Source organism: Scardinius erythrophthalmus (genome assembly GCF_964197995.2).
Source record: "Scardinius erythrophthalmus genome assembly, chromosome: 24".
Taxonomy (NCBI): domain Eukaryota; kingdom Metazoa; phylum Chordata; class Actinopteri; order Cypriniformes; family Leuciscidae; genus Scardinius; species Scardinius erythrophthalmus.
In genome coordinates, this window is record NC_138244.1 from 21,046,913 (window position 1) to 21,170,832 (window position 123,920).

Here is a 123,920-nt window from a genome sequence, read left to right on the forward strand (position 1 = left end):
TCTAGCCATATAGTGCGAGGAACAGCAGGCCGATATTTACACTCCACCCAAAAATGAAAATTCTCTCATTCTTTTCTCACCCTTATGCCTTTCCAGAAGTATGACTTTCTTAATATAAACAAAGATTTTTAGAAAAATAACCTCAACGTACAGTAGTCTAGGATTTATGATTTGAATTATTTAACAATGTTAATTAAAGTTGGCATGAAATGAAATGTAGGCTATTCTTTTGGTCCAAACACACACAAAAAAACAAACAAAAAAAAACAGGTAGGCCTATATAGTTGGAATATATCAAATGTTGTACATTACCGAACAAAGATTTCAACAAATAAATGAAGTTTAAAATGATAAATAGATACACTTTCCAAAGTGTCAGGTTACCGTAATATTTAAACAGCAGTATGGCAGGACTGGTTTCTGTTGAAATTTCCAGTCATATCTGTATGTTTTCTAGCACACAGTATATTTCAAGAGCAAGAAGGAAGCTGCTTAGCACTTAAACAACTGATATTTAGATCTTCCTTAAGATTGTATTTGAATATTTTATATTTGACTTTATGTATATTTGACTTCCTCCACCAGTCTTCATAAGGTGTGCAGCTTGTTGTGTTAGGGCATATGCAGAAACAGTTTTGTGTATTATTGAGGTGTGGCGCAGGTGCCTAACATTTCTCTCCGTACTGAAGGAACACTTCGAGGAGAGCTGTCTAAGTGGCCTGGCCTCGGTTTCCAGCTATTTTTGCATTCCAGCACAAGACAATGACTTAATTGTTGAATACCACAGAACTGGAAAACTGGAACTGAGAGTCGAGGGTGAAAAAGGCAAGTTCAGTTATTGTGTATTTCATCATATTTTCTTGATAAGTTTCAGCTGGGTCTAACAAGTTCTAGTTAAATGTTGAGTATAGGCCTGTGTTCAGAAGTATTAGAATATATCAGTATATTTTAGTTGTCACGTTAAGTCAGACTGAAGTCTGTAAATAAAAGAACAAATGTATTTCTTATAACACTGGATGACATTTAACAATTAGGATAAAACTTTTTTAACAAGGTAAAATGTGAATGGGAGCACATGCTCACCAAAAAGAGGGGACTATTTGACCCTTACAGAAAAACCACATGAATTGCACGTGTTTCACATGTGATCTCATGGGTTTCACATGGGAATTTACATGGGATTCCCACAAAATTTTTCCAAAAGCACACAATTCCCGTTTGCAAAACACGTTTCACATGTGACCCACATGTGTTTTTGCAAATTCATGTGGTTTTGAATTCCAGGATTCTGTGATGGACTTCCAGGGTGTTTCCCTGGCTATGGCCTGAGACGGAATAGGCAATACACTGGTTTGGAAACAGAATCTTTATGTTTTAAACTACAACCGAGAAGTCAATAGCCAAACTGAACTAATAGTGCAAAAATGTCACTATTTTTACAATAACGTTCAATTTTATTTCGTAAATTAATGCTCTTAATGCTCACTTTGTAGCTATTGTGTGCCAATTATAGTTCCATATAGTTTTCAGACATAATAGTGAATTTTTTTATTGTTCTGCACAATTTATCCCTGTACTGGACAAGCGGTTTGGAAAAAGGGTGGATGGATGATACAATATAATACAGTTGCACTTCTTTCCCCTTGCCTTTTTGTGAAATTTAATTTTACCCCTATATTTTCTCCTTCTTCATCTTTTCCCCCTCCATATTTTGTAGTGTCTCTCTCTTGTTCATATTTTAATCACTGTCATAAAAAGATTAAAAATGTCATAAAAGGCATTATAGGCAGTTACTCTTCAAAGAAAAAAGGCCCAATCAGGTTGGATATTGAATATACTGAATCGTATGAATGGCAGAAGACTGAACTGAGATAAACAACAGGTTTGACCACATGATTAAAGCTTCAATAGTTGTTTCTTTTGATCAGTAATAGTGCTCATTCTAATGGCTCTTTCCTGAGCTGGTCAGTGGGCAGTGACTTCCTTCCCCTCTCCGTGGCTGGACCGCTCATTCACACGGTTTAGGAATGTGTTATGAATACCATTCAGAATACTAATCTTTACGTTTTATACGACAACCAAGGAGTCAAGATCCGAACTGAACTCAGTCTACAACAGTGAGTGTCACTGTAAGGCTCTTTTTTTATATTGTGGTTCACGGTTTCTTTATGCTCAGTTTGTAGTAATTGTGTGCCAGTTTTGTTCATGTCATTTTCAGATAGTGAATTTTGTTCATCAGTATTTACTCATATTTCTTTGAGGATAAGAATCTCGAAACTGGGACTCGTACTACTTTATTACTTTGCTGTGGTATTGCAACAGTCTTGATTGTGAAAATGTTGAAATGTTTTGATTGTATTCTCAATGCAGTATTGTTTCATTTTTATTACTGTTTCACTGAAAAAGAATGTTATCTGTACACTTTATGTACACCCAGTTTTAATGGGCGGCTGTCAACTAGTTGTTTAACTTTGGTGGTGACGAAACGCTCTTTTCGTCAGGCAACTGAGAGTTGAATGAGTTACTATATGTATATATACGCACACACACACAAACACACACACACACACACACACACACACACACACACGCACACACGCACACACGCACACACGCACGCACACACACGTTTACTTAGCTACTGGGGACATTCCATAGACGTAATGGTTTTTATACTGTACAAACTGAATACTCTATTTACAATTCTACTTCACCCTATACATAACCATCACACAAAACTGTAATTTTTAAAATTTAATTACTTTATTTTTATACCAGATTTACAAATGAGGACGTCCCTAAAGGGAGGTTTTTGGAGACTTTTTCAGGCTTTGGTCACTTCTGGGTAAATTTGTCCCCAAAATATAGTAGGTACACACACTCATCCTCATATTGATTCAAACCTTTAGAGTTTCTTTTTTTTTTTTTTTTTTTTTTTTTTGGTGGAACACAACAGGAGAATAAGACAAAATACTCTTTTTTTTTTCATTTTATTCTTTCATTTTCATTTCCGATTATGCCTAATTTTATATTTCTTATGGGTTTGGAATGATATACTGACAGAATTTCTATTTCTGGGTGAACTATCCCTTTCATTTTACAGTTTTTTCCGATTGTACATGTGCAAAACTCTAACTACAGTCTGCACTACCAACAGTCGCCTGAGCTAAACAGTTCACATCACCTGCAAAACTCATTCCAAGCAACACAACTCTTAACACATGGCTCAAAACAGGCTCAGTGCGGCCAAACACTATGCACAACCCTCACTGAGATAACACACACTGTCACTCAGAACACACTGAGAGTAAAAACACTAGCATCAAACACCAATATAGAAAATACAAACTTTACATCTTTACAGTTTGAACAATTTCAGTGACTTCATACAAAGTAATATTTTCTTCAAAGAAAAGAGTGACATTCTTTCACATGATTTATTTAAATTTTTAGAACATAACAATTCTTTAAGGTAAATGAAAATTAGTTTGCTTCAATAGTCTGTAGTAATTTACGGAATTACAGAAATGAGAAAAAAAAGGTAGAAACTAAAAGTACATACTGTAATTCAAACAAATAATCAACGCATATATATATATATATATATATATGTGTGTGTGTGTGTGTGTGTGTGTGTGTGTGTTCACTAACAAGTCTAAAACAAGACACCTGCTTAGCCTTTCAGCTGAAATTGCAATCAGCAGTGTTTCAAAGGCACAAGGCTGAAATCTATTCTGTTTTAAATGTGTGGTTCACAGTTTTGACAGCAGTGTGTTAGCATTTGAACAAAGTGCTGTAAATCCACAGTGTTGTACAGGTTGTGGTTAAAGTCATGGGATAAGTGTGTAGAGTTTTGAAAACTGTGTTCAAGCAATGAAAAACTAACTAGAGTTTGGTCCACATGAACTGCTGCTGTACAGACTGTAGTTAGAGTTTTGCACATGTGACTCCAGTTGTGCCCACTGTCGTTTAGCAATCGAAAAAAAACTGTAAGTCAACTATTCTTTTCAGGATGACTAAAATGGTGCAATACCATTTTAACCAGTAGGGGGCGTCACAAAACAAAGTTACTAAGTTTATTTATATAGCACATTTCATACACTATGGCAATTCAAAATGCTTTACATAAAAAGGAATACAAATAATCACAAAATAAAAGCAAGGAAAATTAAAACAGTTATTCAAAGTGCTTTAGAAAGGAATTAAAATAATCATACTATGGCAATTCAAAGTGCTTTGCATAGAAAATAAACACAAAATAAGAGCAATGGTAATTAAAACAGTTATATAAGGAATTAAACTTCTCATCCGGTGTATCTTTCTTTGCATATAGTTTTACTCTGACACTGTGTCTGTGGTGTTTATTTGGCGCGCCTAAGAATTCTCCGGTGGACCTGATTTCCCTATAGTTGGACAGGAGGAGTTCTAGGACTGATCTCAGGTTCACTGCCCCAATTCAGTCACACCGAGATTCCTGACTTGATTTTTAGTTGTTTGATCCCTAGAGTGAAGGCTTGCGTTCACCTTGAGAACTTCATGTTTGTTTCCAAACACAATGACTTCAGTTTTGTCTTTGTTTAACTCAGAGCATTCAACTGGGAATCTGGCTTGGGGGGTTTGTTAGACTCTCTACAGTAGCAAAAAGAGTGCGTGTGTTATTTATGTTGCTGTTTATAATATTTGAGAAGAAAGTCTGTCTAGCTTTGCCTAGTTCCACATTGAAAGCATGAAGGCTGTCTTTATAGATGTTATAATGGACTACAAGTTTTGTCTTTCTACATTGTCTTTTCATATTTTGCACTGCTGTTGAGTTTCTCCAAGATGCTTTTTGTCTGCCACTCTTCTTCCTGACTTTCACAGGAGCAATATCATCAATTACACTCTGTACCTTTGAGTTAAAGGACTCAAGGAGAGAATCAACAGAGTCCGCATATATGCTTGGGGTTAAAGATATGGCCTTCATAAATAGCACACTAGTGTTCTCATTTAAGCATCTCTTCTTGACAGACACAGATCTAGCTTCAATGGCAGGAGAGATCAATATGTCAAAGAAAATACAGAAATGATCAGAGAGTGCTACGTCCTTAATAACAATCGATGAAATGTTTAGACCTTTACTGATAAGTAAATCTAGAGTGTGTCCACGATTGTGTGTGGATCCGTGTACATGTTGAGTCAGATCAAAAGTATTATGATTTATTTTGCCAAATTGGTTTCTGCATTATCTATGTGAATATTAAAGTCCCCAGCAATAGGAAATTATTGATAACAGTTGTGTAAAGTCATCAGCAAAGGCTGGAGAGTATTTTGGAGGCCTGTAAATAACGATAAGTGAAATGCGTGGAGCACCTTTTCACACAATGCCCAGATATTCGAAAGATGGGCAATTCCCAAATGATACTTGCTTACATTGATAGACATCTTTAAATAGAGCAGCTAGACCCCCACCTCTCTTAACAGCTCTGCATACACTCATAAAAGTAAAGTTAGGGGGGGCTGCTTCATTGAGGACTGTTGCACTGCAGCTGTCTTCTAGCCAAGTTTCATTTAGAAACATAAAATCCAGATTGTTTGTGGTTATTAAGTCATTGACTAGAAGTGATTTATTTTTAAGTGATCGGATGTTTAAAAGTGCTAACTTGACAGTATTATTTTTTTTCCCCCACAGCAATCTTAGTTTGACATGTAACAGGCAGCAGATTAGATGGGTTTGCCGTACGGCTTGAGAAGACCTTAGACTTTCTATCATGTAATATAACAGAAATAGAGAAAGATACAGGCACACTGGGTTCCCGCTTATTCTGTAAACATTTAAGAAAGTTACTGTTATCATAGCGGGGACCCAACACATATCACTGAGAGCTGGTATCAGTTGTTTCTGGTTCACCTCGAGCTGATGGAGGAGGGTGTGGGCCCTGGCGTTGTGGCAGAGGCCGAAGAGCTCTCACAGGGGGAGGGCGAGCAGGGCCCGCAGGCTTTGGTGGTTGCCCCTTTTTGGTTGATATCTAAGGGGGCTCGCAGCAAAAGGGTTGGGATAGTTTAGTTCCAGCATACACCAGTTCTTCCATTTTCTCTGAGAAGTGCAAAAGTGGAGATGCTGCAGAGAGGAAAAACATGTCTGGTGAGAGGAGCTGTTGCTCTGGTGTTTCCGGCTGTGATATGTTGTCCTGGTTTTCCTGGCTGTTTTCCAGAAAGTCATCCTTGGGTGCTGAATCTTGGAGCAGGTCTAATCCGTCACAGTCTGTCTGTGGTGAGCTCTGTGGGCAGGGCTCAGCTGAGATTGTGTCCGTGAGATTGTGTACTAACTCAAACTTTTTTAAAAACTCTTGCCAGCAACTTTCTTTTCTATGTGCATTTCCAGTGATCCACCGGTCTCATCTATTTCACCATGACACCAAGACAGACAATAAAACCAACTAAAACACTTCATGCCAACACCACAACAGCTGCTCCGGGGTTCCTGCCCTCTTTACTGGACAGGATTCCTTGTGAGTATATCATATGAATCCTCTTTTTAGCACCTGCTCCACGGACCCCTATCTAATTCCACACCACTTGCACATTTCTTGCTTCTCAATTTTCACTTGCTACAAGTTTAACTTGCCCTGAGTTTCCTGGCTGTGGTCTCGCCTCATCCTTCAGATGTGTTTCATGGCACTATACTGGACCGCTGCTTTGCTACCGTGATGAAAGATGGAATATTGTTGTTTTTGTCACAACAGTGCCAAGATGGGCCATCTATGCTATATTTGCCGCCATCCTCCTGCTCATTTTTATCTGCATGATATGCTGCTGTGTAAAATGCTGCTGCAAAGGGAAAAAGAAGAGGAAGAAGAAGCTGGACCAGAAGATCAGTATGAAAGGGATCTCAGGAACTACAACCGCAGCACTGGTGAGAGATCGTCCATGGTTGTGAATGCTGGATAATTTTTTCTTCTAGTCAGCAATAAGTTTAAATGGAGAGCGAGCAAAAGTAATCTTAGAGAAGAGATATCAACATGTCACAAACTCGTTTTTCTAAGAAATCAAAGTTGTTTAAAGTCAAAGATAACTCAAATACTTCCATGCTTTTAACATGACTTTTATTGCTGTATAATCTTACAGTATATCAATGTATCATTTGTGTCTGTTTTTATTTCTCCTGAGAGATTTTAAAAGGTGAGGTGTGTAATTTCTGTGGCAAGATGACAAAGAAAATACAATTGTTGTTAAACAGGTTTCCTCAAACACTCCCATCATCTGCTATTGGTTGAAAAACCATAGTCCCGCCTCCAATCTCACGCCATTGGCTGTCACTTTTGCTATGTGAGGTTAATCGAAAGGTCAATAATAATGCAGCATATACCTTGGAACGTTTTCTGTTAGCATTCCCATTCATGCCAAAGGGATTCCAGTGTAATCATTACACAGTCCAATCATTACTTCACCTTAAAGCGGAATATCAGAGACAAAGTTGATATTTAACTCTTTCCCCGCCAGTTTCTTTCATATATATATATATATATATATATTTTTTTTTACTAGCTTCATGCTTTCTTTGTACTCTTTCAAAAGATGTGTAATAGCGCCCCCCACTATATAACAGTCAAAACATGGATTGCTTGAAATTTCAGTCAATGGCGGGATAGAGTTGTGTCACAAATGACTGAAAAATACCATCAATGGTGGGGAAAGAGTTAACATATCTGAGAGCTCCTTTAAGTTTGTGAAAATCAACCTCTGGGCAATAAAATATTCCTCTGGGTGGCATTCACTAAGGGGATTCTGGATGTACTGACAGGTCCAGCTTGAGGCAGAGGATGTGGAGTATGGATCAGACCAACAGAGGGGAAAACTGCAGTATTCACTGGAGTTCAATGCATCCATTTCAGAGGTAAATGCAACACTTTCACTGATTTTACAGTGTTGCCCTCAACTGGCAGGAAGTATGAACTCATTTACTTTCATTCACTTAGTTCAGGGGTGTCCAAACCTATTCCTGGAGGACCTGACTGTCCCGCAGAGTTTAGCTCCAAGTACCTAAACACACTTGCCTGGAAGTTTCTAGTATAACACAAAGCTGCCTGGAAGTTTCTATGTCTAGTTAGACTTTGATTAGCTGGTTCAGGTGTGTTTAATTGGGATTGGAGCTAAACTCTGCAGGTCAGTGGCCCTCCAGGAGCAGGATTGGACACCCCTGACCTAAGGCTGAATCTGAATTTGCCCCCTAAACCCTCAATCACTATTTCCTACATTAGTCCACTAATACAGTTTGAACGAGTGAATGAAAACGAGTGAGCGAATTCGGACAGCCGTTGAGCGCACATCGGTTGTACACTCGTTATTGCGGTGCAATGTGGGATCAAATGAGTGCACTCAATAAAGTCCACTATGGTTTCGGACACCACTACAAATGGCTGTCCCCTCAAATAATGCCATATTTGAGGGCATAGGGGGCGATTTCAGATTCAGCCCTAGTTCATACATCTGTTCATTCCAAAATGCAAATATCTTTTGAGGAAATAATCAGAAGTATGCACAATGCACAAACAGAAATAGCTATGTCTTGAATATTATAAGCAGAAGTAGAAAGTATGATATTTACATTGTTATTCTGTAATAATAACCCGAATGACACTTAAATCTTCACTGAATCTATGAAAATGAATATGTAGTGACCAAAGGTATTAAACCAAATCAAAACTAACTTATGTTTTATATTCTTCTAAGTCACCATTATTTGTCTTAATTTTTATTGCTCTGCTTGCTCAAGACACTCTATCAATTAACCAAATTATATTTTTTCCAGTCCAACTCTTAATTTAAAACTTGTTTAGAAAAGAAAACCATACATAGACAGAATATACAGTAAGCCTGTTAATTGTATTTACTGTAAAGTCTGGTTGAACCGGAGGTTGCGACCAACTTTACTTCAGTATTGTGACGTATTTCTGAGCGAAACAGAATAGTGAATTATGAAAAATAAATGGTGGGGCTAAAAGAACACTATTCCAGTGAGGAAGAAATTCACAGATTTTGACTAAAGATTACAAAGACAAACATTTTTTTTTTTGTGCATGGATGAATTGTTAATGACAAGACTTGGGCACTAACAAAGTAAATAGGATATTGAATTCATGTGGACTTTAAGAATAAGCATTTAGATAAAACTGTATTTAAGATCATAAACCTATATGTACTGTACCATGTTTCTCATCAGCTGACCGTAGGAATAAAAGAAGCTGCCGATTTGAAAGCGATGGATTCAGGAGGGACATCTGACCCTTATGTGAAAATCTACATTCTTCCCAACAAGTCCAAAACATTTGAGACGAAAGTCTTCAGGAAAACCCTTAACCCTGTGTTCAATGAAAATTTCAAATATCAGGTAAACCATAAAGCATATAAAATCGTTCACTATCATAAGGTCATATATTCATGTGGTGGAAAACTGTTATCAGCTCGAACAATGACCTGATGCTTGGTCAAGCTCATTAAAATGTAGTTGTTAACTCTTTCACCACCATTTTTTTTTTTTGGAAAAAGTTGCCACTTTTTGCTTGTATATCTGAATATGCAATATATCAAAAGAAAGAACAGAGCCTGTGCCTTTAAACAAAAAGCCTGTTTATTCTAGCTTCATGCTTTTTTTTATATAAGCATTTGAATGTGGGTAAGTTTCATGAAAAAAGCTAGCCTGGCTAACGTCAGACCTCGTCTAATTGAGACGTGGTCTGGGAACCACATGTTCATTTTCTCGTATTTGAGGCGTGGTTTACGAATGCCCAGAGCCGTTTATTGGGCGCTACGAATGTCAATCAAATGCGCCTGTACGTAGCTTATAGCCAATTGTTTCAATTATACCAGATGACGTATGTAGAGCAACAGAAATTCAGCGAGGAAGAAGACGATGGGTCAGAGATTTATGTGTACACGATGGCGTTCAGCTATCACTATCTAAGGCTGCATCGAAAGGTAACTTCACGTCTGCTGCCATGTTGGATCCATAGATATAAACAAACTGCTACTGTGTGTCGCATAGACGTCGTCATCGTCTTGCTGCTCCCTCCCCGTTCTGTGATTGGTCCCCTCGCTGAGGCGAAAATCTGGTCCATGGAATCCAGGCTGCCTAGCAGCGTGAATAAAATCGCGCTGCGCGCAAGGCAGCATGGGGAAACCCAGGCTAGAAAAAAGCAAAAAGCTAATAAAAACGAGTTTTTATCAACGACTTCATCCAGATCAGATTCAGAATGATGATCAAAACATAGATTGATTAGATCCATACACATCTCCAAAGCTTCACAGTCGTAAACTTTTCCTGGGTCGACATTTCATTCAGTAACATTAGGCAGTTTTGATGCTGTTAAATGGTGATATGCTTACATATTGCACACTCTTGTTTCTGCTTCTTCTTCACCTGTGTTTTGATCAGGAGATTCTGTACTCTTTCAGAAGAAATGTCATAGTGCCCCCTACAGCATAACACTGAAATCACAGAAAGCTGGAAATGTCCAACAATGGCGAGGAAAGAGTTACATTCACAGCCTAGTTAGAGTAACTAAACACTGATATGTTGTTTTCACCACTTTTATTTTAGATCCCTCAGAAGGAGCTGATTGAGTCAATATTGGTGATGCAAGTCTATGACTTTAACAAATTCTCCAAACATGACATCATCGGTGAGATCAGACTGAATCTGTCCACGGTGGACTGGAATCATGTGATCGAGGAGTGGCGTGATCTGAGCAAAGCTTCCAAACATGAGGTTCAGTTCAGTACTTCAATCCACATATGTTGTCAAGTTCAATGTAATTTTTCATGTGGCTAGTTCATTATATTCATCAATTATATTCATATGAAGTGCATCCTCTACTAAAGGGAAATAAGTTGGGGGTCCCAGAGTGTTGTTTTGCCCCTTCTCTTTCTATTGCTTTGGTATGGCTTAAACTATTGAAAGAACCAAATCTTTTGACAATGACTACAGTAGGTGGATTTTGTTTCCATCACGTCACCATAGAACATCATGTAAAATTCCCTGGAGCAACCTTATGTTAAGTGTCCTACTCAACGGCACAAAGGTGATAGCTTATGCGTCAACCCTTGTCCAGACCAGATAATTGGTTGGGTCAGGACACCCTGGAAATCTATGATTTGAAATTTGTCTATAAAGTCTACGATTTGACCCCATGCACGTCAATAGGTTTAGAGCTAAGAGCATTCTCTATGCATAACGTGTCTGCTAACTGCATCTTTCATCTTGTGCCCATATAATAGCAAGAGCATCTGGGAGAGATCTGCTTTTCTCTTCGTTATGTCCCGACCAGTAGTAAACTCACTGTGATCATACTGGAAGCCAAGAACCTGAAGAAGATGGACCAGGGAGGCTCTTCAGGTGAGACACTCACATACTAAAATGTCCTCAAAAGTCTTGTCTGCAATCACTCCTGATTGCATCTCAACACTATATAAAACATAGACTCTTTGGAAAACCATGCCTCTACCTACATTTTTGCATGGCTCCTCGTATGAAACTACGTTATGACCTCAAAACACTTTTACCATAGTGCATGATTTGTAAACTAATACATTTTCAGGTCTATATCACATAATCAATGGGTTTCTGATTTAGGAAACTTTGCACTTGCATGTCACAATAAAGGAGCTCAAAGTCTTGTAGAAGCAAACTAAATGTGTAAATGTATAATTAGGCCTGAACTTCTTTTACCGTTATTATTTCCTCTTTATTCCATTAAATCCCCTTTAAACCATTTTTCAAGATATGGTTACAGCCTTGCTTTCAAGCAGCTATAGAGTAGGTTTTACATAGAAATTGATTAATAGTTCTGTTTTTGTTTTGTTCTGTAGACCCTTATGTGAAAGTTCAATTGGTTCTGGATAAGAAGAAGTGGAAGAAGAGGAAAACATCAGTGAAAAAGCGAACATTGAATCCATACTTTAATGAATCTTTCACTTTCGAGGTATCGTTTGAACAGATTCAGGTGAGTAATACCTAGAGACTGCTTGTTTATAGATGAATCAAGGGTCCAAAATCTGGATCCATTGTACAGATCTTCAGGACTCATTGTACGGACCCCTAAAGGGACATACAAATGGGGGAAATTTAATTTCAATGTGTTTGCATTCGCAGGCACACTTTTGAGTTCCACAGAGGAACTTTGAGTTTGCTCACGAAACTTCTTGCATTCTTTGCAAGCTTTGTTTTTCAGAGGAAGGCAAAAACTTTGCAAGCAAAAGCATTGAAAATTTCCCCTCATCTCATATATTTTCCATTTTCCTGTCCTTTTAGGAGCTTTGTACCATTGTCATGTTCTTCCTTAAATTTTTGCCGAGTTTTCAACTGAGGTGAAAAAAAAACAGTTTTTATTGCTTTGGTTTGATTAATTTCGGTGAATAAAAAACAACAACTAAGGTTGTAATATCATCCCTAAATTGTGATTTCAACCACGTCAGGCAACTTCATTTCATTTAAAGCCGATTTTACTGACACTGGAGTAATTTTTTCCACTCATTATTCCTCATACAGAAAGTCCAGCTGGTCATCTCAGTGTGGGATCATGACAAAATGAGCAGAAATGATGCGATTGGCAAGATCTATCTGGGCTGTGATGCTACAGGAAACCAGCTGCGTCACTGGGCGGATATGCTGTCCAACCCACGCAAACCTGTGGCTCAATGGCACACATTACTCTCTGCTGAACAGGTGGACACAACGCTGGCCTTGAAGCATACGTTAAAGATCCCATTTACAAACAAAAACTTTTGAGAAACCTCTACTAACATGACACAATGTTCACAACCAGAAGTTGTTCCCATTCCTTTATGCTTTGTATGCCCAGACTAAGGACCAATAAGAAAAAAAATCTTATTTCTTGCCATTCTTTTTTATTTATTTATGACAGTTCATAAGGTTTAAGTGGAACATTTAATTTCCTTCATTTTCAGAATTTTGGAAGTACCAGAATAGCATGGGAAGTAACTAGAAGTAGTGATGCTACATTTTAAAATAGCAAGCTGCTAATCACAACAAGCTGTTTTTTTTTTTTTTTTTTTGAGTAATGTAATAATTACGCACACAGCTTTACAGTTACAGAGCCAAGAGAATAATCACATTCAGTCTCATACATTGTCTTCTCCAACATATGTAGTTGTTTGGAAGCGCAATACATTTAAGTCAATCTTTCATATGGATGGTTCAAGTAAATCAAGCGGTTTAAAGAATGATTCGCCGATTAATTTGTGTCCCTGCACATAATTTCCTGCTATCTATTTTATATCTCCTTTTTTGTAGTTATATTGATGCTGTATTTCAAGTCAGTCTTAACAAAAATGTATTTGTATAAATAAAACCCTAATTGAGATCAAAGCCCTTCTCATGTATTAAAGCTTGGGATATTTTTTTTTTTTTACAAACAGTCAAGAGCATAAGTTTGATTTTGACATTGGTGATTTTATGTTCTCATCAATTTCATGATCTCAAAGCCTTTATTTGTAGATTTTGTTGCCAACCCACTCATATATCATAACAACATTTTGATTATGTAAACCAACACAATGACATTACAGTTTAGCTTTCTGTACTTTACGCTGGAATATCTAAACAAGCACGCATTCATAACTAAGAGACAAACGTTATTCAGGGACTGAAATGAAAGTTTTTAGTCTACATTGACTTCAATGAATCAATTCTGTATGTGTATGTAGAGCACTTACAGGCAGGGTGTTTTTCAGGTGGTTAGTCTCATTAAATTTGTCATGAAACTGAAGTTGAGAGCCTTTTCTTCCCTATTAGGACTTATATCAGAGTGAAACGTCTTCTCAACATAAATAGGGCAGAACTTGAATTCGTCAACTGGGAATTTATTAATTGGTTGGATGGTTGTGGTTTGCTATTGGTGGATCTCATGTGAGTGACAAGTTGTTCCTCCCTCACGACAGTAAACATGAGAGAAGAGAAGAGATGTCGCTGCAAGAAGGAGGGGAAATTATTTTGATTAAAGATTATGAGGACACATGAATAAAAAAAATATGATGTGCACAGATAAATTATTTCTTATTAAACACTGCATTATTCCATAAAAAATGTATATATATATATATATATATATATATATATATATATATATATATATATAATACTTTATCATTCAGCTGAACTGTGCACGTATGTTTTAAACACTTATCTTATGTTCTTACTCCGTCCATGCATTAAATGCACATCAGAGAGCAGTTTTTAAACACATTTACTTTGACTTCTCAGGTAATGTCAATGGAAAGACCCACAACAGTGGTTTCATTACATATAAATATATTTTAATCATTTGATCAAACTTACTGCAAGAGACGATTCAGTAGTCGCTGGATATTGGTAGGGAAAGTCCCTAGTGTCCCTGTTAATTTCTACACCTTTGCATTCAGTGCTGAGGTTTAGAAAACAGACGCGAGACAGTTGTATCAGGTTTGCCGTGTTCACACACACACGCACACGCATGTTGATTTCTCTTGTGAATAGAGTAAGCACAAGATAAGGGTGTGAGTATCAGGCTGTCAGCACACTTGTGGGCCAATTACAGCATTTTAATGAGGTTTCTTCCTTTGAGCAACTTTACAGAATGCTAAAGGCTGGAGAATTCATTAGTTGCTTTTGCACAGGCACGTTTTAAACGCTCAGGTACATTTTGAAATGCATAATTCAGAATTCTTTGTTTTTATCTCACCAACAAGTACACTGGAAATGGTAGGGAACATTTTTTTTAACCTTTTTCCACATGTCCAAAATTTGTTGTATTTTGAAATCTCTATCTGAATGAAACTGAAAAAAAAATATATATATATATTACATGAATAAAAATGTATAAATGAATAAAACAATTCTGGAGAAAATGTGAGCCCATTATGTGTTGTTGTGCAGTGAACACTGTATAAAACTGTTATTTATTTTTAAAATAAAGGGTTTATTATAAATAGTTATCTATAATTATCAATTTATTTAAAATGTATTTAAATTGATTGACAGCAAACGCATTTATAATGTTATAAAGGATTTCTGTTTCAGATAAACACTGTTCTTTTTAACTTTCTATTTTTCAAAGAATCTTAAAAAAAAGTTTCCACAAAAAGATGAAGCAGCAAAAACTGTTTTCAACATTGATAATAATCAGAAATGTTTCTTGAGCAGCAAATCAGCATGATTTCTGAAGGATCATGTGACTCTCTGGAGACTGGGGTAATGATGCTGAAAATGTAGCTTCAGCATTCAATTAAAATATATTCAAATAGAAAACAGCTATTTTAAATTGCTATAATATTCCACATTATTACTGTATTTACTGTTTTGATCAAATAAATGCAGCCTTGGTGAACATAAGATATCTTACCAACCCCCAAACTTTTGAACAGTTGTGTACATTTAACCCTTATCATTTTACTGATTCAATTTTAAAGCATCTAAGTGGCTTGTAAAATAAAAAAAATAAAATAATAATAATAATAATAATAAAAACTACCTTTTATGCTTTTTTGTTTTTGTTTCACACTCTGAGGAAAAATAGCCCTCAAAAGGAACAATATAAACCACACTTACATCTGATTTGAGAACAATTTCCACTATCCAGACCATTTCCGTTAACCATCACGAAGGAAACCACACAGCAGGTTTATGATCAGCAGAGATGGTAAACACTGTTGACATGACCTTTGGAGTCTTTACTTCTGGAGATCATAGTGCAGTTTTGATCTCTGATCAAAGGAATATTCCTACTACAGTTTGCCATGCTGTGCAGAATAGCCACCTGCAAATCCAGCAATTGCCATAGGATTAAAGGAATTAGGATAATGGTAGAAATGTAATCAGATTACTTTTTCAAGTAATGAGTAAAGTAACGTATTAAATCTACAACAAAATATCTGAGTTACTTTTTCAAATAAATAAAGCAAGTTACTTTGCTTTTCCATTTATTGCCTGACACCTTTCCTATAGATGAAATGAACATTTAATAATTGATGATCTTTACAACAGACATGAATCAACATTGAACTGACTGTAAATCTGCTTTGAAACAATCTGTATTGTATAAAGAGCTATACTGTATAAATAAATGTGACTTGACTGTCCCCATGTTAAGAGAAGTCGGGAGTGAGTGCAAAGGCGTTGTGTGTGAACATGATGTTATTGTAGTTCTAGACTACATGTGAGCAAGCATTTACTCACCTCACTTGCACAAAAACAGATTCAATATTCCTCAAAATGAATAAAAAGAGTGAAATGCAAATTGCAGAAACTGCAAAATATTACCCAAACTTGCAATAATTAATATTTTAAAGAATACAAATATATTTAATCTCACTTTAATAAGCAATGTCTTTGTTTCTGACCTTTGATGACACAGAATGCTTATTCATACCAATAAGCAAAAATTACGTTAGAAAAACATCACGTTTGTGTTTAATTTAGCAAGAGTAAGAGTGTTGAACCAAAATCTCACTATATTTATGTTATAAATATCTCATACAGACAGACTAACACATACATTTCAACACACTCAAATGCAGTTTAGTGTGATAGTGTAATGTTAGACCAAGTGAAACAGCGCTGTGTTACCTCACAAGTTTAATTTGTCTAATAAACTGACCTGTGAGTAGTAATTCTGCGTGTAGTTCGGTAGAATTAAATGTCCGTATTCCTTTTATATCCGCGGGACTCGCGTCACGTGTGGAGCTGATAGCTGTCTCTTAGCAATCCCGAACTGCTTCATATCACAGTCATGATAAAAGCATCGATGTATTCAGTCATCCATAAACATTATTAGATCGGTCGGCTTGACGTTGACGACAAGATCCATAATTCTTAGCAAATGTTGCGTCATCAATCTACGCCTTTGTTATTGTAAATAGGTTAGCGACCCCTAGTGGCGAAAAATGCCATAGTGTACGTTTAAGGCAAGTCATTTCACTTAGCGGCCATCTTTGTAGCGCCTCTCGGGCAGCTATTTCAGTCAAGCAAGCACAGCTCCGATCTCTTTGAATGGGGAAACATCAAATTCTCCAAAGCTGGCCTGAGAGCCTGATAGCCCAATCACCTTTGAGTGTAAACTAAATGAGCCAATGCACATTGGCGTGCGAGATTTGTATCGCGCGATCCTCCCCGCAGTGTATACAGTATAAATACAGAAATGGCCTTTTTTGCTTTAGAGCCTAGCGGTTCATTTGTTCCTGCTCTATTCAGTTACCTGAGTGAAGATCACAAGTGTCTGCAGTGCTCTTCGGGAAGATTGGCACACTGCAGGCTGCACTATAATCCTGCAAGCAGTGCCGCGGCCATTTCCCCTGTGCGCTTCAGCACTCCCACGTGTCGGGGCTTAAAGCACACTGAGGGGCTTTTGTGGATAAGTCATGTACCCACTGCGGGAGGATGACCATCTTGGTCTTGCGGTTGAGACTCGACTACCTCAAATGAGGTGAAGTCCCCTCACCTATACCCAATCTAGTTCCACTTCTGGCCATCAGAAGAGGGCTACTTAGGTGAATAGCCAGGGTGGCCTGAGGGTTACATCCAAGGCCTCCTCTAGCACACCGCAAGCTGTAGAGCTTCTGGGTGAGATTGCTGGTCCTTTTCATGGGGACCAAGCATTTCATTCGGAGGATCAGATGTTGATCGCTGCATCTAGGGCGAGCTAGAGTACTCCGGGGATGAAGACTCGGCTGCGTTGCCCACTTCGGGGAGAGTAGCATTGCCCGAGTCTGAGCCAGAGCTGACGGCTATACTTTCCCAGGCCACCAAAAGCTTCGGGCTCAAGTGGACCCCTCCACCGTGTCCCAAATGCTTGAGGTTGGATGATTGGTATCTTATTGCGGCCCACGCTGAGAACCCGCTCCAGTGCCATACTTCCCAGAGTGCATGAAGAGGTCTCTAGACCATGGGCGGCACCTTTTCCTGCCCAAAACGTTCTGGTGCCTCTTCCCCCCTCACCGGCCTCAACGGCAGGGCGGCCATGAGGTACGTGGAGATCCCCTCGGTGGGGCACGTGGTTGCGATGCAATTGTGTCCAAAGAGCGCTGCCGCCTGGCAGGGTAATCCGCATCTCCCATCCAAGGCCTGTAAGTTCTCGGCCAAGGCTTACAGAGTCATTGGACAGGCCGCCTCCACCCTGCATGCCATGGCTCTCCTGCAAGTGTACCAGGCCAAGGAGTTGCAGCGGGGTAGTTCTGATCCAGGGGCTTTCGTCGCACGTAGGGCAAGGTTCGTCGCACGTAGGGCAAGGTTCGTCGCTGTGCTCCAATGGTGGTCATGTACTCTCTTGAGTAGGTACTTATTTTGAGTAAGGAATTTATTAATGACCACTAAAAAGTATGTTCTATATAGAATGAGTGTGTGTAGTATAAATGTAATCTGGACGTACTGCAAATGCCATGTTTTCATTATCATGTGACCTACCAGTGTCAACTCGCTTCACTGTCATTTACAAATCCTCTCCCATGTCCTCTTGGGATAATAAAGTGTCTATCGTATGCACACTTCAGAATCTTGCCGGAAGTAGAAGGTCATCCGGGTATTTTTGGCCTATTCACTTTGACTGTGAATTCGGACATACTTCTTTTGTCTCATACTGTTTTTTGCCTACTATATAGTAGGGAGGTATGCCATTTCAGATGTAGCCATAGTAATATGAGGGCACCGAAAGCCTTTAATTGAACTTTCTTCTCCTGCCTCCTATTCTTCTGCAGTCTAGAATGGCAGCACAGCTGAAAGGTTTATTTGAGCTGCATCCTCTACTGTACAGGTGTGAATTAGCATTTCCTTCAGTAATGTAATGCATTACTTAAAAATAATAATTAAGTAATGCAATTTGTTACTTTTTTAGGGAGTGACCAAATATTGTAATGCATTACTTTTAAAAGTAACTTTCCCCAACACTAATATTTACTATATTATCAAAAATACAGTAAAACAGTAATATTATGAAATATTATTGAAATGTGAAATATTATTATAAATTGAATTTTCAGCAACATAACTTCAGTCTTCAGTGTGACATGATTCTTCAGAAAACATTTTAATATGCTGATTTGGTGCTCAAGAAACATTTCTTATAATTAACAATAATGTTGTGCTGCTTAATATTTTTGTAGAAACTGTAATCATTTTTCACTGTAACTTTTGATCACTTTTTTGGTCTAGGCTGAAAAAAATATATAACTGAGATAAATCCAGTTTTGCTTCATGCTCTTTTAAAGTTAAAATTGCAAAATCCATTTGTGTAGGTTTTTAAATGAAACAGTAATTAAATAATTAAAGCGTTCTTAACAACGCTTTTATTTTCAATCTAATTTTATGAAATGTAATTAATTTGCTCAGAATTGTTTATATGTGTGCTTTTGATCATAACCAGATTGGGTTATGCAACAACCGAGAACTGACACTGCATACTGTCTACTTTAGCTACAACGCAGCCATACATGGTAATGCAAACGTGTAGACTCCAGATATGAATGATTCAGTCCTAAGTGTCTTTATAAAACACATCTTCTCATTTGCATGTCTTACGTCTCTAATTGAAATCTTGTCTTTTGTGCTCAGGAGACCTCACCTCTGAGAATAATACAGTGTTTGTGCAAGACCGGACTTGAGCAGATGAGAGAACCAGGTCATAAGTAATTCAGATCTTGTATGCAATTGAATGGAGGAGGAACACAGACCGACCCTTTGTTATGCAGATAAAGTGCTATACCGCATTTGATCCTGCATTTATGAGGGTCCGTTACCAAGCTGTCTCATTTCTACGTTTGTTGAAGATTGAAAATCCATTTAGGCAGCATATTCAATGCACTTTTTATTGACTTTGTTGACATCTATCTCTCAAATTACAAAAGGCTACAGGATCATTTCTGTTTTAAACGATGATTTGTAGTTGGAATGGACTGAACCTTGAAGGAGGTGTGGGTGACATCATGCTTTGGAGGGGTTTCCTGGATACTTGCAGCAACCTGAGCTGTTCAGTTAAACTGTGAGGCCAGAGAAAGCGTCTCAGAAGTGATCGCGCTCTCTGATGATCCTGAGCACAGATAACAAGCTGTTTCAGCCTTCTCACACGAGCATCTGCTGTAGCAGCAAAACGAGGTGAGAGATTTGATTTAATGTATATTTGAACTGAAATAGATTCAAGAGGTTCTTTTGTACAGTGCTTTGCTAATGTAATTGGACAATGAGTCAATTACAGAAAAAATCATCTTGGTACTTGGTACATGGTACTGTGGTTATAGCCCACTATTTCAAGGCCATGTTCAGACTGCCCTTTAAAAAAAAAAAAAAAAAAATGTTTTCAATTTGACCGAAAACAAAAATACGGTCAAACTTAAATGTGGCGTTTCCATTCTAATTATGCTTTTAAACGAAAGTTTGCCTCAGGTAGATTAACAAAAAGACCCTTGGTTGCATTTTGGCAAGAGTTACACTTTAATCTACCATCATTATGTAGTTGACTTGTAATCTTTTCAGAAAGCGGTCCCACCCCTCACACTCTCCAATTCTCTTCCTCCCAGGAACCTTGGGGGAAGAAACAGCAGAGCCAGAGGGTTGAACAAACGGGTGTGAATGAGCTCATGCCGACTTAGATTCAACGTGCCTCTACCTCCCTTTGGAGAGAGGATTCCACAGTGATCTTTTCCCACTCAGACCAGCGCCCCTCATCTGGCACAAGCAGTACGGTCTCGTTTGGGGGATCCGAGGTGGATTTTCCCGATGATAGCATGTTACTGGCAGCTTCCGATGCAGAGGAGTGGTTGGGCTCTGTGGAGGACTCTGCCCCCTTGCCATCCAAGGATCCAGTCGAAGCCAGGACCGGACTGGAAGCTGAGCTCATCTACGTCTTTATGAAGGCTGTCGAGAAGCTCGGGCTGGAGTGGTTGGTCCCAGAGGAGCCTGCCACCAGCTGCCTTGATGAGTGGTTCCTGTCAGGGTGCCGCCAACGGGCCCCATGCCAGAGACCTGCTCCGTTCTTTTCGGAGGTTCATAAAGAAAGGAACTTGAGGTACTAAGTAGTGGTGCGCCCCCTACCTGGCACGCATCCACTCTTTCTAACGCTTCACTGCAGCCCAGAAGTCGTTTCAGGGGGCAAGAAGGCTGAATCCACCTCGTCCCTGTATTATTCCAACTTAGGACCTGTCAAATGCCTGCAAAGTCTGCAATGTGCCTAAGGTGCTCTCTTCTTAGTTCAGAGCACAGGTCATTACCCTCTCAGCTTTTTCTTTCTCGGATCTGGGCTCTAATAGTATATGTCGAGCGCTTTGGCCAGTTACGGCTATCAAATCAGCTTTTTGTGTGCTCGGGGGCTGCACTAATGGCCAGTCGGTCAAGCAGAAATGATACCACTGTATAGTGGATGCAATTGTGTTAGCTTACGCCTCTATTGGCCTTCAGTCCCACTTCACCTGGGGCATGGCCTCCTCCTGGGCCTGGTCCAGTGGTGTATCCATTGGCGACATCTGTGTGGCGGCCAGCTAGTCCTCACCATCCACCTTAACCAGATTTTATAACTTGGATGTCCCTGTTCTCCAAGCATCCAAGGGTCCTGTCTGTCTAAACCGGTCCTCGACCTCGTGGTACGTCTAATCGTTAGAACACTTGCCCATGGACTCCGGCCTCGTGGCCTGAGCCTCGTGTTTTCGGGCGGATGTTCTCTCTTTCAGGGCCCTTAACCTTGAGTGCCCTAGGCCAGGGCTTGTAGGACAGTTTTTTATTCTACGCTTGTGTAAAGAGGCCATTTAGTGAGAACTGTGCATGTAAACCTCACTCCCCTGATCTCAAGAGGCACACTAGCAACCTACGCTTTATACTGTGGTCTTTAGCGTCCTTGTTAGCGCCCACTTCCCATGCCGGAGACCAGGGTTCAAGGCCCACACAGAGTGGGGCGAGTAGGACCTGAGTTACATTGGTGCCATGACCCGGATGGGAGTGAGGTTTAGGGGGGTGAGTGTAAATATGGCCAGCTAGTGAAAGCTGTGCATGTAAACCTCACTCTCCTGAGAGGTGCACTAGAGACTGACGCTAGAGACTGCGGTCTTTATTAGAAATGTTATTTTAGCATCATTACCAACATGTCAGACCAACACAAAAACAAATGCATACGGTATCTAATACATATAAAATAAATTAATAAGTTAATTAGAGGAATGCTGCACTGTGAGAATTTATTTACTAATTTTTTGTAAATATCAAAGCCAAAATGTATTCCGCACTAGATAGTCAGCTTGCTCAAGATTCTGGAATTTCAAATAGGCCTACATGCTATTTTTGCGGTGTATAAAACATACAATATGCTTCAAAGGGTTATTCATATTTGTAAATATGTACTATATGTACATGACTAGACAAGTTAATAAAGAACAGGGCCTAACAGCCACAGCAGCAATACCTCAGATTATGTGGGATTTCCAAATCAGAAACTTGGGTATCAAAATTATCTTCAAATTTCCCAGTAGTAAACACGACTTGATAGGGTGTAGACTTGATAGATGAAATTCTGATTAGGAAACTTGTATTTTTATGACATTTCTCCTACCTAGTACAAACATTTTTACTTGTATGAATTCACACTGTCACACTTTCTTTATATTTCATTTCATTGTTACTGTCCAGACTGTTCAAAACAGAGCTTTTTTTTTTCTTCATTTTTGCAGTTTTTTATGAGTTTATATTATTTGAGAGGCTTAAATTTGTACTATATTTGTGCTAATAATAATTCACACTGTCACGCTGCATGACTTTAAACAAACTAGTGAAGGTGGAAAAAAGGTTTAAATATGTATAATTTTAAACTAAACTGAATTTAAATTAAAATATCTTCAAGCTTGTCTGCCCATTGCCCACTTTGGCCAATCACATATCAACTACATTTCCCATGATGCGTAGCATGTCGCTTCCGTGACGTCACTGCCCACGCGAGCTTCATTCAGCTGAGCGCTGCAAAGATGAATGGCTGGGGTTTGTTTAAAACAATCTTATGTTTAATGTATTTTCTGGTTTCAAACGTTATACATGTCTTGTATGTCTGTCTTATATTTGTTACTGTCTACTGTTTTGAGTCGATAGCATGCTCGGATACAGCACATCCATCCGGATGAAGCTGTACACACAACTGATGAGACATAAACGCTCATTTAACGCAGTGATGATTTTACCCGAGCCATTCACTGTGCGTTTATATAATAATGCCTGTGTTCGGCAGCCTTTGATCGTGAAACCACAGCATATATTTCTGTAACAGACTGTCCTGGAATGCTTGAGTGCGGGGGTGTCTGTCTGTCCCCTTCACTGCAGGCGCACATCTGACCAGCATATGCATGTCTCACACTGCAAATATCACTTATGATGAGAAATAAACGTGATTGCTCATGTTGTTTACAGGGGGTGGAAGATGGAAACGTTGGAAAAATGGAGCAGAGACATCATGGCACCTCATCAGCTGGATAAGAAAAATCATTCCAAACAAAATGGTGAGATTTGCTTCAAACCTACCTTTTTTAATTTGAGATGAATTGCCTTCCTAAAAATTCTTTACTTTTAATAAATATGGTAACATTTATTTTAAAATCCACATGTTTATGTAGAATTATATATATAATATATTAACGTGTATATTATAAAAATAACATTCTTGGACTACTAGAAACAGTGTACCTTAAAATATATGATCACCATAGTAGTAAAAAATTGTAAATCAGCATGCAATTACAGTTTTCATCTTTACACTGTGTTCCAAATTATTATGCAAGTGACATATTAGTAGGATTTCAGTATAACAAACATTCAGATTTTAGTTTTTCAAAGAAAGTGTTTGCTTGTTTTATTTCTCCATATCTTTTTAGATAACTGGTATCAAGAGAGGTGTGTTAAATAGTTCGGTCTTAGGTAAATGGAAACCCTACTTAAAGAGGTTGTTCCACATTATTAAAGCTGCATTCCGTAACTTTTTTGGGATAAAGATTATCCAAAATAAATTTTTGAGCAAGTACATAACTAGCCAGTGTTCAAAACTATCTGCTTGCCTTAGCTCGATTCAAAACGGTAAGCTTGTAATAATGTTTTTAATTCCAGTGGTACTGGTGGAGTTGGGCAGGACATTTGAGCATGTCATTACGTCACATCTGTACACATAAAGAAGGAGTCTAGGCTAGTAGGCTATGAGTGTGAGGATGTTGGAGGTGGAGATTTATAGCCTTTTCTCACAGCACTTGATATAATTAAACGTATCAATTTGATTGCGGATCCAGAAAGGTTCTAACGACAATCACCAGTGACAACTGGAGATTCACCCGTTGTAAAATGCTAACGACTTCGTTCGGCTACAGAAAAAAAGAGACTGCAACCAGGATAATATCCCGAAAACAAGGATAATATCGGAAGGGCATTAAATGTAGTCACGCAATGCTGATGTTGTTAAAATTAACAATTTGAGAACAAAGTATAATTTGCACGGTTTGACGTGATATAAGCGATCGTTAAATTTAATCAGCGCAATTTACTGCAATGCTTTTTCCCCTTAGTTGGTCAGAACAAAAGTGGATGTTACTTACTTGTTCAAATGACATTTTCTGGTGAAAATTCTTATGTTGGTCATACTTCCAAAAAGTAGTACCTGTGAATCTGAATGCCAGTATCCACACCGGCGCGGCGACTGACAGCCACACATTCTCCTCAAAACATTGGACTGATCCGAGGCACAACCCATGTAAAGTTGATAAATCCGCGAATAACTGCAATTGCAGATTTCGAACAGAGATGGCGACAAAGAGGAAAAACTACGGACTGCAGCTTTAAGCAAGTCACAGTTCTCATGCAATATGGGGAGGAAGAAAGATCTTTCTGAAGATGAAATGGTGCAATGTTATGCAAAAGACATGAAAACAACTAATATTGTGTGAAAACTAAATGTAGATTATCTAACTTTCATAAGATTTGAGTACTTTACAGTACAAGATAACTCGCACGGATAAAAGCTTATTCAGGAAAGTTTCTATCAAAAAATATGAATTGTATTAACTGTTGAGCAGCAAACAAGAACCTCAAGAACCTCTCCATGCAGGCTGGCAGATTTGCGTTAAGTTGCATTTCAGCCACCTCTAACCAAAGCTCACAAAGAGAAACGTTACAGTATTTAACGTAACAGTATTTTTACTGTATACCGTCACCTACATGTATTGTCTTGATGATATTTTTTTTTCCCACTGTAAATTATTGATAATTCCTTTTACTTCTAAAAATGTTCACAGTGCAAAGACACTGATGTGATATCAAAAACGTTTTGTCTTTGCATTTTTTTTATGGTGTCTGAATAAATACTTGCGCTTTTGTTGAACTATGATTTTAACTGTTTGAGCCTACACATTAAGGAAATGTGAGTGAATACATCTTTTACTTATTGCTTTACTTTACTTTTACTTGTCCTGTTAAATCTACTATAATGTTTTACTGCATATGGTAACAGGTTTTACTGTAGCATCTTACATTTATTTTCTATTAAAACACTTTTTACTGTGTAAGTGTGTATCTTTATCTTTCGACAATCTAAGATGTTATGATGAGGGTTTCTCATGTCCATGAAAAACCTGAAATAACAGGGAATGGAAGAGGCCTGGATTTTATAATATGTAATTAACAACTTTAGAATTAATACAAAAGTTATGAAAATTTCAGATTTAAGTATTTAATTAACGAGTACTGTCTACAATGTTCAATGAAGATATTCATTGGTCAGAAGGTGTGGGAAACCAGTACAGCATATTTCCATGTTAATTTTATATTTTAAGACTTTTCAAGGTTTTCATTTTTGTAATTTTTTGTTGGCCGATTCCACTTTTTAAAAATAAGTACGTTTGTCTTTTGTTTATGCCACAGCCGTGAACCATGATTTGTTATTTTCTAGAGAACATTTGATTAGGTGAAAGTTTTTATACACCCTCGAACGCAAACATGGACTAAAACCACACAACTTCAAATTTGATTTCATAGGATCTTTGCTTTTCTTCACCCTACTGGTGATTTGTTTCTGGTTCAGACAACCTTAGTATTTTATTCTGTTTTATCCAGGCATGATTGCAAAAAATCTACTGAACTCTGTCAAGATTCGCAATCGTTTGCAGCTCCAGCCCATTTCTCGTTCAGCATGTGCCACTGGTAAGTACAACAGTTTGTGTTCATGTGTTTGGATTTTTCAGGACATCATTTCTGTATTGTGCTGCTGACATTCATATACTGGATGTCACTGTCTATCAAATACTTATTTCTGTTAAATATCTTATTGGTATGTTCTCCATAGGTATTTTGTCCATATGGCAACAAAATCTTAACAAACATGATTTAGTATAATGAGAGTAAATTGAAATAAATTTGATTGCAAATAAATAAAAGAAAGCTTACGAAATAACAAGGAATTTCATATTGAGAATCTGGGGCACAAATTGTATATGCTTGTAAATGCCTAATTTCTTTAAAACAAGAACCCATTGCATGGAACTGTTTAATTTTTTTAATTGGCAATTGCTCAGGAGTCTGAATGTCTTTCAGCACTGTTGACAGTGGTTGTTTTGCTAATGTGCAGATACTTAAAATTTAGTCGCATCTGGCTACATTTTAAAAGCTAAACTGCTTTTTAGCATTGTGTCGTGTAAACAAACATACACAGTCAATTGGCGGAACAATGACACGATGGAATGGCTGTCTGAAGTGAGATATGTGGGAGTATTAATGCCTGAGTCGTGTTGTCCTGGATCAAACTCTCAGCTCCATTTAATTAGTGTCCTCATTGAATCACACGCTCACTGACAGACAGGTGCCTTATAGGGAGAAACTTAAAGGGTTAGTTCACATGAAAATGAAAATTCTGTCATTTACTCACCCTCGTGTTGTTCCAAAACTGGAAGACTTTCGTTCATCTTTGGAACACAAGTGGATTGGTGATCTCCATTGACAGCTACACAATTACCACGTTGATGCTTCAAAAAGTTCATAAAGAGATCATAAAACTAATAAATATGAATTGAGTGGTTTAGTCCAAATTTTCTGAGGAGACACGATCGCTTTATATGATGAATAGATTGAATCTAGGCTTTTATTCACATATAAACATTGATCAGCGAACATAAACATAAGCTCAACTGAACCTGCTTGAAGGGTGAGAACTAACCTCTTGAACAAAGCTCAAACGTGCTGCGTAACACGAGAATGAATCTCATTGGAAAATTGGACTAAACTCCTCAATTCATATGGATTAGTTTTATGACCTTTTAATGAACTTTTTGAAACTTTAAAGTGGTAGTTGTGTAGCTGTCAATGGAGGGACAGAAATCGCTCAGATCAGATTTCATTAAAAATATCTTCAATTGTCTTCCGGAGATGAACGAAAGTCTTACGGGTTTGGAACCACACGAGAGTGAGTAAATGATGACAGAATTTTCATTTTTGGGTGAACTATCCCTTTAAGGGCAGTTTCTCAACAGCTTGTTGTGCACTTTAGGGCACGGTTGTAGTGGGACTCTGCCATTACATTAGTGGCTGGCTTCACAGACAAAACCTGCACATTAATTATTTTGTTAAAGAACTTAAAAAAAAATCTCAGTTGCTATTCATTGATCTCAATTACTCTGTGTATCGAAGGCTCCTGTCCAGACCTGATGAATAGGAACGAGCAGCCCGACTCCCGGCCGCTAGCCATGGCCTTGACGCCCCAGCTACCGCCCAGGACCCATCGGCCCCTGTGTCTCTCAGTGTCCTCCGACAGCAATGGACGCTTTAAAGCTCTGGAGACCCAGGAATGGAAGAACAACCTCAAAGCTCAGGTAGGTGGAAGTACTTTCAAGTCAGCTGCTCGTAACTCGTTGCAAAGGAGGACGTTCAGTTTGAACCCCTTTCTTAATGGTGTGACTTTTTTTTTTTTGTCAGATGGAGCAGGCCCATAGTGCCGGAGCAGCCAGCAGCACAGGCTCCCTGGAAAGAGCGTCTCTCTTTTGCGCTTCTGGCTCCACCACCACCTCCAGCTCTGGCCTCTCCAGTCCGGTGGAGCACCTTACCAAGAGCAAGTCCTCTAGTCGCTTTTCACTCTTCTCCCCTCCTTGGAACAGCAGCTCTGAGTCTGACTCTAACCCCCCTTCCCGCTCCGGATCCAAGAAAATGCGCAACTACAGTCGCAGAGCAGTTCCCGGCAGTGCCAAGACGGGCCCAGAGACTCCAGAACCCAAGCAGATCGTCTCTGAACACTTTCAGTACTCAGATCCGGTTATATCCAAGGTTACAGACTACATTTACGTGGGCAACCTGAACGCGGCTTATAGCGGACGTACGTTGTGCCGAAATAACATCGATAGCATCATCGACATGAGCAGCCTGCCTGGGGAGACTTGTTTGAGAGTCATTCCTTGCACTTGTTCAAGGGGTGTCAAGCATAGTTGGTCTCGGCTCAAAGTGGACATGAGCGACCTTCCGGACACCGTCCAAGAAGGCCTCGCCCTCAAGCACCGCTGCTTCGAGGACATCAATGAGTGCATTGATGCCTCCACGGAGAAGAGGAAGCGAGTGTTGGTGCATTGTCGTGATGGTTTTTCCCTCGCCCCCACTTGCATTATTCAGTACCTCATGGTCAAACAAAATATGAGGCTTATTGCCGCCTATGAGCTTCTCAGAGCCAAACACCCCATCAACATTCGCGAGTCCCATCAGAACGTTCTGGTAAGTCTCGAAAGAGCACTGCGACCGGGCGGGAACACGGACCCAGAGTGCTTTAAACAGGCCATCTCCCGCAAAGTGGCTTGGACCTGATAGAGAACCTTGGGGAACCTCAGTTTTATTTGAACTTTTTGTAGTTTGTGCTTTTACTTTGTACATTATTTCCTCTGTTAACAGTGAAAGGCAGCTTGTTGGTGTGTTAACTGAGCTGGATGTCATGGTGTGAGTGCTAATTGTGAAAATTACTTCAGTTGTTCAGTGGCCATTTTAGAGAAAATTTGAGTCATTCGTTTTACAAACACGCTTTGTGCAGCTGCTAAACAATGGGAATATATCTCTTATTTATTCTTCTTCACATGGGTACATAGCCATGCTGTGCAGGTTTATGCTGAGGAAGACATTTAGTGGGAACTCAGGAGATGAAACGATGTCATATATGACTGCAAACGCCACTACTGAGGCTGACACGTCAAACTGGAGTACTATCAACTAAACGTCTCAAACACTTTCTTTACAGATTGAGGACTAAACATGATTAGCCATCGTATCTGGCAGTAAAAAGCACAACCTTTGTTAGCCTCCTTATTCATTTGAAAATTGGTTGATATTTCTCTGCGTTTATCCAGGGTTGAAAGATACACAGTAAGAGTAGTCCTCTATGAGGAGTCATTTCATTTACTAAGCTTCTTTTATTAAATGTGTAATTTTCAACATGTTTGATCAAATACTAACTTCAGTGTTTGGAAAAAAATGTGAATTTTGCGATATGTAATTGAATCTGGCCCACTTTGTTCCTTTTATGGAGTGTTGGTATTTGAAAAGTGAATTGAAGTGAGTTGTGGAGCAAAGCTCAGTTGCAAAGGCTTGATATTGCACTAACCATAAGGAAATGCACAAGTTTGCTGACACATGGCTTAGTTTGATTTAATGTTACGCAGTGAATATAGATCAAAATATTTTTATGATAATGTTTATGCTTATCTATAATGATTGTTGTTCATGGTTTCTATTGAATTTTTATTTTGCCATTTAGAAAAATGCAACAACCCTAGCACATGTATGTCACAGAGACATCTTGGAAACGATTTCATTTACAGAATACGATTATTTTATGTTCCCTGATATAAATTAAACCCAATTTAAATTGAAAGTGAACATTCCAATGCAACTAATCTTGATCTCTCTATTTCTAATCATTGAAGCTAACTATGCTCGCTGTGCAACACAAGGTGCTCACCGCGTCAACAGTTTTGTTGATTAGAATGGAAGCAATCTAGGTTTTCGCTTTGTGTGGCCGCTTGCTTCCAATGCAGACTGGAAAGTTTTTGCAACATTTATGGTTTCAAATGTAAGTGAATCTGTTGGGTATTAAAAAAAAAGAGTTTTTGTGATATCTGTACACAAATGTGTGTAATGTGTCTTGATGACATACGTCTGCTTCCTGGGAAAACAGCTCTCAAATATATGACATGGCTTATGCTTGTCAGCAGTGATTATTATATTTTGATATTTAGTGCGCAATTTGGTGAAGAAAGACCCTCCTGAGTTTTGGTGCCTTTTGTTTGAACTTGTCCCAGTGTGATTATTGTGACATTCACACGCGCACACTGTATGCACTCATCAGGCATAGACAAATATGTTGTCTTTATGCTTTGAAATGTTCAGGAAATGCTCCATGTCGGTGTAATTTTGTGATGTATGGCAGAGATCAGTTCCATCTGAATAAGCTGTTGTAAAGTTTTCATAGCAGTGCTCACAGTGAATAGTGTCTGTACTTCAATCAGTGTGGTGGTGACGTCAATCAGTGTGTTCATTACCTTCTTCTACGGGCCAACAATTAGCTTCTAACATTAGCAAAGCTGTATTTAGATTCAAATGGAACTGTTGCTTTATTCTTATTCATTAGCCTATTTAAATATTTTTTTTTCTTTTGGATGGCTGATCTCACCCTGTATAAAGGTCTAACAATATGAATTCTCAGGTTAACTTTATTGGCCTAGAAGACATTCTCAATGCGTTAGAAACCAGAATAATGTGAGGCAATGTATTTTCTGTATCACGTTTTTGAAGAAAATGCATTTGTACTTGTTGATATTAAAGAGAATCTAATGCACTGACTTTCTTGTCATGTGTGATTTGTTCGAGTGGATACAAGTCATGTGAATCCTGGGATTGTTTATTTTTACGCAATGTAATTTATTTAATAATTTTATTCAAAGTGTTGCTAATGTTATACAACAAACAAGCTATGGAATTGTAAGCTGAAGACCTAATACACACAATATGTAACATAAGCTGTAAAGGTTTATAAATGACAGATGTAGATACAAGTGCGTAATTTCACGAGTAACTGCATCTAGTCGGCTGGAGCATTTCTGTTGGTTATGTGGCTTTATTAGCAATTTGTTAGCAGTTTTTAATTTTTTTTTTAACTCTACTGGGGAGAATAGATTCAACATAACGAATATCTTTAACTGCTTCTCCTTTGGGCAATTTTATTTTCAAGGGGTTTATTTTATTAAAACTGATTTAAACCTTTTGTCTTTTTTTTAACAGAAGGCTGTCATTAAAACTTGGAAACCTTTTAACATACCTTTAACATTTATTTGTAATATTTTGCAAATGTCTTCTATAATTTACCTTTGTTCTAGACCCAGACATTTGAGCTCCAATTATGAAAATGCATCAATATATTATACATGTATTACAAAAACATATTGCATTATTAAAACTATATTTGAACAAAGCGTGATATAATCATTACCATTTAAAAATGTTTTGTGTGGAAATGATTTTAGGTCAAATAAATTATGACTTATTTCACTTGTATATACATATATACCAAATCCCATGTATCCTTTCCCACCACAAATCTCAAAATCAGCAAGTATACCAAACACCACCACACATCACAACAACCCATATCGGTACACACATCACCACATGGAGTTCATCTCCACCCTTGATCAAACTTACCCACCTATAGCTTTCTAGTAATCCTGAAGCGCTTCATTAGCTTATTCAGGTGTGTTTGATTAGGGTTGAATCTTGAAAAAATCTGCCGAACGTCAAGTGCCAGAATTGAGAACCCCTGCCCCACAATATCCCAACAGCACCATATACACCCAGTCATCTCATTTATACAATTCCTCCAAATATATCAAATGTCGCCACGTACAGTATACCCAATTCACCAACATATTTCCAATACCACTCATGCCCAATAACACCATACCAAATACCACCACATTTACCCAATGCCAACACATATACCCCATACCCTGTTATATACATGGTACCACAAATATGTATACTCATTACTGCCATATATACTTAAATATACTGTACACAGTACACCCACATATCTCCAATAACACAAATACACCAATACCACCCTCCCTCCCCACATACACCTAATATCACATTATATACACAATATTCTCACATAATACACCCAAATACTGTATACGCAGTGCCACAAATATACCCATTACCAACACATACACCCAATACCATCACACATGGTGGGCTCCACAAATATTGGCACCCCTAAACATTCCAATGAGTAAAAATCTAACTGAACTATATTCCCATTCATATGGTATGATTTTAAGTTCACCTTATTGATCAGGAACACTTGTGATAAGTCCTGACTTCCTGTTCCACTGGGCTCTAAATATGAAGTGAAATTCCTATAGTCTTCCATCACTATGGGAAAGAACTGAGAATACAGTGATGATGTAATGATGTGTGAAAAAGGTTGTTGAGTTGCACAAATCACAAAAGGGCTATAAGATAAGTTTAATTATTGGAATACTCATTTCCACTATCTGGGCAATAATTAAGAAGTTGAAATTAACAATCTACGTGGAAGAAGGTGTGTGTCTACATTGTTCCCACACACTAGGGGTCAGAAAGTCTCAAAAACTATGATTAGACCTCACCTATATAACCATAGCTTGTTTGGAAAGGTTGCTATAAAAAAAGCCTCAAACAGCAAGCCTACGCACCTACAGTTTGCCTGGCATTTGCCTGGCATTACTCACTTTCAGTGAGACTGGATTTTTGTGGTCAGATGAGATCAAAATAAAACTTTTTGGAAAAACACCAGAGGTGGATTTGGCATAGACCGAAACATTGCCATGTAGAAAAGTACCTCATCCCCACTGTGTGGTATGGTTGTGGATCTTTAACGCTGTGAGGTTAATTTTCCTCCGAAGTCCCTGGACAACTAGTTATGATATACACTCACCTAAAGGATTATTAGGAACACCATACTAATACTGTGTTTGACCCCCTTTCGCCTTCAGAACTGCCTTAATTCTATGTGGTATTGATTCAACAAGGTGCTGAAAGCATTCCTTAGAAATGTTGGCCCATATTGATAGGATAGCATCTTGCAGTTGATGGAGATTTGTGGGATGCACATCCAGGGCACGAAGCTCCTGTTCCACCACATCCCAAAGATGCTCTATTGGGTTGAGATCTTGTGACTGTGGGGGCCATTTTAGTACAGTGAACTCATTGTCATGTTTAAGAAACCAATTTGAAATGATTCAAGCTTTGTGACATGGTGCATTATCCTGCTGGAAGTAGCCATCAGAGGATGGGTACATGGTGGTCATAAAGGGATGGACATGGTCAGAAACAATGCTCAGGTAGGCCGTGGCATTTAAACGATGCCCAATTGGCACTAAGGGGCCTAAAGTGTGCCAAGAAAACATCCCCCACACCATTACACCACCACCACCAGCCTGCACAGTGGTAACAAGGCATGATGGATCCATGTTCTCATTCTGTTTACGCCAAATTCTGACTCTACCATCTGAATGTCTCAACAGAAATCGAGACTCATCAGACCAGGCAACATTTTTCCAGTCTTCAACTGTCCAATTTTGGTGAGCTCGTGCAAATTGCAGCCTCTTTTTCCTATTTTTAGTGGAGATGAGTGGTACCCGGTGGGGTCTTCTGCTGTTGTAGTCCATCCGCCTCAAGTTGTGCGTGTTGTGGCTTCACAAATGCTTTGCTGCATACCTCGGTTGTAACGAGTGGTTATTTCAGTCAAAGTTGCTCTTCTATCAGCTTGAATCAGTCGGCCCATTCTCCTCTGACCTCTAGCATCAACAAGGCATTTTCGCCCACAGGACTGCCGCATACTGGTTGTTTTTCCCTTTTCACACCATTCTTTGTAAACCCTAGAAATGGTTGTGCGTGAAAATCCCAGTAACTGAGCAGATTGTGAAATACTCAGACCGGCCCGTCTGGCACCAACAACCATGCCACGCTCAAAATTGCTTAAATCACCTTTCTTTCCCATTCTGACATTCAGTTTGGAGTTCATGAGATTGTCTTGACCAGGACCACACCCCTAAATGCATTGAAGCAACTGCCATGTGATTGGTTGATTAGATAATTGCATTAAACAGGTGTTCCTAATAATCCTTTAGGTGAGTGTATAGTATCATAAACTCCATCAAGTACCAGCATATATTAAATAAACACCAGACTGACCCTGTCAGAAAGCTTAAACTGTGCTGTGGTTGGATTTTCCAGCATGACAATGATCCAAAGCAAAACAACAGAATAGTTCACTGACCACAGAATGAAGGATTTGCCATGGACACAGCAGTCCCCTGAACCAAACCCCATAAAAAACAAATACCAAAAAAAAAAAAAAAAAAAAAAAAAACCTGAGATGAGCTGAAGAAAACAGTCCACAAGCATGGACCTCTAAATCCGAAGAATCTGGAGATATTCTGTATGGAGGAATGGTTTCAGATGTTGCCATAAGTTCATCAACCTTATTACACATTATAGGTGAGGATCCAGAGCTGTTATCTTGGCAAAGGGATGTTGCACAAATATGAAGGGGTGTCAATAATTGTGGAATACACAGAACAATATTGTCATGTCAGAAAAAATATTATTTTATCATTTTAATATTATCTTTAAATTATTTTATAATTATTTCAACTATTTGACTTTAATTAAAGTTTAGATTTTTGTGAATATTTTAAATGACAGGCTAAGAGGTGAAATTGAAAACAAATGTTCACAGTCAGTTTTGATCATATTTACCAAGGGTGCCAATACTTGTGGAGCCCACTCTATACCCAATGCAACCTCATATGCAGTGCTGGTTAGAATTATTTGCCCCCTTGGTAAATATGATCAAATATGGCTGTAAAAAAATAAATCTGCATTGTTTATCCTTTTGATATTTTATTTAAAAAAATATATATATGCAAAAATCAAACCTTTTATTGAAGTACAATAATTGAAAGTGGGGGGAAAATCACATTATAAAATAAGTGTTTTTATCCAAAACACATTGGGAACAATTATTTGCCCCCTTTTATTAAATACTTTTTGCAACCTTCTTTTTTCCAAGATAACAGCTCTGTGTCTTCTCCAATAATGCCTGATGAGTTTGGAGAACACCTGACAAGAGATCAGAGACCATTCCTCCATACAGCATCTCTCCAGATCCTTCAGATTCACAGATCCATGTTGGCGCTTCTTCTCTTCAGTTCAGCCCACTCATTTTCTATAGGGTTCAGGTCTGGGGACTCGGATGGCCATTGCAGATGCTTGGTTTTGTGCTCAGCGACCCATTTTTGTTTTGATGTTTGTTTATGGATCACTGTCCTGTTGGAAGATCCAAACATGGCCTGTCATAAGATATCTAGCACAGGTTGTCAGGTTTTGATTTTTTATCTGTTGGTATTTGATCGAATCCATGATGCCATGTATCTGAACAAGATTTCCAGGACCTCTGGCAGAAAATTAGGCCCACAGCATTAAAGATACAGCAGAGTATTTCATTTTACACATGGGGTACTTTTTTATCCTTGTATGAACCAAACCCATATTAAGTGTTTAAGTGTTTCATCTGTCCAAATATCGGAACTGGCTAGGTTTGTTGAGTCACGTTTGACTGCATGTTAGAAATATGGATAAGTCAAAAGAATGGTACAAAAAGTTAAGCGAAGATATTGCCCTGTAACAGTTCTGATAAGCTGTTCCATTTCTTTTGCTGTAATTCTTCTCCCTAGCTCAAGGGGGATCTAGGGAGGTTTCTAAAGGAAGGGTTATCCTTTTAAGAGACGCAAGTCAGGGTGTAGTAAATGCTGGCATGGCTTTGAGTGTTTGCTTAGCTTGATGCATGAAACCCTATTATGAGGAACATCTTTGGTTCTAAAGCTCAGTGTAAGTTGTATATATATATTGTAATTCTATATTTGTTATCTGTGTCAATTGCATATTTTGATTTGTGTTTTGCATATTTGTTCAGAGGTTTCTCTATGGGCATCATTCATCATAAATGTTTTGAACTTGTTCTGCACCTATGTGGATTACCTGGACTGGTGCCTGGTTATGGTTTAAGGGCATGTTTTTTTTGTTGGATTTCTAACCCTATTATTGAACTGATTGAAACATTGCAAACCACTCACCTCTTAAATGAAGTACTTTGGAGTGGGGAGAGATTGACTTTATTTCTGCCTGGACTCAGACATGTTGTGGAGGACTGAAAGGCTCTAACATAATGAAGTGCTCAAATGGCAATAACAAATGGCACCCGAACAAGGACCTCATAAAAAAAAAAAAAAAAGATGTTGTATGTTGGCTGATTGATATTTGCAATTGTGAGAGTTTGCAACTTGTTTGTAATCATTGTTCATTTTCATTTGTTTCAGTTTAAAATTATGGATGCATCTCAGGCCGAGGCTGATGTGGGTACGGACCCAGACTTCACTGCTGAACCTTTCACAACTCGGCGAGAACCAATTCAAGAACTAATATGGTCCCTTAGTAGTTTGTAGAGTCTGAAGAGGAGGCAGTGGTACAGGAGCAGGCTGCAGCACGTGAGGAGGATGTTGGTTTGAATGATTTGCCATCACCTCCACTTGTAGAAGGGGAGAATGAAAGTCTTATCAGTCTCACCATTGCAACCAAGTTAAATCAGTTAAGCATGAGAATAGACAAGATGGAGAACGACAATGTAGAGTGTATTATAAGAGTGGAACAAGACATTCAAAATCACCTTCAGTGACATGACCACTATCTTAGAACTCTAGAGGAACAAGTTCGAGAGATAACCAAACAGACGACAACTCAAGCACAGGTGGTTGATCAGTATCTGCGAAAGCTTGAGGAAGATCTTTCCGATATAATTAAAAGGTGTTGCAACCGTTTGAAGCAAGTTTTGGAAAAACAGGTCCAAGATATGGGTAAGGCCATGATGGATAGCTTAAAGAGAAGAGTTAACAGCTCAAGCCTATGATTTGTTCTGCCCCAAATGCTGTGTCTACTACTATAGCCTCGCAAGCCTTCACAACGTCATTCCCAGTTGATCAGGCAAAATCTACATCTCACCCAATTCCTTATAAGGCAGCAGTCAAGCTAGAATTCCCCGTATTTGGACGCACAGAAGGTGAAGATCCAATAACTTACCTAGAAAGGTGTGCCGAGTACTTAGCAGTGTGATCTATGAGTGATGGTGAGATATTGGCAAAACTTCCATCAGTATTCAATTCAATTCACATTTATTTGTATAGCACTTTTCACAATACACATAATTTCAAAGCTGCTTCACAGAAAGTGCATGAGTCCATATTACAATTTAGAGTGATCTGTTATCAGAGGTAACTGTCTAAGTTATGTATTTCAGAAATGTACATATACAAAATCATAGTTAGCTATTCTTAATTTAGTTAATTTAAACAATGTAATAATTCAATGCAGAAACAATGAGCTCATTGAAGTAATGAATACTTGTTTGTTAACAAATGATTATGACATTTAGAAAAATGTAGCATTGGTGCATGTTGATTCAGAGTTTGCGTCATCTAAAGTATTTGCAGGAGTTGGCGCCGTCTTTTCATAGGTGTTGGGCATCTGAAGTATTCATAATTCAGCCAGCAGCCATATCACCCTGTAGCCCAAGACTGGTTGCCCACTGAAGCTAAGCAGGGCTGAGCCTGGTCAGTACCTGGATGGGAGACCTCCTGGGAAAACTAGGTTGCTTTTGGAAAAGGTGTTAGTGAGGCCAGCAGTGGATGCTTACCCTGTGGTCTGTGTGGGTCCTAACGCCCCAGTATAGTGATGGGGACATTATACTTTAACAAGCACCGTCCTTCGGATGAGACGTTAAACCGAGGCCCTGACTCTCTGTGGTCATTAAAAATCCCAAGAGGCCAATGGGCAAATTTGGCCAGGATACGTAACGTTAGTACATCTAAGATGGCGCCGACCAGTGTTGTGGCTTGCCGTCGCTCCTCTATGCTTTTTAGTTTGTTTGTTTTTTATGTCTTCTTAAATGTTTTATTTTGTCCATGCCAGTCACTGTGGGTTTACGACCACACTACCCTGTTTTAGATTCGTTCGCATGTTGTGGACTTGTCGATAAGCAGTGCAAACAAGTGTGCCTTTTCCTATCACACGCTGCCATCGTATTTGCGTTCTCTGGATGGATGTGCGTGTTGCAGGCAAAAGCGGCGCCGACGACGAGGGAGACGTGCAGGTGCTCACGTGAAGCAGAGATTCTTGCGGAGGTCTTGTGCTGTTGTGCAGTTTGCAACAGTTGACAGCATCATGGATCGTGCAGCAAATCTTCGGGGTTGGCGTTGTTCTCATTTGTTGCCAGTGTATCCGGATGGAGGTTCGTCAGTGTTGCGGTTTTATCAGGATGCAAAGTTTTCATCACATGTCAGAGGTGCAGATTTGAACAACTTGATCGGTCTTAAGACGGTAAAGTCGGGCCTTACAGCGGCCCCCATGGTACAGTCTTTACAGATGTCGCTTGTAAATGCGCGCTCGATTTCAAACAAGACATTCATCTTAAATGATTTTATATTGCATAATGTCTTGGACTTCCTATTTATTACAGAGACATGGATAAATAGGGATGAGTGTAGTCCTTGCGAGGAAATTTGTCCACCTGACTATATGTTAATTAATACCCCGAGACTGATGGGTCATGGTGGGGGTTTAGCTACTGTTTGTAAGCAGCAGTATAAATGTCACCGTTTATCGACCGCATGTTATTCGAGCTTTGAGGTTCAGTTATTAAGACTTGAGTTTTATCAGTCTGTTTTGGGAGTAGTTGTTTATCGACCTCCAAAGTATAGCCAAGTTTTTATTCAGGAATTTTCTGAGTTCTTATCCACTATTTTATTGTTGTCTGATCATATTTTAATTGTTGGGGATTTTAACATTCATATTTGCTGCCCTGGGAAGCCTTTGGAGAAGGAGTTTTCTGATCTGATGGACTCATTTAATTTTATATGATGTTTTATTAACAAAGTTCGGGAGGAGCACGTTCAAATAATCAAGTAATCAATCAACTCATCAAACAATTACCATGTCTACCCTATCAGCATGAGAGGAAGCATATACAGTATATATTCACTCTGTCAACTCATCTAACTTCCTTGACAGTTTTCAGCATCCCTCCACCACCCCGACTCCTCACTCTTGGCTTGTTCTTTCACAGCCAGGAATACGGGGGGAGTACTCTGGGTTCGGGCCGAATACCGAGCCCGGAGCCCTCTCCTCGGACAGCACGCCAAATACGCATTTATTCTATCTGACTTATTTGTAAGTGTGAACTCGTTAAACAACATGTATTTGGTCCCACACATGAAAAAGGACATACTTTGGACCTTGTTTTTTCTTTAGGTCTGTCTATCTGTGATGTTGTTGTAAATGATGCCTGTATTTCAGATCATTTGCCTGTTACTTTTAATGTAAATGTACAAATCGTGAAGGTGGAGCATCAGCCTTCTTATTTACGCTCCCGTACAATCACTCAGTCTACACCTCAGGCGTTTGGTGATATTTTTATCACTCTCTCTGATGTATCATGGACTGAGTCTGTAGCTACTACGGCAGATCCAGATGAGTTACTTATTGCTTTTAATTCTGTGTGTTCTGGAGTTTTAGACTCTGTTGCTCCATATAAGATCAAGCATAGTAAGGTTAATCATCAGCCGTGGTTAAATGAACAAACTCGGGCTCTTAGACAGCAGTGTAGGCGAGCAGAACGGGCTTGGAAAAAGGATAAACTTATGATCTCTCAACAGATTTTACGTGATTTACGTATAGGATATCAGAAGGCTGTAAAGGATGCTAAATCAGCCTTTTTTTCCAAAATTATATCACAACATTCAAAATCACCTAAAATTTTGTTTCAATCTATTAATAGGTTTCTAAACTCAAAAACTGTCTCAATACCACCATCCACTGAGTGTTGTGAGAAGTTTTTAAATGTCTTTCTAGACAAAGTTAACACAATTAGATCAGGTATTCATGACTGGAATGGCTTGACAGGAGACATTTTAAAAAATGTCAGCAAGTTTGATAAATTTGATTTGGTTTCAATTAAGGATATTAGTCTTATTATTGGTAAGTTGAAACGCCCAGCTGCTAGTTGGGATGTCTTGCCTTTTGATTTGTTGGCTGCGACATTCGATTACACAGGGCCTTGTATTACTGCTATTGTCAATTGCAGTCTTCATACAGGCATTTTTCCTTTAAGTTTTAAGCAGGCGGTTATTCAGCCCCTTCTTAAAAAGCCTACTCTTGACCCGTTGGATTTTAATAATTATCGGCCCATTTCAAAGCTGCCTTGTATCTCTAAAGTTTTGGAAAAGGTAGTCTTATCTCAGTTAAGTTCTTTTTTGGCTAGAAATGAGGTGTTAGATGTCTTTCAGTCTGGTTTTCGGGCAGGACACAGTACTGAATCAGCTTTACTGCGAGTCTCTAATGATCTATTACTTATTGCAGACTCAGGCAATACTGGGGCTCTAATCATGTTGGATCTTAGTGCAGCTTTTGATTTAATTGATCACGATATTCTTATTAATCGTTTGGAACACGTTGTAGGGCTGAGAGGGACGGTTTTAAAATGGTTTTCCTCATATTTAAGGGGGTGTTCAATTTCTGTCAGGGTTGGGGATTTTTCCTCCAGGTCAGTTTCTCTGGATTGTGGAGTACCTTAGGGTTCAATTCTGGGACCTATTCTCTTTTCCCTGTTTTTGCTGCCTCTAGGCCAAATTTTTAAGAAATATGGTATATTTTATCACCTATATGCCGATGACATTCAGATTTACTTACCGATTGGAGCTGGAGGATCAAGCCCTAATTTATCCCTGGTTGCTTGTTTAAAGGAGGTTACTAGTTGGTTACAGCAAAACTGCTTGCAGTTAAATGCCAGCAAGTCTGAAGTCATGGTGTTTGGGATGAAGAAGGATGACAGTGGTTTAACCGATTTTCTAGGTATATGGGAAACAATTTTTGACTCTGCTCTTATGTTTGACCATCAGGTTAAAAATGTGGTAAAAAATTGTTTTTATCAGTTAGGGACTATTGCGAAAATGAAATCTTTTTTGACTGTTCCTGATCTGGAAACAGTGATTCACGCATTCATCTCCACGCGCTTGGATTACTGTAATGCTCTATATGTAGGAATTAGTCAATCTCTTATTTCAAAATTGCAGCTGGTTCAAAACGCTGCAGCGAGGCTCCTTACTGGTATTAAGAAAAGGGAGCATATTACACCTGTTTTGAAAAGGCTTCATTGGCTCCCTGTGAAATATCGGATACAGTATAAGGTTTTGTTATATGTTTATAAAGCTGTTCACGAGTTGGCCCCGGAATATATCAAGGATTTGGTGCTTATGAACTCTGGTAGATCTCAAAGGTCCTTTAATTGTTTACTGCTTTTTGTTCCAAGAACTCGTCTTAAAACGAAAGGGGATCTAGCTTTTTCAGTCGTTGGCCCTAGACTGTGGAATGCTCTTCCCCCTGATATTAGATCTGCACCGTCAGTTGATGTTTTTAAAATTCGTGTGAAAACGTATTTGTATTCTGTTTCTTTTAATTCTTGACTCTGTCATTGCATATTTTGATTTTTTTGAATGTTTTTTCTTGTTTTTAGATGTACAGTCCTTTGGTCTACGGCGTAGTAGAAAGGGCTATATAAATAAATGAGACTTGAGACTTGAGACTTGAGACTTGAGGATGCCGGGGTTACACCCCAACTCTTTCGAAGGACATCCTGGCCAAATTTGCCCACTGGCCTCTGTCCATATTGGCCTCCTAATCATCCCCATACATACTCATTGGTTTCATCACTCTGTCTCCTCTCCTCCAATAAATTGGTGTGTGGTGAAAGTTCTGGCTCAATATGGCTGACGTGGCATCATCCAGGTAGATGCTGCACATTGGTGGTGGTTGAGGAGATCCCCCCCCCCCCCTTCTATGTAAAGCGATTTGGAGAGTGTAACACAAGCACTTGAATTAAACCTGTGTCCTGTTTTCTGAGTAACATTGAGAATATCTATAGATTGTTGCAACACTGCCACCACGACCAATCAGACGGGGCTTGTGCTTATAACAGTATAACACCATGACATTAACCATTCATTTAGAGCATATAATCTACTGAATCTTTCATGTCCTCGTCGATATGTGAGAAGCGGTCCGGACACAATGATTCTCGTTGTGGGTGATGTGCTGCGTATCGTCTTGATCAGGCTCCTGAAGTCCTTCTTCAGAACCTCCGTCTGCCGCAGCCTGATGTCGCTCACCCCCGCATGCAGAACGACAGCTCCGATGCTCTCGTCACCATTCAGGATCTCGGGTACCTGCGCAGCGGCATCGAGTACATGAGCACCAGGAAAAAAAATAACAGCGCACCTTACCTATACCTGAGGTATCGTGGACTGCCATATAAGATGGAATGTCACAGCGTCGCGATCTGTCTTGCGAAGAGGGGAGAAGTGGTTCCGAGTGGAGATGTCAAAGACCGTGCATGGCCAGCGGAGGCAGAGATGTTCTGGCCCACGGCCTGGTTCGAGTCTTATAATAATGAATAAATTATTCATTTATAATTCATTACATTTATATAGTGCTTTTCTCTGCACTCAAAACACTTTACATAGAAGGGGATCAAAGTAAAATTTTGTTAAACACTCAATTAGGGGCAAGGTGGTAGGTACGGCTACTACATCCAGCCCCTAATTGAGCGTTTAAGCATCAATTACAATAAGTCATTATATAAATGGAGCCAAATGAGTCTATACAAGAAAAATGAATACTCATCCTTTAATCATTATTCAGTTGTCACTTCTATGGTTCAGATCTAATTTTCGGCATCTTCTGATAGCAGGCAAAGTTTGGTAATAGGTCTTTCCAAGAAACCAGTCTTTGTTTAGTTTAACAGTTCTTATGAGTCCTTTGGAATTAGGTAGAACGTCTCGGTTACGGATGTAACCCTCGTTCCCTGAGTAGGGAACGGAGACGTTATGTCGGATGACGACGAATGGGGTTTCGCTTAGAAATCCTATCATCTTCGAGTATATAAAACGAGCCAATGGCAATGAAATGCCATGGGTCTGCGGAATTTGCATAGCGTAACTCCGCCCCACCCTGGGGGTATATAAGGAAGTGCGCTGGCATCATGCAGATATGTCTTCGCTGAGGAGCAGAGACTGAACTCAGGCGTTCCAGCGGTACAGCGGAAGTGGCAGGGAGACGTAACATCTCCGTTCCCTACTCAGGGAACGAGGGTTACATCCGTAACCGAGACGTTCCCTTTCGTTGTCACTCCGAGTTACGTCGGATGACGACGAATGGGGTTCCCAGTGTAATCACGCCACCTCTCGACTGTCTTCCAGTGCCCTGTGTAAGTCTGAGCTCCCTGTCGTGAGACTAGCACGGACGAAGGAGTCCTACTTAACACAGGAATACCAAGGTACACTGGGAAGCATATCCAGTGGAAATATGCAATCATGCCCAACCCGAAGGGGGGGGACTTGGAATACACATATGACCCCGAAGGGCTGCATACGGAATAACACTGGGGTGTCCAGCCGCAGGTGGAATATTTCAACCCCAGGGGTGGCAAGGTGGCTTGCCAAGGGAAAGACACATGCTCAACGAGGCTTACAGTGGAATACACATGTGGGGGTCGCCCGGAGGGGAACCATGCACATGGAGGCACCTAGCCAAGCGCGAAAGCTGCCGGTGGCATAACTCTGGCATTGACATCGTCAGTGCTGGAGGAGACTCAGGGCTTATCAGGCTCACCTGAGGAAAATATTGCACGTATCCCGTCCGTGGAGAGGAATGGCGAGCAAGCGAAGACACCTGAGCAGAATCTCTTACCGGCTAGTTTAAGCGAGTACATGAGAAGAAACTGGCTCCACTCGGAGATTATAGAATCTCGCGAATGTGTTAGGTGTCGCCCAGCCTGCAGCTCTGCAGATGTCTGTTAGCGAGGCGCCATGCGCTAGAGCCCAAGAGGATGCCACACTCCGGGTGGAGTGGGCCGTCACACCAAGGGGGCATGGTCGACCTTGCTGCTGGTAAGCCAAAGCAATGGCGTCCACTATCCAGTGATACAACCTTTGCTTGGAGAGAGCCTTTCCCTTCAGCTTCCCACCATGACAGACAAAGAGCTGGTCTGAGGTCCTGAAACACTGCGTTCTGTCTACGTAAGCACGGAGTGCGTGTACTGGACAGAGCAGTGCCAAGGCTGGGTCTGCCTCCTCCAAAGGCAGCGCTTGCAGGTTCACCACCTGGTCTCGAAAGGGTGTGGTAGGAACCTTGGGCACATATCCGGGCCGGGGTCTCAGGATCACGTGAGAGTTAGCCGGTCCGAATTCCAGGCACGCTTCGTCAACCGAAAATGCCTGCAGGTCCCCTACCCTCTTGATGGAGGCCAATGCAACCAGGAGCGCTGTCTTCATTGACAGGAACTTAAGCTCCACTGATTGCAGAAGCTCAAAGGGAACACTCTGCAGGGCAGTTAAAACCACTCCCAAGAGGTCCCAAGAGGGTACGAGGGGAGAACGAGGAGGATTCAGTCTCCTGGCTCCCCTCAGGAACCTGACGATCAGGTCGTGCTTTCCTAAGGACTTACCATCAACTGCGTCGTGATGTGCGGCAATGGCGGCAACATACACTTTCAGGGTGGAGGGAGACAGCCTACGCTCCAACCCTTCTTGCAGGAAGGAAAGCACGACACTGATGGGGCATTTTGTGGGTTCTAGATTTTTAGAAGAACACCAGTTGACGAAGAGGTTCCACTTCAACGCATAGGCATGTCTCGTGGACAATGCTCTAGCGGAAGTGATGGTAGCCACCACCGCTGGTGGTAGGGTACTCAAACCTGCCTCATCCCGTCCAGGAGCCACACGTGGAGGTTCCAAAGATCGGGACGAGGGTGCCATAAGGTGCCCTGTCCCTGAGAAAGCAGGTCCTTCCTCAGAGGAATTGGCCAGGGAGGTGCTGTCGCGAGGAGTACTAGTTCTGAGAACCAGGTGCGGTTGGGCCAATATGGGGCAACCAAAATTACCTGCTCCTCGTCCTCCCTGATCTTGCGCAAGGTCTGCGCAAGAAGGCTCACTGGGGGAAACGCATACTTGCGGAGGCCCCATGGCCAGCTGTGCGCCAGTGCATCCGTGCCGAGAGTGCCCTCGGTCAGGGAATAATACAGGTCGCAGTGGGACGAGTCGTGGGAGGCAAACAGGTCTACCTGTGCGTCCCCGAACTGATCCCAAATCAGCTGAACCGTCTGGGGATGGAGTCGCCAATCTCCAGCGAGAGGCCGAAACCGAGACAGCTCGTCGGCCGCCTGGTTCAGGTCTCCCGGGATATAAATGGCACGAAGCGACCTCAGATGCTTCTGACTCCATGTGAGGAGGTGGCGGCGAGTTGTGACATACGGCGGGAGCGCAGACCACCTTGACGGTTGATGTACGCTACAGTCGTGGTATTGTCCGATCGGACCAGTACGTGTTGACCCCTGAGCAACGCATGGAAGCGGTGCAGGGCAAGACGTACTGCCAACAACTCGAGGCAATTGACATGCCAAAGGCGCTGGGGTCCAATGTCCATTGCACATGGCGCCCCAGCCCGTGGTGGAGGCATCTGTTGACACAACAACATGCCTGGACACTCGTTCCAAGGGCACTCCGGCCCGAAGAAAACTGAGGTTCGACCACGGGGTGAAGAACTATTTTCAGCCTCTGAAATAGTTTCAGTGGGACCACACTCTTGCCCTCGAACTGACGAAGGCAAGTCAGCAGTGATTGCGCGCGCTCGCTCGTAAGCTGCGCGCACATGGCGACCGAGTCGATCTCCATACCGAGAAAAGAGATCCTCTGCACGGGGCAGAGTTTGCTCTTCTCCCAGTTGACCCGAAGGCCCAGACGAGCTAGGTGCCAGAGCACAAGGTCCCTGTGTTCGCAAACCTGGTCTCGAGAGTGAGCTAGGATCAGCCAGTCGTCGAGATAGTTCAGGATGCGAACCCCGTGTTCCCGAAGGGGAACAAGGGCTGCCTCGACGACCTTCGTAAAGACGCGAGGAGACAGGGCTAGCCCGAAAGGGAGAACCGCGTACTGGTATGCCTGCCCCTCGAAAGCAAACCGTAGAAACGGTCTGTGTCGAGGAAGAATGGAGACATGAAAGTAGGCGTCCTTCAGGTCGATCGCTGCAAACCAATCCTGCGGCCGTATGCACTCGAAAATGCGCTTGGCCGTGAGCATCTTGAACGCCATCCTGTGAAGGGAGCGGTTCAAGACGCGCAAGTCGAGGATTGGCCGTAACCCACCGGATTTCTTCAGTACAATGAAGTAAGGGCTGTAAAAGCCGGACCTCATTTCGGCTGGAGGGACAGTCTCGATCGCACCCTTCGCCAGTAAGGTAGCGACCTCCGCTCTCATAACCGGGGCATTGCCACCGACCATAGTGAAGCGGACTCCCCTGAAGCGGGGAGGAGACCGCGCGAACTGAATCGCGTAGCCGAGCCTGATGGTCCTCGCGACCCAGCGGGACAGCCTGGGAAGCTCTAACCAGGTTTCCAGGAACTGTACCAGCGGGGTCATACGGACCACAGACGTACCCTCGGTGGTGCTGCGAGGCGGAATGACCGGCCCAGGCGTGGGTGGCATAGCGGCCCGGTGCGGGGGCACGGAACCGGGTCCGCTCGGCCTCACGCATATCGGCCAGGTTGAGCCACAGATGTCTCTCCTGGACCACGCAAGTGGACATCACCTGACCCAGGGAGCGTGCGGTCACCTTCGTCGCTCGGAGAGCAAGGTCGGTGGCGGCACGCAGCTCATCAAAGAGCGCTGGGTCAGTCCTCCCCTCGTGCATGTCACGCAACATCTGGGCCTGGTTGACCTGGAGTGTCGCCATGGCATGCAGTGAGGAGGCCGCCAGCCCCGCAGCTCTATAGGCCTTCGCCACAAGCGTGGAAGAGAACCTACAGGCTTTGGAGGGGTGCTTTGGGTCACCACGGGAAGAAGCACTCTGAGGACACAGCTGCATCGCAACAGAGCGTTCAACCTGGGGAACCCCAGTGTACCCTTTGGCGGCCGCCTGATCGAGAGGAGGCAGGGCGGAGGAGGTCGCCGAGCGATCACGAGAAGACAATGGTGCCTTCCAGGACCTCGTGACCTCCTCATGCACGTCCGGGAAGAAAGGCATTGGGGACGCGCGCTGACGAGGATCAGCGGCGGCACCCAAAAACCAATCGTCCAGCCGCGAGCGCACCGGACCAGGTGGCGGGGACCACTCAAGCCCAATGGCTGCGGCTGCCCGGGAAAGCATGGCAGTCATCTCGGGATCAGACTCGGGCAATGCTGGCACACCCGAAGGTGGCAGCACAGCCGAATCCTCACTTCCCAAGGACTCTTGCCCACCCTGTGATGCAGCGATCGACATTGAATCTTCCTCTGGAGCACCAAATGAGATCCGCGGCAAGTCAGAGGACTGTACTGCGGGCTCATTTGAACCACTCGAGGGTTGCACGGCACTAGAGGACGGTGTGGAGCGTGGAATAGTCGGCGCTTTGTCCCACACCGTAATCCTCAGGTCACCCTGGCCGCCAGCCGAAGTACTAGCTCTCGCGGAGCCCGTAGATCGGGGTGCGGATGAGGGGACTCTACCATGAAGGTCATTGAGTCTCGACCGTAACCGTGCGATGGGCATGTTCCCGCAATGGGAACATGACTCATCCACAAACGCTGCCTTAGCGTGCTCTAAGCCCAGACACACAAGACAGCGATTGTGCCCATCAGAGTCAGAAACAAATAGACCGCAACCAGAAGTGCACGGGCGAGGCATCTTTAAAAAGACGTGCCGCGTGCAAGCTCTTTTAGAAAGGAGATTTCTCCACAAATGCTGAAGCGACCAGGGAGAGAACACACAAACACTGGCAAATCACTGCACAGATAAGCAGGGAATGTGCACTCGCTGGAACTCGCTGTCACACCAACACTTGGAGAGAGGCTCGTCTCGAAGAGAAATGAAGAGATGAATCTCAGGATTGGCTGTGAAGTGAAGTACATCAACTTGGCTCCGAAGCGAAAACATATCTGCATGTTGCCAGCGCACTTCCTTATATACCCCCAGGGTGGGGCAGAGTTACGCTATGCAAATTCCGCAGACCCATGGCATTTCATTGCCATTGGCTCGTTTTATATACTCGAAGATGATAGGATTTCTAAGCGAAACCCCATTCGTCGTCATCCGACGTAACTCGGAGTGACAACGAAAGGGAACTTCGGTTACTCTTCCAATAGGCCACGATCCACAAGGTGCTGAACTGTCCACGACAAGCACAATATCTCCTTTCTGCTGTCCTCTTTTTGCAGTAAACCATCTCTGTCGTTCCTGTAGTAATGGTAAGTACTCTTGAGACCACCTCTTCCAAAACAGGTCTGCTAAATATTGTACTTGCCTCCACCGACGTCTGTTGTATACTGTACATCTGACCTTTGAAACAATCCCAGTGGCAATGTAGGGCTAGATTTTAACAGAGGAATGTGATTTGGTGTCAAAGGTTCCAGATCATGATTGTCATCAGACAATGTGGTGATGGGACGACTATTCAAAATTGCTTCAATCTCACAAAATAGTGTTTGTAGTCCATCATCGAGGGTGTGTTGTAAAATGGAGCATAATATCTGCTTCACCATTCAAATGAGCCTCTCCCACACTCCCCCATGATATGAGGCTGTTGAAGGATTAAATGTCCACTGAATTCCTTTCTGGAGAATTGCCATCTGGATTCTGCTTTGGTTCCATTCTGAAAGTGAATTCTGTAACTCTCGTTTTGCACCCATTAGGTTAGTCCCGTTATCAGATCGAATATGAAGTACTTGGTCCCTTCTGGCTATGAAAAGTGGCAGAAATATTTGGAAGGAAGACCGTTCCAAATTCTCATAAATCATGCAGCTCTTGTCTGGGTATTTAACCATCCTCGACTTACTTCAAAACTCATGAGGTGGGCCATCTGACTTCAAAATAAAGGGCTGTTTGGCAGCAACCCCACCAGATGTGTTTGGTGCAAACAGGGATAAAAAGTACCCCATGCTTACGGTTAAATATACCATTGGATCTTCAATGTTGTGGGCCTATTTTTTTTGCTGGAGGTCCTGGACATCTTGTTCAGATACATGGTATTATGGATTCTAGCAAATAACAACAAATCTTATAATGGGCCGTGGTTTGATCTTACATCAGGACAACGGTCTAAAACAAACATCAAAATCAACACAAAAAGGGGTAACTGAGCACAAAATGAAGTTTCTGCCATGACTGTCCCAGTCCCCTAGACTTAACCCTATAGAAAATGAGTGGGGTGAACTGAAGAGAAGAAGCATGGACATGAAATAGAACAGAATCTGAAGGATCTGGAGAGATTCTGTATGAAGGAATGGTCTCTGATCTCTTGTCTCTTGTCTGAAATGTCTTGTTCCCTTTCGAGTGAACTCGCGATGCGTCGATAATGCTTTGGGAACGCCCCCGGCGTGAATGCGTCTGAAGCATCTATGTCAACTAGTCCAATGGAATGAATGAATGAGCGTCACGGGCGGGTGACGTCATGACCAGGAAGATATAAAAGTGCATCCGGTGAAACCGGCATTAGCTTCTGTTGCCTCAGCAAGCGATCAGAGTGTTACTCTGTCTGTCATATTTACTGTTGTCTGTTCATTATCTATTATGGCGAAACAATTGTACAAACTCTGTGCTTCTCCCTGCCCACGTTATTTAAAGGAGGGGACACACACAAGCTTTGTGTAATGTGTTTGGGAGTGGAGCATGCAGTATCAGCCTTTGAGGGGGCTGATTGCCAGCATTGTGAGAAGCTTCCACTTCGCATGCTCCGCTCCCAGCTGTCACTTTTTGAGGAAAGTGGTCAGCCTTGCGCTCCTCAGGGTACAGGAGAATGCATTCCTGGGGATCGCAAAAGGATCTCTCAGAAGGGTTGGAGACGGGTCCGAGGGCCTTATCTCCTTCCTGTCCTGGGGGATCCAGTGCTCTCTCTCCGGTGTCGGAAGCCCGCGCTGCGGCTTCTTCCACCCGGGAAGAGAGCCCAATGCTTCAGCTCTAGCTCTGAGGAGGTGGATGTGCTGAGCATTGGCAGTGACACAATCACACGGGAAGGGGACTCACCATCCTCTTCCCCAGCATATGAGGAGCTGGTGGAAGTGATAACTCGAGCTGTTGATAAATTACACATTGATTGGCCAGCCGAGAAGAGGGATGCTCGTCCTAAAAGTAAATTAGATGAGCGCTTCCTAACATCTAATCATCTCCACCACAAGGCCTTCCTTTTTTCCCTGATCTGCACAGTGAGCTGTCCAGATCTTGGAATAAACCATATTCTTCTTGGCTTTACAGTGCCCAAGTTCATGTTTATTCGGGGATTAAGGGGCTGAGAGAATATGGTTATGAGTCGATGCCCCAGGCTGAACAGACGCTCGCGAGCTATCTGTCACCTGGTTCAGCATCATCTCTGAAGGCCTCAGCTTTGCCCACAAAACCTTTAAAAACAACATCTACACTTGTGGGCAAAGCATATATGGCAGCAGGTCAGGCTGGAGCGTGCTTACACACTATGGCATTGCTCCAGGCATATCAGGCTGATCTGCTGGGGGATTTGGACAGGAGTGAGGGGGTTGGGCCCGATGAGGTTCGAGAACTTCGTCGGGCCACAGATTTATCTCTCAGGGCTACTAAGAAGACCGCCAGAGCAATTGGGCAGTCTATGGCAGCCCTTGTAGCCACTGAGAAGCACCTATGGCTAAATCTGGCAGAGATAAAAAATAAAGATCGTACTTTTCTGTTAGATGCACATATTGAGCCTTCTGGCGTCTTCGGCGACGCCGTTAATTCAGTCGTCGAGAGGTTCCAGGAGGCCAAGAAACATCAGAGGCATTTAAAAAATTTCTCCCTCGCCGTGTCCAACCCCCTGGGGCTGCTGGGCGTGAGCAGCCCCAGTCGTCAAGCTCCTCATATAGAGCACAGCAAAAAGAGAGTGTTTTTGCACTCTCAGCCGAAGCTTTCAAAGGAAAAGCCGGATCTGAGGACCGTTCTTCAGGCTAAGAAGGCTTCGGCTTAGAAGAAAAGGTCCTGACGCCTATGGCGTCAGACCAGTGAGGGCAGCCCCACCCAGGTTGGAGCGGGTCACACCTCAGTATACGGTGTCCGTTCCACCTCGGCTGTATATCAGAAAAAGAATACCAGTATCGGGTACTTTCATTCGGTCTAGCTTTATCACCCCGCACATTCACGAAGTGTGTAGATGCAGCTCTGGCCCCGCTCAGGCTGCAGGGCATACGCATTCTGAATTACATAGACGACTGGCTGATTCTAGCGGAATCAGAACAGTTAGTGGTTCGGCATCGAGATGTCGTCCTCGCACATATGTTGAGGCTCAATGCCAAGAAGAGTGTGCTTTCTCCATTACAAAGGGACCACTTTTCTTGGTGTGGTATGGGATTCAGTCGCGATGCGAGCCGTCCTTTCGCCCGCTCTTATAGATGCTATCCTGACAGCCATGAAAGAGCTAAGCTAGGCCAGTCATGCACTGTGAAACAGTTCGAGAGGCTGTTAGGCCTCATGGCAGCGGCGTCCAACGTGATACCTTTTGGCCTGCTGTACATGATACATTTGCAGTGGTGGCTCAGGACCAGAGGGTTCTCCCCGAGGGGAAACCCACTTCGTATGATCAAGATCACGCGGCGGTGTCTCCGCGCCTTGGTTATATGGAGGAAACATTGGTTCCTGTCCCAGTGTCCGTTGTTGGGAGCTCTCTGCCATCGAGTTGCGATCTTGACAGATGCTTCCCTCACCGACTGGGGAGCGGTAATGGAAGGCCGCTCAGCTAAGGGTCTGTGGAGGAGTCATCATCACTCTTGGCACATAAATTGCCTGGAAATGATGGCCGTCTTCAACGCGTTGAGACATTTCCTCCTAGACCTGAGGGGTCACCATGTGCTTGTCCGGACAGACAACACATCGGTGGTCTCTTATCTAAATCGTCAGGGGGGTCTGCGTTCGCGTCCGCTATGCAAGTTGGCACACCAGGTCCTCCTATGGTCCCTGGGGAAAATACTCTCTCTGAGGGCAGTGTATATTCCAGGGGGCCAGAATATCGGAGCAGATGTCCTGTCGAGGCAGGAGCTGAGGCCAGGGGACTGGAGACTCCATCCTGAGGCGGTGGAGAAGATATGGGAGTTTTACGGCCAGGCAGAAGTGGATCTGTTTGCGTCTCAGCATTCGACGCACTGTCCACTCTGGGTCTCCCTTACTCACCCAGCCCCCCTGGGGCTGGATGCTATGGTGCAGACGTGGCCGAGGCTTCGTCTGTACGCCTTTCCCCCTGTTGCTCTGCTCCCAGGAGTTCTGGAGCGAGTTCGTCAGTACAGAAAAAGCCTATTGCTAGTAGCACTACGCTGGCCGAGTCGAATCTGGTTTGCGGACTTGATTCATCTCTTAGACGGTCCTCCCTGGGAGATCCCGATCAGGAGAGACCTTCTGTCTCAAACCGGGGGCACAATATTTCACCCCCGACCAGAGATTTGGAAACTGTGGGCTTGGCCTCTGAGGGGGCCCAACTCATAGAGAGTGGTCTCTCAACCGAGGTTGTTGAGATAATTCTAAGCTCCAGAGCTCCTGCTACGAGGAAACTATATTCTTTGAAATGGAGAGTCTTCACTTCTTGGTGTCACCAGCGTCAGTGAGATCCGGTTAACTGCTCAGTAAACACAGTACTGGAGTTTCTGCAGGATCGCTTTGCGTCAGGTTTATGTCCATCCACCTTAAAGGTATACGTGGCAGCCATTGCGGCTTTCCACGCCCCGGTGGGTGGTACATCGTTGGGTCGAGACCCCCTGATTACTCGTTTGCTTTGTGGCACCCTGAGGCTAAGGCCTGCAACTCGCACTAGGATGTCGGCTTGGGACCTGGCATTGGTACTAGAAGGCCTATCTGGGGCTCAGTTTGAGCCCTTAGAGTCGGTCTCAGAGAAATTTTTTACTTTCAAGACTGTTTTTCTACTAGCCATTTCGTCCCTCAAAAGAGTCGGAGATCTTCAGGCCCTTTCGGTATCTCCCACCTGCCTTGAATTTGCACCGGGGATGGTCAAGGCATTCTTATATCCTAAAAAAGGTTATGTCCCTAAGGTGCCAACCATTATTCCGAGGCCTATTGTGCCTCAGGCTTTCTGTCCTCCTCCTTTTACTTCTTCGGACCTGGAAAAGCTAAACCTCTCATGTCCAGTGCGAGCATTGGATACTTATGTTCATCGGTCTTCTCTCTGTAGGAAGTCCGATCAATTGTTTGTCTGTTTTGGATCACCCAAGAAAGGTCTTCCTGCCTCTAAGCAGACAGTTAGTAAGTGGATAGTCGAAGCTATTTCTCTTGCTTATGAGTCCTCTGGCCAGCCTTGTCCTTTGGCGGTCAGAGCTCATTCCACGAGGAGTATGGCGGCCTCTAAAGCCTTAATATCCGGAGTTTCTCTCCAAGACGTTTGTGATGCGGCGGGCTGGTCCTCTCCGCTCACATTTGTCAGGTTTTATAGCCTGGACTTGGATGCTGCCCCAGGGTCTCAGGTGCTCAGTGCTTAGTGTGGGTTTGACAACAGGCTTACACTCAGGCATTTGAAATTTTGGCGGTTTGGGTATTCTCGTTCCCAAAGCGTTATCAATGCGAGTTCCCTCGAAAGGGAACGAGACGATACGTCGATAACACTTTGGGAACGCCCCCGGCGTGAATGTGTCTGAAGCATCTATGTCAACTAGTCCAATGGAATGAATGAATGAGTGTCACGGGTGGGTGACGTCATGACCAGGAAGATATAAAAGTGCATCCGGTGAAACCGCCATTAGCTTAGAAATTTGCCGAAGCAAGTCGATCACAGGGATGCAGGAAGTATGGCAGGGCGACGCATCGTCTCGTTCCCTTTCTCAGGGAACTATGGTTACAGACGTAACCTGAGACGTTTCTCTAAACTCATCAGGCATTATAGGAGAAAACTCAGAGCTGTTATCTTGGCAAAAGGAGATTGCAAAAAGTATTTAATAAAAGGGGGCCAATATTTGTGGCCAACATGTTTTGGAGAAAAACATTTAGTTCATAATATGATTTCCCCCGCACTTTCAATTCTTTTACTTCAGTGAAAGGTTAGATATTTGCACAGTTTTTGAATGAAAGATCAAAAGGATAAACAATGCAGATTTGTTTTTTACAGCCATTTTTGATCATATTTACCAGGGGTGCCATTAATTCTGACCACAACTGTATATCTCATTTGCAGGCGGTCATAACAGCAAAAGGGTATTCTACTAAGTACTAAAGTTGCTTGCCATGAAGGGGTTGAATAATTTTGAGATTGCAGAAGTCATTAAAATTTGCATTTTTAATTGAATTTGGGGAAACCACTTGAACCACTTATGTTTAGATATTTCAATTACTTTTGTTTGATTTGTTCATTGCAATGATACTGTACCTGTGGAAAATCAATGGCTAAAATAATTTAAATAAACATAACACATGGTACAGTCTATTGCATAGATAGATATATATATAGATATATATTCTAAGCTTAACATTATTCAACTTTGATGTAATTGTTCAAATTGTGCATTAATAAAGAGTGAATTAGAGCACACTAATATGCTACCCATCAAAAGTTTGAAATTCAGTCAGTAATATTGTGAAAATTTAAAAGAACAAGTTAATATCCACTTTAAGTAAGAGATATGTTTTAACATGTAAGTGCCATAAATCTTAAATTGTTATTAAATTAGGATTAAGTTATTAAATTATACTAAATTAATTGTATTGATCATTCAGGAAATATTAGAGGAATAGTAATGAAATAGTTAATAGTGAAATTATACCAATTGTAATGTTATGTTATCAAATGAGAATTTTCTCTTTTCAGTTGATACGTTACTAATTTTACAATTTCTTTAAAGAACGGATTATATTTTTCTCTTCATTCCAGCAACCATAAGAATAATAAAAATGTCCAGAAAATCATTATTATTCCTTAATTTGCACATTTTCAGATGCTTATCATGCTCTTTGCTTGACAGCTGTGCCAATTACACCACTATTTGAGTGCCTGGGGTGGGACAGTCCCAGGTACCCATCAGCACCAGAGCAGCTGTTTGGAAACATTAGTAGAATCTGCTGCTCCTCATGTTTTCACAGGCTAATCTACTGAATAATAATAATAAAAAAAGTTCCTGTCTTTCTAGACATGCCTGGCTTTGCTCAGAAAGTCAAGAAAGAGATCAAATCGCAGTATTTCTTTCGGTTCATTTGTCAGACTGGGGCAAATTTTGAAAATGGAAATTTTTCGTTTCTGGGGCACCATTCCTGTTGCTTGAAAAGTTTAATATGATATTGTATATATTTTGAATATTATAAAAGATGTAATACAATAGTTTTTATTTTTTGCAAATGCATTTTTTATTAACTAATCAAAGTGTTAATGAACACTGCCTGGGTTAATGAACACTGTGTGGGCTTCAGTTTGTTAGATTAAAAATAAATTGCACAATCTAGAGAGGGGTTATTTATATGGAAGGGGTTCGGGTGGAGATGAGGGATTTGATATTGTGTTTCAGGTGTGTGTGTATTGGTTCTCTGGATGGATCTACTACCATAAAAAGAGAGAAGGGATTTCCTTGGTCATAGGGGAATACAATATAAACTTATGATGCCCGCTCATTGCAGAGATCCAGTTCTTCCTCCATTCTTCTGGCTGCGTGTGCCTCAGCTCAGAGGTGAGCTGCTGTTTTCTCTGCTTTTTCCTTTGATTATCCTATTGTTAATGTGTAATAGCATCTGGGTGAAGATTGACCAACTGCACTGTATCAGTTTGTGACATTGACAGATGATTTATTTTTTTATTTAATTTTTTGTAAGCATAAATTGAGAAAAGTAGTTTGTGCATGATATCATTTTTCAGAACCTTTAAGAAAAGTTTGTTCAGACTTGGATTGATTTGGTGGGAAAATAATTATCTGGTTTTATTTTATCTTATTTGTCATGGGATATTAAATCTGTATTCTTGTTGGGAATATAGAAAACTGCTATTGAAAAATCACTGAGCTATTTTGACACACACTTGGTAGATGAAATATAATGTGCTGATTTGAGATTTGGAAACTCGATTCATTTCGGCTGTTAGGACTAGACGGTGATATGCCAATGTTTATCTTGCTGTCAAGACCGAATCTTAAAATAAATAAATAACACTTCAGCTGGCGTGTCTAAAATGACCCTCAGGGATCTCTTTGGTGCTTTAGACAATGATGCTATGGCTTAAATCTGGGGTATTAGCATTGTTCAAATGTAAAGGACTTTACTACATATTTGCTCACATTATCACAATGGTAACTCATTGTCATACTTTTGACCTGGCATTGCAATTTGCATTCTAAAAGTAATCCTGGCACAGAAGAAGAATAGTCAGTTGATAATTGCTCCGTTTTTAACTAATTTTTATATACTTTTTTTTTATCCTATTAGGGACATGTTGTAAATATTAAATTTAAGTTTAGTGTTATTTGACACATTTATTTTAATGATAATATAATATAATATAATATAATATAATATAATATAATATAATATAATATAATATAATATAATATAATATGTGAGTTAGCAAATGACAGAATTTTCATCCAATGAAAAAAAAAAGTAATTTATTTCATTGGAAATAAATTTTGATCAGTTGGTCATACATTTAAGTTAGACTCAGCCTTTAAATAAATGGAATTTAAAACCGTGAGAGGGGTTTATATGGAAAAAGTTGATGTCATGATTTGAGTCATTATGTTAGATCAGTTGCAGATGATTGGAAGGGAAGGAATAGAGGTGCGGTCAAGATTTTGATTATCACCCAGAAACAGGCTTAGCACAGCAGATCTCAGGAGATGGAAAACTTATACCTTCTACCCAAAAATAGCAGATGATTCACTTTGGACCAGAAGACTCCATCACTGCCTTATTTGAACATAATGATGATTATATTATAAATGTCAGGGTTATGTTTAAGTCTGCTTAGTTTAATTGTGTTTTGGTTTAATTTAGTCTGTGTTCCTGGTGATTATTAGTTTCCATAGTTACTCATTAGTTCCTCACCTGTTCTTAGTTCTGTTGATTAATCTGTCTGTGTACTTAAACCCTTAGGTTCCTTTGTTCACTGTTCTGTGTTGTTTCTGTTGAAGTGGTTGTGTCCTATACATTTTGTTACTGGCATGTTTTCCAAGTAAATACTTTATTGCATTTCCTGTGTCATGCGATTATTACAGCCACTTAAATCGTTACAGAACAAGGAATCGAAAGATACGATTTTTTTTAAAGATGTTTCTATAAATGCACTTACCAGAAGTCTACCTGCTCTGTTTAGAGCAGGAAGAGCATACCCTTGAGGACCACACAAGGACATTTTTAGACCTGGCCTGGCTCAACCACTACCCGGATCACTCGCTTTGCATTTTCCATTACACCAGCCTCAGCGTGCGATCCAAGAAAGTCAGTCCTCCGGCCTTGCCTCTGCAGGCTCCCTTTTGTCCCTCGGCTCCCCTTCTGTTGACTAAACTCTTCTTTGTGGATCTGCCTTGGGTCTTCAGGTTTCTAGCTCCATCTTGGCAAGGGGATCCCCTGGCTCTGCCTCCAGCCGCCGAGCCCATCATTTCACTTCAGCTAGTCGACCAGTTGGCTCCACCTAAGCTCCTCCCTCGGCTCCACCTAGGGCTGTCGTCCCTCTGGTTCTGCCTTGGACAGTCGTCGCTCTGCCGGCGCCATGGCCTTCAGCTACACTTCGTCCCTCCACCCCTTCGGGTCCATCAGGCTCCACCTTCCCTCTGTCTACGCCTTGTTCCTCAGTCCCATCGGCTCTGACTCAGTCCTCTGGCACCCTGGCTCCGCCTCGGACACGTCGCTGCGGCTCTGCCTCTGCCTACAAATCCATCAGTATTGCTTAGTTTCATCGGCTTTTCGGCTCCGCCTGGGTCTCCACTTCCATCGGTTCCATTTCAGTCTGTCTTAACCCTGGGTCCGCCTACCAAGTATCCACCATGGCTCCTCCTTCCCTTGACTCCGCCATGTGCCTTCATCCTGGCTGTGCTCTGGGTCTCAGCCTGGCTCTTCCTGTTCTCGTCTCCTTCCTGGCTCCTCCCGCCGTCATCACTTCCCTAGTTTCTCCCGCCGTTATCTCCTCCTGTTTCCTGGACTGTTTTCTGCTTCCAGAGCCTCTGCCTTCCCTCCTCACTTGGGGCCAAATTACTAAACAGGGCAAATTAGCATGAGAGCGCAGTTAAAATAAAAATAAAAAATGCTAGGAGTGGAAAGGTCTACACGTGATTAACTGACGACTCGCAAATTAAAGAACACAGACGCAGCTGGATCATTTCCATAATAACCAACGCAGTCTACCTGTTAGCATCTGGTTTAAGACTTGCTTTTTTTGGGCGGTAAATAATGGCGCAAACACCAGTAAATTAACGAGTGCAAACCTTAGTATATCACCTTGCATGATTCATTGAAATACTCTCCTCTCATAAATGTTGCGTCTGAAAGGTAAACTTCAACAAATGCATATGCAATAAGGTCAGCCGAAAAAGTAAACTTTGTCCACGCCTATTTAGCACTAATTTTTCACTGCATGTCTTTAGTAAATCCTGACAGTAGATTTTTAAACTCCAAAAGAGGGTCTGCGCTGGCGCAAGCTGTTAGTAAATCGGGCCCTGTTATTGGGGAGTGGGGGGTGTAATGGGGTGTAAAACTGTTTCATTTCATTGTGTTTTGGTTTCATTTTTCCTGCTCATGTTTTGCCTATGTTCCTGGTCATTATTAGTTTCCATAGCTACTCATTAGTTCCTCACCTGTTCTTAGGCCTTGTGTCCACCAGTACACCAGTGCTTTTCTTAAAATGCCTTGCGGCGAGCGCTTGGGAATGTTTCGGCGGTACAACGTTTTTTTTTTTTTCTTTTTCAGTTGAGATGTTACAGTATATGTGCTATGATATTGAATATCCGTGGAACTGTTACTAGTATCTGATTTCGCAAATAGTTTGTTTCTGAATATAAAAATGTCAACACAATGTAAAATACTTGCTCTGGCACTTGATTTGGATAAATAGATGTGCTTGTTTTTGTCGTTTGTTATCGTTATACACGCAGAATGTGACGGTTGGTCGTGTGGTATTTGTCCTGCCCTTCCACCACTGTGATTGGACGACATCTGCGTTCAGCACTGCGATTTACGCAAACTTAAACATTGTTGAAATCTTAGTGACTGGCAAAAACACAGATCGCTCAGTTCTCAGAGTGAAATAGAACTCTGAGAGGCGGGAACCGGTGAATGATCAACGTAATAATTGAATTGTAAAAGAAACAAACAAACAACAAAACAAAAGTAAAGCTGCTGCCCCTCTTGAATGACTGCCGCAAATAAACATTAAAAAAACACAACATAAATTCCAGGCCTGGTCCTGGGTCCTATCGTCCCGGAGCTCCTCCTTGAGACATGAGGCTAATGTGTCACGCAGGTGAAGCTAGTAATAGCGCCACAGGCCTCGCTCCATTCCCACGCCTCTCAGCCCACCCTGCTTGCCACACTCTGTCTGTGTATTTAAACCCTTAGCGTCCTCTTTTCATTGTTCCATATCATTTGTGTTGAGGTGGTTGTGTCCTATGAGTTTTGTTCCTGTATTATCATGATGTTAGCCAAATTAAGACTTTTGTTATTGCATTCACTATGTGATTATTACAGCCTCCCAAATAGTTATTATATTATATTATATTAAACAATCTTATTAAACTGAATGAATCAATAATTGAATAAATGATGAGAAAAAAAAGTGCATACATGAACTTTTTTAAAAATTTTATTAAACTATATGAGCTTAAACATTAACAAAGCACATTTTAAATAGTCCATGCACAGTCCTTTTTCCTTGCTAAAAAAATATATTCATTATTACTTTAATTGCATACTGTAATTTTACCAGTGCTTTGCATTAATTGTAAACTTTGTATTATTTCACAGCGGGCAAAAAGTAAAATTCAGCCAAGATGTCGGAGTAAGTAAATATTTTGAATTCCCCTTTTTTAGATTATCATAATCTTCCTCAACTAACAGAAATTAGTTGCTGCGGTGGTATATTGTTATGTTTGTGTATGTTGAATATAAAATAACAATGTGATGAATAATGTCTTGTGGTTATTAGTTACTGCTTTACACAATGTATTTGATTGATCTCAAAATTTCAAAACACCTCAGGAAAAAGATTTCCTCGAGTCGCAAGCATCATCTTAAGGTACAGTATGATTTAAAATAAAACCTATTTTTCATTGACTATTAATGATTAATAATGACACCCTGCCTCTCTGTGTCCCAGAGCTTGATGCTTGCTATCGCTAAAAGTTTACTGGAACAGGAAGTAAAGGACATAGAGGTGGAGAGGAAGAGATACATGTCAGAAACCTGCCAGCCTCTGTCTCTACCTGGATCCATGCAGGCATTACAGGTATAATATAATAAATTCCCATAAATAATAATTAAAAAAATGTGCTCGACACCTTAGAGGACACATAATGTAAGTGGATAAAATTAAATAAATACTCTTTGTCCTCATTGTTTATAGGAATTGTGCAGGGAGCTTCACCACAAAATTGATGTCACTGACGAGGAGCGATATGACCTGGAAATTAAAGTCAATAAGTGTGCAAAGGAGGTAAGATGTCATCTAAATTATATTACAATCCAATTTGTGTTTTATCTTGTAGTTTCTATATTGGTAACCCTCACTAATTGATTGTAGATCGAGGACCTGAATATCAAAGTTATTGACCTGAAGGGCAAGTTCAAGAAACCTGTGCTGAGGAAAGTGCGCATGTCTGCCGATCAGATGCTTGGGGCTCTTCTGGGCTCCAAACACAAGGTGTCCCTGGATCTGAGAGCCAACCTGAAACAAGTCAAGAAGGAAGTCAAAGAGGAGGTGAGCGTTTAAACTGCATTCTTCTCCTTTCCCTGCAGTTCATGTTACTGCTTTGTCTAAAAGAGTTTAGAACCTTCAAAATTATAAAATATGCTGATCTCATATCCTAAGTATATTGGCTAACTGACTAAATCTTATTTTTATTTACTCATACTAGGATAAGGAACTGCGTGATGTTGGAGACTGGCGTAAGAATATTGAAGACAAGTCTGGCATGGATGGCAGGAAGAAGATGTTTGAAACTGAGGCTTAAATTTTGTTTTTTGAAGTTCAATGTGCTGCTCAAACATAATTGGCCTTGTCTTTAATGTGAGAGAAACTGTACTTTAAACACATTCATTTACATTTGCTATTGTGGGAAAGTAAATGTGATCACTTAGTTTTCTGTTCAATATTGGACCTGAAATGTGCATTCTCAACCATGTATCAATGTCTTACACAATCATTAAAACGTTGAAGCAGGAATGATGTTCTGTGTTCATTTTGATGCATAAACCACTTTGTAACCAGTTTTCTTCACCAATCTGTGGAACAAGTAAGTATTTATTGTCAGTTTGTATTATTGGTTTATGAATGAATAAAAGTTTATAACATATTTTTATTATGATTAAATGTAACAGGTAACAGTGACACCTTCCTGGCACCTGTGAGAAGCAGCTGTCCGGAAACATGCTGAACACACAGACATAAGGTAACTCACATTATGATATGTATTCTTTATTTATGGATAGATAGATAGATAGATAGATTGATAGAAACAATGGATGGATGGATATAGATGATTGTGAAGCAAAGAGGTCTTTGTGAGAAAGTCATTCTTAGAATAAAAGAATAACTATCTTGAAGGACAGGATATTTATACGGAAGGCGCAGTGAAGGAGGGATAGTGCCGTATTTCATGACCTTGTCAGCTCATTGGTTTGGTGGGTAATCCACTTCCATAAAGAGAAACCATGGATTTGCAGAGAGATCAGAGAATGCAATATATATCTTCTTAGCACGTCTGCTGCCTGTGTCTCGGTTTGACAGCCATCTGTCCCTAGAAGACGTTCCTCTGTTCTTCAAGAAGGGTGAGAGCAGTTCCCTCGGTTCATTGTCTTAGTTTATACCATTTTGTTTTGAAGATATTTGTTAGAAGTTGTAAAATGTAGTTTGTGGGATTGATATTTTTGGAGATTGAGGTGATGGAGAACGTTGTCATGGGGATTGGTTCTTCTTTTTAATTTGCAATGTTAAGAAGGCATCTGCAAAGATCATATATGTACTGTATAGATTATTTGTTGTTTAGATAGTTTTGTTGCTATTGTGCATTTAGACCAAGTTGATTTGTGAATTATTTGTCAAAATATCTTCAAATAGTCGTCAAAACATTGTGTAAAGTTTAACTCGTGTAAAGTTTCTGTTTTTTGATCTCAACTGAAGTCTTTCCTTCTGGAAACACACTGCTAAAAAGAAGATAAATCGTTTTGAATGGTGATCTGAAGGGGGAAGTCAGGTTTGATATACTGCCTGCTGATGTCAGTTTACTGCCATTTGAAAGTGAACACCGACATGAGCATACATTTGAGACTGATCCTTAAGTCTTACTCCACCTGTCAACACTTTCTTATGGTCCTCCTTAAAAACAACTGATTTACGATGCTGTCTTCGTATAAGCTTTTGAATCTGAAAGACAATGCTGTCTATTCACAAAGACCTTCTAGTTATCGTGTAATGGTTTGAAATGCCTTTACCATCTGGAAGCTCTGGAATATGCATATATTTCTTCAGAGAACTGATTAGTCTTGACTTTTAAGAGTTTTAAGTTGCTCTTTTACCAAACCCTCACACAAGAAGACACTAAGGCTTTTATACTACATGATCTATTCTGCCATATGCTTTTGCAAAATGTGCCCTCATTCACCTTATGGCTACTTAGAATAGTCCTTCTTCAAATAGATGTATGTGAACTGACTGTTGTCTTCACAGCTTTCTAAGTATGTCACTGAGGCATTAAGAGTCCATTTAAGTGTACTAAATAAGTCAATCAGTTTGTCATCGGTTAGCCAGTTAGTCCTGCCTGTCTCTCAGAGGAGGAGTATATTAAGAAAGACACTTGAGACAGTTGTTTAGCTGGGAATAAAGGAGAGCTGTGTTGTCATATCTTTGACATCCCAGAGATGCTCTTGAGTATGGGGCTGTGTTTGCAGCTGATGTACTGGCCTTGAGATCATATTGCAGTGGCCTCCTAGAGAAAATCCTCTCGGATGAGTCAAAGAGGCTTTGGGGACCATGTGGTGACATCAAGGGTAATGCAAAAAAGCTCACATGATCAGAATGTCTATGGCTGGGTTTCTCCAATCCGGCTCTGGATGGCCGCTGGCCTGAAGACTTTAGATCAAACCTTGATCAAACTCAACGACCTGTAACTCTGAAGACAATGAATATCTTGTTCAGATGTCTTTGATTAAGGCTGGAGATAAACTCTTCTGGGCAGTGGCTCTCCAGGGCCGGATTTGATGAACCCTGGTCTATGAATTTGTTGCCATTATGTCCACCTGCAGTGGTTGCCGAAAGGTTGTAGGTTCAAACTCTGCTAGAAACGAGCCTTGGGCTTTACTGAATCCTTAACCTGAAGTTGTTGGACAGATATACTTGGTGTAGGTGGGGGGTGATGCTTTAATTAATCAGTGCTGTCGACAGTTTAAATTTCTCATCACTGCTGCTCCACCATGACAGTAAAGACAGTTTGTACTAATGTATGCTATAGAGCCCTTTGTGGCAATGTTGAAACTAAAGGATGCTTGTGTACCTAGAAGCATTTGTGTTCTCATACTTGCGTAAAGTGTATTTTTTGGCCTCTGATGCATTTCTCTTTTCTCTTCCTCTCAAAAAGTTGTAAAGAACACTCTCCAAAATGTCTGAGTAAGTATACAATCCATTCATTATTTTGAAGAATATACCAGTGCCTGTAAGGCAGGAGTTCTTTGCCAGGAAACGCAAAGTTTCCCTGGGGAAGTTTCTTGGAGGAACTCGAAAGATAAACCTGCTATAGTAAAGAATGCAAATATTTTATGTTTTGAATGGCTAACATTCTATCAATGTAAAAAATGTTCAAATTCTAATCTTAAATTTCTTAAAAAGAATCTAAGGGGCTAATCTGAAGGCTGGAACGCACTTAACACACTACGTGACTTTTGCACAGCTTTTTGGCTTGATTTGCAGTCTGGATGAGACTGTCCTTGTTGATAAAAGTCTACATATATTGGGAGTTCAAAGTTGACAGATCTCAAAGAAAATCCCATAGTGTATGATGGGAGTGGAAAGATCTGCGCGTGATCTACTGAAGATGCACAAATTAAAGAACACAGACGCAGCCGGATCATTTTCATAATGGCCAACGACCTCTACCAAAAGCAGCTCAAAGTAGCTTCTGGTTTAAGACATGCTTTTTTAGGCGTTAAATAATGGTGCAAATTCTAGTAGATTGACTAGCGCAAACTTTACTAAATCACCTTGCATGATTCTTTTAATTACTCTCCTCCCAGCGTCTGAAAGGGAAACTCCTACAAAGGCAAATGCAATAAGGTCTGCCGCAAAAAATAACCCTGTTGTGTAAACCTAAACCTAATTTTTCACTGCATGTCTTTACTCTTTAGTAAAGTTCTGATGGTAGTTTTTAACGCCAAAAGAGGGTTTGCGCTGGTGGAAGCTGTTAGTAAATCTAGCCCATATTGTCATGCATCTCCTAACATGTTTTAGTGTGAGTTTGAACGACTTAAAAGTCTGGTAGTGTGTAATTTTCAGTCGTTTAGTATATAATGCCCAGTTTTTCTCTGTAACCATTTACAAAGTCAGCAAGTGTATGATGCCTAGTGTTTTAAGATCTGTTCAGATTTTAAAAGTCATTTAGTGAATTCCAGCCTTAAGAATTTTTATGCGAGGCACAGCACAGAATCAGAATGCAGGACAAATTTTAACATGATACACCATCATAAAAAAAGTAGCAAGATTCGTTGCAACAGTCAAACATGTCTGTCTAATGCATGTTTCGAGAAACAATTAAATAAGGCATTCTGTGTGAATGAGCCCTAAGGCTGACATAACAAAAAAGTTTAAAAAGGGGTCATTGCAAAATTTTAAGAACTTATGGATCATAGTTTAGAACAAACGGTAATTAGAAGGCTTGAGGAATATCAATGCTGTGCTTTCTTGCAAGCACGGTAAATATTGTGTCTATGTAAACAAAGTACAAATATTACTACAATGCCACAATACAGAGGTGAACATCCTAATGTAAAATATGTCCTTATTTCTCCTCTTTATTAGCAAACGAATGTCTAGTAGTAAAAAACACAGCCTGAAGGTAAGAGCGCATGTTTTATCAGTTGAACCAAACCAACATCAAAAAAGTTCCATTAAAAATTCTAAGTATACTAGGATTCTCAATTAATCAAATTTTCTTGTAGAGCTTGATGCTCGTGGTTGCAAAAGACTTACTGGAAGCAGAGAACATCGAGAAGAAGGAGGAGAGGAAGAGATACATGGAAGAACATTGTCCTCCGTTTTCATGTCCAAGCTCCAAAGAAGAACTACAGGTCCAATCCGCTTATTGTTACTTCTAGAAGGTTTTGGGGAAGTTCAAAGCTTTAGCGTGAATTTTATTCTGTCAACAGGAGTTTTGCAAAGAGTTACATGAAAAAATCGCTGTTGTTGATGAGGAGAGATATATTCTTGAGCACAAAGCCATTATGGTCGTTAATGAGGTAAGATGTTTCTTGTGCATCACCTTCTATGTGGTCCATCATCGAGGTGGTCTGCAAGATTATTTGTGTGTTTTAGGTCAAAGACTTAAATATCAAGATCGTTGACCTGAAGGGCAAGTTCAAGAAGCCTCCTTTGAAGAAAGTGCGCATGTCTGCTGACGCTATGCTTCAGGCTCTTCTGGGCTCCAAGCACAAGGTCTCCATGGATCTGAGAGCCAACCTGAAACAAGTCAAGAAGGAGGTCAAAGAGGAGGTGACTACAAAAGATGACCACATTTTCATTTTTAGGTGATCAGACAACTTCCAGGTCACTGAAACCCCCCTTTTTTTTTTACAGGATAAAGAACTGCGTGATGTTGGAGACTGGCGTAAGAACATTGAGGATAAGGCTGGTATGGGCGGCAGGAAGAAGATGTTTGAAACTGAATCTTGAAGACGATTATGAGTGATCCGCTATGGTCATTTCCTGACTTCGATCTAAATAAAATGTACTTCTTAAAGGTTCTGTAGGAACAGTTTAATTTATAGTCCATAGAAATACCACAGATTGACTGTTTGCCGAAATCCTACCTTTTCTAAATAAACAACCCAACTGTAATAATTGTTGCTCTCTGCTTCCTTTTCTTTAATTTTCTTTTCTTTTTTTAATTAACACGGAATCAAAACACTTGTTCCTTTTTATTAGACAAAAGACTTTCTATGTCTTAAGGCAAATGAAACATCTGTGAATGTTGTTAAAAAGAAAATTGTATTTACTAAATGTAAACCCCACCTCAGTTTCAGTTGACCAAGTCCTCATATTTTTCCATCGTCAAACCACCTGATACCAGTTTTTCTGGTATTTATCTCATAAAGTCCCACCCAATAAGGTTTAATTTTGATTTTACACACAGAACTGTTTCTAAACTATAATTCAATATCACTAACTCCAATTCTAAACCAACTGCTTCTTGTTGTTTTATCATCAAGGTAAGATTCCTTCCTTTTAAAATAAATAAATACAAAGTTTTGTCATGAAACTCTAGATGGCACAGGCTGATCGGTCCTTAACTCAATCTGCTTGCAATCACATCATTTTTCTATAAGGCACAGCTGATTGGTTCCTGCTGTATCAGTAGCCAATGAGCTCGCATACTCAACTTTCAAATACTTGGTTAGCATTTGCCTTAACAGTGCAGTGCGCTTTCAGAAACCCTCCACCTTCCCCAGCTCCACCTGCATAGATATGCTACAGGTAATTGATGTACGTTATATTGTACAGCAGCAGCATGTCTTACTTGCTCACAGCAGCGTGTCGTGTGTGTATTGGCAAGTCCTGTACTTGCTCTGCAGCAGCAGCAACAATAACCTACAGCATCAGCAATAACAGCAGCGTAGCAGATCTTTTCCGCCAAGACCAAACACATTAACATTGTCATAGAGAGTTGTCTCAGAGAGTTGTCATGACATAACTTTTTTGTCTCTAAAAGGTTAATATCAAGTGTGAGGGTAAAATATAATTATAATATTTTATAATTCTTGCAGAATGATGTTCTGTATATGTCTTGATGGATCATCGGGTGAGTAATGTCAAGACCCACACAAAGCATTTTTAATTTAATAAGTGAAAGTAGGCATTACTAGCAGAGGTGAAAATTCTATTAAATTCTAAATAAAAAGAACATCTTTAAAGGTAGGTTATTTTTAAGAAGGGAACATCAAAGGTATTTGTGGTGTGAATTTAAGATGTGTGCTCTGATCCACTGGTCTTAGCAACTCAGCAGTTCCTTAAAGAGTCATCAAAGAATGCCATTAAAAACCCTCATTGCCTGTCAACAGCACGTGTGAATCCAGCCTTCTTCTTTGGGTGAGCACCTCTTGGTTGACTCCCCTGAATCTTACCTTGGATCTGAAGGATTTAACATGCTCCTTTACTGGACTATAATGACAAATACCTGCTTTCTGGATCCCGTTATTAATCTATTTAACACTACTGTATTGAGAAGAGCAAAAATTCACCATGAAATCTGAGCAGGATTATTTATGAACTGTCAAGTGGTGTTTGTCTACTGGAGTAATAAATGTATGTTAGGCCCGTGTTTCTTCCCCCCCTCCCAATTTTATTTCTTCAGTGTTCTTTATGGTGGTTATTAGTATATTACTTTTTAAAACTGTATTTCAATGATTATGTCAATATCGATTTCAAATGGCAGCATTGGTTACAAGTCATGGGGGTCAAAATAAATCCAAGACAAAAGATTTGAAATAGATGTCTGCCCCTGATTTATAGAAAACACCATACTATGATAAAGTACACGTTCTCTCTAAAAAAAAAAAAAAAAAAAAAAATCATATTAAACATACTTAATAAAAAAGAAAAAAGAAAATGACCAGCAGTAATTTGTATTGGACATCACTTTTGTCAATTAAAGTTAATTAATTTAGTATGCCCTTACTGTAAAATATATAGACTATAGCATATAACGTTGTGCAAGCAAATATGGGAAATTAAATAGAAACAACAATTTTTATTTTATTCTAATTTACCAGTTAAGCTAAACAGGTGACAAGACACTTTTTTTCTGGTTTAAAATGAAAGTTTATATTAAAGCCCCGAACTTATAAGTAAGTTGAAACCCAATCCTTACATTTAAAAGTGTAATTCGGCAATTTCTCAAAACAAATAAATAAAAAATGTCGCCATTGGTGTGCAATGAACTCAGGGGTACGCAATGCAGCAAAGGATCCATCTATTGTATCCTTAATTTCACAGGAAAGAAGGACGCATTTTAAGGAGCCTTCGAAATTGGGACAGCCTTTGTCACGCCGCAGTGACACAATGGATGCAGCCTTTGAATTGGGACGCAGCAGGGGAGGTGTTTGGTAACCTGTCTGGAAAGCGGAAAACAAAAATATCAGTGCAAATATCAACTGAACTCCTACCTTACGCTTGGAGCATTGGTTTGGGTGTTTTTAACCTAACCTTTATCCCCGGTTTCACAGACAAGGCTTAAACCTAGTCCCAGACTAAAATTCATGCTTGAGCAGTTTTAACGGAAAGCAACTTGCACTGACAAATCTTAAAATATGTCAGTGCAATTGTTTTGTATAGAGATGCACATCAGTTATATTTTTTTTAAGGCACATTAAAAAAAAAGCTATTTAAATGCCCTTATTGCACTAAGGCCTAATCCTGGCTTAATCTAAGTCCTGTCTGTGAAACCAGGCCTTGATTATTTTTTATTTAAACATAACCTTTGATTCTTCTTTTCAGGGATTAAGGATGAACGTAATCAGGAAGAGAGCTGGATGGAGAGTTGCAGAAGTCTCTAGCGATTTCTACTGGTCATGGTGGGAACTGCAGGTAATCTGCATCTTCAAACCGTAACTAGATTTACATGACTGTGTGTTGTTATGCATAATTGTAAATAACATGCACAATATAACTGTACAATAACTGTACATAACATGCAATTGATAAAACAGCATACTGACGGCTTTTTTTTTATAATCAATGTGATACTGTAGCCTATGTGATGTGCAGTGATAAATGTGCCAATTTTAGTATTCTTGTTGTTGCATAATGCATAGCCTACCTCATTACATTACCTGTTTAATTAAGTCAGTGGAGTCAATTACCTGTTATGTCAGTGAAGTAGATACTGAATGGTTATTTGACTTTTTTATTCCAAGCATGTGTACAAAATTTGGTTTGGTAAACAGGAGGTTGATGTTACTTTTGGTTTATGTATCACACTGTAAATGGAAAGTTACGTTGAGAGCTTTGCATTGTGGGATACAGTATTACATACAGCATACTGCAGTAATTAGTCATGCATACAAAAATATGCATAGTGGGCACAGTATATGTACATGAACATGCTATATTGAGTGTTGTTGAGAATGCTGCTCCAAACATTGCCAGTGTGGTAAAGTGTGAGCAAAAATATGCACGACATTACTTGGTTGTTGCAAAGTCTTAAGTTGTTTTTACATTACTGAGTTACCAAAATAAAAAAATAAATAAAAAAAGCCTCTATCGAAATAATTTGTAATGAATGAATGAATTAATAATAATAATAATAATAATAATAATACAATTATAAATAAATTTAATAAAAGTATATTTCACTTGCTGATTCGACACTTTTGGCTCTGGTGTAAATTAATAATGCGCAGCAAATTGCACCATTTTTTTCACTTGTTGATTTGACACTTTTGGCTGTGGACAATTGTCTTGGACTTAATACTGCCATCTGCTGATGTGAATGCAGTTTTAGTCTCGTGTAGCCAGCTGCCAGACCTTCAGACTGATGGCTCCATTGGCCAAGGACCACCCAAGAGACAACCTCACTAACATGTACAGCAACCAATCCCAGTTTGTTTTGTTCAGCGTCATGTTTAGGGGCGTGAAAATGTAAAGTCAATGTCCCTACAATAACAGACTGGCATGTAAAACTCTTGGACATCTTTTAAGGAGTCTATGCCTGAAACATACTTCACATACTTTTGATAATCCAGCATTTAGTTGATCCTGATAAGCGCTCATTTTCACAGTTGTAAACATGCCGGCTTTCTTCATCCATGAGGGGGTTTGGCCTTTGGCGTCACAATGGCTTAGTTTCCAGACAGACCATTTAAGATTGCGACACAGATTTCTCCTGAAAATCCTGTAGAAAATAGAATTCAACCAATAAGATGGTGACTTCAAAATCCCAAAGTGTTTCACATTTTGTGTGCCTTAAAGGTTCACCCAAAAATGAAAATTATGTCATTAATGACTCACCCTCATGTCGTTCCAAGCCCGTAAGACCTCCGTTCATCTTCGGAACACAGTTTAAGATATTTTAGATTTAGTCCGAGAGCTTTCTGTTCCTCCATTGAAAGTCAATGGACGGCATACTGTCCATGTCCAGAAAGGCAATACAGACATCATCAAAGTAGTCCAAGTGACATCAGTGGCTCAATCTTAAGTTTATCAAGCGACGAGAATACTTTTTGTGCGCAAAAAGTAAACAAAAATAATGACTTTATTCCACTATTCATTTCCTTCTCTCTGGGCCTCGAGTGAGTTCACGTAGTGTTTTTGCGCAGCACGTCTGTGTTGTACGTCACACGTAGGCTCACTATTGGCCGACGCTGGTCATGTGTGATGCGTGTGACGTACAACACAGACGCGCTACGCAAAAACACTACGTGAACTCACTCGAGGCCCAGAGAGAAGGAAATGAATAGTGGAATAAAGTCGTTATTTTTGTTTAATTTTTGTGCACAAAAAGTATTCTCGTCGCTTGATAAACTTAAGATTGAGCCACTGATGTCACATGGACTACTTTGATGATGTCTGTATTGCCTTTCTGGACATGGACAGTATGCCGTCCATTGACTTTCAATGGAGGAACAGAAAGCTCTCGGACTAAATCTAAAATATCTTAAACTGTGTTCCGAAGATGAACGGAGGTCTTACAGTCTTGGAACGACATGAGGGTGAGTCATTAATGACATAATTTTCATTTTTGGGTGAACTAACCCTTTAAGCATCAGACGTTCGTTCAAGGCAAGGCAAGGCCTTGAGTTATCCCATCACAGGCAAATTTGTTGCCATTATTCATTTATTCCTCAACCAAAAGTGTCTGAAAACAGGGGAATTATCAAGATAAAGTGAGTAGTATTCAGCTGGTCATGTGATCATGGTCCAGGAGGCAGCCTCCATGAGAGGGGGCGACTTGCCCCTTGCAGAATAAAGCAGATACTTACATGACTGTAGTCTTCAACTCCTGTAATTAAACATCATATTAGACATTAAATATGTAAAACTTATTTTTTTACAGTTAAAGCTATGTGCTGTCTATGCCTCAGCTTCTGTTTGATTCAGTTATTGTTACTTTTACAGAGCTAATGATGGTCAGCTAATGAGGAGAAATTCATCAGTGGAACTGGTCCAGATTAACCACATTTCGTCCTCTGTTGAATGTAAAGTTCTTTAAGAACAGTTCAGTAAGAAAGAAGTTCTTTTAGTCAGTCATGATCGACGTGCCGACATAATTGGGATCACTTCAGGGAGCCCTATCATCTTCAAGTGTATACAGAATGAGCCAATGCACATTGTCATGCGAGATTTGCATCTCGCGCCCTGTCCCACCCTAGCCTGGAAATCCAGACCTAAATCTGAAAGATAAATGATCTGGCATCGACTAATGAAAATCGGCCAGCTCGAGGGGCGGCACCAAGCATGCGTTTGAAAATCTCACTGCACGCAATTGGATAACACTACGACCAATCACAACAAGCCCCATACGCTTAGCTACCAGTGGAGCTAACTCAGGGATGGGCAACTTCGGTCCTGCAGGGCCACTGTCCTACAGAGTTTAGCTCCAACCCTGAAAAAAATCACCTGCCTGTAATTTCTAGTAATCCTGAGGACCTTGATTAGCTTGTTCAAGTGTGTTTGATTAGGGTTGAAGCTAAACTCTGTAGGACAGTGGCCCTCCAGGACCGAAGTTGCCCATCCCTGAGCTAACTGGTAGATTGGACTTTTGCCGTATCCGGTCGGCAAAACAGCAAAAACGCCCTTCTTGCAAAGGAACGATTCGAGCACCCTCTTCTGTTCCTCTTAGATAAAAAGCCAAGTCTAACTCGTTCATTGTAGCGACCAAAGCCGTTTCAAACAACTGGTGTTCATCCATAGCCATCTTGCAATGTTTACTAATGACTTTGACGTCACAGCGTTGTCGTCATCTGTTTAGCTCGCCTCTGGCCCGCCTATATCAGATAACCCAATGTGATTGGTGCAGCTCGGATACAAGGGCATATTTAATGAGCATCATTACTCGACGGCAGAGTGAACTCGCTGAGCGAATTCAACTTGTGCTCTCGCGAGAACTCTGGATTTCCAGGGTAGTCCCGCCCTGCAGTGCGGGTATAAATACGGAAGCAGATGCACGCACCTTTGTTTGTCGCTTCAGAGCAGAGCTGTCCTGTTCTCTTCAGAGTGTGTTCAAGACTAACAAAATGCTTCATGGGAAGATCCTTTTTCTTGGTGTTGGTGTGACGGCGTGATCAGTGGCCACAAGCTTTAAAAGCTCAACAATTGCTGTTACATTTCTGTGTTGGTTCGGTGGGCGTTTCCCATTTTGAGATTGCACAGCAGGCTGCACTTTCTTGTGCAACAATAGCTGCCTCTCGTGTTTGGGCATTCAACACGCTAAGGCTGCTTTTGTGAATAGCTCATGTTCTCACTGTGGGAACATGACTATTGCGGTGTTGAGGTCAAGACTGGCTTACCTCAAGGGATGTGCAGTCCACTCGCCTATGCCCCGATCTAGTGCCTAATCTGGTCCCCAGACCTGAGGATCACCGTGAGGGCTTCCCCACCGAGTCAACCTTCGTTGGCGCCTCACGCCTTTGCAACACTGCAAGCCATGGAGCTTCCGTTGGAGCGCGCTGGTCCTTCTCATGGATGACCAGCCGTTTCCTTTGGGGTTCCCGCTGACGATCAGATGTCGATTGCAGCATCGGAGGGGGAGCTTCAGTCTTCTGGGGATGAAGACTCGGCTGCGTTGCCTCCTTCTGTCTCGTTGCCCGAGACGGACCAGGACTGGATGGCTATGCTATCCCGGGCTGCTGAAAAGGTTGGACTCGTGTGGAACCCTCCACCGTGTCCAGAACCTTCTAGGCAGGACGTTTGGTTTCCCGGGGCGGCATGTGGATATCCCCCCGGTGGAGCGGGCCATCGCGATGCAACTGTGTCCGGCGTCCGCTGCCTCCTGGCGGGGTAATCTGCGGCTCCCATCCAAAGCCTGTAAGTTCTCATCCGGTCTCACGGGCAAGGCTTACAGAGCCTGTGGACAAGCTGCTTCCGCCCTCCATGCTACGTCCGTCGACCGACCTTGCTCTCTGAGCAACGAAGGAGACTGCACGTTCGATTGGTCAGGCAATGTCCACTATGTTGGTCCAGGAGCGCCACTTCTGACTCAACCTGGCAGACATTAGGGAGGCCGATAAATATTTGTTCCTGGACTCCACCATCTCCCGGGCTGGGCTATTCGGCGACACAGTCAAGAGCTTCTCCCAACAGTTGTCGGCTGCCCAGAAGCTGACGGAGGCGAACCGCTGCCCGTCTGCCGGCCAAAGGCGCCCTCCTGCGACGTCCTCCGCTCCCGCTATGCCTCAGCAGCAGCCTCCAACTAGGCCACAACGCAGAGCCAGTCGCAGGAAGGCGGGCCAGCCTGTCCAGGCCGCTGCCAAACCAGGTGGCAAGCGGAAGTGCAAGCAACCCTGAGACGGGTGAACCGGAGGTGAAAGTTACTGCTCTTCGGGAGATGGGGACCGCACCACTCCCTCCCCCGGAGGAGGACCGGGCGGAGAATCTTTTGATCCCCTTTCTTTTTGTTCCGCCACAGGTCTCTCGGCCAGTGGTACCCAAAACAATAAAAGAGCAATTATCAAGAGACATTATGACAGTTGAAAACTAAAAGAGCACCTCCTCATCTTAAAATGTTGTGTAATTGCACTTCTCCTTGCTAGAATGCTGTCCCAATGAAGCCTTGATTCATGCTCTGGCTGCATTATAACATTCATATAGTGTTTACATGTGTCTTGACTCTGTTAACCTCTAGACAGCACTGAGAGATCCAGAGAGAGCGTGTTTGAATTTGCTGTAGTATTAATACGAATGTAGTACATAATTTAACAGCGGGAGTGACGGCTACATTCGTATAGTATTTGCGTGTGTCTCGACAGTTACAAATAAAGCCACAATAAGCTCATGGTGTGAGCTTATTAATCATCTTGATAAATGACGCAGAGGAAACTATGACCAATAAGAGGACTCGCATGTGACTTGCACAAACACATTTTGGTACACTTTGAAGGGTTGCCTTGTGAAAGCGAACAGAACCAAGAAGAAAATGCAACATTGTAACAAATTAAGTCCCTGTTTCAGAACAAAACAAACAATCTATAGATGTGAAATTGCCCTATAGGCTATATCATGTATATTGTGTGAAATTGCCCCATAGGCTACATCATGTATAATGTTCTGCATAAACAATTTCTTGAAAATGGCTAAAGACTCAGCAGCCTGGGTTGAGATAGGCAGGTCATTAATTAATAGAAGCAACTGATTTATTGTGATTTATTGTGCTCCCCCCTGGTTTTACCTAACATGATCCTCTGGGTTACAAAGTCAGCAGTGCTTACTAATAAACGTAAGACAGTTGGTAGTGGACTATTTTCAGAAACCTTCAACTCAACCTTGCTAAGACAGAACTGCTTGTGGTACAGTCAAGGAAAAGGACCGTGCGTGGTACAGTCAAGGAAAAGGACCGTGAAAGTGATTTTGTGCCTCTTTGGGATGACACCACAAGGTGACGTTCGCTTGCAGAACGCAAGCTTCTGTAGGGCTCTGAAGTCAGTTTAGGTATAGGGGTCCAGAGCCATTGGTTGTTATGTAGGCAAACATCAGTGCCTTGAATTTGATGCTATTGGCAATCAGTGCAAATTTATGAGGAGAGGTGTGACGTGTCTTCTCTTAGGCTTGTTAAAGACCACTCAGCCAGGAGAGGACCAGAAGACCAGCCAGGAGAGCATTACAATATTCCGGTCTGGATAGAACAAGAGCTTGGACAAGGAATTGTGTAGCATGCTCTGATAGGAAGGGCCTGATCCTCCTAATGTTGTATAAGGCAAATCTGCAGGACCAAGCAGTTCTAACAATGTGGTCTGTGAAGTTTAACTGATCATCAACCACAACTCCAAGGTTCCTGGCTGTCCTGGATGGAGTTATGGTTGACAAACCTAGTTGAATGGAGAAGGTGTGATGGAGTGTTGGGTTGGCTGGGACCACAAGCAGTTCTGTCTTAGCAAGGTTGAGTTGAAGGTTTCTGAAAATAGTCCACTACCAACTGTCTTACGTTTATTAGTAAGCGCTGCTGACTTTGCAAACCAGAGGATCATGTTAGGTAAAAGCAGGGGGGAGCACAATAAATCACAATAAATCAGTTGCTTCTATTAATTAAATATAAGAAACTTAATCCTTACCAAGCAGAAATGGCAGCTTGTCTTCTTCCAAAACAAAAATAAATAATCAAGTTTAAACAAAATTACATTTTTTCCTAGTTATAGCCAAAAAAGAAAAGAAACATAAACACAATTGTTATTCTCCAACACCCTGCATATTAATCAATTCATTTGGCAGATGAACGACTCCTGACAGCCCTTATCAGATCATATTCAACAACTGCCTTGACCTAATTCTTCTTGTTAGTTTCATTATCCTGACATCTGGAAATTTGTTTTCACCAATAGTCTATTTTAAGCAGTGTGATTGGCGGACATTAAAAGTGGATATTTCAAGAGCCTGGCAAACCAACAGTGGTTAGTTACATTACCATAAAGAGGGGAGACGAATGATGACGCCAGGCTTATATATCGGTTTATAAGAGTAGACCTGCTGCTTGTGGTCTGCTTCCTTCAGATATTCTTCTTTAAGGGCTGAGCTGCTGCTTAACTTTCTCATATAGGTGAGGACAATTTCTACCTTTTCATGGTTTGATTCCATTTTGTCTCATCCAAAGATGCTTGACTTGTTTTTGAGGTGTTATTCACTTGGAATTTACTGAACTCATGCTTTGGATTGTTTTTTAGGATGACAAACGTATTTCTGTAAGCAGTTTATAGTGATTTATTTTATTTTATTTTATTTTATTTGGAACTATAAAATAAAATAAATAATTCATATTTTTTTTATTTTATTAAGTGATTATTTTAGCATTAATTTTGAAATTAATTAAACAATTTTTTTTAAAGTAATTTTAGAGTATTGTACACAAATTATGTAATCCTAAATTTGTATTAATGATTTTATTTTCTTGCTACTGAATTAAATGCCAGTTGAATATCTTGCAATGCGTGTTGGACTGCCAAAATGAGCTTGGCACAAAAATGACATTTTAAATGACTGTATGAACATGAATATGTATGCTGAAATGCCACTACAAATGCTAATACATTTATTGGTTATTCCATTAAAGGGATAGTTGAAAATTCTGTCATCATTTACCTGTATTAATTCCTTGTGCTGAGCACAAAAGGAGATATTTTCAACATATATTGTGGGTTGCTATACCATTGACTTCCATGGTATAGAAAATAACACTATGGAATGCAATGGGGGACCAGAAACTGTTTGGTTAACAAACATTCTTCAAAATCTTACTTTATATTCAAAAGAGGAAATAAACTCATACAGGTTTAAAACAACATGAGAGTGAGTAAATTATGACAGAGTTTTCATTTTTGGCTGAACTAACCCTTTAATGCTATAAAAACAATTATCTGCACAAAAAAAAAAAAAGAAAGAAAGAAAGAAAAATAACCCTTCCTTAGATATCTCTGTCGAACCATCCTAAGCTTTGAAGGGATCTGTTATAAATATACAAGAATACAGCATAATAAATATCTGAATACAGAAAAAAACACGATCTGTGTGATTTATACAGCTGTCTGCAGACAGGGTCAGATTAGTTGTATTGTTGACATATGCATAAATTGTTCCAGAAGCAGGGAGACTGAGATACTGGATATCAGAGGGGGAAATTCACAGCCCTCCCTCTGGATCGCAAGACATTTCCAAATGCTGGTTCAAGTGGCGGCTCCAGGATTTGTTTTTCTTCGGGGTGCTAAGGGGGGGGGGGGGGCTTAACAGTTCAAAGGGGGTGCTAAGAATAAATAATCCCTAATGAAAAAAAGTATACTTTATTGTATTTGAAATATATTCCCGTTTTCAATAGTACATTGCAAATATACTATCTTTAAATATATTAAAAGTATATTAGCATCATGCTTTTACGTATTTTCATAAAACAACATTTAACACACTTTAAAATATTTGTACTTTAGTATATTATTTTCTAAAAAATGTATAAAAAAAAATATACTTGAAGTGAAAATTCTGTTTATTTGCACTTTACGTAAAATATATATTTTAGGCAGCCTATATTTAAAACTGCGTGATGAAAATTATCATTGTAACAATGCATTGAAGTATACTTTCAAAATACATTATAGTATACAATAGTATATTGTATAAAGTATAGCTAAGTAATATTTGTTTATTAATGTACATTTGTTATTGAAGACAAAGTGTACAATTTGTAGTATTTGGAATTTAAGCCAAAGGTATTACTGAGCATAGCCTATACTTTTTACTCAAATGTAATACACTTATGGTATATGGCTTGTATGTTTCGAAGACACGCGTAATGAATTTGTAATGTACTTGTAACACAAATAAAGTACACTTTAATATCACTAATCAAGCATGTAATTAGTCCCTACACAGGCACTAACTATAACTTGTCGACTTGCAGTCCCATAGGCATTATAGCCTATACGTGTAGCAACGTATTATGTCCATGTATATATTATGACAGATAGTGAGGGCTTTAAAATGGCGGTAAGCTAAATTAAGGAATGCACAAATGCTTTTAAAACGCAAACAAAATGGAAAATAGCATGGTGTCGAGACGTGTTTACAAAAGTTGAACTTTTGACTTTACACTGCATATTAAAACATGGCGCGAGAAACTGAAAAAGCTGAAGAGATGCAATAACAGTTGAAGATGCTTGTTTAATGCATTAATCTATATGTTTAGATCTAAAACAACCTTTTCTCTTTATTTTTTTTTCATCACCAGGCTAGCTAGGGCGAACAAAGGGCAAGAATTTATATAAAAATCTATATTATTTGACGTTTATAACGTGAGTGAATATTCAAAAAGATCAGCATAGCCTGCGTTAGATACTCACCAATAGCAGATTACAAGAGGACAATTTGTCTGTTATCTTCTGAACTATTCCGAGATGTGTCAAAAGTCCGTAGTCTTTTTCTTCATATTTAAAGTAACACGCCACAATTTTTTGAAATAGGGGTTATTCACCGTCTTCCCTACATTTAGATAGGCGGGCAAACGCATTTTTGTCTCAGTCCATGCATTGTCTTAGTCTGGCAGCACCACCGCTAGCTTAGATCAGGGTATCCTTTGTTGCCGGATAGCATGTCGTGAGTAAAAGTGAGAAAATAATTACTTCTTGTGGCCTGCGTATTCACAACGAGTACAGATAGCATAATAGTTCATAGTTGTTTCATCTCTTAAAAAAATGTCTTTACATTTTTTTTGCTCTGTTTTGCACTCTGTACAGGGGTGAAGAAAACAGGAGCCCAAAATGTCTGAGTGAGTATATGAATATCTTATTTCATTGATTTCATATCAAAGAAATGGGAATCTATTATTGTTCAATTGTAATTCCTTCATCCTCCATCACAGAAAAAAGATGACATCGAGCCGCAAGCACCATCTCAAGGTAGAGTTAAAGAATACACAGATGCTTTTGATACTATATAATATTATAAAATATTTATTGAAGACCTCATGAAATAATATTTAACTTTTGTGACTATATAATATAATATAATATAATTAAGGAATAATTGATGACGGGTCGTTGAATTATTATAAAATAATGCACAACCGAGTTGGTAATGCGGTCATGGTCTGCTTCAAGAACAGTGTCGTCATTACCTCGCTTGTGAAAATGTCATGTAGCTTTTAAGTTGTTAAACTATTTTACTGATATTACTTTATCCAATCAAATGCTTTGTAGGATGAGAATGTCCCTCATTCTAATACCATCTAACAGACCAGCAAGTAGCACATCACATCATGGCTTTGACATAAAAAGTAAAATCCGACCCTTTGAAATGTCCCGCCCTCCTGTTTCAATAGGAACTGTGCACATCATGTGATTACATGTGGTCTTTACAATAGTGTCATTTCTTCTGACTGCTTTTATGTTTGTCAGTATGTGTGTTGCTGATAAAAGCACTATAATGGGGTTGTATGAAATCCAGGGTCTAACTGATGTATTTGCCCTACAGAGTTTGGTGCTTAGCATTGCAAAGGGCCTTATGGAGAAAGAAGCCGCCCAGCTAATTGTAGACAGGGAGAATTACATGGCAGAAAACTGCCCTCCTCTGTCCATGCCCTCATCTACAACGGATCTGCAGGTCTGTCACCACATTCACCAAATGTTCAGAATGCTAATTTAATTAAAAGTCCTTGTATGATTGTATATGATATATGGATATGATTTACGTTCTCTCGTAGCACATGTATCACTTAGATGTTTATTTGTTTATGTTTTCATTTGGAAGACAGAATTTTTTGTTAGATTATTTTAAGTACATTCTTTACAAAAACAGTAATTCGATGAATATATCATTATATCATTACCATACTCATGAACATCAGGGTTATTATCATTACCTAAAACTAATAAATATTATTTCAGGTAGTAGCCAAGGTGACAGCTGAATTCTAAAATAATTAAAAGTGAAATAAAAAGTTATAGAAACTTTTTTAAAAAGCACAAAACAAAATTACAAAACAAATTTACTAAAACTTAAAGCATAAAAACCTTTAGTCTACTAAAACAAAACAAAAACCAGAAAATTTACACGGCACTTCGAAAGTACTTCAAGAAAACCAGTGTAAGCCCGTATAGATCGGTCCAAAGGAGGCATCCGATAGAACGGGTGAAGGTCTCTGCGTGTTACTGTCTTTCCGTGTGGCAAAGTAATTGAATTCCATTTTAAACTTTTATCTGACTCCATTTTATCACAACCTCAAATTTAGGTTAGATTGCCAATTGGTTATTGGTCAATTATATAATAGTTTAGCAATACACTTGATTGTTCTATTTAACTCTTTACTTATATTTTACCGTTCATATTAGGAAGCTATGTCGCTCAGAGGTCCTCATGCCTTGTTTAACGTAGGTCTCACGATCACAAGCTCGCCAGCTTCGGTCACCAAACATTCACGCTAAAACAATCAAAGATACTTTGGTATAGCCCCCGTGATTGCATACACTTGAAATTAAAGTAACGTTTACTTCAGTAGAGGTATGGAGAACACACAGCTGACACACCCAGATTTAGGTTGGTCAAGCAGCACTTTTGCTACCCTAAAAGGAAATTCACTTCTTGTCTTTGCAAAACACGTACACTAGAATTAGTGCCAAATATTAGTTGTCACTAATCTGACGCAAAACTTGCGGTAACATACGAATCCGTTTAATCTACTTGGGAAAACAATTTCAGAGTCAGTCGGAATAAAATCAAATATAACAATTTATTATGTCAGGTAAATGTATCATGCCAATTTCATAATCAGTTTATGAAAGATAATAAATACAAAACATCAAATGCTCTGGAATAAAGAGAGAAGATGCGAACCTGACATTATAAAATGATGCGGAGTGCCTGCATACACTCCACATCACAGGCTAATTTGAGTTACAAATCGCCACAAGCCTTCTTCAGCATCTCCCTAAATACTCAGACCAACGCAGAAACCTCTTTTCAAATGTAAACATGAGTTCACAGTGGGAACTTGCATTCAGAGTTTACTCCTTTTGGGAGCAGAATGCCATATGCCTGGAAGACACACCCTCCTCTGTGTGCAAGTTATCTCTAAACTCTTAAGAAGTTTATTACCTTTTGGTTTACTTCTTTGGGAACGAGACATTCGTACCAGTCACACTGAGACATTTCAAATGATACCAAACATGTATAATACTGTATGATAATTGTTCATATTAAACGATTTCTGGGTGAATTCAGGTAGGGATAGGTGAAGGGAATGATGTGTAAATTGGGAGGTGATCAACTCAAGTGTGATCGTGTCTCGAATGGGGATGGTAATATAGCAAGAGAGTTAAAATGTTAATTTCCTTTATTTTCTCAAAGAGTAACCCTCTCTTCCAGTTCTTCCAGTTCTTCCAGTTTCTCCAGTTTTACACCATAGACGCATCTGGAAAACCAATGAAATATATTTCAATTTTACTAAAATGGCATTTGAAATATGTTTTTCTTGACGTTTATGGTTGTGAACGAACAAATAGGCTCTTAATATTGTTTATTAATGCTTGATTTTTGTGTTTTTTAATAATATAATATAATATAATATAATATAATATAATATAATATAATATAATATAATATAATATAATATAATATAATATAATATAATATAATATAAACACTGATGTACTCATGTTATTTAGATGGCACCATAAAAAACTTTTAGAAAATCATAGTAAACATCCAGAAAACCAATGGAATTTATCTAGATTTTGCAACAATCTTCTCTTTTGGATATTAGAATGGCATTCGAAATATTTTTTTCTTGACATTTATGGTTGTGAACAAACACATATGTTCTTAGTATGTAGGCTATATTAGTGCTGTCCAGATGTTTCACTGATGTCTCAGTGATGTATATGCGACTAGGCATGATAAAAGTTATATTGCATACTCTTGAAACATTATGATGCAAAAGATAGTTAGAAAAGAGAGCCTGACTCTTTCAATGTCGCCATTCAGGAACTGTGCAAGAAACTTCACCATCAGATCGACACGGCTGATGAGGAGAGATATGACTTGCAGAGCAAAGTGGGCAAGGGAGATAAAGAGGTAACTTATAAACTATAATACTCAAACATAACTTATGATGATGATGAAGGTGATGTTTCTGTTGAGTCTATATATTGAATTCCATATCAAGGGAACTTGAGCTGCGTCGAGAACGCCTCTGCGTGATTGCATCATGAAGCACGTATGAAATCAGTCCAATGGCGTGACGGAACGTCATGTGACGTCATTGACCAGGAAACTATAAAGCATACCTAGAACAACACTGTGGGTGTTTCTCAATATGCGTTCTTCAGCGATCTTGCGTCCTTGTGTTCTCGTTTTAAGTCATCATAACCGTCGAAGTTCAGACCCAATTCTCAAGAACGCAAGTACAGAGGACGCATGAAAGAACCCGGATGTGTTCTTGATACCGAGGATGCATCGAATGCAGACTTGAGCTAGTACTCGCCTGGTGTCCCAGAAGTCATTGCGGCCGGTTCCGAGTTCGTTCTTCTTGGCAAGACCGGTCTCCACGAGAACACAAGTCCGTTCTCTGCGTTCTTGGAATTGAGAAACAGCCTGTATCTTCTTCTGTGTCAACTTCTGTGTCTTCAGCAAGCGCTCTGTGTTAAACGGTCTCTGTCTATTTATTGTTGTTTGTCCACAAGCACAATATATATAGACAGGAGTAGAATGGCGAGCAAACAGCATTTTGGATCATGTGTTCCTCCCTGCCCTCGCTTCATTAAGAGTGGGGATATACGCGATTTATGTGTTGTTTGTTTGGGAGTGGAGCATGCACGGTCAGCTCTAGTAAAAGGGGGCTGACAGTGTTCATTCATAAATTCCCGGCGTATAACGTTTGCACTGTCGTAAGTTTTAGCTCTGCTTCTGTTGGCTTTCTTCTCGAGGTAAGAAAGTCAATAGAGATTTTTGGCTCGGATCTCGCGTATGCCGCGCATAGATTATGGATCTGCAGTAAAGATTCTGTGACTCGATCTCAAATCTTGTGTGCGCCGAGGCACCACATAGATTACGGGTTTGCAATAAGAATCTAGTGGCTCAGATCTCACGTTTGCCGAGGCAGCGTGTAGATTTTGGGTCTGCATCTCTGCAATAAGAATCTAGTGTCTCATCTCGCATTTGCCAAGGCAATGTGTATATATATATGCGCAGGGAACTGAGCAGACAGGACAAGCAGTTCCCTTTCTCTCTTTCTCTCATGACTGTGTGCAAACTAATCATGTTTGTTAGCAGACTATTATTAAGGCTATGTTTCTTTTTGTGTTGAGATTATAATATGAATATTCAGCCTGTCATTCAGACCATGCATTCTTGTCTGGTTGATATTTGGCTGCATTTAATTTTTGAGAAAATTAAATATGTACTAATCTGATCTTTTAATTATTTTAAGTCATTTAATTCTGAGGAAATATTTGGTGAATTACCAGGGGGAAATGGATAGCACCTCATTATATGGTGCCCATCTATTATCTCCCTTGTGTGCTTTGGGGTGCAGCGATCTCCAGCGAGTTCTAGTCTCTGTGTCTAACTCGCAGAAGGAGGGTTTAAGAGGGGTCAGTTTGGTTGTCATCCGTTTCAGGACAATGGATTGGCTTCTCGAGCTATACTAGAGACGAGTCTCGAGAGGCTGGTTCCTTTAGTAATCTCAGCTGTAGCCGTCTTGGGATAAGACAGATCTGAGGACAGTCATTATCTCAAAGAAGGCTTCGACTAAGAAAAAGTCCTGACGCAGAGGCCGTCAGACTTCTGAGGGCAGTCCCCTCCAGGGAGAAACGGATTCCACCTCATTACACGGTGCCCGTTTCTCTTTGGTGCACTCTAGGGGGCGACCCTCCGATATGGGCCGCAGTGCTGCCAGTTCAGTTGTTCCCTCCCGGTTCACCGTTTCAGGGCGCCGAGGTGGCTGTTTGACCAATTCCAGAGGCCAGTCCTGAGAGACTGGTCCCCTTAGCAGATTTTCTGGCAGCGTGGAAACTACAGCCAAATATATCTTGTTGGGTCCTGCTCACAAAAGAAAAGGGTTACAGAATTCAGTTCGGTTCTCGTCTGCCCAGATTTCTAGGAGCCCTCCCTCTGGGTGGTGGACCCCGAGCAGGCTCTGGTTGTGGAGCAAGAAGTACAGACTCTTCTGCGAAAAGAGGCTATAGAAAGGGTTCCTCCTCCCAGCAGGGAGTTAGGGTTTTACAGCCATTACTTCATTGTTCCAAAGAAGGATGGAGGCGTACACTCAAACAGATTGTGTCACAGATTCAGTACGAGGACTGGATTTTCACAATAGATTTGAAGGACGTGTACTTCCATGTAGCAATCTACCTCATCACAGGAAGTTCCTGAGGTTCGCTTTCGGGGGCAAAGCATACCAAAATCGGGTTCTTCCCTTCGGCGGCCTAAGTTTATCACCCCGCACTTTCACGAAATGCGTGGATGCAGCTCTGGCTCCACTGAGACTCCAGGGCATTTGCGTGTTGAATTATATCGACGACTGGTTGATTTTAGCTCATTCCGAGCAGATGGCGGTTCGGCATCGAGATGTCATTCAGTTTCACATGAGAAAGTTGGGGCTGAGGCTCAATGCCAAAAAGAGTGTGCTCCTTCCAGCTCAGAGTACCACTTTTCTAGGTGTGGCTTGGGATTTGATGACGATGCAGCACCACTATTCCCTGCTCGTATAGCATCGATTCTTTCAGCCGTAAATGGGGTAAAACTAGGCCAGTCACTCACTGTGAAACAGTTTCAGAGACTGTTGGATCTTATGGCAGCTGCATCCAACGTAATAACTTTTGGCCTCCTGTACCTGAGACCCCTGCAGTGGTGGCTTAGAACCAAGGGGTTTTCTCTGAGGGGAAATCCGTTTCGCATGATCAAGGTCACGCGGCGTTGCCTACGTGCCTTAGTCATGTGGAAGAAACCTTGGTTCTTCGCCCAAGGCCCAGTGTTTGGGGCTTCTTGTCGTTGCGTAACACTAACGACAGATGCTTCCTTCACAGGTTGGGGGGCAATCATGAGTGGTTGCTTGGCGCAAGGTCTGTGGCAGGACCATCTACTTTCTTGGCACATAAATCGGCTAGAAATGATGGCGGTGTTTTGAGCTCTCAAACACTTCCTTCCGGACCTGAGGGGCCATCATGTGCTTGTCCGCATGGACAACACATTGGTGGTCTCTTACATCAACCATAAACTGGCTCACCAGATCCTCCTGTGGGCCCAAGGGAATTTGCTCTCTCTAAAGGCAATTTACATCCCTGGGTATTTAAATCAGGGAGCAGACATTCTGTCGAGGCAGGGGCCGAGGCCAGGGGAATGGAGACTCCACCCCAAGGTGGTGGAGCTCCTATGAAAAACTTGGTCAAGCGGAAGTCGACCTGTTCGCATCTTAAGAGATGACACACTGTCCACTGTGGTTCTCACTCAGTCAGCCAGCTCCTCTGGGGCTGGACGTTATGGTGCAGACGTGGCTGAGGTCACTCCCCCTATCGCTCTGCTCCCGGGAGTTCTGGAGAGAGTTCGCCAGGACGGGGCCCGTCTTCCGTTAATAGTCCCATTTTGGCAGGCCCGAGTACAGTTCTCGGACCTAGAGTCTCTCCTCGACGGCTCACCTCAGGTCATTCCGCTCAGGAGGGACTATTTCTCTCAGGCGAGTGGGTTGATCCTTCACCCCTGCCCAGAAAACGTTGGGCTTGGCCTCTGAGGGGGCCCAGTTCATAAGTTTAGGTCTCTCAACCGAGGTTGTTAGCTGCTTACCTTTAGCTGCTTACCTTACCGAACTGTTAGCTGCTTACCTTAGCTGGCCTTAGCTGCTTAACACGTCTACGTTTCCTTCGTGGCACTGTGAGGCATCAGACCAAAAGACTAGGAGTATGGCTGCTTCTAAAACATTATCGTCAGGAGTTTCCCTCCAATATGTTTGTGATGTGGTGGAATGTTGTCTCGGGTTACGACTGTAACCCTGGTTCCCTGAGGAGGGATGAGACGCTGCGTTGCCCTGCCATACTCCCTGCATGCCTGTGAGTGACTTGTTTCAGCCTATCAGAAGCTAGTGACTGTTTGTTCCAGGTATGCTTTATATTTTCCTGGTCGATGACGTCACATAACGTTCCGTCACACCATTGGACTGATTTCATACGTGCTTCATGACGCAATCAAGCAGAGGCGTTCCCACAGCATCTCGACGCAGCATCCCGTTTCCTCCTCAGGGAACCAGGGTTACAGTTGTAATCCGAGACGTTCTCTGAGGTCCATTTTGACTCTAGTCTAATGTGTGTATAGATTGAAGAGCTGAAGATCAAGGTGGTTGACCTGATTGGCAAGTTCAAGAAACCCGCGTTGAGGAAAGTGCGCATGTCTGCCGATCAGATGCTTCAGGCTCTTCTGGGCTCCAAACACAAGGTGTCTCTGGATCTGAGAGCCAACCTGAAACAAGTCAAGAAGGAAGTCAAAGAGGAGGTGAGTGAAATATGATGCTGTGACTATTCCTTTGTGCTTATAGTACAGAGCAGATGTGAAGTTATAGAAATCCATGAAGCATCCGTGCATTAGTGATTTTACCATGGGTAAATCCCCCTAACTGGCCTCAAGTTGCTCATTGCTTGTAGCATAGGTGAACATATAAACAATAATATCAATATTTGTATCACTTATCACATAAATATGAATAAAAAAATAATATTTATTATTAAAACAAATGAACCATTAGAGGCTCTTATCAACCGTTAACCATGGCAAAAATCATGCTAACGTATGAGCTCTCATGATTTACTGCTTTAATAAATGTGTTTATTGAGTGAGTAGTTAATAATGCATTTTTGTGTGTCTTCCTTTGGTTTATATGTCAAGTCACATTTATTTATACAAGTCACATTTTTATTGTATACAATACAGATTGTTTCAAAGCAGCTTCACATTAATAAACAGTGTTAATGTTCTAAAATGCATCAATTATGAAACAAATTCAATTTAAGCTTTAAAGCAGCTCTTCAGAAGGTAATATTAGGGCTGTCAAAAGATTAAGATTTTAATCCCGATTAATATTCTTTAACATGTTCATTTTCTCATCATTTGCTATATACAGCAAAATAAACTCTCCGATTGAAGGATGATTTTCACAAAACTGCATTTTCTGCATTTTTTTTTCATGGTAAATGTATTATATAAACAGTCCATATAGCTTAATTCATAAATTTATGCACACAAAAGCACACACGAAAAAAAATAAACAGTTACAGAACAAAACTTTTTAGAGTTCAGTGTACAGTATGTGTACAGTGCAACAGCAAAGAGCTTGTTTAGAGCTTTTTAGAGCTTGTTTAAGTTTTAGACATTTCAAGTTGCAATACTCAACACAGAACCACATGGAGATGACAATAAATAAATAAGACTCCCTAAACCAATGACCTTGACCTGACATTATATGCCTACTACACTACAGTACATGGATCCATTCAGAATGAACACAGCAACATGACAGATAACAAAACTATCCTCCTGAATGTGTGTGGTAATAATGTGAATGTATTGAAATGTGTCTGAGCATAAATACAATGTGCGTTTGTTTGCGCATCAATATCACAGACTCGCGCGTTCTTACTGTACAACTCCTATACATTACCACAATCGTGTTTACAATCCTCATCCATCGAGACTTTGGTTTGCTTTATCCAGCCGAGAAACATTGTCCGGTATCATCTGTTCTGATAAACTCCTGACTTTTAAGATCATCTAACTGCGTGACGTAAATTCCGTTAATGATGCAGTTGTACGTGCTACCAAGGTTACCACATAGTTATTTTAACGCGTTAAGGATTTTTTTTATTAATTGCATGCGTAAATGCATTAATGTTGACAGCCGTGATATACAGGCCTATGTTTAATTAAACTACCATTCCTTCACACTCAATTCCTCTCTCATAATCCAGGTTTCAGATGTTGGGGACTGGCGTAAGAACGTTGAGGACAAGGCCGGTATGGGCGGCAGGAAGAAGATGTTTGAGGGCGAAGCCTAAATTCCTTGACATTTCTTTGTTTAATTATTGTAGGAATTCGTCAGTGCTATGCAATCATTTATCTTTTTTTGCCATAGTTTTGTCTTTAGCTTTCAGTGCCTCAAATAAGCATTTGTTTCATGCAGTATGTATATGTCCTGAAAGAGAATTGTGTATCATCGCTGAGCCACGACCATTAAATGAATGCTTTTGAGGAAAATCCCTTTTTTGTTTGTTTTATTACGCAAACTGTTCTTTCACTCCCTTACGCTCTTTGACTAGTGCTTTGTTTTCACTTTAATGAATAAATATTACAGTGCTGAAATTAAATTTGGTCGGTGCCGTTTCCAGAAGAAATATGGGTGGCATTTTAATTTAATTTGGTTTGTGCACAACTTCCAGAAGAAATATGGATGGCATTTCAACTCACATTTATGGAGATCTCCTCTTTTGCTCTATGGTGAGTAACTTAAAAAGTTTTTCGTTTCTGGGGCACCATTCCTGTTCCTTGAAAAGTGAAGGTTTTTTGAATATTATAAAAGATGTAATACAATATTTTTTTGTTTTGTTTTTGCAAATGCATTTTTTTTAATGAACTTTTTAGAAATTAGAAATTTAGAAAAATGTTTATGAACACTGCCTCATGTGTGGGCTTCAGTTTGTTAGATTAAAAATAAATTGCACAATCGATAGAGGGGTTATTTATATGGAGGGGGTTCGGGTGGAGATGAGGGATTTGATATTGTGTTTCAGGTGTGTGTGTATTGGTTCTCTGGATGGATCAACTACCATAAAAAGAGAGATGGGATTTCCTTGGTCATAGGGGAATACAATATAAACTTATGATGCCCGCTCCCTGCAGAGACCCAGTTCTTTCTCCATTCTTCTGGCTGCGTGTGCCTCAGCTCAGAGGTGAGATGCTGTTTTCTCTGCTTTTTCCTTTGATTATCCTATTGTTAATGTGTAATAGCATCTGGGTGAATCTTGACCAACTGCACTGTGTACATTTTTGGCGTTGACATATAATTTAATATTTTAACAAAATGTAGCTATTTGAGATGCATTTGAAAGGTGTTTTTACTGCTTGTTTATTTTTTATTTTCAATTTTGTAAGCATAAATTGAGAAAAGTAGTTTGTGCATGATATCATTTTTCAGAACCTTTAAGAAAAGTTTGTTCAGACTTGGATTGATTTGTTGGGAAATCAATTATCTGGTTTTATTTTGTCTTATTTGTCATGGGATATTAAATCTGTATTCTTGTTGGGAATATAGAAAACTGCTATTGAACTATTGAGCTATTCTGACACACATTTGGTAGATGAAAGATAATGTGTTGATTTGAGATTCATTTCGGCTGTTAGGACTAGAGGGTGATATGCCAATGTTTATCTTGCTGTCAAGACCGAATCTTAAAATAAATAAATAACACTTCAGCTGGCGTGTCTAAAATGACCCTCAGGGATCTCTTTGGTGCTTTAGACAATGATGCTATGGCTTAAATCTGGGGTATTAGCATTGTTCAAATGTAAAGGACTTTACTACATATTTACTCACATTATCACAATGGTAACTCTTTGTCATACTTTTGACCTGGCATTGCAATTTGCATTCTAAAAGTAATCCTGACACAGAAGAAGAATAGACAGTTGATAATTGATTAGTTTCTAACTAATCATTATATACTTTTTTTATCCTATTAGGGACATTTGTGTTGTAAATATTAAATTAAGTTTAATGTTATTTGGCACATTTACTTAAACTATAATATAATATAATATAATATTATGTGAGTTAGTATATGACAGAATTTTTATCCAATTGGAAATAAATTGTGATAATTTGGTCATACATTTAAGTTAGGCTCAGCCTTTAAATAAATGGAATTTAAAACTGTGAGAAAGGGCATCCTTCATTTCACAGGAAAGAAGGACGCATTTTAAGGAGCCTTCGAAATTGGGACAGCCTTTGTCACGCCGCAGTGACACAATGGATGCAGCCTTTGAATTGGGACGCAGCAGGGGAGGTGTTTGGTAACCTGTCTGGAAAGCGGAAAACAAAAATATCAGTGCAAATATCAACTAAACTCCTACCTTACGCTTGGAGCATTGGTTTGGGTGTTTTTAACCTAACCTTTATCCCCGGTTTCACAGACAAGGCTTAAACCTAGTCCCAGACTAAAATTCATGCTTGAGCAGTTTTAACGGAAAGCAACTTGCACTGACAAATCTTAAAATATGTCAGTGCAATTGTTTTGTATAGAGATAACATCAGTTAGGCACATTAAGGCACATTTAAAAAAAGCTACTTAAATGCCCTTATTGCACTAAGGCCTAATCCTGGCTTAATATAAGTCCTGTCTGTGAAACCAGGCCTTGATTATTATTTATTTATTTTTTTAAACATAACCTTTGATTCTTCTTTTCAGGGATTAAGGATGAACGTAATCAGGAAGAGAGCTGGATGGAGAGTTGCAGAAGTCTCTAGCGATTTCTACTGGTCATGGTGGGAACTGCAGGTAATCTGCATCTTCAAACCGTAACTAGATTTACATGACTGTGTGTTGTTATGCATAATTGTAAATAACATGCACAATATAACTGTACAATAACTGTACATAACATGCAATTGATTAAACAGGATACTGACAGCTATTTTTTTATAATCAATGTGATACTGTAGCCTATGTGATGTGCAGTGATAAATGTGTCAATTTTAGTATTCTTGTTGTTGCATAATGCATAGCCTACCTCATTACATTACCTGTTTAATTAAGTCAGTGGAGTCAATTACCTGTTATGTCAGTGAAGTAGATACTGAATGGTTATTTGACTTTTTTATTCCAAGCATGTGTACAAAATTTGGTTTGGTAAACAGGAGGTTGATGTTACTTTTGGTTTATGTATCACACTGTAAATGGAAAGTTACGTTGAGAGCTTTGCATTGTGGGATACAGTAATACATACAGCATACTGCAGTAATTAGTCATGCATACAAAAATATGCATAGTGGGCACAGTATATGTACATGAACATGCTATATTGAGTGTTGTTGAGAATGCTGTTCCAAACATTGCCAGTGTGGTAAAGTGTGAGCAAAAATATGCACGACATGGTTGTTGCAAAGTCTTAAGTTGTTTTTTACATTGCAGAGTTAAAACAAAAAAACAAAAAAACAAAGCCTCACTTGAAATAATTTGTAATTAAATAATTAATAATAATAATACAATTATAAATAAATTTAATAAAAGTATATTTCCCTTGCTGATTCGACACTTTTGGTTCTTGCGTAAATTAATAATGGGCAGCAAATTTCACCATTATTTTTTTCACTTGTTGATTTGACACTTTTGGCTGTGGACAATTGTCTTGGACTTAATACTGCCATCTGCTGATGTGAATGCAGTTTTAGTCTCGTGTAGCCAGACCTTCAGACTGATGGCTCCATTGGCCAAGGACCACCCAACAGACCACCTCACTGACATGTACAGCAACCAATCCCAGTTTGTTTTGTACAGCGTCATGTTTAGGGGTGTGAAAATGTAAAGTCAATGTCCCTACAATAACAGACTGGCATGTAAAACTCTTTTAAAGAGTCTATGCCACAAACTTTACATACTTCACATACTTTTGATAATCCAGCATTTATTTGATCCTGATAAGCGCTCATTGTCACAGTTGTAAACATGCCGGCTTTCTTCATCCATGAGGGGGTTTGGCCTTTGGCGTCACAATGGCTTTGTTTCCAGACAGACCATTTAAGATCGCTACACAGATTTCTCCTGAAAATCCTTAAGAAAATAGAATTCCACCAATAAGATGGTGACTTCAAAATCCCAAAGTGTTTCACATTTTGTGTGCCTTAAGCATCAGATGTTCGTTCAAGGCAAGGCAAGGCCTTGAGTTATCCCATCACAGGCAAATTTGTTGCCGTTATTCATTTATTCCTCAACCAAAAGTGTCTGAAAACAGGGGAATTATCAAGATAAAGTGAGTAGTATTCAGCTGGTCATGTGATCATGGTCCAGGAGGCAGCCTCCATGAGAGGGGGCGACTTGCCCCTTGCAGAATAAAGCAGATACTTACATGACTGTAGTCTTCAACTCCTGTAATTAAACATCATATTAGACATTAAATATGTAAAACTTATTTTTTTACAGTTAAAGCTATGTGCTGTCTATGCCTCAGCTTCTGTTTGATTCAGTTATTGTTACTTTTACAGAGCTAATGATGGTCAGCTAATGAGGAGAAATTCATCAGTGGAACTGGTCCAAATTAACCACATTTCGTCCTCTGTTGAATGTGAAGTTCTTTAAGAACAGTTCAGTAAGAAAGAAGTTCTTTTAGTCAGTCATAATTGGGATCACTTCAGGGAGCCCTATCATCTTCAAGTGTATACAGAATGAGCCAATACACATTGTCATGAGAGATTTGCATCTCGCGCCCTGTCCCGCCCTAGCCTGGAAATCCAGACCTAAATCTGAAAGATTAATGGTCTGGCATCGACTAATGAAAATCGGCCAGCTCGAGGGGCGGCACCAAGCATGCGTTTGAAAATCTCACTGCACGCAATTGGATAACACTATGACCAATCACAACAAGCCTAGCTACCAGCTACTAGCTAATGCTTAGCTACCAGCAGAGCTAACTGGTAGATTAGACTTTTGGCAAAACAGCAAAAATGCCCTTCTTGCAAAGGAACGATTCGAGCACCGTCTTCTGTTCCTCTTTTAGATAAAAAGCCAAGTCTAACTCGTTCATTGTAGCGGCCAAAGCCGTTTCAAACAACTGGTGTTCATCCATAGCCATCTTGCAATGTTTACTAATGACTTCGATGTCACAGCGTTGTCGTCATCTGTTTAGCTCGCCTCTGGCTCGCCTATATCAGATAACCCAATGTGATTGGTGCAGCTCGGATACAAGGGCATATTTAATGAGCATCATTACTCGATGCCAGAGTAAACTCGCTGAGCAAATTCAACTTGTGCTCTCGCGAGAACTCTGGATTTCCAGGGTAGTCCCGCCCTGCAGTGCGGGTATAAATACGGAAGCAGATGCACGCACCTTTGTTTGTCGCTTCAGAGCAGAGCTGTCCTGTTCTCTTCAGAGTGTGTTCAAGACTAACAAAATGCTTCATGGGAAGATCCTTTTTCTTGGTGTTGGTGTGACGGCGTGATCAGTGGCCACAAGCTTTAAAAGCTCAACAATTGCTGTTACATTTCTAGTGTTGGTTCGGTGGGCGTTTCCCATTTTGAGATTGCACAGCAGGCTGCACTTTCTTGTGCAACAATAGCTGCCTCTCGTGTTTGGGCATTCAACACGCTAAGGCTGCTTTTGTGAATAGCTCATGTTCTCACTGTGGGAACATGACTATTGCGGTGTTGAGGTCGAGACTGGCTTACCTCAAGGGATGTGCAGTCCACTCGCCTATGCCCCGATCTAGTGCCTAATCTGGTCCCCAGACCTGAGGATCACCGTGAGGGCTTCCCCACCGAGTCAACCTTTGTAGGTGCCTCACGTCTCTGCAACACTGCAAGCCGTGGAGCTTCCGTTGGAGCGCGCTGGTCCTTCTCATGGATGACCAGTCATTTCCTTTGAGGCTCCCGCTGACGATCAGAAGTCGATTGCAGCATCGGAGGGGGAGCTTCAGTCTTCTGGGGATCAAGACTCGGCTGCGTTGCCTCCTTCTGTCTCGTTGCCCGAGACGGACCAGGAGTGGATGGCTATGCTATCCCGGGCCGCTGAAAAGGTTGGGCTCGTGTGGAACCCTCCACCGTGTCCAGAACCTTCTAGGCAGGACGATTGGTTTCCCAGGGTGGCTCACGTACGGGGCGGTATGTGGATATCCCCCCGGTGGAGCGGGCCGTCGTGATGCAACTGTGTCTGGCATCCGCTGCCTCCTGGCGGGGTAATAATTCCTTTCTTTTTGTTCCGCCACAGGTCTCTCAGCCAGTGGTACCCAAAACTTCAATAAAAGAGCAATTATCAAGAGACGTTATGACAGTTGAAAACTAAAAGAGCACCTCCTCATCTTAAAATGTTGTGTAATTGCACTTCTCCGTGCTAGAATGCTCTCCCGATGAAGCCTTGATTCATGCTCTGGCTGCATTATAACATTCATATAGTGTTTACATGTGTCTTGACTCTGTTAACCTCTAGACAGCACTGAGAGATCCAGAGAGAGCGTGTTTGAATTTGCTGTAGTATTAATACGAATGCAGTACATAATTTAACAGCGGAAGTGACGGCTACATTCGTATAGTATTTGCGTGTGTCTCGACAGTTACAAATAAAGCCACAATAAGCTCATGGTGTGAGCTTGTTAATCATCTTGATAAATGACGCAGAGGAAACTATGACCAATAAGGGGACTCGCATGTGACTTGCACAAACACATTTTGGTACACTTTGAAGGGTTGCCTTGTGAAAGCGAACAGAACCAAGAAGAAAATGCAACATTGTAACAAATTAAGTCCCTTTTTCAGAACAAAACAAACAATCTATAGATGTGAAATTGCCCTATAGGCTATATCATGTATATTGTGTGAAATTGCCCCATAGGCTATATCATGTATATTGTGTGAAATTGCCCTATAGGCTATATCATGTATATTGTGTGAAATTGCCCCATAGGCTACAGTATATCATGTATAATGTTCTGCATAAACAATTTCTTGAAAATGGCTAAAGACTCAGCAGCCTGGGTTGAGCTAGACAGGTCATTTCACCAGCATGGTACAGTCAAGGAAAAGGACCGTGAAAGTGATTTTGTGCCTCTTTGGGATGACACCACAAGGTGACGTTCGCTTGCAGAACGCAAGCTTCTGTAGGGCTCTGAAGTGAGTTTAAGTATAGGGGTCCAGAGCCATTGGTTGTTATGTAGGCAAACATCAGTGCCTTGAATTTGATGCTATTGGCAATCAGTGCAAATTTATGAGGAGAGGTGTGACGTGTCTTCTCTTAGGCTTGTTAAAGACCACTCAGCCAGGAGAGGACCAGAAGACCAGCCAGGAGAGCATTACAATATTCCGGTCTGGATAGAACAAGAGCTTGGACAAGGAATTGTGTAGCATGCTCTGATAGGAAGGGCCTGATCCTCCTAATGTTGTATAAGGCAAATCTGCAGGACCAAGCAGTTCTAACAATGTGGTCTGTGAAGTTTAACTGATCATCAACCACAACTCCAAGGTTCCAAGGAGTGTTGGGTTGGCCGGGACCACAAGCAATTCTGTAGAGAGGTTCAGCAAGGTTGAGTTGAAGGTTTCTGAAAATAGTCCACTACCAACTGTCTTACGTTTATTAGTAAGCGCTGCTGACTTTGCAACCCAGAGGATCATGTTAGGTAAAAGCAGGGGGGAGCACAATAAATCACAATAAATCAGTTGCTTCTATTAATTAAATATAAGAAACTTAATCCTTACAAAGCAGGAATGTCAGCTTGTTTTTCCAAAACAAAAATAAATAAATAAATAATCAAGTTTAAACTAAATAAAAAAAAATCTTAGTTATAGCCAAAAAAGAAAAGAAACATAAACACAATAAGTGTTATTCTCCAACACCCTGCATGTTAACAATTCATTTGGCAGATGAACGACTCCTGACAGCCCTTATCAGATCATATTCAACAACTGCCTTGACCTAATTCTTCTTGTTAGTTTCATTATCCTGACATCTGGAAATTTGTTTTCTCCAATAGTCTATTTTAAGCAGTGTGATTGGCGGACATTAAAAGTGGATATTTCAAGAGCCTGGCAAACCAACAGTGGTTAGTTACATTACCATAAAGAGGGGAGACGAATGATGACGCCAGGTTTATATACCGGTTTATAAGTGTAGTCCTGCTGCTAGTGGTCTGCTTCCTTCAGATATTCTTCTTTCAGGGCTGAGCTGCTGCTTAACTTTCTCATATAGGTGAGGACAATTTCTACCTTTTCATGGTTTGATTCCATTTTGTCTCATCCAAAGATGCTTGACTTGTTTTTGAGGTGTTATTCACTTGGAATTTACTGAACTCATGCTTTGGATTGTATTTTTAGGATGACAAATGTATTTCTGTAAGCAGTTTATAGTGATTTATTTTATTTTATTTTATTTGGAACTATAAAATAAACTAAATAATACATATTTTTAATTTTATTAAGTGATTATTTTAGCATTAATTTTTAAATTAATTTGTACATTTTTTTTTAAAATTAAAGTAATTTTAGAGTATTGTACACAAATTATGTAATCCTAAATTCGTATTAAAGATTTTATTTTCTTGCTACTGAATTAAATGCCAGTTGAATATCTTGCAATGCGTGTTGGACTGCCAAAATGAGCTTGGCACAAAAACATGCCTGTAAATGCCTTTTAAATGACTGTATGAACATGAATATGTATGCTGAAATGCCACTACAAATGCTAATACATTTATTGTTTAACCCATTAAAGGGATAGTTGAAAATTCTGTCATCATTTACCTGTATTAATTCCTTGTGCTGAGCACAAAAGGAGATATTTTCAACATATATTGTGGGTTTCTATACCATTGACTTCCATGGTATAGAAAATAACACTATGGAATGCAATGGGGGACCAGAAACTTTTTGGTTAACAAACATTCTTCAAAATCTTACTTTATATTCAAAAGAGGAAAGAAACTCATACAGGTTTAAAACAACATGAGAGTGAGTAAATTATGACAGAGTTTTCATTTTTGGCTGAACTAACCCTTTAATGCTATAAAAACAATTATCTGCACAAAAAAAAAAAAAAAAGAAAGAAAGAAAGAAAAATAACCCTTCCTTAGATATCTCTGTCGAACCATCCTAAGCTTTGAAGGGATCTGTTATAAATATCCAAGACATCTGAATACAGAAAAAAACACGATCTGTGTGATTTATACAGCTGTCTACAGACAGGGTCAGATTAGTTGTATTGTTGACATGCATAGATTGTTCCAGAAGCAGGGAGACTGAGATACTGGATATCAGAGGGGGAAATTCACAGCCCTCCCTCTGGATCGCAAGACATTTCCAAATGCTGGTTCAAGTGGCGGCTCCAGGATTTTTTTTTCTTCGGGGTGCTAAGAGGGGGGTGGGGGGCTTGCTTAACAGTTCAAAGGGGGTGCTAAGAATAAATAATCCCTAATGAAAAAAAGTATACTTTATTGTATTTGAAATATATTCCCTTTTTCAATAGTACATTGCAAATATACTATCTTTAAATATATTAAAAGTATATTAGCATCATGCTTTTACGTATTTTCATAAAACAACTTTTAACACACTTTAAAATAATTGTACTTTAGTATATTATTTTCTAAAATACATATAAAAAAATATACTTGAAGTGAAAATTCTGTTTATTTGCACTTTACTTAAAATATATATTTTAGGTAACCTATATTTTTAACTGTGTGATGAAAACAATGCATTGAAGTATACTTTCAAAATACATTATAGTAAACAATAGTATATTGTACAAAGTATAGCTAAGTAATATTTGTTTATTAATGTACATTTGTTATTGAAGACAAAGTGTACAATTTGTAGTATTTGGAATTTAAGCCAAAGGTATTACTGAGAATAGCTTATACTTTTTACTCAAATATAATACACTTATGCTATATGGCTTGTATGTTTCGAAGACACGCGTAATGAATTTGTAATGTACTTGTAACACAAATAAAGTACACTTTAATATCACTAATCAAGCATGTAATTAGTCCCTACACAGGCACTAACTATAACTTGTCGACTTGCAGTCCCATAGGCATTATAGCCTCTACGTGTAGCAACGTATTATGTCCATGTATATATTATGACAGATAGTGAGGGCTTTAAAATGGCGGTAAGCTAAATTAAGGAATGCACAAATGCTTTTAAAATGCAAACAAACTGGAAAATAGCATGGTGTCGAGACGTGTTTACAAAAGTTGAACTTTTGACTTTACACTGCATATTAAAACATGGCGCGAGAAACTGAAAAATCTGAAGAGATGCAATAACGTTCGAAGACGCTTGTTTAATGCATTAATCTATGTGTTTAGATCTAAAACAACCTTTTCTCTTTATTTTTTTTCATCACCAGGCTAGCTAGGGCGAACAAAGGGCAAGAATTTATATAAAAATCTATATTATTTGACGTTTATAACGTGAGTGAATATTCAAAAAGATCAGCATAGCCTGCGTTAGATACTCACCAATAGCAGATTACAAGAGGACAATTTGTCTGTTATCTTCTGAACTATTCCGAGATGTGTCAAAAGTCCGTAGTCTTTTTCTTCATATTTAAAGTAACACGCCACAATTTTTTGAAATAGGGGTTATTCACCGTCTCCCCTTCATTTAGATAGGCGGGCAAACGCATTTTTGTCTCAGTCCATGCATTGTCTTAGTCTGGCAGCACCACCGCTAGCTTAGATCAGGGTATCCTTTGTTGCCGGATAGCATGTCGTGAGTAAAAGTGAGAAAATAATTACTTCTTGTGGCCTGCGTATTCACAACGAGTACAGATAGCATAATAGTTCATAGTTGTTTCATCTCTCAAAAAATGTCTTTATATTTTTTCTGCTCTGTTTTGCACTCTGTACAGGGGTGAAGAAAACAGGAGCCCAAAATGTCTGAGTGAGTATATGAATATCTTATTTCATTGATTTCATATCAAAGAAATGGGAATCTATTATTGTTCAATTGTAATTCTTTCATCATCCATCACAGAAAAAAGATGACATCGAGCCGCAAGCACCATCTCAAGGTAGAGTAAAGAATACACAGATGCTTTTGATACTATATAATATTATAAAATATTTATTGAAGACCTCATGAAATAATATTTGACTTTTGTGACTGATTAATTTAATATAATATAATATAATATAATATAATTAAGGAATAATTGATGACTGGTCGTTGAATTATTATAAAATAATGCACAACCGAGTTGGTAATGCGGTCAAGAGTAAGTTGATCTGCTTCAAGAACAGTGTCGTCATTACCTCGCTTGTGAAAATGTCATGTAGCTTTTAAGTTGTTAAACTATTTTACTGTTATTACTTTGTCCAATCAAATGCTTTGTATGAATGTCCCTCATTCTAATACCATCTACAACAGACCAGCAAGTAGCACATCACATCATGGCTTTGACATAAAAAGTCAAATCCGACCCTTTGAAATGTCCCGCCCTCCTGTTTCAATAGGAACTGTGCACATCATGCGATTACATGTGGTCTTTACAATAGTGTCATTTCTTCTGACTGCTTTTATGTTTGTCAGTATGTGTGTTGCTGATAAAAGCACTATAATGGGGTTGTATGAAATCCAGGGTCTAACTGATGTATTTGCCCTACAGAGTTTGGTGCTTAGCATTGCAAAGGGCCTTATGGAGAAAGAAGCCGCCCAGCTAATTGTAGACAGGGAGAATTACATGGCACAAAACTGCCCTCCTCTGTCCATGCCCTCATCTACAGCGGAACTGCAGGTCTGTCACCACATTCACCAAATGTTCAGAATGCTAATTTAATTAAAAGTCCTTGTATGATTTTATATGATATATGAATATGATTTACGTTCTCTCGTAGCACATGTACATCACTTAGATGTTTATTTGTTTATGTTTTCATTTGGAAGACAGAATTTTTTGTTCGATTATTTTAAGTACATTCTTTACAAAAACAGTAATTCGATGAATATATCATTATATCATTACCATACTCATGAACTTCGGGGTTATTATCATTACCTAAAACTAATATATATTATTTCAGGTAGTAGCCAAGGCAACATCTGAATTCTAAAATAATTAAAACTAAGAGTGAAATAAAACGTTATAGAAACTTTTTTAAAAAGCACAAAAAAAAATTACAAAACAAATTTACCAAAACTTAAAACATAATTTTTTTTAGCCTACTAAAACAAACAAAACAAAAAAACCCAGAAAAAAGAAATAAATAAAAGTAATTTGCAATTTTACTAAAATCTATAATATTAATAAAAGAAAAACACTTATGCACTCATGGTATTTACACGGCACTTCAAAAGTACTTCAAGAAAACCAGTGTAAGCCCGTATAGATCGGTCCAAAGGAGGCATCCGATAGAACGGGTGAAGGTCTCTGCGTGCTACTGTCTTTCCGTGTGGCAAAGTAATTTAATTCCAATTTAAACTTTTATCCGACTCCATTTTATCACAATCTCGAATTTAGGTTAGATTGCCAATTGGTTATTGGTCAATTATATAATAGTTTAGCAATACACTTGATTGTTCTATTTAACTCTTTACTTATATTTTACCCGTTCATATTAGGAAGCTATGTCGCTCAGAGGTCCTCATGCCTTGTTTAACGTAGGTCTCACGATCACAAGCTCGCCAGCTTCGGTCACCAAACATTCACGCTAAAACAATCAAAGATCATGGCTGACCCCTGTTATATCAGATTCCCTTCTTGCGATTCAAAACTATTCATTATATCGCAGAGACAGGACAGATAAAATTGGTGGTGGTGTTGCTCTTTATGTAAATAAAAAATATGCACATTCTATAGTAAAACTTTCAACAGTTTCAGAGTCACTTCAACTAGTTGTTCACCTTACAAATCAATTCTCAGTTACTATTATTGTCACATCCAAGCCTCCAAATGTCAGTCCAACTGCTACCCTAAAAGGAAATTCACTTCTTGTCTTTGCAAAACACGTACACTAGAATTAGTGCCAAATATTAGTCGTCACTAATCTGACGCAAAACTTGCGGTAACATAAGAATCCGTTTAATCTACTTGGGAAAACAATTTTAGAGTCAGTCGGAATAAAATCAAATGTAACAATTTATTATGTCAGGTAAATGTATCATGCCAATTTCATAATCAGTTTATGAAAGATAATAAATACAAAACATCAAATGCTCTGGAATAAAGAGAGAAGATGCGAACCTGACATTATAAAATGATGCGGAGTGCCTGCATACACTCCGCATCACGGGCTAATTTGAGTTACAAATCGCCACAAGCCTTCTTCAGCATCTCCCTAAATACTCAGACCAACGCAGAAACCTCTTTTCAAATGTAAACATGAGTTCACAGTGGGAACTTGCATTCAGAGTTTACTCCTTTTGGGAGCAGAATGCCATATGCCTGGAAGACACACCCTCCTCTGTGTGCAAGTTATCTCTAAACTCTTAAGAAGTTTATTACCTTTTGGTTTACTTCTTTGGGAATGAGACATTCGTACCAGTCACACTGAGACATTTCAAATGATACCAAACATGTATAATACTGTATGATAATTGTTCATATTAAACCATATAGATTTCTGGGTGAATTCAGGTAGGGATAGGTGAAGGGAATAATGTGTAATTTGGGAGGTGATCAACTCAAGTGTGATCGTGTCTCGAATGGGGATGGTAATATAGCAAGAGAGTTAAAATGTTAATTTCATTCCAGTCTTACACCATAGACGCATCTGGAAAACCAATGAAATATATTTCGATTTTACTAGAATGGCATTTTAAATATGTTTTTCTTGACGTTAATGGTTGTGAACGAACAAATAGGCTCTTAATATTGTTTATTAAAGGGGTCATATAATGGTACATGCACTTTTACAAGTTGATTGCACTGAAATGTCTGTTGGCAGTGCCTGTACACAACCATCCTATCATGATAAAAATCCATCCAGTGGTTTTGTTTTAATCTCCTTATATGTTTGACCCTCTCTGAAATCAAGCCGTTCGATATTGTGACGTCATAAGATCGTACGCCCCTCCCGCTATTGTGATTGACAGCCGTGTTTCAACACAAGACCCGCCCTGAGCGAGCTGTGACAGCCGTCATAGTAGTCCGCCATTGTTGTTATGCTGGAGTAGAATGGCGTTTAAGCAATTATGGTGTTCAGTTCTTAGATGTAATAAGGAACACAGCAGTCATTTGGATGTTCCTAAATCCGAGCCGTTGAAGATGCAGTGGCTGAGTTTTGTTTTTGAAGCGATATGCCCAAAGGATTGACGCGGGGATTCCCTCACGGGGATTCCCCACGATCGTCTGTGCTTTCATGTTTGCGCGAATCATTTCACACCAGACAGCTTTACAAACGAGAAAAAACGGATCGGTACCAACGTGTTCCTGCTGAACCTCCAGAAGATGTGAGTGTAATGTTTTATTAACCTTTATATTAGTATTTATATTAATCTTTGCGAAATTTGCAAACCTTGCTGCAGGCTTCACGATGAATGCGTCTAAGGTTTACTCTCAGGGTACATTACGGCATGTTTTCTATGTACGACATTCTCAATATATTTCATAATCCCACGTTTATAATGAACAACGCGTGGTTATTGTGTAATTGTGTGTAGAAACGGTGTACGCACAGAGCAGAGGGGCGGGGTGAGCAAAGCTCATTATCATTTAAAGACACATGCACTGAAACGGCGTGCTGAAAACAGAGCTGTTTTTGACCAGGTAAAATTAGTGTTTTCTTACAATACTAATGAGAATTTTTAATTAAACTATATTACAAACTTTTAATTTAGACCCTAAAGAATCATATTAGCTTGTACAAAAATGGCATTATATGACCCCTTTAATGCTTGATTTTTGTGGCTTTTAATAATATAATATAATATAATATAATATAATATAATATAATATAATATAATATAATATAATATAAACATTGATGTACTCATGTTATTTAGATGGCACCATGAAATACTTTAAGAAAATCATAGTAAACATCCAGAAAACCAATGGAATTTATCTAAATTTTGCAACAATCTTCTCTTTTGGATATTAGAATGGCATTCAAAATATTTTTTTCTTGACATTTATGGTTGTGAACAAACAAATATGTTCTTAATATTGTTTATTAATGCTAGACTTTTGTGGCTTTTTATAATATAATATAATATAATATAATATCATATAATATAATATAAACATTGATGTACTCATCATGTTATTTAGCTAACTTTTGGATATTAGAATGGCATTCAAAATATTTTTTTCTTGACATTTATGGTTGTGAACAAACACATATGTTCTTAGTATGTAGGCTATATTAGTGCTGTCCAGATGTTTCACTGATGTCTCAGTGATGTATATGCGACTAGGCATGATAAAAGTTATATTGCATACTCTTGAAACATTATGATGCAAAAGATGGTTAGAAAAGAGAGCTTGACTCTTTCAATGTCGCCATTCAGGAACTGTGCAAGAAACTTCACCATCAGATCGACACGGTTGATGAGGAGAGATATGACTTGCAGAGCAAAGTGGGCAAGGGAGATAAAGAGGTAACTTATAAACTATAATACTCAAACATACCTTATGATGATGATGAAGGTGATGTTTCTGTTGAGTCTATATATTGGGTTCTCTGAGGTCCGTTTTGACTCTAGTCTAATGTGTGTGTAGATTGAAGATCTGAAGATCAAGGTGGTCGACCTGATTGGCAAGTTCAAGAAACCCGCGTTGAAGAAAGTGCGCATGTCTGCCGATCAGATGCTTGGGGCTCTTCTGGGCTCCAAACACAAGGTGTCTCTGGATCTGAGAGCCAACCTGAAACAAGTCAAGAAGGAAGTCAAAGAGGAGGTGAGTGAAATATGATGCTGTGACTATTCCTTTGTGCTTATAGTACAGAGCAGATGTGAAGTTATAGAAATCCATGAAGCATCCGTGCATTAGTGATTTTACCATGGGTAAATCCCCCTAACTGGCCTCAAGTCGCTCATTGCTTGTAGCATAGGTGAACATATAAACAATAATATCAATATTTGTATCACTTATCACATAAATATGAATAAAAAAATATTTATTATTAAAACAAATAAACCATTAGAGGCCATTAAACCATTATCAACCGTTAACCATGGCAAAAATCATGCTAATGTATGAGCTCTCATGATTTCCTGAAAAATATTTTTATTGAGTAAGTAGTTAATAATGCATTTGTATGGAAGCTTGTTTCCGCCACTGAATAAAACATTTTAAAAGATAATTGCGACTTTTTATCTCACAATTGCGAGTTTACATCTCGCAATTCTGACTTTATTTCTCAGAATTGCGAGATATAAAGTCAGAATTGCGTGTTTTAAAGTCGCAATTGCGTGTTATAAAGTCAGAATTCTGACTTTTTTTCTCGCAATTGCGACTTTATATCACGCAATTCTGACTTTATATCTCAGCATTCTGACTTTATATCTCAGAATTCTGACTTTAAATCACGCAATTGGGAGATATAAAGTCAGAATTGCATGATATAAAGTCGCAATTGCGTGTTATAAAGTCAGAATTCTGAGATATAAAGTCAGAATTGCGTGTTATAAAGTCAGAATTCTGACTTTTTTTCTCGCAATTGCGACTTTATATCACGCAATTCTGACTTTATATCTCAGAATTCTGACTTTATATCTCAGAATTCTGACTTTATATCTCAGAATTCTGACTTTATATCACGCAATTGGGAGATATAAAGTCAGAATTGCATGATATAAAGTCGCAATTGCGTGTTATAAAGTCAGAATTGTGAGATATAAACTATTCTGAGGTAAAAAAAAAAAAAAGTCCGTCTTTTTTTCCCCCCCTTAGAATTGGACTTTATATCTCACAATTCTGAGAAAATATGTCAGAATTGCGAGATATAAACTCGCAATTATGTGTTATAAAGTCAGAATTGCGTGATATAAAGTCAGAATTCTGAGATATAAAGTCAGAATTGTGTGATATAAAGTCGCAATTGCGAGAAAAAAAGTCAGAATTCTGACTTTATATCACGCAATTCTGACTTTATATCTCAGAATTCTGACTTTATTTCACGCAATTCTGACTTTATATCTCGCAATTCTGAGAAATAAAGTCAGAATTGCGAGATGTAAGCTCGCAATTGTGAGATAAAAAGCTTCCATACATTTGTGTGTTTTCCTTTGGTTTATATGTCAAGTCACATTTATTTATACAAGTCACATTTTTATTGTATACAATACAGATTGTTTCAAAGCAGCTTCGCATTAATAAACAGTGTTAATGTTGTAAAATGCATCAATTATGAAACAAATTCAATGTAAGCTGTAAAGCAGCTCTTCAGAAGGTAATATTAGGGCTGTCAAAAGATTAAGATTTTAATCACGATTAATATTCCTTAAAGTGTTCATTTTCTCATCATTTGCTATATCCAGCAAAATAAACTCTCCAATTGAAGGATGATTTTGTTTTTTTCATGGTAAATGTAGGCGTCTTTCCAAAAAGGAAACTTGCCAAAAATCACCTAATAACCAAATGATATAAACAGTCCATATAGCTTAATTCATAAATTTATGCACACAAAAGCACACACGAAAAAAAAAAAAAACAGTTACAGAACAAAACTTTTTAGAGTTCAGTGTACAGTATGTGTACAGTGCAACAGCAAAGAGCTTGTTTAGAGCTTTTTAGAGCTTGTTTAAGTTTTAGACATTTCAAGTTGCAATACTCAACACAGAACCACATGGAGATGACAATAAATAAATAAGACTCCCTAAACCAATGGCCTTGACCTGACTACATTATATGCCTACTACACTACAGTACATGGATCCATTCAGAATGACTAAACACAGAAACATGTCAGATAACAAAACTATCCTCCTGAATGTGTGTGGTAATAATGTGAATGTATTGAAATGTGTCTGAGCATAAATACAATGTGCGTTTGTTTGCGCATCAATATCACTGACTCGCGCGTTCTTACTGTACAACTCCTATACATTACCACAATCGTTTACAATCCTCATCCATCGAGACTTTGGTTTGCTTTATCCAGCCGAGAAACGTTGTCCGGTTTTATCTGTTCTGATAAACTCCTGACTTCTAAGATCATCTAACTGCGTGACGTAAATTCCGTTAATGATGCAGTTGTACGTGCTACCAAGGTTACCACATAATTATTTTCGTGTTAAGGATTTTTTAATTAATTGCATGCGTAAACGCATTAACGTTGACAGCCGTGATATACAGGCATATGTTTAATTGAACTACCATTCCTTCACACTCAATTCCTCTCTCATAATCCAGGTTTCAGATGTTGGGGACTGGCGTAAGAACGTTGAGGACAAGGCCGGTATGGGCGGCAGGAAGAAGATGTTTGAGGGCGAAGCCTAAATTCCTTGACATTTCTTTGTTTAATTATTGTAGGAATTCGTCAGTGCTATGCAATCATTTATCTTTTTTTGCCATAGTTTTGTCTTTAGCTTTCAGTGCCTCAAATAAGCATTTGTTTCATGCAGTATGTATATGTCCTGAAAGAGAATTGTGTATCATCGCTGAGCCACGACCATTAAATTAATGCTTTTGAGGAAAATCCCTTTTTTGTTTGTTTTATTACACAAACTGTTCTTTCACTCCCTTACGCTCTTTGACTAGTGCTTTGTTTTCACTTTAATGAATAAATATTACAGTGCTGAAATTAAATTTGGTCGGTGCAGTTTCCAGAAGAAATATGGGTGGCATTTTAATTTAATTTAATTTGGTTTGTGCACAACTTCCAGAAGAAATATGGGTGGCATTTCAACTCACATTTATGGAGATCTCCTCTTTTGCTCTATGGTGAGTAACTTAAAATACTTAAAAATTTGGAATTTTTCGTTTCTGGGGCACCATTCCTGTTCCTTGACAAGTGAAGGTTTTTTGAATATTATAAAAGATGTAATACAATATTTTTTGTTTTGTTTTTGCAAATGCATTTTTTTATTAACTTTTTAGAAATTGCTCATGTGTGGGCTTCAGTTTGTTAGATTAAAAATAAATTTCACAATCTATAGAGGGGTTATATATATGGAAGGGGTTCGGGTGGAGATGAGGGATTTGATATTGTGTTTCAGGTGTGTGTGTATTGGTTCTCTGGATGGATCAACTACCATAAAAAGAGAGATGGGATTTCCTTGGTCATAGGGGAATACAATATAAACTTATGATGCCCGCTCCCTGCAGAGACCCAGTTCTTTCTCCATTCTTCTGGCTGCGTGTGCCTCAGCTCAGAGGTGAGATGCTGTTTTCTCTGCTTTTTCCTTTGATTATCCTATTGTTAATGTGTAATAGCATCTGGGTGAAGATTGACCAACTGCACTGTGTACATTTTTGGCGTTGACAGATAATTTAATATTTTAACAAAATTTAGCTATTTGTGATGCATTCGAAAGGTATTTTTACTGCTTGTTTATTTTTTATTTTCAATTTTGTAAGCATAAATTGAGAAAAGTAGTTTGTGCATGATATAATTTTTCAGAACCTTTAAGAAAAGTTTGTTCAGACTTGGATTGATTTGTTGGGAAATCAATTATCTGGTTTTATTTTGTCTTATTTGTCATGGGATATTAAATCTGTATTCTTGTTGGGAATATAGAAAACTGCTATTGAACTATTGAGCTATTCTGACACACATTTGGTAGATGAAAGATAATGTGTTGATTTGAGATTCATTTCGGCTGTTAGGACTAGACGGTGATATGCCAATGTTTATCTTGCTGTCAAGACCGAATCTTAAAATAAATAAATAACACTTCAGCTGGCGTGTCTAAAATGACCCTCAGGGATCTCTTTGGTGCTTTAGACAATGATGCTATGGCTTAAATCTGGGGTATTAGCATTGTTCAAATGTAAAGGACTTTACTACATATTTACTCACATTATCACAATGGTAACTCTTTGTCATACTTTTGACCTGGCATTGCAATTTGCATTCTAAAAGTAATCCTGACACAGAAGAAGAATAGACAGTTGATAATTGCTCCGTTTCTAACAAATTATTATATATATTTTTATCCTATTAGGGACATTTATGTTGTAAATATTAAATTAAGTTTAATGTTATTTGACACATTTACTTAAACTATAATATAATATAATATAATATAATATAATATAATATAATATAATATAATTTAATATAATATAATATAATATAATATAATATAATATAATATATGTGAGTTAGTATATGACAGAATTTTCATCCAAATATAAATAAATTGTGACACACTGGATGCAGCCTTTGAATTGGGACGCAGCAGGGGAGGTGTTTGGTAACCTGTCTGGAAAGCGGAAAACAAAAATATCAGTGCAAATATCAACTGAACTCCTACCTTACGCTTGGAGCATTGGTTTGGGTGTTTTTAACCTAACCTTTATCCCCGGTTTCACAGACAAGGCTTAAACCTAGTCCCAGACTAAAATTCATGCTTGAGCAGTTTTAACGGAAAGCAACTTGCACTGACAAATCTTAAAATATGTCAGTGCAATTGTTTTGTATAGAGATGCACATCAGCTATATTTTTTCTAAGGCACATTAAAAAAAAGCTATTTAAATGTCCTAATTGCACTAAGGCGATTCTTCTTTTCAAGGATTAAGGATGAAAGTAATCAGGAAGAGAACTGGATGGAGAGTTGCAGAAGTCTCTAGTGATATCTACTGATCATGGTGGGAACTGCAGGTAATCTGCATCTTAATGACCGTGTGTTGTTATGTATAATTGTACATAACATGCACAATATAACTGTACAATAACTGTACATAACATGCAATTAATAAAACAGGATACTGAGTACTATTTCTTATAATCAATGTGATACTGTAGCCTATGTGAAATGCAGTGATAAATGTGTCAATTTTAGTATTCTTGTTGTTGCATAATGCATAGCCTACCTCATTACATTACCTGTTTAATTAAGTCAGTGGAGTCAATTACCTGTTATGTCAGTGAAGTAGATACTGAATGGTTATTTCACTTTTTTATTCCAAGCATGTGTACAAAATTTGGTTTGGCAAACAGGAGGTTGATGTTACTTTCCAAACCCATTATATACTCTCGAAGAAAACATCTATTAACTGGTTAATATGAATGATTTGAACATGCAATACAGACGATTTAACTGCTGTACATAAAAAAATCAAATAAAAAAAAAATCTTAAAATTAAATAAAACCACTTCTCATAAAGTAGAACACAGACTTATTTTCAATGAATGATATATGCATTCTTTATAACAACTTGCACACATCAGTGTTTATTCTTTCAAGCAGACATTTTTATTTTTATAAATTAAATATAATGAATCCTTATTAAAGCTATTAAAGAGCAGTGAATGCTTTTCTCTTTTTCTTTTGTTGTTTGATTATTAAAGGAATAGTTCACTTACAAATGAAAATTCTGTCATCATTTACCAACCCTCAAATTGTGTCAAACTTGTACAAGTTTCTTTCTTCTGCTGAACACAAAACAAGATATTTTGAAGAATGTCGTTAACCAGACATTTGATGGACCCCATTGACTTCCATAGTAGAAAAAATAAATACTATGGAAGTTAATGGGATACATCAACTGTTTGGTTATAGACAAAATATTTTCTTTTGTGTTCAGAAGATGAAAGAGTGATGCCTGAGGCCGAGACTAATGCAGTTTCGAGCAAAAGTTTGCAGTTAGTGATAAAGATAAAGTGAGTAGTATTCAGCTGGTCATGTGATCTCAATATGGCAGCCTCCATGAGATGGCGACCTGCCCCTTGCAGAATAAAGCAGACACTTACATGACTGTAGTCTTTATCATATTAGACATTAAATATGTAAAACTTATTTTTACAGTTAACAGAGCTTCTGAGATGTCTCAGCTTCTGTTTGATTCTGTTATTGTTACTTTTACAGAGCTGACGATGGACGGAGAAATTCATCAGTGGAACTGGTCCAAATTAACCCCGTTTCCTCTTCTATTGAATGTGATGTTCTGTAAGACACCTTGAAGCTGATGGTAAGTCTCCTGCTATTTGTTTGTGATTTGAAATGTATTCAGAGCCAACTTGTTTTTAGGCTAATTATTCAAGAAAATTCTACTTTTCTACACAATTAATTAGTTTTAAAAAATCTGAAATGACTTGCCTTCTTCACTGATGTCGGGTAGGAAGCATGGGTATTGAGTAACACCAACCAATAGCCAATTAGTGTCTGATTCTGTGAGTGAGCACATTAGCTATCACAGTTGAAAACCAAAAGCTCTTCATGTTAAAATGTTGTGTAATTGAAGCCTTGATTCATGCTCTGGCTGCATTATAACATTCCTATATTGTTTGCGTGTGTCTTGACTCTGTTAACCTCTAGACAGAACTGGGAAATCCAGAGTGAGCGTGTTTGAATTTGCTGTAGTATTAATATGAATGAAGTATATAATCTAACTGCGGGAATGGCGACAACATTCGTATAGTGTTTGCGTGTGTTACAAATAAAGCTTCAATAAGCTCATGGTGTGAATACAATTGCAGTCAATCATCTTGATGGATGATGCAGAGGAAACTCTGACCAATAAGAGAACAGTTGTACTAGCATGTGACTTGCACAAACACGTTTTGGTACGAATTGAAAGGTTGCCTTGTGAAAGCAAACCGAACCAAGAAGAAAATGCAACATTGCAACAAATTACTGTAAGCCCCTGTTTCGGGACAAAACAAACGATCTACAGGTGTAAAATTGCCCTATATGCTAAATCATGTATAATGTTCTGCATGCACAATGTAAGAAATTAAATATGGAAATTAAATATAGAAAAGGCAAAAAAATAATAATTAGAATTTGGTTAAGCTAAACAGAAAACCAAGTCATTTGAACTGATTTAGAAGGAAAATTAGAATAAAAACGAAATAGCCAAGTTGATTTCAAGTTGAATTCAGCCATTGTTTTCGCAAACTTGGATTCAGGGTTACGTTCATTTTGGAATGTTCTAACAATGTGGTCTGTGAAGTTTAAAGAGATAGTTCACCCAAAAATGAAAATTCTGTCATCATTTACTCTCCCTCAAGTTGTTCCAAACCTGTATGATTTCCTTTCTTCTGGTAAACACACAAAAAAGTTATTTTGAAGAAGGTTGGTAATTAAACAGTTGCTGGTCCCCATTGACATCCATAGTATTTTTTTTTTTTTCTACTATGGAAGTCAATGGAGTCCATCAGTTGTTTGGTTACCGACTTTCTTCAAAATATCTTCTTTTGTGTTCAGCAGAAGAAAGAAAGTCATACAGGTTTGGAACAACTTGAGGGAGAGTAAATGATGACAGAATTTTCATTTTTGGGTTAACTATCCCTTTAACTGATCATCAACCACAACTGCAAGGTTCCTGGCTGTCCTGGATGGAGTTATGGTTGACAAACCTAAGTTGTGATGGAGTGTTGGGTTTGATGGGACCACAAGCAGTTCTGTCTTTGCAAGGTTGAGATGAAGGTGGTGGTCCTTCATCCAGCAAGAAATGTCTGTCAGGAAGGCTGAGATGCGAGCAGCTACCGCCAGATCTGGCTGGAATGAGAGGTAGAGTTGTGTGTCATCAGCATAGCAGTGATAGGAAAAAACATGTTTCTGAATGACAGATCCTAGTGATGACATGTAGATGCAGAAGAGAAGTGGTCCAAGCACTGAGCCCTGAGGCACCCCCGTAGCTAGATGTTGCGACTTAGACACCTCACCCCTCCAAGACACCATAAAGGACCTACTGTACCTGAGAGGTATGACTTGAACCATTGGAGTGCGGTTCCTGAGATGCTCTTCATCATGAGGGTTAAGAGGAGGATCTGGTGGTTAACTGTGTCAAAAGCAGGAGACCGATTTATTAGCTGTAGAGTCTAATGAACATGCTATTATGCCATCTAAATCATCTGACTAAGGTCGTGGATAATCTTTCTCAACTGAAAATAACTCATAATTGTAATTTGATGAAAATAAGAACATAAAACATTACATTATGTACATCATATCCTGTTGGAATTTATTAAAATGGTAGTAGCATCTCTATGACCAACAGATGCAGTCTTAGAAGTTTCTGTAAATAGTACACTACCAGCTTAACAACTGAGTAAGTATTTGTAAATGATCTTATGTGTATTAGTAAGCACTGCTGACTTTGCAACCTAAAGGATCATGTTAGGTCAAAGCAGGGGCGAGCACTTCTGTAAAACACAATAAATGAGTTGTTTCTATTAATTAAACATATAAGTAACTTGATCATTGCAAGGCAGAAATGGCAGCTTGCCTTCTCAAAAAAAAAAAAAAAAAAAATTCTTAGTTATAACCAAAAAAGGAAAGAAACATAAACACAATAAGTGTTATTCTCCAACACCCTGCATGTTAATCAATTCATTTGGCAGATGAACGACTCCTGACAGCCCTTATCAGATCATATTCAACCTAATTCTTCTTGTTAGTTTCATTATCCTGACATCTGGAAATTTGTTTTCTCCAGTAGTCTATTTTAAGCAGTGTGATTGGCGGACATTAGAAGTGGATATTTCAAGAGGCTGGCAAACCAACTGTGGTTAGTTACATTACCATAAAGAGGGGAGATGAATGATGACGCCAGGTTTATATACCGTCCTTAAGTGTAGTCCTGCTGCTTGTGGTCTGCTTCCTTCAGATATTCTTCTTTCAGGGCTGAGCTGCTGCTTAACTTTCTCATATAGGTGAGGACAATGTCTACCTTTTCATGGTTTGATTCCACTTTGTCTCAAGCATCCAAAGATGCTTGACTTGTTTTTGAGGTGTTATTCACTTGGAATTTACTGAACTCATGCTTTGGATTGTATTTTTAGGATGTCAAACGCATTTCTGTAAGCAGTTTATAGTGATTTGGAACTATAAAATAACTTCAGAGGAATATCAAATATTTGTATTTTATTAAGTGATTATTTTTGCATTATTCTTTCAATTAATTTATATAAAAATATATTTTAGAGTATTGTGCACAAATTATTTAATTTTAAATTGGCACGTATTAAAGATTTTATTTTCTTGCTACTGAATTAAATGCCAGTTGAGTATCTTGCAATGCGTGTTGGACTGCCAAAATGAGCTTGGCACAAAAATGACATTTTAAATGACTGTATGAACATGAATATGCCACTACAAATGCTAATACATTTATTGTTTATATCATTAAAGGGATAGTTGAAAATTCTGTCATCATTTACTCACCCTCAAGTTGTTCCAAGCCTGTATTAATTTCTTGTGCTGAGCACAAAAGGAGATATTTTCAAGATATATTGTGGGTTGCTGGTCCCCATTGACTCCCATAGTATAGAACATAATACAATGGGGGACCAGAAACTGTTTGGTTAACAAACATTCTTCAAAATCTTTCTTTTTATTCAAAAGAGGAAAGAAACTCATACAGGTTTAGAACAACATGAGAGTGAGTAAATGATGACAGAATTTTCATTTTTGGCTGAACTAACCCTTTAATACTATAATTTGAAAAAAGAAAAGAAAAGAAAGAAACAGTCCCTTAGATATCTCTGTCGAACCATCCTAAGCTTTGAAGGGATCTGTTATAAATATCCAAGACATCTGAATACAGCAAAACACGATCTGTGTGATTTATACAGCTGTCTGCAGACAGGGTCAGATTAGTTGTATTGTTGACATATGCATATATTGTTCCAGAAGCAGGGAGACTGAGATACTGGATATCAGAGGGGGAAATTCACACCCCTCCCTCTGGATCACAAGACATTTCCAAGTGCTGGTTTCAAATTATAATGCAGAAAACATAGCCCACTCTATATGACATCTCTCTTAATGCGTATATCACAAAAGAACCTTACACTGTAAACCCTAACGCTCAATTTAATTAATTGGTTTGAGTAGGACAAACTTAAATTAAACGAATTAGTTCAGTCAAATTAACTTTTATGAGTATTTAGCACTTTCTTTTTCTTTCAAGTTCACAGAATTGATATATTTTAAGTAAACTGAACTGTTTCATTGTTTTGAGTTGAAATTATTTATTTTAATTTAGACAAACTTAAGTTTAACTGAAACGGCTGGGATGTCTATTTCCCAGCATGCTTTGCCGATGGCACTCGAAAGGGAGAGTAAAATGCTAAAATTAAGTGTAATATAATGTTTTTTGTGTGTGTAAGATTAATGTTAAGTGTGAGATTTAGTAGTGATTAATGTTTTGTTATGCTAATTTAGACGAATTTCTGTTAATGTTGGCTTTAGGATAGTTACCATCATGGTGACAAGTGGTGTATGCAGCTTGATTTGAGAGCAAATAATCCCTTTACATTGTTGCACTCATACAGCAAGTGCTTTTGTATAACATACAATTGCTAATATGTTAGCAATTAGTATGTTAGCAGATTAGCCTTTTAAAGCTAAGTTTATACAAATAAAAGTGTTCACATTGAGATTACATGAAAGTTTTAAGTTAATTGTATATTTTAATTGTTCTTAACTTGAAATGTTTAAGTATAAAATAAAAATCTGCTAGATCTGTTTACTTAAACTTTGAATTTCAGAACTTAAAAAATTTGTGGCAATTGATTGCCTTAAATGTTTTGAGTTCTGCCAACTTATTCGGGTTTACAGTGTACTTCATAGATTTAAGTTATATTAACTGAATGGAATTAATACTATTAACTTTATTTACCCAAGTTATCGTAACAATAAGTTATTGAGTTACTTGGACACAAATCAAATATTTTTTTATGCTTAAATTGTTTGAGTTAATAAACTTAAATGATTTAAGGCAATCGGTTTCCTCAAACGGTTTGAGTTGAACTAACTCATCAGGTTTTACAGTGTAGAATCAATCAAGACTAAATATTGTATATCAAAAGGTAAATATATAAAAGTTGTTTCATCTTTCTAAAAATGTCTTTAAATATTTTTGCACTGTTTTGCACTCTGTACAGGGGTGAAGAAAACACGGGGCCAAAATGTCTGAGTGAGTATATGAATATCTCTGTTATTTATTTTATTTATTTCATATCAAAGAAATGGGAATCTATTTTTTGCTTTGTTCAATTGTAATTCCTTCATCATCCATCACAGAAAAAAGATGACATCGAGCCGCAGGCACCATCTCAAGGTAGAGTAAATAATGCACGGATGCTTTTGATATTATATCAAATATTATAAAATATTTCATTTCATGCAATAATTTAGTCATTTTGTGTCTATATATAATATATAGACACATATAATGTGTAACAAATATAATATAATATAATATAATATAATTATAATATAATATAATATAATATAATATAATATAATATAATATAATATAATATAATATAATATAATATAATATAATATAATATAATATAATATAAGGAGTAATTGATGACGGGTCGTTGAATTATTCGAAAATAATGTACAAACCGAGTTGTTAATGTGGCCGACAACACATTTCTGAGCGAGTGTGTGTCCGTACTGCATGTGTATGTGTGTTTGAGTGGGAGAGCAGGAGAAATCGAGTATGTGCTTTCCATACATAATAAAACAATTTTGTGGCAAAAAGCATGTAAAATAATCTGTCGTTTTTATATTGTTTACTATTATATAGTCAATCAGATTCAAGCATTCAACAGCCCCGTAGTAATGATTATACTATATTATACTGCAAGAAAAAATCACATCATGGCTTTGACATAAAAAGTCAAATCCGACCCTTTGAAATGTCCCGCCCTCCTGTTTCAATAGGAACTGTGCACATCATGTGATTACATGTGGTCTTTACAATAGTGTCATTTCTTCTGACTGCTTTTATGTTTGTCAGTATGTGTGTTGCTGATAAAAGCACTATAATGGTGTTGTATGAAATCCAGGGTCTAACTGATGTATTTGCCCTACAGAGTTTGGTGCTTAGCATTGCAAAGGGCCTTATGGAGAAAGAAGCCGCCCAGCTAATTGTAGACAGGGAGAATTACATGGCACAAAACTGCCCTCCTCTGTCCATGCCCTCATCTACAGCGGATCTGCAGGTCTGTCACCACATTTACCAAATTAATAAAAAGTCCTTGAAACTACAGCAAATATGATTTTCGTTCTCTCATAGCACATGCACATCAATTAGATGTTTTTTGTTTACGTTTTCATTTGGAAGACAGAATTTTACAATACATTGTTAACAAAAACAGTAATTCGATGAATATATCATTATATCATTACCATACTCATGAACTTCAGGGTTATTATCATTACCTAAAACTAATATTATTTCAGGTAGTAGCCAAGGCGACATTTGAATTCTAAAATAATTAAAACTAAGAGTGAAATAAAAAGTTATAGAAACCTTTTTAAAAAAGCACAAACAATTTTACAAAACACAACAAATTTACTAAAACTTAAAACATAAAAACGTTTACTAAAACAAAAACCCAGAAAATATAATCATTTTAAAGCAATTCGCAATTTTAGTAAAATAAAATAAAACAACTGATTTTTACATGGCACTTTGAAAATACTTCAAGAAAACCAATGGAATATATTTCGATTTTTACTAAAATGTTTTGAATGTTAGGATGGCATTTAAAATATTTTTCTTGACGTTTATGGTTGTGAACGAACAAATATGCTCTTAATATTGTTTTTTAATGCTTGACTTTTGTGCCTTTTTATAATATAATATCATATAATATAAACATTGATGTACTCATCATGTTATTTAGCTAACTTTTGGATATTAGAATGGCATTCAAAATATTTTTTTCTTGACATTTATGGTTGTGAACAAACACATATGTTCTTAGTATGTAGGCTATATTAGTGCTGTCCAGATGTTTCACTGATGTCTCAGTGATGTATATGCGACTAGGCATGATAAAAGTTATATTGCATACTCTTGAAACATTATGATGCAAAAGATGGTTAGAAAAGAGAGCTTGACTCTTTCAATGTCGCCATTCAGGAACTGTGCAAGAAACTTCACCATCAGATCGACACGGTTGATGAGGAGAGATATGACTTGCAGAGCAAAGTGGGCAAGGGAGATAAAGAGGTAACTTATAAACTATAATACTCAAACATACCTTATGATGATGATGAAGGTGATGTTTCTGTTGAGTCTATATATTGGGTTCTCTGAGGTCCGTTTTGACTCTAGTCTAATGTGTGTGTAGATTGAAGATCTGAAGATCAAGGTGGTCGACCTGATTGGCAAGTTCAAGAAACCCGCGTTGAAGAAAGTGCGCATGTCTGCCGATCAGATGCTTGGGGCTCTTCTGGGCTCCAAACACAAGGTGTCTCTGGATCTGAGAGCCAACCTGAAACAAGTCAAGAAGGAAGTCAAAGAGGAGGTGAGTGAATGGTCATAGTACAGAGCAGATGTGAATAGTTATCTAAATCAAGCGTAGCGTCAGTTCTGGCAGGTCACGTTAGTCAAGCTCACGTCAGCTGACCCACATCTACCTATAGGAATATCACGCCTATCACTGTATACATATATAAGCTCCCTCAGTATTATCAGCAGCTATCACGTTTCTCAGGAGCTAATTACCCTCCTCCATCCCCAGCTCCTCCTCTCGTCAGTCAGGATGGCATTCTGATTCCCCTTGAATCAGAATAAATTCTCGAATTATGTTGTACTTTAAAATTTTTAATTAATGATATCTGGAATACATTCATGTTGGTTCTGTTCTGTTTACCCTAAGGGGGGTTATTGCTGCCCAGAACAGAACCATGCCGCCAATCCAAACTGTATGCTAACTGCCAATCGTATTTGACGATAATGATCCTGACAGAAATAATAATGCCATAAGCCATGAGAGGCCGTGCATTACAGTGATTTTACCATGGGTAAATCCTCCTAACTGGCCTCAATTCGCTCATTGCTTGTAGCATAGGTGAGCATATAAACAATAATATCAATATTTGTATCACTTCTCACATAAATATGATCAAAAATAATATTTATAATTAAAACAAATGAACCATTAGAGGCTCTTATCAACCGTTAACCATGGCAAAAATCATGCTAACGTATGAGCTCTCATGATTTACTGCTTTAATAAATGTGTTTATTGAGTGAGTAGTTAATAATGCATTTTTGTGTGTCTTCCTTTGGTTTATATGTCAAGTCACATTTATTTATACAAGTAAAATGGTATTTTATACAATACAGATTGTTTCAAAGTAGTTTTACATTAATAAACAGGAAAATAACAGTAATGTTGTAAAATTCATCAATTATGAAACAAATTCAATTTCAGCTGTAAAGCAGCTCTTCAGAAGGTAATATTAGGGCTGTCAATAGATTTTAATCGTGAATAATCTTGTTTAACATGTTCATTTTCTCATCATTTGCTATATCCAGCAAAATAAACTATCCAATTGAAGGATGATTTTCACAAAACTGCATTTTCAGCAAGCTTTTTTCATGGTAAATGTAGATGTCTTTCCAAAAACGACACTTGGAGACGCCAAAAGGACAACTAATAACCAAACGATATAAAAAGTCCATATAATTCATGCATTTATGCACACACGAAAAAAAAAAAACGTTATAGAACAAAACTTTTCAGAGTTCAGTGTACATTATTTGTAAAGTGCAACAGCAAAGCGCTTGTTTAAGTTTTAGACATGTCAAGTTGCAATACTCAACAGAACCACATAGAGATGATGCTCTTCAGAAACAATCACAGAATATGACAGAGCTTGTGTAAAAAAAAAAAAAAAACCTTGTGTTTTAAACCTAAACAGACACTGGAGTGAATAATTCACTGAGTCTCTATTCTCTCTGCCATCTTTGTTGTAATCAGCCTGGTTTTCTTTACATTAGCGCTTGTTTTGGGCTGATTGTTTCAATGCATTTGCTAATTGGATAATTATATTGAAAATTTTCTTAATGGCTTAAAATGATCTGACTGCAAACAGAAGCGAAATCAGGTTAAAGGGTTAGAATAGAAATTTGCCATTGTAGATACTCAGTCAGTCTGAAAAACTCTTCTAAGATCATCTAACTGCGTGACGTAAATTCTGTTAATGATGCAGTTGTGCGTGCTACCAAGGTTACCATATAATTATTTTAACGTGTTAAGGATTTTTTAATTAATTGCATTACGCATTAACGTTGACAGCCGTGATATACAGGCATATGTTTAATTGAACTACCATTCCTTCACACTCAATTCCTCTCTCATAATCCAGGTTTCAGATGTTGGGGACTGGCGTAAGAACGTTGAGGACAAGGCCGGTATGGGCGGCAGGAAGAAGATGTTTGAGGGCGAAGCCTAAATTCCTTGACATTTCTTTGTTTAATTATTGTAGGAATTCGTCAGTGCTATGCAATCATTTATCTTTTTTTTGCCATAGCTTTATGTCTTTAGCTTTCAGTGCCTCAAATAAGCATTTGTTTCATGCAGTATGTATATGTCCTGAAAGAGAATTGTGTATCATCGCTGAGCCACGACCATTAAATAAATGCTTTTGAGGAAAATCCCTTTTTTGTTTGTTTTATTACGCATGCCGTTCTTTCACTCCCTTACGCTCTTTGACTAGTGCTTTGTTTTGACTTTAATGAATAAATACTATAGTGCTACTGTAAGCTGCATTTTTCTTCTATTTTTATCAGTTTCATTGCTTAATAGGTATTCCTTTAATTCAATTAAATTAAAATTTAATTTAATGAAATTTAATTTGGTCGGTACACAACTTCCAGATGAAATATGGGTGGCATTTCAACTTACATTTATCTCCTCTTTTGCTGTATGGTGAGTAACTTTTTTTTTTCCGCTGAAACATCTCTCATTATTTTGCTATGGAACCATTTATTTGTTCTGTCAGATATGTATCTTGGTGTATTACGCATTGCTTCTGTTTACAGCACACGTATGCGTCTTGAAGGAAGGGGAATGTTGTCCCGCCGAGGATGGGCTCGGGATATTTCAGGAGCTCAGCGGCTTATTGGTCTAGGCTGGAACCCACTTCCATAAACAGGACTCCCAAGATCTGCTGACCCATCAGAGTCCAACATATATATCCTATTTAACTTTTCTCTCTCTGAGGCTCACCAGTCTTTCCAGTTCTTCCTCCAAGTGTTCCTCCTCTTCTTCTCATTAGGTGAGCGTCATTCCAGAACTCTCTGTAGATCTGTACGTAAAGGACAAAGGCACATCTTTGAATGCAAACATTTGTGCATAGATTTAGATACTATTTATCTCCTAAAACAATTACGTTACTGATGAATCTTTCCAGTTGTTTAAGAGACATACTGTCCTCTAAGTGCTTGATTTTTACATCCATATGTCCAGACAGATAAAGCCTTTTAATATTCACAAGTACATAGAATATGTTGATAAGTGTGCTTTTAAATGTAGTTATGAATTACCTGATAAAGTATACATTTTGTATATCTGTATTAAATTATATATAGAGAATTTGTATGAATTTGAAATGTATATATTGAAAGGAAACAATATTTAACGGTAATACAATTTATTATAATGGTTTCTCTCAAAAAGTTAAATATTAATTAAAATGTTCTATTTTAATATGCTCTAATTGATATGACAGTTTATTTTGTTTAAATCACGAGTTAGACTGTATTTGCTATTGATAAAATATATCTTTATCATATTTTTATAATTAAAATGATATATCAATTAATTTACATTGCTTTACTCTTCAAAATAATTTAAGCAATTGTCAAGTTTTTGACATGTTATACAAGATTCAACTCTAATTCAACATTTTAAGTCAGTTTAATGTCATTTAATTTGAAATGACTTAAACATCCAAGTTGATTGTACTCAATTTAAGGTAGTAACTTCAACAGAGTATAAAATAGTATGATCTTTAATCGCATTTGTCTCATAGCCTCTGAATACAGCAGCTGATCGCTGGTATCATGTTTATGACCTTTTGAAGTCGTGACAAATGACTCGAGCATCTCAGACTATTGAGCTAAACTTACAGACTCAGTGTCCCTGATTGAATTTCATTTCTTAACAAACTTTACCTGTTTAAAACCACATAGAAGTGCTTGTCTTGAGTTAGCCAATTAACTAAACTGCCTATATCTAATGAGTCATTTCTATCCAATCCAGGGTGAAAACACACTAAACCACCAAGATGTCAGAGTAAGTATTCTAATTCTGATTGCAGTGGGTTCTTTATTGGTTTAGAATAACGTTTTACATAGTGTAAAACCTTATAGACTACATTATGTGTAATTTGATTTGAAGTTATGTTTGTTTTGAATAGAATAGTTATAATAGAATCCCTTGCAGTTTGAGTTAAGTACAGAGCTCGGTTTGATACTCATGGTGAACTTGTTTAATAAACAGGAAAAAGATGACCTCCAGCCGTAGGCATCATTTGAAGGTTAGACAATTTTACTGTAATTTCATAAAACACGTTTTTTAAAAGTGTTTTGTAAAGCGTATTGTTGATTTCTCTTCCTCTAACCCCTCAGAGCCTGGTGCTCTCCATCGCCTTCAATCTGATGGAAGCTGAAGCCAAGCAGGTTATTGCTGATAAGGAGGCGTACATGAGTGAACACTGCCCTGCTCTGGATATGCCTGGATCCCAGCAAGATCTGCAGGTGACCACGTTATTGCTAGTTTCAACAATAACACTGTAAAAATGATATGATCAATAATTTATGACAACATATGTTTTTACATTGCTTTTACTCAATAAAATAAGTTAATCAATTTTCAATTTTTTTTATAAGTTATTCAAGATTCAACTAAGCCAGTTAAATGTAATATAAGTTGAAATGACTTAAACATGCAACTTGATTGTAGTTAAAAAAATACTTTTTTTAGCTTATGAATATTGTTATACAATATTTAAGCAATAATTATTCTGTATCATCATATCAAAGGGATAACAGTTTTTGCAATATTACTGTATATTTTGTTTTATGTATGTATATATATATATATATATTTTTTTTTTAACTATCAAAAAACATTATTTTATTTTTTTCAAACTGTATTTTTATACAGTAGCATTCATTAACCCTTTGATAATGTTAGTTCAAATGTATGCTCATGTTAGTTCACAGTGCATTAACTAATGTTGACACAACTTTTGATATTAAATAGTTAGCAAATATTGGTATTAGTCTAGTATTTAAGAAATGGTGTTTTGTTTATTAAAAAAAAGTATTGTTTATTGTTGGTTCATGTGTATATATATATGACCACATATGTGACCCTGGATCACAAAACCAGTCTTAAGTCGCACGGGTGTATTTGTGGCAATAGCCAACAATACATTGTATGGGTCAAAATTATAGGTTTTTCTTTTATGCCAAAAATCATTAGGATATTAGGTAAAGATCATGTTCCATGAAGATATTTAGTAAATTTCCTACTGTAAATATGTAAAACATTTATTTTTGTGAGTGTCTGCAGCACAATCGCAAACATAAATGAACAACTTTAAAGGAGATTTTCTCTCGATTTATCTCTGCCAAATATTGTCCTATCATAACAAACCATACATCAATGGAAAGCTTATTTATTCAGCATTTAGATGATGTATAAATCTCAATTTCAAAATTGTGACCTACGTGACTGGTTTTGTGGTCCAGGGTCACATATTATTATACTTTTATATATAATTAGATCAAATGTAATAAAAGTAACCACATATTAATACATATTTATTCGATATAATTACTTAATTTTATATTAATACAATTGTTTATATATAAAAGTTGGTAACACTTTATTTCGATAGTCCCCTTTAGACATTATGTTGACTATACATGTAAGTTATTTTGCAAGTACGTCAGCCTAACACCAAACGGTCTACTAATGACTGGTAGTTGACAAGAAGTTACTTATAGTTAGTAGAATGTCTAAAGCAGACCAGTGTAACCTTAAAGTTATATAAAAGTACGTTGCATTCAATGTTCATGTTTTTAGGTGCTTTACTTGTGAACTGAAGCAATGACCACCATGCTCCACTGTTTGAGCTACAGGAAGGTTATAGAATGCTTACATCATTTTTGTATGTTTGATAATCAATATCATATATCATGTATCAGGAACTGTGCAAGAAGCTTCACCAACAGATCGACACCATTGATGAGGAGAGATACGACTTGGAGTTAAAGGTTTCCAAGGCAAACAAGGAGGTAAAGACCATCATTTGATCAGCGATTCATCCAATTATTTGCTTTTCCAATTGTTATTTATTTTTATATAATAATATAGATTGAGGATCTGAAGCTCAAGGTGGTCGACCTGATTGGCAAGTTCAAGAAACCCGCGTTGAAGAAAGTGCGCATGTCTGCCGACCAGATGCTTGGGGCTCTTCTGGGCTCCAAACACAAGGTCTCCATGGATCTGAGAGCCAACCTGAAACAAGTCAAGAAGGAGGTCAAAGAAGAGGTGGGTTGCAGATTCAGAAATGTTTCTTTCCTTTGTTTGGCCATGTTTCTAGTTTTGTGGGAACATCTCCAAGTGTGATGTATTTGGGCTTTATCCTCATCTCAGCACGTTGTATTCATGTCTGCTGTTTTTGCGTTCCACAGTCTGTAGAACAAGTTGGCGACTGGCGTAAGAACATTGAGGACAAGGCTGGTATGGACGGCAGGAAGAAGATGTTTGAGGGCGAGGCTTAAGATGTATCGTTTTTATTCTCCCATATGTCTTACATTTTCTCTGCCAAACATCTTTCTATCCTGTGAACCTCACGTTCAAATAAAAAGTATTTTTCCTGGACTATTTTGCACATTGTACATTGTCCGAGTGTTGAATGGCATGGCATTAAAGATTAGTGTATACATATATGCCTTTGTGTTTTTGCTCAGAGTTGCAGTTCTACTGAACAGCCAATAGCATTCGCATGTTCATTACTGTTCAAAGGTTTGGTGAAAGAAGACTATTATGCTCATCAAGACTGCATTTTATGATAAAAAATACATTTGTCAACATTTAAAATAAATGTTTTCTATTTGAATATACT

At 39.1% G+C, this 123,920-nt stretch overlaps 7 protein-coding genes across 10 annotated transcripts; all 7 read left to right on the forward strand.

Moving 5' to 3' along the window:
• Positions 1–1,995: 1,995 nt before the first annotated feature.
• Positions 1,996–13,369, forward strand: syt8 (synaptotagmin VIII). Of its 3 annotated transcripts, none has more exons than XM_081356227.1 (9): positions 1,996–2,117; positions 6,362–6,488; positions 6,723–6,892; positions 7,781–7,873; positions 9,200–9,367; positions 10,577–10,744; positions 11,254–11,371; positions 11,845–11,978; positions 12,524–13,369. In XM_081356227.1, the coding sequence occupies exons 2-9, from the start codon at positions 6,389–6,391 to the stop codon at positions 12,761–12,763; spliced, it is 1,191 nt and encodes a 396-aa protein (XP_081212353.1). In that variant the 5' UTR covers positions 1,996–2,117; positions 6,362–6,388; the 3' UTR covers positions 12,764–13,369. The 3 variants fall into 3 exon arrangements, with proteins under 3 accessions (XP_081212353.1, XP_081212352.1, XP_081212354.1); XM_081356226.1 differs by having other exon boundaries at positions 2,011–2,129; XM_081356228.1 differs by lacking the exon at positions 1,996–2,117 and adding an exon at positions 6,144–6,250.
• A 7,373-nt stretch (positions 13,370–20,742) lies between these two features.
• On the forward strand, positions 20,743–30,827 carry LOC308684611 (uncharacterized protein; the record flags this gene model as incomplete). The annotated part of the gene is made up of 5 exons (XM_081355877.1): positions 20,743–21,023; positions 23,399–23,487; positions 26,081–26,167; positions 27,647–27,828; positions 27,932–30,827. 5 exons carry the CDS (start codon positions 20,743–20,745, stop codon positions 28,802–28,804), a joined length of 1,512 nt encoding a protein of 503 aa, XP_081212003.1. The 3' UTR covers positions 28,805–30,827.
• A 6,045-nt stretch (positions 30,828–36,872) lies between these two features.
• Positions 36,873–66,215, forward strand: LOC308684612 (troponin I, fast skeletal muscle-like; the record flags this gene model as incomplete). The annotated part of the gene is made up of 11 exons (XM_081355878.1): positions 36,873–36,942; positions 60,086–60,119; positions 60,320–60,356; positions 60,438–60,566; positions 60,684–60,773; positions 60,861–61,037; positions 61,195–61,284; positions 65,486–65,614; positions 65,693–65,782; positions 65,859–66,035; positions 66,120–66,215. Exons 2-11 carry the CDS (start codon positions 60,112–60,114, stop codon positions 66,213–66,215), a joined length of 1,023 nt encoding a protein of 340 aa, XP_081212004.1. The 5' UTR covers positions 36,873–36,942; positions 60,086–60,111.
• Positions 66,216–76,184: 9,969 nt separating this feature from the next.
• On the forward strand, positions 76,185–88,460 carry LOC308684348 (troponin I, fast skeletal muscle-like). Its single transcript, XM_081355505.1, has 7 exons — positions 76,185–76,284; positions 78,965–78,996; positions 79,090–79,126; positions 79,701–79,829; positions 82,209–82,298; positions 86,529–86,705; positions 88,175–88,460. Exons 2-7 carry the CDS (start codon positions 78,989–78,991, stop codon positions 88,259–88,261), a joined length of 528 nt encoding a protein of 175 aa, XP_081211631.1. The 5' UTR covers positions 76,185–76,284; positions 78,965–78,988; the 3' UTR covers positions 88,262–88,460.
• A 7,598-nt stretch (positions 88,461–96,058) lies between these two features.
• LOC308684347 (troponin I, fast skeletal muscle-like) lies at positions 96,059–106,545 on the forward strand. Its single transcript, XM_081355504.1, has 7 exons — positions 96,059–96,149; positions 98,817–98,848; positions 98,942–98,978; positions 99,573–99,701; positions 103,415–103,504; positions 103,626–103,802; positions 106,260–106,545. Exons 2-7 carry the CDS (start codon positions 98,841–98,843, stop codon positions 106,344–106,346), a joined length of 528 nt encoding a protein of 175 aa, XP_081211630.1. The 5' UTR covers positions 96,059–96,149; positions 98,817–98,840; the 3' UTR covers positions 106,347–106,545.
• Positions 106,546–107,105: 560 nt separating this feature from the next.
• LOC308684350 (troponin I, fast skeletal muscle-like) lies at positions 107,106–119,433 on the forward strand. 2 transcript variants are annotated; one of them, XM_081355508.1, is made up of 9 exons: positions 107,106–107,224; positions 108,585–108,673; positions 109,881–109,983; positions 114,908–114,939; positions 115,047–115,083; positions 115,853–115,981; positions 116,908–116,997; positions 117,119–117,295; positions 119,145–119,433. In XM_081355508.1, the coding sequence occupies exons 4-9, from the start codon at positions 114,932–114,934 to the stop codon at positions 119,229–119,231; spliced, it is 528 nt and encodes a 175-aa protein (XP_081211634.1). In that variant the 5' UTR covers positions 107,106–107,224; positions 108,585–108,673; positions 109,881–109,983; positions 114,908–114,931; the 3' UTR covers positions 119,232–119,433. The 2 variants fall into 2 exon arrangements, with proteins under 2 accessions (XP_081211634.1, XP_081211633.1); XM_081355507.1 differs by lacking the exons at positions 107,106–107,224; positions 108,585–108,673; positions 109,881–109,983 and adding an exon at positions 112,588–112,672.
• Positions 119,434–119,583: 150 nt separating this feature from the next.
• On the forward strand, positions 119,584–123,691 carry LOC308684346 (troponin I, fast skeletal muscle-like). Its single transcript, XM_081355503.1, has 7 exons — positions 119,584–120,056; positions 121,043–121,075; positions 121,283–121,319; positions 121,411–121,539; positions 122,998–123,087; positions 123,167–123,343; positions 123,487–123,691. Exons 2-7 carry the CDS (start codon positions 121,068–121,070, stop codon positions 123,574–123,576), a joined length of 531 nt encoding a protein of 176 aa, XP_081211629.1. The 5' UTR covers positions 119,584–120,056; positions 121,043–121,067; the 3' UTR covers positions 123,577–123,691.
• The last annotated feature ends 229 nt before the right edge of the window (positions 123,692–123,920 follow it).

What these genes read in the sequence shown, in the direction of transcription:
- syt8 (XM_081356227.1), top strand. Translation starts at nt 6,389, where the DNA reads ATGACACCAAGACAGACAATAAAACCAACTAAAACACTTCATGCCAAC. An exon ending in GAACTACAACCGCAGCACTG is followed by an intron (nt 6,893 to 7,780) that starts GTGAGAGATCGT and finishes ATGTACTGACAG; the next exon opens with GTCCAGCTTGAGGCAGAGGA. An exon ending in ATGAAAATTTCAAATATCAG is followed by an intron (nt 9,368 to 10,576) that starts GTAAACCATAAA and finishes CTTTTATTTTAG; the next exon opens with ATCCCTCAGAAGGAGCTGAT.
- LOC308684348 (XM_081355505.1), top strand. An exon ending in GCCGCAAGCACCATCTCAAG is followed by an intron (nt 79,127 to 79,700) that starts GTAGAGTTAAAG and finishes TTTGCCCTACAG; the next exon opens with AGTTTGGTGCTTAGCATTGC. An exon ending in AGAAGGAAGTCAAAGAGGAG is followed by an intron (nt 86,706 to 88,174) that starts GTGAGTGAAATA and finishes CTCATAATCCAG; the next exon opens with GTTTCAGATGTTGGGGACTG.
- LOC308684347 (XM_081355504.1), top strand. An exon ending in GCCGCAAGCACCATCTCAAG is followed by an intron (nt 98,979 to 99,572) that starts GTAGAGTAAAGA and finishes TTTGCCCTACAG; the next exon opens with AGTTTGGTGCTTAGCATTGC. An exon ending in AGAAGGAAGTCAAAGAGGAG is followed by an intron (nt 103,803 to 106,259) that starts GTGAGTGAAATA and finishes CTCATAATCCAG; the next exon opens with GTTTCAGATGTTGGGGACTG.
- LOC308684350 (XM_081355508.1), top strand. An exon ending in CATCTACAGCGGATCTGCAG is followed by an intron (nt 115,982 to 116,907) that starts GTCTGTCACCAC and finishes GTCGCCATTCAG; the next exon opens with GAACTGTGCAAGAAACTTCA. An exon ending in AGAAGGAAGTCAAAGAGGAG is followed by an intron (nt 117,296 to 119,144) that starts GTGAGTGAATGG and finishes CTCATAATCCAG; the next exon opens with GTTTCAGATGTTGGGGACTG.
- LOC308684346 (XM_081355503.1), top strand. An exon ending in GATCCCAGCAAGATCTGCAG is followed by an intron (nt 121,540 to 122,997) that starts GTGACCACGTTA and finishes ATCATGTATCAG; the next exon opens with GAACTGTGCAAGAAGCTTCA. An exon ending in TTTCCAAGGCAAACAAGGAG is followed by an intron (nt 123,088 to 123,166) that starts GTAAAGACCATC and finishes ATAATAATATAG; the next exon opens with ATTGAGGATCTGAAGCTCAA.